Source organism: Oncorhynchus mykiss, chromosome 13, assembly GCF_013265735.2.
Source record: "Oncorhynchus mykiss isolate Arlee chromosome 13, USDA_OmykA_1.1, whole genome shotgun sequence".
Classification (NCBI taxonomy): domain Eukaryota; kingdom Metazoa; phylum Chordata; class Actinopteri; order Salmoniformes; family Salmonidae; genus Oncorhynchus; species Oncorhynchus mykiss.
In genome coordinates, this window is record NC_048577.1 from 45,357,818 (window position 1) to 45,474,720 (window position 116,903).

At 42.7% G+C, this 116,903-nt stretch overlaps 1 protein-coding gene across 1 annotated transcript; it reads left to right on the forward strand.

The window, feature by feature from the left end:
- The first annotated feature begins 921 nt into the window (after positions 1 to 921).
- Positions 922 to 93,925, forward strand: usp43b (ubiquitin specific peptidase 43b). Its single transcript, XM_036941255.1, has 15 exons — positions 922 to 1,884; positions 11,671 to 11,820; positions 34,746 to 34,849; positions 42,307 to 42,399; positions 50,439 to 50,574; positions 50,699 to 50,843; positions 59,589 to 59,751; positions 72,958 to 73,069; positions 81,977 to 82,080; positions 85,108 to 85,185; positions 85,521 to 85,650; positions 90,186 to 90,552; positions 90,762 to 90,920; positions 91,745 to 91,915; positions 92,163 to 93,925. Exons 1-15 carry the CDS (start codon positions 1,264 to 1,266, stop codon positions 93,296 to 93,298), a joined length of 3,669 nt encoding a protein of 1,222 aa, XP_036797150.1. The 5' UTR covers positions 922 to 1,263; the 3' UTR covers positions 93,299 to 93,925.
- The last annotated feature ends 22,978 nt before the right edge of the window (positions 93,926 to 116,903 follow it).

Below are 116,903 nucleotides of genomic sequence, written 5' to 3' on the forward strand. Positions count from 1 at the left end.
AAACCACTCCCAGACAGTCCTAGCAAAATTCTTGCTTGAGAAATTGCTCTTTGCTAAGAAGATTTATTTTTTTAAACCATTTTAATTGAAAACAATCACAGTAAGGTACTTAATGTTACCCAGAAATGATTTGATATTGAGATAAAATCGGCTGCATTGGACCTTTAAAAATCCTACTCTGATTAGTGATCCCATTTCATTGCCTGAGTATAGATTAACAAGACATTATTTCACAAGGTCTCCATTTCTGCCAGGGCATTCCCCAAGGTATTGAATGATATTGTTGTGAATGTAAAAGGAATGCACTTATGCTTACAAGGTGGCCTAACAGAGATTTTGCCAAGATAGTGGACCGTTTTTTCCCCCAACCAACAAACTCCATAAAGTTCATGTTTGAGATGAAACTAACTGAAATATGTCTGCTTATTTCCCATCATATCCTTCTATCTTGTTGTGTATGGTTGGTTACTGCTCTCTTCAAGTGAGCACCTCACCACTACCCTTCTTGCCAGTGGGTTGAAACAGCAGGGGTTCCCAAACATTGGGAAACCTACATAACCTACTTTAAATAATGTCTACACATCATTAATCCATTTATGATTGGCTAATATGTGTGTGTTCTAAATGCAAAAACTTGTCCATGACTTATCCATGTATTTAATACTAACAGAGAAAACCTGCCAAACAGAAAACATGACTGTTTCAACATTCACCCATGAAAAACTGATTGTTTTCATGGGAAGAAAAGTTAAACCTGGAAACATCAACTTGATTGTTTTCATGAGAATCAAAGTTAAACCTGGAAACATCAACTTGTGAGTCAGCGTTTATATGGCCTACTATGCCAGCGTAAACTACTCTGATGATACAGGGACTAGAATCAAAGTGGGAGGGAATAGTCACACACTACGCATATGAATACACGCCTCTTTCGAGGCGAAGTTAGAAGCGATGGGTAAGTGAGTGTGTACATGTCCGTAAAGGCTGCAAGTAGGAGGCAAGGAAAGGCGCGGTAATGTTGAACATCGATGGAGCTCGTGTAATTTGGTCAACAAGCATTAAGGGTTTCAGTAAGTGTTGAACTGTTTGACGTTTACCAGCTGCACGGGGTTGATATGTGTTGAAGTGCCATGGTTTCACCTCTGTGCGCTGGTGTTCTGTCCTCCTCACGGTATCCGGATGGGAAATCTCTGCAGAAAAGTGGCACACTGGCCTCGAAATTAATTCCAGAATTCTCCAACATCGGCAAAGTATTATAAAGATATGGATAAACACTGCAGAGTGAAGGATGAAGCCACATCAAAGGCAGCAACGCGCAAGGAAAACAAACAGAAACATGGACGGCTTTTTCGAAAGAAATCATTGAAGTCGGTGGGGAGTTTTGTAAATAAAATTATCAAAACTTTGGGCACTTTTACCCATTTTGGAGACGTTGCAGTTCAGGGCGCAGAGGATGACGATGGAGGGTTTCGTGACGGGACACCTTGCACACTCAGTGCCAACTCAGAAAATATCAAAGAGGATGTCCAGGTCGCCGGGGAGGATTCTGTTAAAAATAATTCGATAGCTTCTTCCCGTTGCTCGGTGAAAGAAAGGGTTTTATGGTGCTATGGTGGCAACATTCCAGGTGTTCTAGGCTTGAAAAATCACGGGAACACCTGTTTCATGAACGCCGTGGTCCAGTGCTTGAGCAACACTGACCTGCTCGCAGAGTATCTCGGGTTGGAATGGTACAAATTGGATTTGAGTCGAAGGAGAATTAATGGGATTGTTAAAAGTGAAGACACGCAGCATGCCAGAGGTGAAGTCACGGAGCAGTTGGCATCACTTGTTAGGGCACTCTGGACTCTGGAATACATCCCGCAACTGTCCGTGGAATTCAAGGTAGGCTATAGTTGACTATTTGAGTTGCTCTTATACCTGTGTACTAACAATATACTTACTATGTAATACACTCAGGACAAGCCATTATAGTACCAGAGATCCAGGGGTGAAGATAACTGCTGTATTTCCATTTGTCCCTGTATACCTTGATTGCACCTTGATTGAAACCGCAACATAAAAAACTATGCTGCTGTCATTCCTAACATGATAAAAAACAATTTGTTTGACATTTGCCTAAAATATTGAGTGGATTTACAGAAAATGTTATCATATTGGTCAATAAGCATTTCACTGTTAGTCTACACCTGTTGTTTACGAAACATGTGACAAATAACATTTGATTTGATATTCCAAAAATGATGCTGAGGCACTATCCATGACATTGGAGTTCATAAGATTTATTAGCCTATAGGTAACCTGTTTATTTTTTACTTTACAAGTCAGTGCATCTTGGAGCTTTGATAGCTATGCTGAACTCCAGTTCATCTCTACAGTGCTTTTATAGTATGTGAGTTTACCCAGATGGCTTTTAGTTCACCACTTACTAATGAGGTGGCTGGCTGGCACTGTGTGTCACTGGAGTCTGAGGGCATGGGATTACCAGGTGTCTGTCTGGAGTGCTGAGCTTGCACTTTGTTCCATCAGACACTCACAGCACAGAAGAACCTTGAACATAAACAATGGACTTACTATACTCTAAACAGACTTTTGAAAGATGGTGTGTTATATTGAGTGTTTTCCAGGTATGGCGGCTTCGAACGCTGGGCTTTAATATTCCAGTCGCTGAGTTGATGAGCATATCACCTGGCCGACTCACTACCATTTACAATATTGGAGTGTTTCTGAATAGGACACACTTCATTATGTTAGTTAGGCAACATTGCCATAGAGACAACTGTTTATTGAGAGGAACACTCTCCATTAAAGGATCTGAGAGTGGATCAGGAGGCGGTGACCGTATCAGTTTCCCCTCAGGCTTTCCCACCCTGCCCACGCCAAAGAGGAGGAAAACACAATTATCATACTCCCGCGCCTGCAGTGCTAAGCTCCTATATAGTTCAAGGCCAGATAAAGAGAAGATGATAAGGGGTAGGACAATACATTCACAATGGATTTATTCTTGGAAATGCTAATTGATCTGTGAGGAGAAGAGGTGTAAGCATAACTAGAGGCACACCTTCACCCTGCATTGTGCAAAGCCAGGGGCTCAATCACTTTGCCTCTAGCTCAGTGTAATGTACTGGAAGTAGAAGAGTTAGAGAAGTTTTGTCTGGGTGGTGGTCAATGAGGGGCATATTGAGAGTCCCCAACCACAATACCAGACTAAATTACTATCCAGAGATTGTATTACCTTTATTGTGCAGTCAGTGCTGTACCTCCTGCCAGAGAGGTCTCAGAGGAGAATCAATCCTAACTAGTTTATTTGGTCTCTGTCTGACCCAATGTTCTGTGTGACCGTTCCTCTCCTCCAAAAAGTAACTCTTTCTCACAATCTCACTCTTCTAAGGATACCCTGCCAACTCCTCTCCATCTATAGCCACTTCCTTCTTATCTTGTGGGGCTCTCCTTATCTTGTGGGGCTCTCCTTCTTATCTTGTGGGGCTCTCCTGTCAGATTTTGAGAGGATAAAAATCTGAGCTGGCTTCATGTAGTCAAGATAGTTGAGATCTCAAGATAGCTGTAATGATAAATACTCAATGCATGTGATGAGATCTTTCCTGTGTTTAAGTACACACAGGCGTGCATCTTGGCTGTGGCTCTGTGACCAGAAGAGTCATGAGTTCATGTCTGGCCATCTAAAACGGTTTTCTATGTAATTCCACAGCTGTCTGCAGGCACCATAAGATAATCAGATAGCTGTCAGGCCCCTGTCTGAGCCCTTAGGCCATGGGAGCATCAGACAAAACAACCAGCCATCTATAAACAATCAAAAACCTTACCCCGTAATTTAAATGGCCCACTTCATAATTATCTCAGAGCAGAGTTCTCAAACAGTATTATCAGTCACTCCACATGCCTCTGACAGAGTAAGATGAGATAGAGTGAATAGCATAGACAAGGAATAGCAAAGAAGGTGGATAAGTGTTTGGGTCATAAAAAAATAAACACAATTTTGGAGGAGAAAATTAAAGTGAATGTAAGTAAACTTTATGATGTAACACAATGTATTAGCAAAAGCAATTCGGTGGTTGCACACGTGTGCTGTTCAGTTACAGGTTAATATTCACTCTTATGCACCAAGTCAACTCTAATGTGAGAATGACTGACAGCTTGGCAGAAAGAAATGACTTTTCAAGCCTCATTATAAGCAGGCAAAATGTATTTTGAGTGAATTCAGAAGAGAGGTCATTGGTTTATTAGAAGCAAAAAGTTAACATTAAATGGTGATCTGTCCCGGTGTCCTCTCAGGCAGGTTGGTGGCGCAGACAGGAGAAAAATAAAACACAAAGGTAGCTACCGCAGGATGACTGGCACTGAGCCACATTCCAGTAGCACCTTGCAGGACTGACGCTGTCGGGGGAGGGTTACTGAAATGTGGTATCGAAGGTTAAGTACTGTGTCCGTGACTTTATATATATATTCTTCCCGTTCATCATGTCCTACCTGTCACTGTCCTCTGATCTGAGGGCTTCATTCTACCTGCTCTGGGATCAGAATCAGATGTGTGTTTTAAAGAGTATCTGATCTGTTTGTCCTAGTGCATTCTCTGAATCCCTCCTGGTGGATTTCACTGTTTGCATAGAGGGGCCAGAGAAGGTTTGAAAACAGAAACTCAAACAGTTACTCAACAGCTAGTATATAGGTTTCAATAACATGGGAGAGGCCTAGGACAGGGGTCAGGGAGGGTAGGGAGAGAGGGATGGAATTCAGTCCTCACTCCCTCCCTACGGAGCAGATGGACTATCTGGTCGTGTTTGAAGGATAAATCAGTTTAGAGTTTTGACATGTTTGTGTGATGACTCATCACTGTGAGAGTGACTCTGGCTTCCAAGGATGTGTCAATATTTGGGGTCTCCTTTTAATGATTAGGCTATCTGATCTGGCAGAGCTTTGGGTTTCAGGACTTTAAATATGAAGTGAAATGACTCAGTGAAGTCACAGGGAGATGACACTTGTTCTTGTTCTGTAAATCTTCTCTTCAGGCGTACACAGGGGTTTAATTGGGCTGGGTATGATTCAAATGAGGCCCGGGACCTTTGGTCAGGGGCGTCATTCACCCCAAAAATCTGAGTGGGCACAAAGTACATGAGGATGGCTTGGGGGTGATCCATATTGGGATATGTCCCAGTCCTGAAGTTGGAGAATGTAGAATTTTTCAAACACCCGAAACAGCATTTTGCTGCAATCTAGAACTATAGTAATTAAGCTTAATTCTATGTCAAAACTGTTTATTTTTCTGCGTATCTAAACATCTAAACCTCTTGAGCTGTCTGTATCCTCCTGACAGTCTTTTTTTAAAGAAACTAAATATGCTTTTCTGCATCTCTGCAAAAATGTGGGTAAAATATTGAAAGTAATGTGAGTCTTATTCAGGTCATATAGTAATTGCTTGCTTTTCTAAAGGCATGCCAGCTAATATAGTTAGACAAGCTAGCTACTCTAACTTGATTGATAGCCTGAAATGGCTTCTTGGTAGCTAGTTATGATGTTGGGAGATTAGGAATCTATCTGGGCATAAAATTGCTAGGTGGCTAGTAGTTTTATTTTTAAAATAATAATAATAATATATATTAACAAGACAAATCTGTGGGGGTACGTGCACCTGTGCCCTCTATGGGCATGACACCGCTCCCTAATTTTGAATTATATAATGAAAAATGTGTTGTCCACATTTTCATTTTCCACAACCAAAAACATGAGTAGGCAACTGCAAAATCAGACAACCCAATAGTAGAATAGTTTACCTATTAAATTGTTCAGCCTGTCGCATTCTATGCGAGAAAGTAAAATTCCTCTTGAAGAGCACTCAAATTAGTGCTCCACGGGGAGAGACATGTGGATGTCCAGTCATTGTACAACATTCTTAATACAGTCGCGGGAAAACCCACATTTGAAAGCAGTTATGATGGCCACTGTAAATAGCGGATGATCACGGAGCGTTCTAGTGTTACTACACTTATTTCTCAAATCCCCAAAATGTGTAAAATGCACTATTTTAGAACCAAATTTTTTAGCAGTGGAATGGTTTATGCTCGTCAGAGCTCGCTAATGGCGTTGAATGCATAAGATTGGGGCTAATTGTAACACGGGTCAGGTGTAACAGGTAGACCTGCAATAGTTCACAGTACATGATCCTTGGTTCTCTGAGTGCCAGTGGAATTTTTTTTTGGGGGGGGGCATTCAAGTCATCAATATATTGCTGACTGGCAACAAGATAGCCTAATGTTTAGATCTAAGAGTTAGCATCAGGTGGGCTACATCAGGTGATAATGCTTATTGCTAAATAACACACCTGCCTGATAATATGTTATTGGGCTGATTTCCAGAGTGGGAAATTCTATTTTAGAATTTTCATTTATTTTGGAATAGAATGTCCTTTTAAAAGGTCGACAGAACTGAACTTCTCACAGTCATACCCCCCACCTCTCAATTTAACCTCTGGGATATGTGGGACGCTAGCGTCCCACCTGGCCAAAAGCCAGGGAAAATGTAGAGCGCCAAATTCAAATAAATTACTATAAAAATCAAACTTTCATTAATTCACACATGCAAGAAAATACCTATGACTATTGGATGTTCTTATATGCACTTTAGTATTGCCAGTGTAACAGTATAGCTTCCGTCCCTCACCTCGCTCCCCCTGGGCTCGAACCAGGAACACATCGACAACAGCCACCCTCGAAGCAGCGTTACCCATGCAGAGCGAGGGGAACAACCACTCCAAGTCTCAGAGCGAGTGACGATTGAAACGCTACTAGCGCGCACCCCGCTAACTAGCTAGCCATTTCTCATCAGTTACACCAGCCATTTGGCTGATAGGCATGAAGTCATAAACAGCGCTGTGCTTGCGAAGAGCTGCTGGCAAAACGCACGAAAGTGCTGTTTGAATTAATGCGTACGAGCCTGCTGCTTCCTACCATCGCTCATTCAGACTGCTCTATCAAGTCATAGACTTAGTTATAATATAATAACACACAGAAATACGAGCCTTTGGTCATTAATATAGTCGAATCTATCATTTCGAAAACAAAACGTTTATTATTTCAGTGAAATATGGAACCGTTACGTATTTTATCTAAGGGGTGGCATCCATTAGTCTAAAAATTCCTGTTACATTGCACAACCTTCAATGTTATGTCATAATTGTGTAACATTCTGGCAAATTAGTTCGCAATGAGCCAGGCTGCCCAAACTGTTGCATATATCCTGACTCTGCGTGCAATGAATGCAAGAGAAGTGACATAATTTCACCTGGTTAATATTGACTGCTAACCTGGTTTCCTTTAGCTAAATATGCAGGTTTAAAAATATATACTTCTGTGTATTGATTTTAAGAAAGGCATTGGTGTTTATGGTTAGGTACAGTCGTACAATGATTGTGCTTTTTTCGCAAATGCGCTTTTGTTAAATCATCCCCCTACGTTGCATCGATTATATGCAACGCACGACACGCTAGATAAACTAGTAATATCATCAACCATGTGTAGTTAACTAGTGATTATGATTGATTGATTGATTGTTTTTTATAAGATAAGTTTAACGCTAGCTAGCAACTTACCTTGGCTTCTACTGCATTCGCATAACAGGCAGGCTCCTCGTGGAGTGCAGTGAGAGGCAGGTGGTTAGAGCGTTGGACTAGTTAACTGTAAGGTTGCAAGATTGAATCCCCTGAGCTGACAAGGTAAAAATCTGTCGTTCTGCTCCTGAACAAGGTAGTTAACCCACCGTTCCTAGGCCGTCATTGAAAATAAGAATGTGTGCTTTACTGACGTGCCTAGTTAAATAAAGGTGAAATAAAATAAAGTATTAATTGTCAGTTTGAGTCAGATACCTCATAAACCAGAGCATTAATTATACACACATATTACACAGTCCAGAGTTATACGTAATTAGGTCAAAATGGCCATTGTGGACACCACAGAGAAAACTATACCTTATCTACAGTATCAATTATTTATCTTACGCAATTACCAGATTTCACGGACACTGATGAAGATAACTATAATTACCATGGGAGATTTGCCTCTGTAACCGCAGCTTGTAATTGTAGCATTATGTGTCTACAGAGGACTTACTTCTGGAAACTGCCTTGGAGAGTTAATTTAAAGTATGTCAAGAGTTAAAATCTTTATTGTCTGTACACTGCCATCAGACTAACTTAGGCTATGTAGAACACAACAAAACAAGTCGTACAACATCAATATAGGTTTCATCTTGCTACCTCAATTGTGCTTTGCCTTCCATGCAAGATATTTACAGTAGGTTAAAGCTGTACAATGAGCAAACCTATTACATGAAGGCTATCTTCTGTGCTGTGCTGCTAGTCTCCAAGAGGCCATTATGTCATGCTGTTCTTTCTTGACACAAAAGGGACAGACTTGCTACTGGCACAGGGACAACTAGACAATGGATTTGTCTGCACAGTCTGAGTTATGGCCCTGTGTTTGTGATGTTTTAATTTTGTTGTCCACATTTTGTGTAATTGTGTGTAAGGACCTGTACAGTGTGATACTTCTCATCCTGACTTTGTCTCTGACTAAAAATAGACACTGTAGGAAGAGGCACACTTTCAGACAGCATTAGGAGACTACTCTCTTCTACTCCTACTTTTGCTTTGACACATCCCAATAATCACTTTGCTCTCTGTTTTTTAATGTGTGTTCACTTTGTACAATGTTCAGCTGAGTAGCTACTTTGAAGATAGGTAGAGAAAGCAGTACCTCCCACACACGGTGTGTTATTATACAGGTTGTACCAATGATAGCGAGATCTACTGTACTGTATGATAGAGTCATACAGTATGTCTGTTAGATACCAGGGATTATTTGGCAGTGATCACAGGCTGCTGTTCTCTCCATAATCTCTCATTACTGCTGAGGCTCCTTCAGGCTGCCAGCTGCGGTTCAGCCGGTTAATTCCAGAGTAATTGAGTCGTGTGCCACTCAGTCTTAAACCACAGATTTCAATTTACATTGTGTTCCATGTGGGCTTAAGTATTCTTCAACCTACTTTTTTGTGGCAGAGTGATATCTAAGGACGTATTTCATTTGATGTTGCTTTCTTAAATGTCAGAAGAACGGTCTTTATATCTGTCAGTTAAGTTTGGGTAATACTAGTACTATAGTTGTGTGTGTGGTGTTGAGACAAATGTTTCTGAATAACTGAATATGAGGGGGTTCAGTGGGAGCCATCCAAGGTCAGCTCTGATTGGGCTCAGCAGCATTTGAGGATTTTCTGCCCGGGACCTGAAATAGCTTTGTCTCAGACAGTGGGCGACGAGGGAAGCGTGAAGAGCATTAGGGAAAATTTGCAATTCAAGAATCCCTTTGTTCTGCGTTCTGTGGAGACGGACATCGGGCTCGAGGCAATGATTGACCCGCTGTGGGTCCACTGTGGGGGCTGTGCTACAGGAATTAGGCCTACAGCTGAGCTTCCTGAAGAAGGGATCCTGTGTGCAGCCAGGTGGACCAACAGACACACCTAGGGTCCTATAAAATCTGCGATGCGGAGAACGCGGACAGAATCACGGAATCCAGACATTAAAATGGAATTCAATAATATTAAAACATTTATTAAACTTAACAGGAACTCAACTAAATGTATTGAACTTGTTAGAAAATTAATTAATTTGCACAAGATTATCATAAATCAAATAAAATTGTATTTGTCACTTGCGCCGAATACAACGTGTTGACCTTACAGTGAAATGCTTACTTACAAGCCCTTAACCAACAATGCAGTGTTTAGAAAAATGAAAGTTCAAAAAATATTTACTAAATAAACTAAAGTTATAACAAAAGAAACACTATAAAATGACAATGACGAGGCTATAAACAGGGGGTACCGGTACAGTGTCAATGTGTGGGGGTACAGGTTAGTCGAGGTAATTGAGGTAATATGTACATGTAGGTAATGGTGAAATGACTATCCATAAATAATAAACGACAAGTAGCAGCAGCGTAAATAAAAAATAAAAAGGGGGGTCAATTCAAGTAGTCCAGGTAGCCATTCAATTAACTGTTCAGTAGTCTTATGGCTTTGGGATAGCAGCTGTTATGGAGCCTTTTGGATCTAGAATTGGCGCTCCGGAACCGATTGCCATGTGGTAGCAGAGAGAACAGTCTATGACTAGAGTGGCTGGAGTCTTTAAAACATTTTAGGGCCTTCCGCTGACACCCCCTGGTATAGAGGTCCTGGATGGCAGGAAGCTTAGCCCCAGTGATGTCCTGGGCCGTACGCACTACCCTCTGTAGCACCTGGTCGTATGCCGAGCAGTTGCCATACCGGGCGATGATGCAACCAGTCAGGATGCGCTCGAAGGTGCAGCTGTAGAACTTTTTGAGGATCTGAGGACCCATGCCAAATACTTTCAGTCTCCTGAAGGGGATTAGGCATTGTCGTGCCCTCTTGGTGTTGGAGTCGTGCTTGAATGAGCAGTCGTGGGTGAACAGGGAGTATAGGAGGGGACTAAGCACGCACCCTCGAGGGGCCCCCCGTGTTGAAGATCAGCGTGGCAGATGTGTTGTTGCCTACCTTTACCACCTGGGGGCGGCCCGTCAGGAAGTCCATCATCTGGTTGCAGAGGGAGGTGTTTAGTCTCAGGATCCTTAGCTTAGTGATGAGCTTTGAGGGCACTATGGTGTTAAGACATGAACAAAATGCATCAGTGATTCGTATTTTCCTTAAACTTTCTGAAGAGGCAACACGTGAATGCCCCTGTCTGCGTGTGCTCGTTTGTCTACCACTTTTTGTGTAGGCATTAGCAATGATGCTAATACTGATCCATCTTCTGGAGATGGGAAGGCTTTCCCAAAAGCCTATACCTACCTGGTAGAATGATATCATGATTATCTGCATCAATCCAGTGGTGATTTGTTTAACAAACTCTGCAATCCCGTGTCCTCCAGAAACACCACTAACCAAACAGTGTTGCTGTGCAATGAATAAAAGGGGATCTACACCCAAAAATGTAAATGTAATATATTTTTCCCAGACCTCAAAAGGGGTCTCCTGATGTGGTTTAAGCATTGGTGTGGACCTAAAACATACAATTTTGTTGTTTTCTATCTAAAAAAATATATTTTGAGAGCAAAAACCTGAAAAAACTGAAACCTGGAAAAAACAAACGGAGAAAACGGAATTTGGGGAAAAAACAAATGGAATTTGGCAAAAAATAAAACTGATTATATAGGGTCTTGCACACCTCAGTTGGCCAGTGAATATCACACGGTGTGTTTCATGTTTCTATGTAAGCGGGAATGGCAGTAAACAAACCAATAGCTTTTGGTACTGCAATTTGGGTATTCCTGTCACATCTCAAATCCTAACAAGCTGTCAGATTTGGATCTGAATTATCCCACTGCTGTTTTAGTTTTTCACTCTAATGCAAAATGTTCGGATTATCCGGACAGCAGAAGGTTATTCATGCATTAAGTCTTTACTTCAAAAGCACACTTTGTGGTTATAGTACATTCATCTTGAATTACATCAATGTAAAGATTTTAAAACAACAGTCAGCTAATCTGTTTTCTCTGTCCATTGAAGACGCACTAATTCACCAATGTTTACAATACAGTTTTACATGGACTCCTTCATTGACCATGTGACTCTCCTTTCCCTCTCTAGAGTATAGTATCCAAGTATGGATCCCAATTCCGAGGAAACTCCCAACATGACGCCCTGGAGTTCCTGCTTTGGCTTCTGGACCGAGTTCACGAGGATGTCAACTTGTCCTCCTGCAGCAACAACAATAACAAGACCAAAGCCCCAGGGAAGGTAAGAGTGCTTTCTCCATCCACTGTCACACAGTCACATTGAACTGTACTGAACTCAAAGTGTAGGCTTGCGCTACAAGTCTCAACAGTGCCTTGCACTCCTCACTCACAAGAGCAAGAACTACTGTCTGTAATATCTATTGCTATACAGAAAATTATCTTTTCATATGCTTACAGAACCTTGGTTTCACAACAGAACGTCAGTTTCTCCAGGCATTTGCAACAGCATCTTTAAGTTCTTTGCAGCTCTAAGTCTGTACAATTTAAATTCAGCTCTCAATTATTGATGTACTTATCTACCCTTGGATCTATACTAAATGTGCTAACACAGCATTTATCGACTTTAATTTATGTACTCTGTGATTCAGAAAAATTCTGAACAGATGTGAGAGGAAGAGCAGCATTGCATAGAAGTTACATATTTCCTTCTCTCCAGGGCTCTAAATGGCATATGAATCAACAGATAATTCTGATAACCCTGTGTGAGGGATAAAGCTCCCTCTATACCTTGTATTGCCTACCCCCTTTGGTGAAATTGTTCATGCACCTGTTTGGAAACAATTGCCTCTCTGACAAACGTATTTCCTGTGTTTGTGGGGAGGAACAGCTTAGAGCTGTTGTGATGGCTTTCCATAGTTCTGTCTGTCTGTGAACATGCCCTGTGTGCTGCAGCCGTCTAGCTGATGCCACAAGTGAAACTGCTGCTTTCACAGGAGACCTGCAACTTTGTTCTATAATGTCTTCTGTGCAGCCTGAGGAGTAGAATCAAAGCTGGGTAATTTGCTGTTTGATAATTTCTCTGTGTATGGCTCCTCCTGAAGGTATGCCTGTGGGCACAGTGGAGCCTGACACCCCCTGGATAGGCCTTTGATCGGTTCCACTGTGCCCATTAGCAGGGAGTTTCATGCATTATTAAAAACATATTTCTGCTTTTGAAATACACCCCCTCTTTAGCAGTGCTATCAGGGTGATAACCAATGGAATGATTCATACCAAGTGCCAAATTCACAGTTGGTGAGTCATCACAAATATATCTAAATGATGTCAGTGTCCCTTCTCCCACAGACCTTACTCCACTGATTTATTCTGTTGTATCATCGCTATTCTGGTGGAGGGGAATTTCACAGAACAATACATCACTGTATTTGGGATTCAACATGTCTTTATCAAATTGGTATGCGAACACACGGAAAACAATCTGTTCCACTTTTTTGCGTGTTAAGTAACAGAAGTGAGATGCATGGTTTGAGGGAGGGTAAATGGTGCTGTGTTCCAGACCAGCACAGCTTACTACACGATGACACTGGCCAGAATGAAGCCATTGGCTTGGCTACTGCTTAGGCCTGCTGGCTCTTGTTTTGGATAAAACACAGCTTGGTCTTTGTTGCATCAATTGAATTTGACACTCTGCATACTTGAATTAATAGATCAAAGTAAGAGGTGGTCTCAAGCTGTGGTCTGTTGAAGTGAATCTCACTGACACTAACCATGTAGGGACCTACTGAACCATGGCTATGGTTAAGACTAGAAACTAGACTGTGTGTAGGCTAAGACAGAGGTTTTGAGATTCAGTTGCCAGTGTGAACTCAGCTTTGTGGTCTTGTATGTAAGATTCCTCAAAGTGGGATTTTCTTACTTCATCTATCTTCTAACAGGTTAGCAGGTTAGTGTGTTTGCATATGTGTGGGTGTGTTCTTGTGTTTATGGGTGTATGCATGTGTGTAGGCTAAGTGATGCTCAGTGAGTTGTGTGTGTGTGACAGTGAGTGTTGGTATGGGCCCCAGTTCATTGAGCCATTCAATTTGGTTGTTTGCTTTGAGCAATGAGCATTCGGTCCCCTCACACGCACTTTCCCCTTTCTCTCCATCTACCCCCCCCCCCCCCCCCCCCCCCCCCCCCTCCAATCTGAGATGAGTTGCCCTTCAGTGCAGGGCCAGAGGGCACAGGAGGTGATCTGGACTGTGTCTCTGTCTCTCCGTATGAGGCCACAGAGGACATCAGAGGAGGCTGGGACTGGAGGACTGCTGATAAGGCCTGTCATTATAAGTCTGGGACACGTCAAGGAAAAAGTTGCCACACTTTGTTAACACCCAAGAGTCTGACGGTGTGAGGGACAAAAACATGCTGTTTTTGACAGCTTGCCGCTCCACTTCATCATTGATTTTACACTTTTACTTTAGTTTAGGCAAGACAAACTAGTAATATCAATTTGGTTAGGCTATCTTCCCACACCACACCTCCAATGGTTCACCTTTCTGTGTGAAGGAGACCCATTTGAACTTTTGAACTTGAACTTTGAACTTGTTATTGTGTTCTCTGTCTGAGGGACTTCCTCCCTATATGACCCAGAATCTCTGATGGCACAGCTAGCAATGCAGCGCCTTAGACCACTGCGCCACCCAGGAGGCCCTCTTTTGCCCATCTTAATCTTTTCTTCTTATTGGCCAGTCTGAGATATGGCTTTTTCTTTACAACTCTGCCTAGAAGGCCAGCATCCCGGAGTCGCCTCTTCACTGCTGACATTGAGACTGGTGTTTTGCGGGTACTATTTAATGAAGCTGCTAGTTGAGGACTTGTGAGGCATCTGTTTCTCAAACTAGACACTCTAATGTACTTGTCCTCTTGCTCAGTTGGGCCTCCCACTCCTCTTTCTATTCTGGTTAAAGCCAGATGGAACTGTTATGTGAAGGGAGTAGTACACAGCGTATGAGATCTTCAGTTTTTTGGCAATTTCTCGCATGGATTAGCCTTCATTTCTCAGACCAAGAATAGCCTGACGAGTTTCGGAAGAAAGTTCTTTGTTTCTGTCCATTTTGAGCCTGTAATCAAACCCACAAATGCTGATGCTCCAGATACTCAACTAGTCGAAAGGGCAGTTTTATTGCTTCTTTAATTAGCACAACAGTTTTCAGCTTTGCTAACAAAATTGCAAAAGGGTTTTCTAATGATCAATTAGCCTTTTAAAATTATAAACTTGGATTAGCTAACACAACCTGCCATTGGAACACAAGAGTGATGGTTGCTGATAATGGGCCTCTGTACGCCCATGTAGATATTCCATACAAAATCAGCCGTTTCCAGCTACAATAGTCATTTACAACATTAACAATGGCTACACTGTATTTCTGATTAATTTGATGTTATTTTAATGGACAAAAAAATGTGTTTTTCTTTCAAAAGCAAGGACATTTCTAAGTGAATTTTGAATGGTAGTGTATATACAGACGTGCTCAGATTTGTTGGTACCCTTACAGCTCATTGAAATAATGCTTCATTCCTCCTGAAAAGTGCTGAAATTAAAAGCTATTTTATCATGTACACTTGCATGCCTTTGGTATGTCATAGAATAAAGCAAAGAAGCTGTGAAAAGAGATGAATGATTGCTTAATCTACAAAGATATTCTAAAATGGCCTGGACACATTTGTTGGTACCCCTTAGAAAATATAATAAATAATTGGATTAGAGTGATATTTCAAACTAATTAGCTTCTTTAATTAGTATCACACATCTCCAATCTTGTAATCAGTCATTCAGCCTATTTAAAGTAGAGAAAAGTAGCCTGTTTAAATGGAGAAAAGTAGTCACTGTGCTGTTTGGTATCATTGTGTGCATCACACTGAACATTGACCAGAGAAAACAAAGGAGAGATTTGTCTGAGGAGATCAGGAAGAAAATTATAGACAAGCATGGTAAAGGTAAATGCTACAAGACCAACTCCAAGCAGCTTGATGTTCCTGTGACAACAATTACAAATATTATTAAGACGTTTAAGGTCCATTGAACTGGAGCCAACCTCCCTGGTCGTGGCCACAAGAGGAAAATTGACCCCAAATTGAACATAAGGATAGTGCGAATGGTAGAAAAAGAACCAAGGATAACTGCCAAAAAGATACAAGCTGAACTCCAAGGTGAAGGTACATCAGTTTCTGATCGCACCATCACTTTTTGAGCAAAAGTGGGCTCCATGGAAGAAGACCCAGGAGGACTCCACTTTTGAAAGAAAAACATAAGAAAATCCAGACTGGAATTAGCTAAAAATGCATATTGACAAGCCACAATCCTTCTGGGAGAATGTCTTTTGGACAGATGAGTCAAAACTGGAGCTTTTTGGCAAGTCACATCAGCTTATTGTTCACAGACGAAAAAATGAAGCTTTCAAAGAAAAGAACACCATACCTACAGTGAAACATGGAAGAGGATCGGTTATGTTCTGGGGCTGCTTTGCAGTGACTGGCACAGGGTGCCTTGAATCTGTGCAGGGCACAATGAAATCTCAAGACTATCAAAGCATTCTGGAGCGAAACGTACTGCCCGGTGTCAAAGCTCTGTCTCAGTCGCAGGTCATGGGTCCTCCAACAGGATAATGACCCAAAGCAAACAGCTAAAAGCACCCAAGAATGGATAAGAACCAAACATTGGACTATTCTGAAGTGGCCTTCTATGAGTCCTGATCTGAATCCTATCGAACATCTATGGAAAGAGCTGAATCTTGCAGTCTGGAGAAGGCCCCCATCAAACCTGAGACAGCTGGAGCAGTTTGATCAGGAAGAGTGGGCCAAACTACCTGTTAACAGGTGCAGAAGTCTCATTGAGAGCTACAGAAAACGTTTGATTGCAGTGATTGCCTCTAAAGGTTGTGCAACAAAATATTTGGTTAAGGTCCCATCATTTTTGTCCATGACATTTTCATTTGTTTTATTATTTACAATATTATGTTGAATATAAAATAAAAAGCTATTTCTATTAAGTATGGAATGAACAGTGGTGGATGCCAATTACTTTGGCCAGTTTCAAGTTATTTCAGAGAAAATTGTGCATTCTTCGTTTTTTGTGGACTGGTACCAACAAATTTGAGCAACATAGGAACATGTCCTATGTCCTATGAAACATAGGACATCACTACACATATATTTTCTCTGAAGAAACACAAAATAACATTAAAAGTTTTTAAAAAATACAATCACGAATTGACTTTCAAAAGTTAAAGTACCTCAAATAAAATATAGGCCAGGGTTTACAGTTGTACAAACCTGTGACAGAGTTGTGATAATGCAGTGTTTTTATTGTTATTAACTAATTCTAGAGATTTTATTAAGTATTGGATTTCAAGTAAATAATATGTTGCATTTGGAGACATATTTCAAATATTTGTTTTCGTTACCAGAGAGAATGAAGAAATGAACGACTAATTCAGTAGTTTTGTTTTCATTTGAATAATAACATATTACTTTCATTGTAAATACATGGGTTTTGTCATGGCTTCAGTATGCATTCTGCTCTGGCTGTTGGGTAAAGACAACCCCTTCCAGAGGCTCATTGCTTGTCTCTGTGTTGGCTTTATACTGACAGGAATAGGAATCATGCTTCATATTGACCTCAATTAGATCTGTGGAAGTCATTATTAACCTGCCCTGGAAATCACATTAGCATGTCCTGATTAATGCCAAAGCTATTAATAATGACAGTCAACTGAGTCATTTAGCCTGAAATACATGACTGACTAATCGATGGACAGACATCACCTCTCGTGCAGCTGCATCTCAATTTGTACTAAGCTAATGCTACATGTTCTCTAATGATATGGGGTATGCCAACAAAGGTATACGACTGTCGACTAACATGAAGTGGGAGTTCAGCAGGTGTCAGGGTTGTGCTTGTAGTGAGGCTCTCCTCTCTCCTGACTGAATTAAGTATTCTTCTTGAAAACTTTTCTATAGGTAGAAAAAGCCCTCCTACAATCTTGTAATACTGTCTATCAGAATAAACTCTATATCAATAAATGACATGTACACACACACACACACACACACACACACACACACACACACACACACACACACACACACACACACACACACACACACACACACACACACACTGTATATAGACTTTCTTTCTTTTCTTTCTATTGTGTTATTGACTATATGCTTGTTTATTCCATGTGTAACTCTGTGTTGTTGTTTGTGTCACACTGCTTTGCTTTATCTTGGCCAGGTCGCAGTTGTAAATGAGAACTTGTTCTCAACTAGCTTACCTGGTTAAATAAAGGTGAATTCATTTTTTTTTTAAACACACATACACACAGACTAGCACTGTGTGGTCTGTGTCCAGAGCAGAACATCTCTTATGACAGTCATCTCTTATGTTTAGCCAGACCCTCTCCTTATGACAGTCATCTCTTATGTTTAGCCAGACCCTCTCCTTATGACAGTCATCTCTTATGTTTAGCCAGACCCTCTCCTTATGACAGTCATCTCTTATGTTTAGCCAGACCCTCTCCTTATGACAGTCATCTCTTATGTTTAGCCAGACCCTCTCCTTATGACAGTCATCTCTTATGTTTAGCCAGACCCTCTCCCAGCCTCCTATGAATGGACTGAGCACCGGCGTTGTCATGGATTTCATTTTTTTATCAGTATGGAAACATGCGGCCTGATAGACTGTAGCCAAGGAAATAATCCCATGGCTCATACAGTACACTACCTACTAACGGGATTTATCCTGCTATTCTCACTGTGCCCCCCTTCCTCCTCCCCTGGCTCAAAGTCTGCTACTTACCATACTCACTCTTCCCTTTATTGGTCTTTTTAGAGCCCTCTAAGAATTTACAGTAGTATCAGCTAGCCACCCACAAAGGAGCTCTCCTCAGGGGAGAAGGCTTTTAATGGCTCTCTCAGGTGACTGACTCCATGAAGAGAGGTCTTCTTATTTTAGCACTGCTCAGACATCTATCACATCTAACTGTGTTTATCCTTCTCACATCCCAAATAGTCAAAGCCTTGTTGACGTCTGGTAGAAGGGGCTTGAAAGAGGGAGTTCAGAGGAGTTTAAGGGTTTGTTGTGTTGTGTTTGTTGTTGTGCTGTGGCAGGCTGAAGCTCTGCCACCCTACTGGAGCTATTGCCGTGCCAGTGGAGTAAGCCCGGGTCACATGGAGGATGGAGGGAGTGAGGCAACTGGTTTATAAGTCCTCTCATGTCACCACTGAGCCCAGGGAGGGAGCTCTGCTAACCCAGGGGCTGAATTAATTGTTTTTCAGCACGCGTTCAGTTACCATAAGCAGCACAGGAGACCCAGATGAACAGTGGGAGTTCCCCCACCCCTGAGCTTCCAAGCTCACATCAGTGGTTCCCAAACTTTCATTCTGGCCCCCCTTACGTCATTGGGGAACATGTCTCGCCTTCCCTCTATGGGCACAAGTACTGTCCACGACACAAACTTTTCACCCCCCCCTCTTATTGGCCGAAAGACCATTTTGCAGTTTAAAAGCTCATTTCCTGTATTTCTACACGTTTTGCCATGTCTTACGTGTGTTCATGTTATATCTGAGTGACTCAAACATCACAACAAAATCAACAGGCTAACAACCTAGCTAAAAAAACATTAGCTCACATGGGCTGGTTGATCTGGACATTTCTGACAAGTTATAAATAGCACTCTAAGGTCTGCAATGACTGACATGACAAGAGGAAAACTGATGATGCACTATGTACTACACACAATTTCGAAATGGCACCTTATGCATTCTACTGTTACTATTATCAAGAGTAAGTTGTAAGCTCGACCGAGTTCCTTAAAAAGAATACACACACACATACGCAGGCACACACACACACAAATACACACGCACTGTGGTCACACCATGGAACTGGCATTCAGTTTGTTGACCGTTTATCACTTAGGAAACAGTGTTGGTGTGAAGCTCTCTCTCTGTATCATGAATGCGGCCCTTTGTAAGCCGGTGGAAGAAAGAGACGCTTGTTGAGCACTGCTAGTGAAGCGAGGGAGAGGTGAGACAGGGTTGTGTTGGGCTCTGTACAACAGTGTGGCTGTGGGTGGGGAAGCCTTAACGGGTAGTGACAGACTGACAGATAAGCAAACCTCAGCAATGTTGCAGAGTCAGTATAGTCAAGCAACTGTTGCCATGTTTGATGATATTTCAATTATTTGTATGTGATTTACAAATGTGTTTACTTATCCAGAACAAGGAGCAGTTTGGGTACAGTAAGGACTTTTGCTCTCAGTGAACCCTCAGCCCTCCTACAGCGTTGGAACATGAATAAGGGACTGTGAATGTAATGCAGTTAGTGCTGTCACAGCAAACACTCTGGGCTGGTCCGAGCCATTCACTTTAGGGAATGGGATATTCACCAGAGGGCCTTGGGAATCTACTGTATCTGTGCCCACGGAGAAGCAGAGGGGAGGTGTGTGAGTAGAGAGAAGAGCAGTGAAAAAAAGAACAGTGTTCAGGGTTCAATCTTGGGTTCAATCTTGGGTCAAAGAGGATTATGATCAGTGGTACTCATGATGCAAGCCAGGAAAAGAGATAGCACTGAAGGCGAGCTACCAGAGACACTCAACAACAGAGGACATTCCCATGCAGGGTCAAATGACTCATGTCCTGCAATGGTTCCTCAGCCATGCTGAGCACAATCATCACAACGATCAGTATCAAGGTCACCATGGTCAGAAACACTATCCTCAGAACCTTTTAAGGCATCCTCCTCTCTTCTCTTCACTGTCTCTTCATAAAGATCTGCTGTGATCTACAGAGAGTGCACTAACTAAGCCAACCACCAATACCTGACTACAACAACATCACTTACAGTAGCAGCGACCATCACAACGTGCCATGTGTGGTTGCTGTTTTCCAGTCAGAGAGGGCAGGGTGCAGGCCTATTGTGCCTGTGAGTGTTTCCTCTCCCCAACTTTGATTTTGTCTGCTCTGTAGAACAGAATGGCTTCCTGTGACTCGGAGCCACCCAGCTGGAAAAGCAGCTTGGAGGAAAGGGTCCCAATGTGACCGCTCTGTGTTTGTGTACTCCTTTGACCTCTAACCCAGATTAGTGTTGATTGGCCGATACATACTGGGCTCATGTTCTGTATCGGCTTCCCCACAGAGCAAGACAAAGTGTGTGTGTGTGTGTGTGTGTGTGTGTGTGTGTGTGTGTGTGTGTGTGTGTGTGTGTGTGTGTGTGTGTGTGTGTGTGTGTGTGTGTGTGAGATTTGTGTGTGTGAGATTGTGCGCATGTGTGTTTGAATTATTGTTGACTTCTCGTGGAGGTTTAATTTGAGAGCGTCCCTCCCTTTGCCAGGAGCACTGTTCTTGAAAAATGACCTTTTTTAATTTATCTGCAGTCTGCCGGGGTTGCTTTCACTGGCACAGACACAATTAAGCTGCCTCAGACACCCCAATGTATCACTCAAGGTTTAAGGAGCGGTTAAGGACATTTCTATATACTGCACTGCACTGTCGCTGAGCCACCACTTCTGTGTGGAATGCCTTCTCCAAGTCTACCTGTAAAAGGGCTCATAATTATACAGGCTAGTTGGCAGCAGATTTTCATGACCGTTTGACTTGATTTCACTTTATTTGGATGTCTTTGATAAGTTATTTTGAATGGGGTAACATGTTTTGTAAACCATTTATAACACCTTATACACTCGCTGTAAACATTCTTGATAGACATACTGTACATGTTTCTGTAAGTATATTCCAAAGTTATTACACAGAGGTGGTCTATATAAATAGTTACTAGCCTTTCTGGACTTTTGCTCCTGTCATTACATCCCCATCTGTGGGTGTTGTCTCCTGCCTGTAACCACAGTGTGTCAGCAGCACAGTAATAAACCCCATCAGCTCAGGAGACCCACCTCCCTGTCTTTATATGAATTCATTTCCTCCTCTGCCTCCTAAAAACCAATCGGCTTATGAGACACTAATGATTAATTTCACAAAGTCATAATCATCCACCCAAAAATGTGTTATGAGCATTTTTCTTGAATAGTACCTCCAAGTATTTTCTTGGCTCGCAAAGGCACTTCCAAAAAGTGCTGTGTTTCCTCCCTCTTTCTGTTCCAGACTTGATGGTATTTCCATATAAAACAGGCAGCGGAGCGGCAGGGCAGATCCACTCGGCATTGGTGGAGGATGATTCTCTCCACTGGGCTGTAATGTTTTACTGTCATTCTACTTTTTACTGTGGAGGTCCTGCGAGTCTGCTCTATAGAATGATATCTAATGTAGGTTACCAATGACTGTAGCATTGTGGAGATGACCTCATACACTATGTAAGAGAATGTTACAGGATGCCAATAATTGTGCTCCACCAGTGGGTTTTACCATGGTTGAAAATCTGTCAAATGCTCTCAGAGAGTAGCCCACTAGGTATGACTGACATGAGGTCAGAGAGACCAGGACTGAGTCACATCATCATCCCCTGCTGACCTCTAGCTACTGCCTGGCTATTATTTCCACTAAAAGGAAAGGAAGTGGACCTCCGTGCAGACCTGCAGGTAGCTGTCTGGAAATCCCTCTCCAATGAGGAAAGTTGGCATGCTAGCAAGGATTCTGGGAAGGGGTTGGTTGGCTAGGGTCGGTTGAGTTGATGCATTACAACTAATCATGTGTTACATCGTCATTCACCTCAAACCACTGCGCCTGAACCCACTCTGCTGATATCTCATATACTATTGTAGAATCATTGTCAGAGGTCTCGCCACTTTAGCTACCCTCCTGTCACTAGCTGTATTCTCCAACTGAAGAACTATACAGAGAAGTGTCCGTGCATTGAGGGCTTCTACACTCCTTCTACACTCCTCTCCTCTTATATCATTACCCCCTCCAGGACTATGTCCCTCTGTCTCTCAAACCGCTAATAATTTTATCCTTTCCTTCATTCTTCTGTAAAATCACAGAGTCCTCTGCTGCCTTTTCTTCTCAGTTATGAGACTGTCTCATTCTCAATCCCCTTCTGTGAATTTCTGACCTCAAGACTTTGGGATTTAATTACTAGCCCACCCATCTGACTGGCTTAGTGAAATGGACAATCGAATGGTGTGTCTGGAGCATACACCCATCTGACTGGCTTAGTGAAATGGACAATCGAATGGTGTGTCTGGAGCATACACCCATCTGACTGGCTTAGTGAAACGGACAATCGAATGGTGTGTCTGGAGCATACACCCATCTGACTGGCTTAGTGAAACGGACAAACTAATGGTGTGTCTGGAGCATACACCCATCTGACTGGCTTAGTGAAACGGACAAACTAATGGTGTGTCTGGAGCATACACCCATCTGACTGGCTTAGTGAAACGGACAAACTAATGGTGTGTCTGGAGCATACAGCTAGAGCAGATTATGATCTGTTGTGCCAACAGCCTGCCTGTATGAAGAGCCATAGACCCTTAATGCTGATTCACTTATATCAAGGATGTCTACATCCTTGGTTATAGCTTCATGGAAGTGCTTGAATGTGAGATCTCCATTTTACATTATTATATGTCAGCCTTTGTTGAACATTGAGTTGACAGATATAGTATAGTATAGTATAGATATAGTACGTTGAATGTAGCCAGGTTCCGCACTTCTTTATTAAATAAATATTTTACCCCCCAATTTCATGTTATCTAAATGGTAGTTACGATCTTCTCTCATCGCTGCAACTCCCCTACGGTCTCGGGAGAGGTGAATGTCGAGAGCCATGCATCCCCCGAAACACGACCCTGCCAGAACACACTGCTTCTTGACACACTGCTCGCTTAAACCGGAAGCCAGCCGCACCAATGTGTCAGAGGAAACACTGTTCAACTGACGACTGAAGTCAGCTTGTAGGTGCACGGCCTGCCACAAGGAGTTGCTAGAGCACGATGAGACAAGGAAATTCCGTCCGGACAAACTCTCCCCTAACCCGGACGATGCTGGTCCAATTGTGCGCCACCCCAGCCTGTGACATAGCCTGGGATCAAACCCGAGGCTGTAGTGGTGCCTCAGCACTGCGTTGCAGTGCCTTAGACCGCTGCGCCACTCGGGAGGCCCAGGATCCGCACTTCTGAGAATGACATATCAAAAGATTCAAGGAAAACAATTTCACTTAACTGTCAATAGCATGTGCTTTCAGGGTACTGTAATAATTCTATCTGGATTGCGGTGTACATTTTTTTAACTAGTAAATACTACAGTATTTAATTTGCATATAATTTGCATATACCCTACCCATTCCCCTCCCCATATCCCAATTTGTGCCACCCATATGTGAGGAACCGACATGCAAGTATATATCATATATTGTGTTCCTTACAGGTTATAAGGAGCCGAAGCTCTGAACTCTATTCAGACCCTAGTCCTTACTACCTACAGGTTATGGAAAATGTTCTCTTTTAGTATATCTCCAATAGGTTTCCTCAAGTAGAAAGCCTCCACTTCTATGTATCAAAGATAATAAAACAAAAACACTATAGTACATAATAAAGTATATTACAGTCCACAGAAACACTATAGTAAATACTACAGTATACTACAATCTGCAAAAACACTACATTAATTACTATTATCTTTTATTACAGTATTTACATTATAGTTAACTGTAAATACTACAGTATACTACAGTGTTCACTGTAGTGTTTTTGCAGATTTAGTGAATACTACAGTAAAGTCAGCAAAAACACTGAAGTGATACTTAAGCAATAAGGCCCGAGGGGGTGTGGTATATGGTCAATATTAACACGGCTAAGGGCTGTTTTTAGGCACGACACAAAGCGGAGTGCCTGGATACAGCCCTTAGCCGTGGTATATTGACCATATACCACAACCCCCCGAGGTGCCTTATTGCTATTATAAACTGTTTACCAAAGTAATTAGAGCAGTAAAAAGACATGTTTTGTCATACCCGTGGTATACGGTCTGATAAACCACGGCTGTCAGCCAATCAGTACTCAGGGCTCGAACCACCCAGTTTATAATGTAGTTCCATAGTATACTATGGTATTTTCTTCATGTGGGCAGCTGTCGTCAGAAACAAACCAGAAATCATGGTACACTATATATACAAAAGTATGTGGACACCCCTTCAAATTAGTGGATTCGGCTATTGCAGACACACCTGTTGCTGACAAGTATATACAATTGAGCACATATCCATGCAAGCAATCTCCATTGACAAACAGTGGCAGTAGAATGGCCTTACTGAAGAGCTCAATGACCCACAACGCAGCACCTTAATAGGATGCCACCTTTCCAACAAGTCAGTTCGTAAAAGTCCTGCCCTGCTAGAGTTGCCCCGGTCAACTGTAAGTGCTGTTATTGTAAAGTGAAAGCGTCTAGAAGCAACAATGGCTCAGCCGCAAAGTGGTAGGCCACACAAGCTAACAGAACGGGACCGTCGAGTGCCGAAGAGCGTAAAATCGTCTATCGAGTTCCAAACTCCCTCTGGAAGCAACATCAGCACACAAACTGTTAGTTGGGAGCTTAATGAAATGGATTTCCATGACCAAGCAGCCGCACACAAGCCTAACCCGCGGGTATGCTATCGTGTGCAAATTGATTTTTGTTCCCCCCTGTCACGGTTTTCTGTATGTGAAGGAAGAGAGTCGGACCAAAATGCGGCGTGGTAAGTGTCCATGGTAAATCTTTAATAAAGAAAATACTGACACTGCATACAAAACAATAAACAAATGACGACCGTGAAGCTACAAATTAGACCTGTGCTGACACAAGCCACTGACATAGACAATCACCCACAAACAAACAGTGCAACCCAGGCTACCTAAGTATGATTCTCAATCAGAGACAACTAATGACACCTGCCTCTGATTGAGAACCATACTAGGCCGAAACATAGAAATAGACAAACTAGACATGTAACATAGAATGCCCACCCAGCTCACACCCTGACCAACCAAAACATAGAAATATACAAAGTAAACTATGGTCAGGGTGTGACACCCCCACACCAAACGCGATCACGACACGCAGGTTAAAATTTCAAAACAAACTCTGAACCAATTATATTAATTTGGGGACAGGTCTAAAAGCATTAAACATTTAAGGCAATTTAGCTATCTTGCTGTTGCTATCTAATATGTCCTGGGATATAGTTGTTATTTTCCCTGAAATGCACAAGGTCCTCTACTCCCACAATTAATCTACACATAAAACGGTCAACCAAATTGTTTCTAGTCATCTCTCCTCCTTCCAGGCCTTTTCTTCTTTGGATTTATATGGCGATTGACAACTAACTTTCATAACGTGTATTACCACCACCGAACTCCGTTCGTCTTTCAGTCACCCACGTGGGTATAACCAATGAGGAGATGGTATGTGGGTATCTGCTTCTATAAACCAATGAGGAGATGGGAGAGGCAGGACTTGCAGCGCGATCAGCGTCACAAATAGAATTTACTTATATTTTAGCCCCTGGCAACGCAGACGCTCGTTGGCGCGCGCGAGCATTGTGGGTGCAATAATTGAAAAACATGTATGTTTAAATTTATTTTGCAGCGTTCGCGCAAGTGATGCGAGAGGTGTAGTCAGCATGTAAGATCACCATGCGCAAAGTCAAGCATCGGCTGGAGTGGTGTAAAGCTTGCCACAATTGGACTCTGGAACACTGGAAACGCATTCCCTGGAGTGATGAATCACGCTTCACCATCTGGCAGTCCTGACGGACAAATCTGGGTTTGGCGGATGCGAGGAGAACACTACCTGCCTGAATGCATAGTGCCAACTGTAAAGTTTGGTGGAGGAGGAATAGTAGTCTGGGTCTGTTTATCATGGTTCGGGCAAGTTGCCTTAGTTACTGTGAAGGGAAATCTTAACGCTACAGCATACAATGACATTCTAGATGATTCAGTGCTTCCAACTTTGTGGCAACAGTTTGGGGAAGGCCCTTTCCTGTTTCAGCATGACAATGCCCTCATGCACAAAGCGAGGTACATACAGAAATGGTTTGTCAAGATCGGTATGGAAGAGTTTGACTGGCCTGCACAGAGCCCTGACCTCAACTCCATCGAACACCTTTGGGGTGAATTGGAATGCAGACTGCGAGCCAGGCCTAATAGCCCAACATCAGTGCCCGACCTCACTAAAGCTCTTGTGGCTGAATGGAAGCAAGTCCCCCCAGCAATGTTCCAACATCTAGTGGAAAACCTTTCTAGAAGAGTGGAGGCTGTTATAGCAGCAAAGGGGGGGGACCAACTCCATATTAATGTCCATGATTTTGGAATGTGATGTTCGATGAGCAGGTGTCCACATACCATTAGTCATGTAGTGTATAACCAGTCTTGAGATCCCAGGGGTCATTGTAGCTGATACCCTTTGTGAACTCATAGAAGGATACTAAGGCCAGAATTCTGCCTCTGGACAGGTCTGCTTTCTAACATATTCCCACTAACCAGACCTGACCAGACACACACATCATCTAGCAGGCCACTACCACCTACTACATACTGAGGTCAGCCTCACCCTGTTCAGCAGAGCATTCCCACTTAGCATGTCCATAACGATGCTCCCACAAAGAATGATTCCCTATGAGGGGGGGCTCTGACAGTAGTGCTGCTACACCTGTCCACCTTGACTAAAGAATAGGCTATTTTTAGAGAGGGACATGGTAGGAGGTTTCTCAGAGGGAGACGTCCATTATTCATTAACGCTGTGCATGTCAGCGCTGTGTAGTGCACTCTCTCTCTCTTTCACTGTCTGTGTGTTCAGCTCTACTGGAGAGGTTAGAGCTCTGCTGTTGCAGCCCCTTTTCTCAATCATTCTCCCCTAGTGCTCTGCTCCTTCCAGAAGCACATGTCCATCTCTCTGTTTTCATGGATGCTTCAATTATTCACGGCAGGCCCATTACTGGGAAACCTCGTTCCCCTTTACGCTCCATCCCTGAAAACCCATCAGGACGAGACAGGTGATCCGCGCAGGATATTTGCCGGAATTCCTCTGCGGTGAAGTGAAAGTGCCCAGGTTCCTGAACACTGGTATGAATCACTATGGGTGACATTTGGGTTAATTATTTAAGACCTCACTAGAGGACAGACCATTCTGTTAATGTGTGTGATTTCAGGCTCTCAGTCAGCACCACAATGAAATAAAGTCCTGTTATCAGTCTTTGTCTATTCATTACACTCTATGGAGAGTTGACTCTGGGTAAATCTTTCAGAAGTGAATCACTGTGGTTCTCAGTGCTACCAGTGCCAAATCCATTTTTAATGGCATCTCAACTGGAGAATTGTGTTTACTGTGTGAAGTGAATGGCCTCAAGCGTGGTGGAGTGTCGTAAGAGCAGGGAGTTTGTTTGCACTGTAGTGCTTATTATCTCGATCTTATCCTTCAATTTTACACTTACCAATGTCTGGACATGGATTTAAATCGCTGTCAAAACTGTCTAGTATGCTCTGGTGGTTACAGAAAATGACCCCTTTGAGCCACCGTCGCTAGCTGATAACAATGCTGCAGTATTTTTCTCTGGTCAGTCAGCTCAGGAATAACAATAGATTAACTCTGTCCCCCTCGTTGACAGTGCTGCGCTAGCATCTAGGCTCTAGTCCTTCCACTCAGTTGCTCGCAATTGTATCTTTGTCATTTATCTAAATTCTAGAAATCATTTTTAATCAATTTTAGAAATCAATCAGTTTTAATGTTCTTCTTACTCCCGGGGTATCGGCACACGCCTCTCCTGGCATTGAGGCTTTTGGATTAAGCATGGTTGACAATTTGACAATTTACCATATCTCGGGTATTAGCGGTCGTACATTACTACATGACGAGTTCTGTTTTGTTCATTAAATTGACAGTGGCTGAAATTCCTCCATGTTCTCTTTTCAGACTTCGTCAATGTCCTCTGTGCCCAGTCATGTGCCCCTTCACAATAATCATTCACTTTGTAAATTGTGGTATTATACTGTAAATATATATAGCAGAGTACTTTTTTTAAAAGGGACTTTCACTAGAACTGTTTGAAAGGACAACTTTCATTGTACATTACATTGTAATCAGCCAATCAAATGATCATGTGATCTGACAACGTATCCCTGTGACATCTGTGCCCAGTGGGTAGTTGCTTTTAATGGCAATATTTGCTGACAAAATTAAATTCAGCTTATTTTACTCAATTTAGAAGCTAAAGTGCTTGAGGTTGTTGTGATGCCTCTCACCACCCCTATCAAGCAGTAAATTTAACAAATGAAACATCTGTTAGTTTGTTCACACAGTATTGCTGTTAATAAGAAAACCAGGGCAAAGTCAAATAAACATGACTAAGTTGCCTGCGGCAAGCATGCAATCCAAGCCTTTGCTGATGAAGCTATTTATACAGGTTTAGTAATAAATCATTATTTGTCCACTCTGCTTCTAATGAAATGTTCCCTCATCAGTTGGCCTTTCCTCTCCATTACAGGGCTCTGCTCTGTCAGTGAGACCACTCAACCACAGCCACCTCATCTTAGAACTGTTGGAAAGAGCTCAAGTCATTTTAATTTAATCTGAATCTCCTTTTTGGAAATGTGTTCACCTCCATTTTCACTTATAACAGAACACTAAAGCGCCATCCTTCACAGACATACTACTTTTTTTGTGTGACAGAGTTGATGGCCTAGAAGAAGCAGCAGACATGAACACAGGCTTTTTGTGTGACAGAGTTGACGGCCTAGATAAGCAGCAGACATGAGCACAGGCTTTTTGTGTGACAGAGTTGATGGCCTAGAAGAAGCAGCAGACATGAGCACAGGCTTTTTGTGTGACAGAGTTGACGGCCTAGAAGAAGCAGCAGACATGAGCACAGGCTTTTTGTGTGACAGCGTTGATGGCCTAGAAGAAGCAGCAGACATGAGCACAGGCTTTTTGTGTGACAGAGTTGATGGCCTAGATAAGCAGCAGACATGAGCACAGGCTTTTTGACAACTTGCTGTTTCTCTTTGTGTCCATGACAAGAGGAGTCGCTTGATAAAGCGTTTATCAAGGACACACATTAGAGTACATTATGTTCCCATCTTGGACATCAGTCTGTTGCCTTTTTGAGTGTTTGTGTAAATGTCCTGGCATGTGTGTGTGTGTGTTTAAACATACAATGAGCTACAGAAATATGTCCCAGCAGATACATTACTGTAGGCTACACTACCACAGCATTATCACTAAATGACTATATTTTCAGAAGGAATACGTTTTGTCCTAAAATCAGGCTTTCCATGTTGACTCAAAATATCTACTTTCCACCTTTTTCTGCCTAACCCATTTTACTGGCATTTCTATCAGGTTTGAGCTTGACCTTTTTCTGACAACTGATTTCCAAGATAGCATCTCAATGTTAGACAGGACATTCAAGTCTATGAGACCTCTCAAGGTGCATACTGTAGTTTTCCACATTCCATAAACTTAAATTAAACACAGACTCAAATAGCCGCCTGTCCCTTTTTAATAGCCCGGCATCCACACACACGTCAGCCTTTTTACAATAAACGCTGGGTCTAAATGAGTTGTTTATGAGTGAACTTCAGTGAGTAATGTAAAGATTGTGCAAAAGAAGATAGAGGAGAGCAACATCATTTCCCAGGATGAGACGGCAGTGTGGTTTGACATGGTTGGCTCAACTACGGGGGATACGAGTGAGAGAATGGTGCTGAAGCGCCAAAGGCAGCCTAGTCTTTGCAAGTCTGATCTGTGATGGTTGTTATTATAATGTTTATACTGGTCATACAGTTCACATTAAACAGTTTTGTAGTCTTTTCAAAATTGTATTGAGAAAAAGCTGTGTGCATTAAGGAAATAGACACCTGTCTCTCATACGCGCCGGTTGTGTTCAGTGATTCAAGCAAATAAACACCCGGGCTATTCATTGAAGTTTAACGGTATATAAATAAAAAATATACAAATATTACTTTGAGCACAGTAGCAGTTTTAGTTAATTAAATGGGAATCATTATCTAGCCTGTTCAGTTTAGATGACTTCTGCCGTACTGAATCATATGTCTGTGTGTCTCAGTTTCTCACTGTGCTCACGTCTTTAGCAGGGCCGGGACGATACTAGTATCGTGATATTCATTAGTGACAAGGAAACAAAACACGAAGCGGATTTAACTTCTTTAAGAAAACAGCCCTAATGTTGGAAACAAACATTATGTTGTCATCCAGAGTCACATTTATTTACTTTCCAAACTATAGTACACATTATTTTACATACAGCAGGTTTTACATTTTTGCCATTGAAAACAGATTGCGATACTGGTATCGTCCCAGCCATACTAGCGGTTGCTGCTAACATGCTGCTGCCGCCTCGCAGTCTGATGACTTGGCCAGGCTCACTAGGGAATTTAGTGAGGTGATAAGACCGTGTCTAGGCTGGGCTCATTGGTCTCGGAACGCTGTGTTGTTATCTCTGCATAAAGATAACTCTGGAATGTACTATCTCTCCAGCACCAGTCAACTCTGCTGCTGAGGTGGCCAGAGAGTGGTAGTAAGGCATGAATTCAGCTAGCTATATGTTCTGTAGGAGCATAGGCCTCAGGAGAGCAGACCTCATAACCTCTCTCGCTCTGCTCTCAATGCCTGCTCTAAAGACCTGTTACCCCTTGACCAATAACAGGAGGCTCAGCAGAGCATGACCATACCACACAGGGAGGGGAAAAGAGAGAATGCTATGAGAGAAGGATGAGGGAGTGATTGAGTGGGGTAGAGTGTGATGGAGAGAGCTAAAACCATAGAGGAACTCATTAAAGTGAGAGGGAAATGAGAGAAGAGGCAACATTTGTGATTGTATGTGCCTATTGAAGCCCCGTGCAAGAAGGGAAGGTCATGCTTCGGTCACATTCCGGACTGTGCTAAGCTGAAGTGGACTTGGAAGAAAAGACTCGTTGGTTAGTTAAAGGAACTCTCCTCCTGAGCACTACACTACACTTTTTTCCACAACCGAAATTCAAAACCTCCTTTCAGCTCCATTTGTAAGACGGGGTCATGGTTGAGCTGGCTGCCTGGGAACAGTGCTAGTCAGTATGGGATCAGGACAGGAGACGTGGTGTGGTGGAGAAAGAGTCAACAGAGAGAGTTAACACACCTCAGAGACTTAGCGAGCAATAATGCTCTGACAGCCTCCATGAGCCTGTCAAATGAGGGCTAAAATGATATGATGACTTAATGCATTTTCAAGTGCCTGGCATCTAGGTACAGCGCTCTAGTAACTTCAGTAATAATGTGCTAACACGGAAATTTGGTTTTAGCTTGGCCTTTTCCAAGTCAACCACACTTGATAAGAAAAGGCGAGTCAGAGATTTGTTATCATAGTTCAACGTGTACATCCAGTGGCTTTGTTCAGGTGCTGAATGTTGAAAGTATAAATGTTTATTTTCAATTTAAAAGAATCCAGATAAATCAAATGTTTTTTGTTACAACTGTCACCTTCAAGGTCAAAGCTGTTTAAGTTTTGGAGCTACACATAGGGACGCAAACACACACACACACACACACACACACACACACACACACACACACACACACACACACACACACACACACACACACACACACACACACACACACACACACACACACACGGGCTGTATTGTAGTCATATATTCACTCCATAATGTACAATTTTGTACCATTAAATATCTCCACTATGCATCTGAAGTGCATCATGTTACTGTTATCATGTCACTAAATCCTGAATGCCTGAACGCAAATGGTAGCTCAAATTCCCTTTGCACTTTAATATCTTCGTATCTTTGGCGCATAATGCTCCCTTTATTTTTTATTTATAACCATTGTTATCCAACAATGTGCTTGTTTTGTAGGAATAAAGGCTTAACTGTGTCCTCTTACCTAAACTTTGATGCAAAATCAGACGGTGACTGTAACCGTAACTGTATAAATCAGGAAATAGACAATAAGGAAAATGTTCTGCTTTGTCACTTTCATAACCGACGTTGTCAGTGAGCAGTTTTATTTATATTGTGCAGTTGATATTGACTGTAGTGCAGAGGCATGTTGAAGTTTCACAAGTCTTCGAGGAGAGATTGTGAGAGCTTAGTTACAGTAATAATCGGTAATCAAGCAAGCAAAATCGTTTTGTTATTTGCTGTTAAATTGATTTACCATGATTTCTGTCTAAGACATTCATGAAGGGATGGCCGTTCGAGTGTTGAACCAATAACCGAAAGGTTGCTGGTTCGAATACCTGAACCGACAAGGTGAAAAATCTGTTGATGTGCCTTTGAGCAAGGCACTTAGGCCTAATTTGCTCCAGGTGCGCCGTATTTGTAACGATGTACGTTGAGAGTCGGGAAGCAAGTTCAGGGAGTGAATAAGTTTAATAAATAAACAAAACAAGAAACACAAACAGCGCACCGACATGAAACATAAACAATGAAGACTGGGGGGAAAAAACTAAGGGAGTGACATATAAAGGGCAGGTAATCAAGGAGGTGATGGAGTCCAGGTGAGTGTCATTATGCACAAATGCGCATAACACTGGTGACAGGTGTGCGCCTTAAACGAGCAGCCTGGTGACCTAGAGGCCGGAGAGGGAGCACAGGTGACAGTACTACTATGACTGACCCTGTAAAACAACACAAAACAACACATTTCACAGTACCTATCTGGTGTATATGACAATAAAACATATTTTTTTAATCCCCGGAAATGAGAGGGGTAATTAAGCCTAATGAATGCCCCTAATGACACTATACAGTATTACCTCTCTTTTTCTCAGTCATCCATCCTGTCTCAGTGCCATGGTATGGTACTCTTTGTTTCGTTTTTACCATTGCTGTACCAAAATATCCATCATAACCACACATCTCCTCCTGGCCCTCCTGTCACAAGACTACATGGTTTTATGAAATGGTGCAACCATGACCCTGATACCATAGTGAGAGAATGATTCAGATTTGACATTACATTGGTTTCAAATGACTACACTGCATCCATGATGTGCCATTACAGTATCTGCAGTAATTATTATTCCACAGAGTCACACTGGCAACAAACCACCATTAGAAAGTGCTAGAGACATCGTCAGAAGTGACGATAAAGGAGGAGCAAAGACCATGGCTGCTGTTGTTGCTGCTATTGTTGTTGATGATGCAGCTAGGGCTAGGTGGATTAGTTCAGTTAAATCAGCGCTGACGGGGACAGTTTTCAATTCATTTCATTCATTATCACATAGCTGGGCTATGCCCTCGTTGTGTGCCGTCCCAGATCAGCTTGTTTTTTTTTACCTTACATGGTTTCAGTGATCAGTCTGTTAGTTTTATCGCTTTTTCCTTCTCTTTTATCTTTTCCAAGGCCAGTTAGGTGAGTGGATTAAAGAATAAAGAGAGAAGTACCCCAAGCGGGTTGCATTCACGTCAATACTTTCCACTGCCTTTGAAAATCCCCTTTTAATAGAACAAAAAAGACTGCTGAACAACATTTCACAATGTTCCAGACAGATATTCATTTAATATATTTTATGCTGATCTGTTCCTCTCCTCAGTCCAGTGTTAACCCCTATATTAATTGGCCACTGCTGCTAAATTGTTTCCACTGATGCAAAAAATAAGTATATATTTCTGCCAAGACGCACTTTTAAATGGATAGTTGTTAGCTCGATGACTTGAAATCTATGGGAACAGCTAGCATGTCATTGTGCTAACGCTAGTAGCTAGTAGCAATGCCCCCAGAGTTTTGGGTGGCTGGGAGAGAGTTCCAGAGTTTGGGGGGGCAGCAGCGCTGAAAGCCCGGTCCACGATGGTGCACAGTCTTGTTTTGGGGATGGTTAAATAAAAATAAATGTTACGGAGGTGGCGGACTTGATGTGGGGCTCGAAGGAAAGAGTGGGGTCCAGGATGACCCCCAGATTTCAGACCTCAGATAATGGGCAGACGGTGCAACCATCAGTGGACATCACGAGGTCACCCACTTTCTTGAGGAGAACTTTGACAGCCACCAGCATGACCTCCGTTTTATTGCTGTTGAGTTTGAGTAGATTAGGTGTCATCCAGTTTTTGATGTCCTGGAGACAGTTGATCAGAGATGAGGGAAAGAGGTGAGAGGTGGGTTTGGATGTAAATCTGGGTGTCATCCGAATAGCAGTGGATTTAGTTGAACCTGATGTTTTTTACTGTTAGCGATTGTAGATGTTACAATGATGTGTTTCTGTTTGTCCACTCTCTATTCCAGGGCCCTGGTATATCAGAGGAGGCGATGGTCACTGAGCCTCCCCACTCGCAGCAGCCCGGGGCACGCCACAGCTTTGTACAGGAACACTTCCAGGCACAATACAAGTGAGTTTCCAGTTTGCCAGGTCTGCCCATAGCATACTGTATTCTCAATGCAATGCTAGAGAATTGTCCTATTACTATCTGCACATTAGTCCTGCAAGCATTGATGGCATCTGAGCTGAGCTGAGTAAAATACAGTTGACTGAACCCCTGGCACTTAATGTGGAAAGTCATGGACTTGTGCTAATGTAAAAACTGCTGCCTTGTACCTTGAAGGACAGGTGAAAAATAAACAAATTACTATACATAGAATTGTCTCTCATATTTGTGTCAGTCAACAATTTCCCTCCGATTCAGTGTCTTGAATGTAAAACAGAAGAGTTACTTTTCTCTCCTTTGTTCATTGTGAAATATTTGTCATGGCTCAACCTGCTCCTTAGATGATAATGCTAGAAAATAATAAATAATTAAAAAGTGTCAAAATGTGACAGCTTTTGTTATTTATTTCCATTCGGAGCCAGTTGTGTTTTTGTATAACCCGTTTTATTCCTGTCAGTGCACCTGGAGGAGGTTGCGAGGGACTCTGTTGTTGAGAGATTGATTGAGATTTAGAAAAACTTTGTTGATTGGCTTAACAAAAACATATTGGGGAAAAGTTTGTTGCCCATTCTTATTTTAATACATTTCCTTTAATTATGAACCATGTGTTATAAAGTTCAATGCAATTATGGTCATTTGTGTGGAAATCAGTTTCATGCTTGTCTTGGTATAAGCTGTTAGTCCATCGGTCACACTGCCTGTAATTTGGTCTATTGGGTTTTGCACCTCTCCTATGAGTTCTTTACAATTATTGGACAACCAATGCAAAGTTAGGTATGGAGGATTTTTTCCCACATCACATTTGATTACCGATGACTCATCGATCCAGTTCTCATTGATTGAATTAAATTGTAATTATCAGATACACCATGTGTAATGGAGATGTCATTATAACTCTAAGTGTGTAGAGGTTGTGTATTATATGTATTACATGTATTATATGTATTATATATATACATATGTATTATATGTATTATATATATACATATGTATTATATGTATTAGCAGCAGGAAGTGTAACCTCATTAAATCACTGCAGACATTCCAGTAATTACTGAGCCTAGCTGGAGCATCAATACTGACAAGGCCCATGCACAGAGTGCAGTAAGAAAGACTGCCCCTCCACCTAACCTTTATGTCTCCTAGGTAACTAGGGACCCCTTCAAGTGCTTTTATGGTCCTGAGTAAAATGAGTGGGGTGGTTGGTTCTTGTTTGAGGTCAAGTGAAAAACGACAACTGTACAAATCGAATAGGCATAGATTACCTACATATTGAATAAACGTATACAATCTTTGCTCTAGTACCTTTCCTTTGAAGCTGTGATTGATGAACCTGATTGAGTTTTCACAGTTTTATTCCTTATAACATTCCTTTCAATCCGTGTTCAGAGCCCCTCAGTGCCTGCTACAGCAGCTTTGAACCCAGAGCCTCTGAAGCTTCACAAGTGTTAATTTAATCTTGGAGATAAAGCCTCCTAAGTGTTTCTATGAAACAGATGCATCTCACAGCTGTGGTCGGGAGATCACTTGAGCTGCTGAAGGTAGTGGAGCTGTTGCAGTACCTTCATCATGATTTGGCTGTCCACTCCTCTCACAGAGGCGCCAATGAGAGTTCTGCATCCAACTGCCAAGTGTATCTGTAAAGCCCCCAATTTTACATTAGCTGTACTTCTCTGGGTAACCTTGACTAATGTTGTACTATATTGACAAGGAATTATGCAAACAACTGCACAATAGAACAGATGTATATTTGGACCTTTTAACTCTGTCGTGAAGTAATTAGAACACTTGCCACTCTGGAAGTTTCCATTTGCTTTGTAATTTCCTGCTTGTTTTTGTTTCCTCCATCTGCTAATTCCTTGAAAAATCGGCAGCTTGGTGTTATGCCGTTAATACATCTGCCAGAGCGCATCCCTTAATTGCTATCCACTGATGAATGTTTCTGCTTTGACACCCGGGAAATGGGCGTGTCTAGACAGGAAGCAGCCATAGCTAGCACGGCAGCCATAGCTAGCTCACCCACAAACACTGTGCCAGACTCAACCAGGAGGATTCAGACTGGAATCCAACACTTGACTGATGATCACTGATTACTAGCAAACCATAAAACATGCAGTATAACTTCAAAAACAGCATAACTTTGCATTTCAGAGCTACAGCATGGCTTTAGTTCAGTGGAAAAGAGCTTTGGACTACATAGACATTTCTCTCAAGGAATATTCCATAGCCATATCTTTCCATAACCATCTGATTTTGTCCCTTAGGCCAGTCCAAATCACTTACTCAAGCAACAGCATCTTTTCATCTCAAAGCATTTTTAGAATAATGTGTGAACGTGGGATTCAGAGTCCCCGTGGTCAGAGAAGTGTCCTGTTTCAAATATAAATATGCTCATCCTGTCTGTGGTGTTTTAAATTTTAAAATACTAGATGTATTTTACATGATTAAATATTTGTCATCCTAATAACTAATATAATACTATTAGTGACATGATGTTTGTTGTGCTATTTGCTTTAGGAACAGCCTTTGGAGTCCCTATCTTTGATTTGTTAACTGTTCCTCTGTCCCTCTCTCATTGCCCTCCAGCATTTGAGTCCTGGGTGTAACACTACAGTATGTAATATAATCTCAAGGCCAACTGACAGGCCAGAGTATTATCACTGTAATGGGTCTGTTTGTCACTATACAATCACCAGGCCCATTATACTTGACAAGACTTAGTCTGTGTACAAACACGCTTCATATATACTGACAGGCTTTTTGTCTCCTAAGTTTTTGATGCGGATTTGATTTGTCGTTCATCACGTTGGTGCCGTTCAATTGACTGTACAGTACCATTATTACAATTCTCTCTGTCTGACTGTGATGTCTCCGCAAAAGTGAAGTGCCTACTCTAACTCTGGAAGTATTGATTTTGAACTTATTATTTCTCTACAACTCTGTAGACTCTGATCAAATCATGCATTGCCCAGTTCTTGAAGGTAAAGCTTTGATATAGCTAGTTTTGTTCTCATCCCACAGCATGACTCACTGCCTAGCATGGGTAATATGCAGTGAAAATCTCTGTGGTATCTGTCAAGCTATGCTCATTAGAGTGAAGCCAAACGGCAGGCAGCAGAGCATGTCAGATTATGGACGTGGTGTACAGTAGTTTCACTGGAAGCCCAGCCTTTTTACAGCGGCATGAAAACTCACCACTCTCTCTCAGAGCTTCTCGCCTCTCTTTGTCTGAATCATTTTGACTGGGTGACCTTTGTTTTGTCTCACCACTTAATGTATTTATATTTCTGCAGGAGAGTTGAATAAAAAGGGCTTTGAGCCTTTTTAAGATTATTACTGTGACTCAAGGTAATTCCTTTATTTTGTCTGGATGCTCAGGATCACCTGCTGAATGATGCTTTACATATCAACAATCTCTAAAGGGGCCACGACCTTTTGAACCCAGAGATGAAGTGTTGTGACAAAAGCACACATCTTCAAGTAGCAGGTGAGGCTGCAGGCTCACTGAGAAGAATTAACAGCCAATCTTTAGACCAGGGATCATCAATTCGATTCAGCTGCGGGCCAATGTTTTTCGTGAGAGGATGATCGGGGGCCGGACCATAATTACAAATAATATGTAGACTGCAAATTGACTACAAGAAGCCCAAACAGATATATTTGACTACAAAATCATAATTTCAAACCTTGCTTATATTTGTATATGATCACGTGTCTCTCTGTAATGCGTGGGAATACTTGGGAACCGATTTTCAAAATTAATATCACTTGATATCCTGATATCACGCTGATATCCTGGTGCTTTTACTGTCCAACAATGAGAATGTTAAAAAAATACAGTACCAGTCAAAAGTTTGGACACACCTACTCATTCAAGGGTTTTCTTTATTTTTTACTATTTTCTAGAATAATAGTGAAGACATCAAAACTATGAAATAACACATATGGAATCATGTAGTAACCAAAAAAGTGTCAAAACAAAATAGACTTTATATTTGAGATTCTTCAAAGTAGCCACCCTTTGCCTTGATGGTAGCTTGGCACACTCTTGGCATTCTCTCAACCAGCTTCACCTTGAATGCTTTTCCAACAGTCTTGAAGGAGTTCCCACATATGCTGAGTACTTGTTGGCTGCTTTTCCTTCGCTCTGTGGTCCAACTCATCCCAAACCATCTCAATTGGGTTAAGGTCGGGTGATTTTGGAGGCCAGGTCATCTGATGTAGCACTCCATCACTCACTTTCTTGGTCAAATAGCCCTTACACAGGCTGGAGGTGTGTTTGGTCAATGTTCTGTTGAAAAACAAATGATAGTCCCACTAAGCGCAAACCAGATGGGATGGCGTATCGCTGCAGAATGCTGTGGTAGCTATGCTGGTTAAGTGTGCCATGAATTCTAAATAAATCACTGAAGGTGTCACCAGCAGAGCACCCCCACACAATCACACCTCCTCCTCCATGCTTACTTGGTGGGAACCACACATGCAGAGATCATCCATTCACCTACTCTGCGTCTCACAAAGACGCAGCGGTTGGAACCAAAAATGTCAAATTTGGACTCATCAGACCAAAGGACAGATTTCCACCAGTCTAATGTCCATTGCTCATGTTTCTTGGCCCTAGCAAGTCTCTTCTTATTATTGGTGTCCTTTAGTTGTGGTTTCTTTGCAGGAGTTAGACCGTGAAGGCCTTATTCACGCAGTCTCATCTGAACAGTTGATGTGTCTGTTACTTGAACTCTGTGAAGCATTTATTTGGGCTGCAATTTCTGAGGCTGGTAACTCTAATGAACATATCCTCTGCAGCAGAGGTAACTCTGGATCTTCCTTTCCTGTGGCGGTCCTCATAAGAGCCAGTTTCATCATAGCGCTGGATCGTTTTTGACTGACCTTCATGTCTTAAAGTAATGATGGACTGTCGTTTCTCTTTGCTTATTTAAGCAGTTCTTGACATAATATGGACTTGGTATTTTACCAAATAGGGCTATCTTCTGTATACCAACCAACCCTACCTTGTCACAACAGAACTAATTGGCTCAAACACATTAAGAAGGAAAGAAATTCCACAAATGAACTTTTAACAAGGAACACCTGTTAATTGAAATGCATTCCAGGTGACTACCTCATGAAGATGGTTGAGAGAATGCCAAGTGTGTGCAAAGCTGTCATCTAGGTAAAGGGTGGCTGATTTGTTTAACACTTTTTTGGTTACTACATGATTCCATATGTGTTATTTCATAGTTTTGATGTCCACTATTATTATACAATGTAGAAAATAGTAAAAAAAAATAAAGAAAAACCCTCGAATGAGTAGGTGTATCCAAACTTCTGACTGGTACTATATAATATTGTTATTTATTTATTTTTATCTGAAAATTTGGGGGGCCAAATAAAACCACCTGCAGACCAAATTGGGGGAACCCTGCTGGTTTTTTTAGTAGATTGTTCTAATAATAGCTGTTATAACAAATATAAGTAATTCATTTATTTTTCAGGAAAGGTGACACTGAACATCCCATATACTTGGAAAAATGGCTTTTAGAGTTTTACCCAGGCTAGTGCAGGGGTTGGCAGCCCGCAAGTGTTTTTTTTGGGGGGGGGTTAGTTTTTGGTAAATAAAATACTAAAATCAACAGGAAAATTGTTTCCAAGTATTCCAACAAATAAAAAATGAGACATACAGTAAGTGCACAAAACATGCTCCTTCCATGACATAGACTGACCAGGTGAATCCAGGTGAAAATCTATGATCCCTTATTGATGTCACTGGTTAAATCCACTTCAGTCAGTGTAGATGAAGGGGAGGAGACAGGTTAAAGAACTATTGTATATCTCTCTCAGAGATATAGATACCCCCTTTTTTCTCCCTAATTTCGCAATATTTACCCCCTTTTTTCACCCCAATTTCGCAATTTAGGGGCAGCAGGTAGCCAGCCTAGTGGTTAGAGTGTTGGGCCAGTAACCAAAAGGTTGCTGGATTGAATCCCTGAGGTGTTGAGGTAAAACTCTGTCGTTCTGCCCCCTCAATTTGCAGTGTACAAATTATTAGAATTATGTTTCGGTCCCCCACCATCCACTCCGTCAAAAATCGTCCCGCGGCTGATTCTAGTTGCCGACCCCTGGGCTAGTGTTTAAGCTGACTCAAGCTCACCCTTCAGCATCACTGCTTCAAAGACAGGGATTCCCTCTCAAGTGCTGCTCACACTTCATCCATTAGGCATCACGGGAATATCACCTCCTTTTCCTTTAGGCCTAAGTGTTCCTTACCAATGCACAGTACATCTATGTTTTATTGGAGCTGCTGGAGTGTTATTTGTATGCAAAGAACATGGGCAGCTCCTCTGTTTCCTGTTGAGAATAAGACTCTGCCAAGAGAGAGCTCCACTCAGAGCCAGTGTCAGCTGGGTTGAGTTGAATAGGGCTTTATTCACTCTCCCCCACTCGCCCCTGTGGGTCTGTCAGGTGCCTTCCTAGAAGGGAAACACATTTAAACAGCTATGCTCTGGCTATGATTCCCATGGTAGGCTACCCCTTGTAAAGGTTCCTGAGAAGTGAAAGCTCTGTGCACTGACTGATCCAATGAAAAATAGTAAAGCAAAGGAATAGGGAAATATTGGGCTTAAAACATCGCCTTGCTGGGTAAAAGAGGAAGAGGGACATTTATGCTTGAAATTCAGATTTCCAAAGAAACCATAGCTTTGTCAACTTGTTTTGATTGTATGCAGCAAAGTCATTGATTAACTCAATTCCACTCCAGTCCTAAAGGCTCTTATAGTTTCAGGCAGCCTTGTGAAATGCTTTTCGCTTCCTGACTAGAAGAACCAGTCATGGAGTTCTTGTCATAGAACTATTACAGGATTTAGAAGTTCTTCAAGTCAAGTTCAATTCAAGTCCAGTTCAATAGCACTGCAGTCTGAGGACTTCCATGGAAATACCCTCTGACTCTTTGTTCAAACAATTAGTGATTTGCCAGAATAAGCAACTTCCTCTCCTAAACATAAAGGGGTTTGTTGGAGCCAGTGTGTGAACCAGGTGTGGAATGAAATATTGGTAGAATGGAAGATTTGCTCTCTTTTCCTGTCCTTTGAGTCCTATGGCCTGAACATTCATATACGGAGGAAACAAGCCATCTCTCAGGACTGTTCTTTATTCTCCCCATGATGGTGATCATTAGGGAATTGCTGCGTGCTGGTTCCCATTTAAAGGCCCAGTCTCACCGTGAGGCTTTTTCCCACTACCCACCCCCCTTACATCACTTTTCTTTCCCATAAAAAATCTCTACAGCAACATCAATATGTACTGTACATACAGTGTGCCCATTTCTATAGCAAGATGCACTTTCCTGCTGGCCTGACACAGAAGTGCACGTTCAGGTGTCTAAAACAGGCGTCAAACTTCACACAATCTTGTTTTTCTTTCCACAGGTCATCGCTGACCTGCCCTCATTGTCATAAACAGAGCAACACCTTTGACCCTTTCCTCTGCATTTCACTTCCCATCCCTCTGCGCCACACCAGGTGAGTACTATCCCTGTTAGGGCACCAACCATACTGAATACACAACCATGCAACACATCACACCACACCATGGTACAACGTGCAGATATTAGGAGACATCTGTCAGTTAGAGTCAAAGCCATAGTAGACGGAAAGACTTGCCTTAGGTACAGACATAGAAATATACCGTAGACAAGACTCAAGCACTGGTGTCTTTTTAACGTCCCTTTCAGTCCTCTAGAGGCTCATAATGTTAGAGGAATGGATAACGATCTGGAGTAGCACAGAGAAACAATAGACCTGGCTGAGATGGAGTGTACTTGAAGCCCAGAGGAAAGCCCTGAGGAGCACCACCTCAGAAACCAGGAACAATGTCACATTCATGCCCAGGTCACAAAGATCACTCCATCCCTGCTTGGCCGCTGTTAGCCTGTTCAGGAAATCAATTTTTAAGGAGTTAGTCCCCTCCAAGCCCTTACTCTTCAAGCACCTACACCCTCTCATTCATTTTTCTCTTTGTAAAGACTTTTGCCAACTTTGTTTTTTGTTAAAAGCAGAAGATAATGTTTCCTCTCACAGACCGCCTGACCAACCCTAAGTCAAAACAGTATGGTTCTCACCTTTATTATCCAGTGCCAATGGAGGAGTTGTCCTAATTGGAAAAGATGATTTAGAGTCAAGCGATGAGTTTAACACCTATCTCAGATTCCTGTGCTGGGGTGTCATAGAAGTGCATGCAGCTGTGTCCTCCTATTGAGGTCCCAGGGTGTGCCTAGCAAATTCAAAAGCCTAACACACACTCATCTATCCAATACTACACCACAGATGGTCTCTTCAACGTTGATTTCATACTGTACATCGTCATTCCTACTGAGCATCCAACGTAAAGCTAGAATCCTTAGTTGCTACATGAATTTGAGAGTGGTTACATATTTCCAGCCCCATCCCTTAGCTTTTTAGCGATAAATTGGCGGGGAGCATGCTTTGTTATTGTTTCAATTAAGGATCCTAGCAGGTAACAGGTATTCTTTAGAGCTCTCTATTTGTGACACATACAGTCATTGAAATAGTTCTCATTCTCTTTGGAGCAACTGGAGTGTCAATAAAAGGCCAGGCATTACACCCTCATAGGGACATTTTTTCCCTTTAATCATATCACAATCATCTTTCACCAGTTGAATGTAGACACAAATATAATACTTTTTTGTATAAAAATATTTCAGAATTATTTTTTTTTAAATATGCAAATGAGCCAATTCTCATTAATTTGCACATACAGTGCCTTGCGAAAGTATTCGGCCCCCTTGAACTTTGCGACCTTTTGCCACATTTCAGGCTTCAAACATAAAGATATAAAACTGTATTTTTTCGTGAAGAATCAACAACAAGTGGGACACAATCATGAAGTGGAACGACATTTATTGGATATTTCAAACTTTTTTAACAAATCAAAAACTGAAAAATTGGGCGTGCAAAATTATTCAGCCCCTTTACTTTCAGTGCAGCAAACTCTCTCCAGAAGTTCAGTGAGGATCTCTGAATGATCCAATGTTGACCTAAATGACTAATGATGATAAATACAATCCACCTGTGTGTAATCAAGTCTCCGTATAAATGCACCTGCACTGTGATAGTCTCAGAGGTCCGTTAAAAGCGCAGAGAGCATCATGAAGAACAAGGAACACACCAGGCAGGTCCGAGATACTGTTGTGAAGAAGTTTAAAGCCGGATTTGGATACAAAAAGATTTCCCAAGCTTTAAACATCCCAAGGAGCACTGTGCAAGCGATAATATTGAAATGGAAGGAGTATCAGACCACTGCAAATCTACCAAGACCTGGCCGTCCCTCTAAACTTTCAGCTCATACAAGGAGAAGACTGATCAGAGATGCAGCCAAGAGGCCCATGATCACTCTGGATGAACTGCAGAGATCTACAGCTGAGGTGGGAGACTGTCCATAGGACAACAATCAGTCGTATATTGCACAAATCTGGCCTTTATGGAAGAGTGGCAAGAAGAAAGCCATTTCTTAAAGATATCCATAAAAAGTGTTGTTTAAAGTTTGCCACAAGCCCCCTGTGAGACACACCAAACATGTGGAAGAAGGTGCTCTGGTCAGATGAAACCAAAATGGAACTTTTTGGCAACAATGCAAAACGTTATGTTTGGCGTAAAAGCAACACAGCTGAACACACCATCCCCACTGTCGAACATAGTGGTGGCAGCATCATGGTTTGGGCCTGCTTTTCTTCAGCAGGGACAGGAAAGATGGTTAAAATTGATGGGAAGATGGATGGAGCCAAATACAGGACCATTCTGGAAGAAAACCTGATGGAGTCTGCAAAAGACCTGAGACTGGGACGGAGATTTGTCTTCCAACAAGACAATGATCCAAAACATAAAGCAAAATCTACAATGGAATGGTTCAAAAATAAACATATCCAGGTGTTAGAATGGCCAAGTCAAAGTCCAGACCTGAATCCAATCGAGAATCTGTGGAAAGAACTGAAAACTGCTGTTCACAAATGCTCTCCATCCAACCTCACTGAGCTCGAGCTGTTTTGCAAGGAGGAATGGGAAAAAATGTCAGTCTCTCGATGTGCAAAACTGATAGAGACATACCCCAAGCGACTTACAGCTGTAATCGCAGCAAAAGGTGGCGCTACAAAGTATTAACTTAAGGGGGCTGAATAATTTTGCACGCCCAATTTTTCAGTTTTTGATTTGTTAAAAAAGTTTGAAATATCCAATAAATGTCGTTCCACTTCATGATTGTGTCCCACTTGTTGTTGATTCTTCACATAAAAATACAGTTTTATATCTTTATGTTTGAAGCCTGAATGTGGCAAAAGGTCGCAAAGTTCAAGGGGGCCGAATACTTTCGCAAGGCACTGTATTTGCATATCACACAGATATATTTTCCTGGACACTGGATGAACTCAGCCTAAATGTTTTGGTTTCGTTTTATTAAGACACTCCAGAACCAGACTTATCCAGAGCAGATTGTGGACAAATAATTTTTAGATCTTTCTATCTGTAAAATATTAAAGACATGTACGTAAAATGCATTTTTTTATGCATATTTTCAAATATTTTTTAAAAGCTAGAATATAAACTTGACAACATATCAACAATTCCCTCTGAGCAAGTCTGGAGAATATATCTAAGGATAACCACACAAGATTTAGTGAATGCAGATGCTTCTGAAGCTGAGTATTTTTTTTTGGGGGGGGGGGTGGGAAGAGTCTGACTTTCGGGAAATGGTGGTTAAAGACAAGTACACTGGATTTAGACTACCAAACGCCTATTTAGACCCAGTCATCATCTCTTCAATGTAAGTTACTAAATATAGTCCAGTTTGTAACAATCTCTATGAAATGGGCTTCTAAATGATGTGTAATTTAATGTTGTGAGCTTTAAAATGATTAAAGTGGTTAAAATGCATTAAAATGTTGATGACGGTAGAATGATAAACTAAAGAAAATATAAATAAGTACATAAGTATTCAGACCCTTTGCTTTGAGACTCGAAATTGAGCTGAGGTGCATCCTGTTTCCATTGATCACCCTTGGAGTCCACCTGTGGTAAATTCAATTGATTGGACATGATTTGGAAAGGCACACACCTGTCTATATAAGGTCCCACAGTTGACAGTGCATGTGAGAGCAAAAACCCAGCCATGAGGTTGAAATAATTGTCCGTAGAGCTCCGAGGCAGGATTGTGTTGAGGCTCAGATCTGGGGAAGGGTACCAAAATATTTCTGCAGAACAACCATCTCGGCAGCCCTCCACCAATCAGGCCTTTATGGTAGAGTGGCCAGACAGAAGACACTCCACAGTAAAAGGCACATGACAGCCCACTTGGAGTTTGCCAAAACTAAAGGACTCTGACCATGAGAAAAAAGATTCTCTGGTGTGATGAAACCAAGATTGAACTCTTTGGCCTAAATGACAAGTGTCACCTCTGAAGGAAACCTGGCACCATCCCTACAGTGAAGCATGGTGGTGGAAGCATCATGCTGTGGGGATGTTTTTCAGCAGCAGGGACTGGGAGCCTAGTCAGGATAGAGGGAAAGATGAACGTCGTAAATTACAGACAGATCCTTGATTGGGCCAAATTTTGCCTTTCAACAGGGCAACAACCCGAAGCACACAGCCAAGACAACATAGGAGTGGCTTCGGGACAAGTCTCTGAATGTCCTTGAGTGGCTCAGCCAGAGCCCTGAATTGAACCTGATTGAATATCTCTGGAGAGACCTGAAAATAGCTGTGCAGCGACGCTCCCCATCCAACCTGACAGAGCTTGAAAGGATCTGCAAAGAAGAATGGGAGAAACTCCCAAAATACAGGTGTGCCAAGCTTGTAGCATCATACCCAAGAACTGTAAGACTGTAATCGCTGCCAAAGGTGTTTCAACAAAGTACTAAGGAAAGTAACATTTCTAGATTGATGAGAAAAAAACTATTGAATACATTTAAGAATAAGGCTGTAACGTCGTAACAAAATGTGGAAAAAGTCAAGGGGTCTGAATACTTTCTGAACGCACTGTAGATGCAAAAATGTCATTTCAGCCTGTGGTGCCTGGCGTTAAGCAAGCTTTTATGCTAATTGGAGAATCGTTTTTAAAAATCTAGCTCTAACAAACAGCTTGCCAGGCAAACTTTACATAATCGCCTCATTCGTTCTACTTTTGGCTGATGACATGGAATACTGTAGACAGTTATGAAAGGAAGAAACAGATGGTTTGCCTTTTAAGATTTTGTACATGGTTGCCCATGTAAGAAAAAAGGTGTCATAGTTTTGTATATCTCCATAAACCCTAACACAAACTAAAGTGTAGACTTTCAACACCAACAGTCATTTACACCAACCCCAACCTCACACATATATGTTTCTTTATGGGACTGAAATGTGTTCTCACATGTCATATATACAGTATGTGGTTAGTTATGATCTAGTGTGTTAACCAATGTGGCAGAGTCAGCCCGACATGGACCCATATTGATGTTGTACCCCTAATGGACTGAGTGGTATGGCAGGCGTCTCCATTTAAACACATTAACTTCACTAAATGAGCCACTCATTACAGATCAGCATGTTATTACTGTAAAGATCCATCAGAGATCTTGTTTTATCATGTTCCTGTCCTCTTGAGGAAAAGGTCTGTGATTCATTATCATGATTGATTCAGCTTTGTACTCAGAGACGGGGAGCTAAACCTCTGAAAGGTGTTCTCAGGATGTAGCCACTATTTGCAGTAGTTTAGTATAATCATTGACTCAGATTACCATTCAATTGAGGGCTTTAGTTGAGTATTTAGTCACTGGGAATTGAATTCCCATAATAGGTATTGGGTGTATCATGTAACATTTATAGATTGTTAATTATCCCTATGCCTGCCTTTCTAGTTCTGAGCTGTTGAGTGTGTGGGGATGTTTTGCCACTCCCAGAATGGTTCCAAACAAGGTAATTAGTATGAATTAGTAACGTTTGCCTGCTTAGAGCATCATTGATTAACTACTGCCTTCACTGTTTGTGTCTTGAGACACAAAAAGAACGGTGATAATATGAGGCACTGTTTTGGTGTTCCTACTGGCTAGTCAAAGGCAGATAAAGGAATGGACTCAGGTGCGCCACCGGCTAAATCATATGGGGAGATCTCCCCATACCCCTCACTATAGCGTGTGCTGAGAATCCTTGACAGCCAGTGTAGAGGTTACCCTGAGTCCAGACAGCAGGGGATCTCACAGCTCAACACCCTTTACTTACTTAAATGATAATGCCCTCGAAGCCGGTGTTTGGGGGATATATTGGCATGAGTGTTGTTAGGCCCGAGAAGAAGCAAACAGCAAACCGTGTCAACATATCCTCCAAACACCGGCTTCGAGGGCATTGTCACTTTTATACAATGGGTTACCAACATATTCAAATAATGATTTAAAAACGTTATTTTGATTAATTTATTCATACTATTTCATCCTTCCCCATACAAGTCTAGGGATGCTACCTAAGCCGACTACTACGTTCTATCGGTTCAGTTGCCAGAGACGCAACCCAGTCGTTCAGTCTTTTTGTTCTTTATCTATGGACGCTACCCACTCGTTCGTTGTAAATATTCCATTGCCATATTGGCTGGCAATGTTCTTATTCCTTGCTTGCTAGCTAGCCAACTATGACTAACTTGCAGTTACGTCAACAGTGCAGCCAGAATAACAACAAAGTAGCTGCATTTGCAATTTAAGCTGTTTTCTAGTGACATTTATTTGGATACGTCCATAACAATGAGCTAATGATGCACGATTTCACCTGGCATAGCTCTCTTGTCAGGACACTGTTGTTTGAGAGCTAGCCAACAACACAGCTAACACAATCACTTCAAGCTGAATTTTTTTTTTAACTAGCTGCTCTTCGTTTAGTTTTACCTGTTTTCTATTGATGGTTATTTGTATATATCCATAGAAATTATGCTAATTCATGAGTTAGACTGGCTGAGAAAAGCTGCCTACCTGTCTGTCTCATCACGCCTGTTCATTGCTATGGGACAGCTGTAGATCAAATTTAAATATTGAAACAATATTGCAAATGTCGGAGAGACGGACAGCAAGGTTTATACAAATCTCCGCTGTTGAAAACTAAATGTTAGATGCTTTTCATAGTGGAGTTTATAAATTGCCTGTCTGGGCTGATGAGACAGTGGATTGCTCAATCAGATGCAACAGAGTAAATAGGCATTTTAATGTCATTGATTTAGCCGGTGGGAATTTGTGGAATAGACACCTGCTAGAATGAGGTTTTAACCAATCAGCATTCAGGATTAGACCCACCCGTTGTATAATACTGTATATCCCCCACTGCTGTGTGTCCTCTGTCCCCATGTGTGATAATGCCTGTGTGCTGGCAGTGGCATCTCTCACTATCTTTATCATGTTAAGTCTTCTCCATGGTGGATTATAGAGCAGGTCATCAACAAGACATCACAAAACTCACTTTAATTGATAATTGTCATTAGTCTGCTGGACAATGTAGATACACAGGTAAAATGGGAGCTGTCTCAGTATGGCCTTGTAAATAACAACATATCAATGACTTAGTCTCTGAAGAGCTAATGAAGGCCAGCCCACTCTGGTATAGAGGGGTACAATGATTGGTGAAAGCATTGGAGTTTGTAACAACACCCCATGGGACACATTGTTCAGCATATGTAATGACACCACAGGGGCAAACATGTACAATGTATCACCATAGTCGATTACAGGCAAAAAGGTAGTGGAAACAAGTCTCTTTCTTGCTTCAAAAGAAAAACATGACTTATTTAAAATAAAAAATTGAGCCTGAGCTTTCAGAGACCTTCAATATGAGTTGTACTTATGTAAGCATGGACTCTAAGGAGATAAGGAGTGGCAGGTAGCCTAGTGGTTAGCGCGTTGGGCCAGTAACCGAAAGGTTGCTTGATCAAATCCCCGAGCTGACAAGGTAAAAATCTCTTAACCCACTGTTCCTAGTCTGTCATTGTAAATAAGAATTTGTTCTTAACTGACTTGCCTATTTAAATAAAAATTAAGAGTATTGTCTGTAGAATAGAGGTGCTGTACACTCAGGACCTCCCGCCTATGTCATTTTGTCATTGGCTCCCATATCTCTCTTTCTCAGAGGAGGAGGCTGACTTTCTGAGTGGTGTGTCTACTCGCCTGACTACAGTTCTCACATATAGACACACATAGACTCTCACAGGTGAATCAGAGGGCACATATCTCTTCAGTGTAGTGTTTTTGTACAAGCCATTATGCCCCTTTACCCTGCCTATGTCAGCACTGCTTCTCCATGCAAAGGAGACAGAGAGGTAAGAGCCAAGTGCTCAGCTTTAAAAATGCATCGACCCACAATACAGATTCCATTATTTCTTACACATAAACTGTCCTAATGATCTATTATTAATGCTAAAATGTATTGATTAATTCATGAAAACTATATGTCCCTTCATGGTCATGGACTGTAATAAAATTGGTAGCGATTTCAATGCAGAGTCTATTCTCTCTCTCTCTCTCCCCTTCACTCGACAGGCCTCTGTGTGTAACTCTGGTCTTCAGTACAAAGGGCCAGAGATACCTGCGCATCGGGCTGGCTGTGCCTCTCTTTGGCTCGCTGGCCTTTCTGAGAAGGATGTTGGCGGATGAGGGGAAGATCTCCCCAGACCAGGTAGGTGATCTTGTCTCACTCTTCTTGATGATGCACACTATCCTCAGATTCATTCTCACTCCATTTTCCAAGTCTCTGATTAAATAAAATGGATACTCTTGCTATCTCTCTCTCTGTCTTTCAGGTGATCCTGACAGAGATCTACACCACAGGCTTTCAGCGCTCCTTCTTTGATGAGGAGGATCTGACGTGCATAGCCGAGACTGACATCATCTATGCCTTCCAGGCCCCGCCTCTATACATCAGAGGAGGCTCTTCACAATTCTCAGGTAACCGTAGCAACAACTACATATTCCAGGGACATTCAGATCAATATCATCACTATCAACCAAGATCATCCAATAGAATCGGTCCCTTTTCCACTATGAGCTAGCAGGGGTCATTTCAGTCCCATCGGGAAATAAGCCTTTCTCAGTCAAGAGCATACAGAAGTACTGTATTAACAGAATGGGATGTACAACCTCTGTGAAATACCAGGGTATTATGTGAAAGTCTGTCCTTCCTCTGGTGGTGATAATTACATGCTCTTTGTACTGCAACTTTTACCCGAACTGTGCACTGTTGGCACAAGCCTTCCAAACATCAGGATGAACTACTGAGGAGAAATAAATTGTTTCTTTTTAAACAAGATAATGAAAGTTTGTTTGTGTACTTTGGGTCTGATAGATTCCAGGAGGAACTCAATGTAGAATAAGAAGTCCTTGGGGAACGTGTGCTTACAAACACATTTTCAATAAAACTCAGATGCTCAGATCTACTCAAATCACCATCATTTTCTGCAAAGATTTGCTGTCATCGAATTATTTATGTTTGTAACAGCTGTTGGTGGAAGAAGGTGAGGACCAAGGTGCAGCGTGGTACATGTTCATGTTAATTTATTGACACTGAACACTAAATACAAAAATAACAACGGGAAATAACCAAAACAGTCCAGAAAGGTGAAAAACACTAAACAGAAATCAACTACCCACAAAACCCATGTGGGAAAAGCTACCTAAGTATGGTTCTCAATCAGAGACAACGATAGACAGCTGCCTCTGATTGAGAACCACACCCGGCCAAACAAAGAAATACAAAACATAGAAAATGAACATAGAATGCCCACCCTAGTCATACCCTGGCCTAACGAAAATAGAGAAAAAAAGCCTCTCTATGGCCAGGGCGTGACAATGTTTGAAATATCTCTTCTCTGTAATTGTACTGATGATGTGAAGGGCAAACAGACATTGTTCCCAGAAGCCAGATTGTGTGGATAGTTTTACCACATTTTTCACCCTGGGTTTGGCAGAGCTGGGTTTGTCCCTGAAAATGATACTTCTTTGCATCACCACTGAGCAAAGTGATTAGAGACATCTCTGTCTCTCCTTTATCATCTTTGGTTAGACCACACATAATAGACTATTCAGTTTGATTGGTCTGCACACACACACACACACACACACACACACACACACACACACACACACACACACACACACACACACACACACACACACACACACACACACACACACACACACACACAGGCAGACACTGAATCCTCCTGGGATGTTTTATCAGACTGTATACGTAGTGGGGTTGATATGGAGAGGCCTCTCTCACCACCTCCCTGCTGAACAGAGCATCCTCTCATTTCATGCACATTAAGTTTGTTAACAGAACTCAAACACTGTTACACAATGAATACTGAGTAATCATTTTGTAATCATTATCTATTTGGCCTAAAGCTGACGGGCGTGAAATGTGGTACTGTACTGATGCAGGAGGCTTCACCTCAGCTTATACCTCATTGGGTTGTGTAATGTGCCTCTTTAAATCATGATGAGTTGTCACTCCTCGTAAACTTTTATGGTCACTGCTGCTAATGGAAGGTACATTTTGTGTACATGAAATCAATATGCCTTTAGGGATCATGCACCTCACGCACATTAACTATGAATGGGAATGGAGTCGTATCTGTTCTTCCCCAGAACAGTGTCTACATTGATTTAAAAGACTCCTCTACTATACCACTCCTGTACTACTCCCTAGTTTACATACAGCATACTTTACTCACTACTTCTCTCAGTATGAAAAGCATGTGGTACTCTACAGAGCTCTGTTCAGCCTTTCTGCTTGGAAGAAATCTTTTCAATAAGCAATTGACAGCATTGTTCAGGAACAGACTGACCAGACAGCAGCTAATTTCTCCACAGTTAGCTGGAAGTTAAAGTTTCTAAAGTGTTCATGTTTGGCTTTGCTCTTGTTACAGAAAACCTGAGCTCGCCTGAATTGTATAGTAACTCCTAGACAGATATGTTCAACACTAAAGTTGCAGGCTTGTGCTTTGACAAACTGGATATGTCTGAATACCTAGACTGTCTGAATGGAGTGTCTCAGGTACCAATAGAAGCTGTCAAGCTGAGGCATCAACTGAAATGAATTGTAGCACTTACTGTGTGGCTAAAAAAAAACAAGAGCCTTGGCACCATGTACATTAGTCGGTGAATTCAGAGGGTGACTCACTTTAAGCACATCAGCGACTGGCTGTCACTAAAGGCTATCACTAAATGTCCTAGAATCATGTTCAAAATCCAACAAATGTGAAGCAGGGGCTGTCCACCTCTGTTAGACACACAGCCTATCAGTAATGTCACTTCACACCTTGATGAGCGGCCTGTAGAAAAATGGTGGAGTGTGCGTTTGTCTGTGCCTGGCAGCATTTTCATTTGGTTGTCAGGGAGGAGAATGAGAAATTGAGTCGCTGTCAACAAGGTTTACATGAACTATCTACAATGTATGGAATATCCCAGTGTGGCACAAAATATTCATGAGAGATGATGGTGTCTGGGAGTATTTTTCCTCCCTGACCTTTCATAGCATGGTGAAATAGGAAGAGAGGTGTAAGCACTTTCTATGTCAGTTTATGTAAACATTGATTCTGTACCCACAAAGCTCCATTGTCATGGCAATTCTCATAGAAGTATCTTATTTCACATTCAGTGAAGTGCATCATACACACAGATAACATGTTCTTTCTCTATCAGGTATTCCCCTTATTCAGGTTGCATTTGGTTGACAGTGTCTTGGTTGTTCATACCAGGCTCATATTAAGGACATTAATAACAGATTGCATGACTTCATCTAATCAATGACTGATCCAAATTCAGTCGACCCTGCAGCCCACCATGACATGGTTTGTCCATTGTGTCTCTAATATAGTATGGTTGTAATACAGTATGCTGCCTAGCTGCCAGGCCATAGAGTTCCCCCTGTCAGGGCATCAGTGGGATTTTACACATGTGCTTCAATTTACTGTTTAACAAACAGCCAGGGCTTCCAGTTTAGGTGGAACTGATGTGGAACGCTTGTTTGAAAATCCCAATAATTAGTTCAGGCTCCTCAGTGTGGACACATTCAGAAGCCTGGCTAACTAGGTCACTCAGTGGAGAAGACGAACGCCATGAAGTCATCACTAGGGCTGTTATGGTGACTGTATTACCGCCACACCGGCGGTCACGAGTCATGACGGCACTCAAATTACACATGACCTTTTAGTCAGGGTAATTAAGCTTCTCCAAGCTCTGATGCTGCTGATGGTTATTAGTAGCCTACCAAACTTACTAACTGTGAAAGGATCGACGCAGGAGATAGGAAGCAGGTACAGGGAGTGAAGGTGTAATAACTGACGGACATGAAACAGAACAGGAACAGCGTCTGGACAGGAACACATAACAACAATTAATGTGGACACAGGGAACACCACCGAGGAACAGACAGATATACAGGGGCAATCAACCATGTGAAAGAGTCCAGGTGAGTCCAATGAGCTCTGCTGCGTGTAATGATGGTGACAGGTGCGTGTAAAGACGGGTAGCCTGGCGCCAGGGAGGTGGAGCAGGCGTGACAAGCTGCATGGTACTCGGCACTATATTGTCCCTCTAATCACTCTGACATCAATGCAAATGTAATCAAAAATATAATCAAACACTTCATGAGAGGCAATGAGCTCATGTTGCCCAACATATCTTGAGGCTATGCAATTGCGTGCTAAAACAGAGTGATGGCCTCTATTAAAAAGAGGAGGTTCCCATCAGCTTTCTATAGGCTAGGCCTACTATATTTATTTCTCAACTTTCCTAATATAAGCACATTTCTTCTCTTTACAACAGGAGTATATCCTACCTGGCTGGCATGAAAATTAACTACGGGAAAAGTGCCCTCCATTTGTTATTTAAGTGCATAGATGACGTCCATTTTCCCCCCTGCCCCTGTTTTGAGGCCGGTGCATGATAATGGTCCATTCTAAATCAAAACAAATATCACACATATATTATTTAGTATATGTAAAGACAAAACTAAATCAAGAACAGTCTGATGGGTGACTATATTAGCATATCACTTGTGAATGATATATTATCACTTGTGAAAGATGTGCAGCAAGACAAGAAACAGCTCGTGCCTTTTTTTTTTTTTTTTTTTACTTTTTCAAGTCATAGTCTCGCACCTCATGTAGCTTAGTCCATAGGCCTATATTTTTTGATACAGTTTGTATCACAACTAAAGTGGCCAAATAACTTTTTAAAATGAAGCACATTAATGTGCTTTACAAGGGGTGTAGAGCCTAACTGGCATACATACTGTACGCAGTGCGTGAGTTTCAAGTTTGGGGAAGATCATTTTCACCATAAAAATTCACCTTTATAATAAAAGCATTACATGCACAATCACACTTTTGAGAATGGTGTTTTTCCCACTAATTGATTGCATTTTGGAACATTCGCGCGTATAGCCTTCTGCCGTGCGCGCTTTACTGCTCTTATAATGTGAAGAAATAGCCTAAATGTTTATCAATATTTTAAGCTAAACGTTCTGATCGGTTGTGTCAGCCTCAATGCTTAAAAAATGTTTTTGGATGCTAGTGGTTGTATTCATTTGGGATCTATCGCATCCCACAATTGTCCCAGACTATGTTTGGAATATTTATTTCTCGCACAGAATAGAATTGGTCAACTTTTGTATTAGAAGGATAGTAGATTGACATAAGCTAGTGCTTTTGCTGTTCATTAGGCCTACTCGAAAAGTAAATATGGACAGTTCTTCTAATATCTTCAATGTGCGAGTCGGAATTGGCGTCCCTGATTTGTCTGTCTTCACTTGTAGCTTGAGAAAAAGATCTGATCACTATCAAGTATGAAGGTAAGAACCAGACGCAGACCACGTCGAATAAACAATATGTTAATTTACCAGCGGGGGCAGCTAATAGACAGGCAAGGCAGGCATGCATAGTAAACCAGAGGTGGGGCAACACCTGGAGGGGGGTGGAGACAATCACAAAGACAGGTGAAACAGATCAGGGTGTGATAGATCACGTGACGGTTATTGGTTAATAAGTGTTGAGCTATCTGAGAGAGCCATGAGAGTGAGAGGTGTTTCGGAGCACGCAGCCGGGAGAAGGGAATTATAATTATTATATTCACCCCAAGGGCACAACGGCCACTGGCCTCAAAAGACATGGATTTTGGTTTAGGGGAATTACGGCCACACAAAGGGGATGACGGCAAGAAATCCGAGTCATTATCAAGTACTTGTCAAATTGTGAATGAGAGACAGTCTATAGGGAGGAGGTCGTGTGGTGCCAGGACAACAACCTCTCCCGCAACGTGATCAAGACAAAGGAGATGATTGTGGACTACAGGAAAAAGTGGACCGAGCACACCCCCATTCTCATCGACGGGGCTGCAGTGGAGCAGGTTGAGAGCTTCAAGTTCCTTGGTGTCCACATCACCAACAAACTAACATGGTCCAAGCACACCAAGACAGTCGTGAAGAGGGCACGACAAAACCTATTCCCCCTCAGGAGACTGAAAAGATTTGTCATGGGTCCTCAGATCCTCAAAAGGTTCTACAGCTGCATCATCGAGAGCATCCTGACGGGTTGCATCACTGCATGGCACCATAATTTGCAAATAAATTCATTAAAAATCCTACAATGTGATTTTCTGGATTTTTTTTTCTCATTTTGTCTGTCATAGTTGAAGTGTACCTATGATGAAAATTACAGGCCTCTCTCATCTTTTTAAGTGGGAGGACTTGCACAATTGGTGGCTGACTAAATACTTTTTTGCCCCACTGACTGTGTACCGGTACCCCCCGGTATATAGTCTCGCTATTGTTATTTTACTGCTGTTCTTTAATTACTTGTTACTTTTATTTCTTATTCTTATCTGTATTTTTTAAAACTGCATTGTTGGTTAAGGGCTCATAAGAAAACATTTCACTGTTAGGTCTACACCTGTTGTATTTGGGGCATGTGACAAATAACATTTGATTTGATTTTTTTCAAATCATTATTAGTGGCATCATGCAGTCTTGTATTAAAAATACAAACGTTGTTCTATATGTTTTGATCACAACTAAAGTTGCATAAACAACTCTAAGTTAAGCATTTAGGAAGACCTGTTTCCTTGTTAACCGCTCAACACTGAATAGCCGGATGTGCGCGCTCCCTCAGAAATCCTTTAGAGAAAATATATTTTCGATTTTATTCATACTATGAAATAATGCCACGAAATTCTAAGCGAATCTTGTCTGCTAAATGAACTAGTGTAGCCCACAGCCATATGGCCTAGCCAGATCAGGACCTAACATAAGGACAAAGGGTATGCTATTCTGTTCTTCTGAAATAGACTACATTTTCTTCATATCCTGTTTCTTTAGACCTGTCTAAAATACATTATGGATTTATTGTGGTGGGGTAGGCTATGGATTTAATAGACTTTTTAAAATATAGATGTTCCAAAGGTCTGTATCAGTGACTTATAGGCTATGCGTGGAAGCCAGGAGATGCTGAATGTGATTATGTTAATTAACGGTCAATTTCCGTGAGACCGGCAGTTATTTGCTTGACAATCACCGGCTGGCTCATGACCGCCACCGCCCTAGTAATCACTGACGTCTCAGTCTCGGTATGTGGTCAGTTTGGTGTCCGTCTTCGCTATAGGGCTTTATGGCTTTCTCGGAACCAGTCAATACCTGACCATGCTAATCCAGTCATTGAAGTGGATCTCTTTGAGGGCAGAGGTGTTTAATTACTGACTTTCATAGTGTTCAGGCTGGCTCATCCTGTCCTTCACATCTGTCAGGGAATTGAAAATTAAAATGTTTCTCAGACGTAACCCTAGACTACAGGAAAGTGAATACACAACTATTCCATGATCTTATAGAGAGTCATATCACTCATGAAAGGAGACTACAATCAACAGGCATATTAAATTACATTTGTGTGCGTGCGTGTGTGTACAAGTTGAAGTTTCTGTGTATCTACAGGAATCTGCCGTGGGCTATTTTGACACTCTCCATCCGTCATTCTGAAAAGCTGACATCAACCTAAAGGTAGGAAACTGGTTGTAATTTAATGACCAGTGAAAAGACCTTGGGGGAGATGTCTTGAAACAATACATTTCTGAATACATTTCCAAATATAAAGAAATACACTTTGATTTAATGACTGATGAAAGTCCTCCTCCCACCTAGCATCAATCACGTGGGGACAGTCCATGAGGTGACCTCTGCATTTTACTGCTGAATTCGGCACAGCCAGAAGAGGACTGGCCACTCCTCATAGCCTGGTTCCTCTCTAGGTTTCTTCTTAGGTTTTGGCCTTTCTAGGGATTGCTTGCTTGCTTGCATTGCTTGCTGTTTGGGGTTTTAGGCTGGGTTTCTGTACAGCACTTTGAGATATCAGCTGATGTAAGAAGGGCTATATAAATACATTTGATTTGATTTGAATTCTGAAGGTTTCAACAGTCATTAAAGAAGGGCTTCTTTACATAAATCATCCTCAAAGCGATCAGAGGTCAACACTTATGTAAATTGCAGAGCATGATTGAAGAGAGTTTGATCAGCTGCTTCATTAGTTGAACATGAATAAATGAAGGGCAGTAATACTCTTCCTCATTATGTTCAGTCTCAGGTCAGGGCTCTATCATATCATATCAGAGCTGTTTACATGAAGGGTCTGATTGATATTGAATAGGTCTTTGTTTCCATGCATTCCTTCACTCTCCTATATCCTGGTATTAGACCTGTGGTGTGGCTGGATTGAATGGTGGGATATTTGGCGGCTTTGGGACCTTCAACCGTGACATTCACATTCACCGTTGGCGATGATTAATTGTGAGCTGGATGGGTGTAAACAGCGGTGTTTAATACAACGCTGTGGTTTTGGGAGAACACTGTCTCTGGGCCAATCAATAGCTGCTCGTTTCTGTCTACAGTCCTATTTACCATGTGATTTATCACCAAGTATTTTTGGGAGCCAGTACCGCCTGATGGGTTGGCATTGTCTGTAGGTTGGTAATCTCGTTCCCAGACACTCCTGCACAAATGTGTGTAGAGTCTGGTGGACCAGCGCATCAAACTTGGCCAAATCATAGAGCTGGGATAAACTCCTGGCACATAGGCATTGGCTTAATCTAACTAATCTACCAACCAATCATCTCCCACAACACCTTCCCCCTAACCCTCCCCCTTACGCTAGTACATCACAAGCACAGAGCACCACAAGCACACCACACCACAAGCACATGTGATTCGCTAAAATGAAATGATGACAAATACTTTGCCATAGAATCACTCGCATATAATTCCATGGTCACTCACACTAAGGCCAACTTTGAGTGGTTGATATCCCAGGCTTATATGCGCTGTGCGCAATAGCCTGGGGATGAGGTTAGTAGGTTGGTAACACAGCATCTGCTAATGTCTGTGAGTGCTGTAATTTCATCAGGCTTTTGCTCAGTCACACTCCACAGTGTGAGGGAAGAGAAGTTAGCTGGTGAGAAGTGCTGGCACCCACCAGGAGTGAAAAGCTTCATCAGATAAGACCATCCTGCTGGGAGAGTCTGCAGCGCCCGCTCCATCTGTTCTCCCTTCTGGTTCGCTCCTCCCCAAATAGAATGTCTCGCCAAGTCTTATATTTAACTCCCCCCCCCCCCCCTCTTGTCTCTTCCCTCTTTCCTCCTCTCCTGCAGGGTACCACCACAGCCTGCCGTCCTCACCGTACTCCTCCGGGCCCGAAGGTCAAAGGTTACCTCCATCCGGAACTTTGTCAACAGAGTTCCTGAACCATGGTGTGCCAGTGAAGATCCTGTTGCTGGTGTGCAACGCCGCCTGGAATGCCCAGCAGGCTGTCAGGTTAGGTGACTGTTTCAAACACACTCTGGGGTCTAAGGGGCGGTTGGTGTTGTTCTCCTCTTCATACTGTCACTCAGAAGTGAAAGAGAAAGTTACAGTTATAACATAAGGTCATGAGTAATTTCTAAATATAGACTTTTCATTCGACTTTGGGCCAGCAGGAAAACATCTCATGACTGTAATGTCAATGGGGAAGCACATATGCAGCACAGAAAGGCCTCTACTATCTCATGTGACAGTTGAATGAGCCACAGTCAATGAGTCACATCCTCTAAGAGTTTCTTGTCAATCTAATTGAGATGCGAGTCTCCAACTGAATGGTTGTGAAGTTTGACATCTGACACGATGGAGTAATCCATCAGACATCCAGCCCGACAGCAGTGGAGGGATCAATAATCGCTCAGGAGACCTCACAGAGTCGGACATGAGAAATCCAATCCCATCCAGAAGGCTTAGTGTCTCTCAGCATTCTACCATGCTTCAACATTGCTGATTAACCCTCCCACTGTGCACCACACACTGGTGTCAGATGTCAAACTTCACAACCAATCAACGTTGTTTCAACATAATTTGTCAACGTATTGTAATGTGGACTCAACTTGGAAAATAAATTGGATTTGAAAAAAGTTATCAACCAGTACTGTTTTCATCTAATTTCAACCAGAGTTGTAAACATAAAAACGTCTGTAAAACAGGAAAGGTTCACCCATTTTTAAAGTTATAGTGTTTTTGTGCATCCCTGAGTGATGTTCTATTAATTCCCATGGTCCTTTCATGTTTTCATGTGTATCTGAGTTATTGGCGTTCAAGCAGGCAGACATCCGTCCGGTATGATGTAGCACTGTGGTAAAGTCACTCTCAGTTCTGTTAGTGTTTAAATACTGGAGAGTTGAGACCAAATCACGGACGCTGGACAGAGTGGATTTCAGTTGTAACAAAAGACAGTTTTAATGAGTCAGAGATATCTTGTCCCGCAGTTTTACGTGCACGGACCTAGTTCACATAACTCGGCAAGGAGCTAGGTGAAAAAAGAGACCTTATACAACGGTTACATTCATTTTTATACATAGAATAAAGTAGGTGGAGTCTTGTCGTTTCGGTCTTCTTGACTGGTCGGAGGGTTGGAGGCGGGCCTTGCTCTAGCCAGAGCGGGCCCCATTGGTGCACAGCAAAAGTCCTTTGCTCTTGGGACCGGCCAGTTAGAGGGAGATGAGATGTGTGTTTATACAAGGAAGAGGGGGTCAGTCTTATGGCTGGGTGTATGTGTTCTTACGACGGAATGTCTTTGTTTATATGAGCTATGTGTATGAATATTTATATAACAAATCCCCCTCTTCACGTCTATTAGACGTGAAAACTATAGTGCAATGGTGGTGGTTGCATTCGTGGTGCTTCTAACCTTGTCTGGTGTGTATGGTGGGTCTGTAGGTGTAGTGCTACGTTTGGGACGGGAGTGATTGGAGGGAGTGATATCAGGAAAAAAGTTAGGGACATGTGTAGGGGTTGGTGTACGTGATGTGGCAGGGTGAAATAGTTGTTCAATTAACCATGTGAAAGTCCTAGGGTTACTCCAAATATCAGTAGGAATATCACAAATAAGGGACCAGATATCCCCAGCCTCACCCAGAGAGGGAGAAATGTCCCTCTAACTGGGCGAGGTTCCCTTCTCAGGGGAGGCGGAGTTTGATGCCGCATCACCTGAGGAAGGAGTGTCTTCATTTGGAATTGAATTTAGGCCGCTCAAATCAGCTCTGACTTCAGTCAGTGTTCTAGAAGGAATTGGGGCTGGGGTGCAATGTGTAAGGCGGTGCCAAGGTGCGCCTGATTTACCTTTGACCTGGACTGAGTGTGAAGTAACCTCCTTCACTTCGTACGGTCCAGTCCACCTGGGTTCCAGCCACTTTCTCTTGTGGACTTTAACCCTCACCCAGTCACCAACCTTTACCTTCAGTAGTGGCGTGTCCCCCGGCAGCTCCCCCTCCTGGACCTTGTGAACCTGGGTAGAGAGTGCTGCAGAGAGAACCGTCAGTTTTTTCACATAATTAGACATTACAATTTGTTGTACATCAAGGGCGGGCATATGACCTCCCTCCCTTGGTGGACCATACATGACTCTACCAGTCATTATCCCATGAGGCACATACTTTAGCTATCTTAGCTTTTGCTTTTGATTTGACGTTCCACCAGATTTTGGGATTGGGGCCTGTACACAGATCCAAATCTGTGGGTTATGCCAAATCTTTCTTCCACCTGTCTCAGGTGTTTGTTAAATGTGAGCCATTTGTCAAATTTGATTTGTCTTGGGATGCCATACCTGGGTATTAGTTTGGTTTGTAGCCACTCAAAGACTGACCTAGCATCCTCCCCTTTTGTTAGTATTGCCTCTACCCATTTGGAGAACCTATCTACTATAACTAGGAGATAGCGTTTGCCTTTAGATAAATTGTCGGGGCCCATGTCGGTGTAGTCTATACTGATATCCTGAAAACATGCATTAAGTATTAAGTATGAGCCCATTGGTGTTCGATATGGTTTCTTTGGGTTGTGTCTGTCACAAACATTGCATTCGTCACAAAATAAATCATCGTCATAAAATAAGTCAGTCATATTTTTTATGTGAGGGTGCCACCAGATGTGCGAGGCCTTTTTGGAGGGTCTTTAGTTTGCCTTCGTGTGTGGGGCCATGTGTTTCTCATAAAAGTTCTGCGTCCATCAGTGTGGCCTGCTTCATGGGCATGGGCTGAGTCTGTATAGATATTCAGTCTTTCCTTTTCCTCTGATGAGGACCTGCGTCAATCCGATGATTTCAGCTAATTTGGCCGATGCTGGTTGAGGGATGATGGCTGATTGAAGGGTGACATCACGAGGTGAGCTGTTTTTTCAATAGCTTTTGCTACTGCAGCAACGTATCTGGAGCATGTTGACTGTCCTACCTCAATGTGGTCAAGTTTGAAGAGTAGTACATCAAGACCCTTCTCTCCCCATCTTGTTTCTGGAATAGGACGGATGAGGTGAATCCTTCCCTTTCAGAAACATCCAAATGGAACTTGTTCTTGTAGTCAGGTGCAGTCAGAGCTGCTGCCGCTGATAGATCTGTTTTCAGGAGTGCTATGGCTGTTGATGCTTCAGCCGTCCAGGCCAGGGGTGCATGGAGGTTCCTTGATCGTAGGATGACCGGTGCTGCCACCCCCTCTGGGCCACACCCAATGGTACAACACCTGATAGGTGGGGTCAGGTGCATCATGTCTTCGTCCCAGTCTGCAGTGTAGAGGCAGTCATCAGTTTCTGTTGCATTGAGTGTGCAATGGATCTCAGCTTGGGGAGTCTTATATGGGTGCAGAGTGTAGATTTGAGCTTTCAGTTGAACTTAAACTGGATGTGAGGGGTGGCAGGCCCTGTGGGTAGGCATTTTAGCCAGTACACTTCTTGGGCTTCAGACAGTGTGGTCATCGGCAGGAGTGGCATCCTCATCATTCTTACTGGGCGATCAGGTGTTGAAGTGGGAGGGTTGGTTGTAATCTTGCTGCTCCTGCTGCATGTGGCTAGATTCTGGGTGGTTGTATGCTGGCTGTTGCTGATGCATGGGTGTGGGTCCTGGTTGCTGATATTGCAGAGGTGGGTTTCCCCCACTTCCTCTTGCAATCTCAATCTCATGCAATCTCTGGCATAGTGACCGGAAATTCCGCAGTTATAACACTGGTAGTTTCCCTTTCTGGGTTGTCCAGTGAAGGGCCCTCGTTGAGCCCATTGTGGCTGTTGTTGTTGCATGATATACTGCTGTGGGGGAGGGTATTGGGCTGGTTGGGCCCCCCTAGTGGCCGTGAGTGAGGCTGCCTGCTGTTGGATCATCTGAGAGACAGTCTGGGCCACTATTTGGGAGATGTCTGTTTTGGTTCCCGGCTCCTTCGTTTCTTCCGCCACCATCTGTTTCTTAGGTTTTTCTCCTTGTTGTGCTTCCTTCAATTGGAGTTTCAGGAGTTGTACCTGGAGGGACTGCACCTGGCTCTCAGCACCCCCTCTTTCCTTGTTGTGCTGGGTCACATGGTGGTGCACATGCGTATTGAATTGGGTCAGAGGAAGTGCAATCAACCCTACCGTTCCTCTGAGTTTGGTTTTAACATCTCCAGGACACCCGTTGACCACCATTTCCTTCCACATGCTGAGTGTGGTATCAGTGTGATCGAATGGTTCTTCGTGGACCGATCTCCATGTGGTCTTAGCCCTGTCCAGGTATGCTGCAGGTTGCTCACCTGGGTTGATTGTAAAGGAGGATAAGGTGGCATGGTTTCTTTCTGTAGGGTATGCTCTCCGTAGAACTTCCCATAATCTGGTACGGAAGTGGTCTATGGGCAGTGTTGGGGCCCGCCATCCAAGGTCAGCTGCTGTCATGAGGGCCTCCATGGTTCCGTGGTCGGTGGCTCTTGCTAGAAGTGCTTTCATGTCTCCTAGGCAGAGTTGCAGGCCTGACGTAAGTGTCTGCAGTTGAAGTAGCCACGCTGAAGCTCCTCCATGTAGGCTAGGCATCTGTCCCATCAGTGTTGTTAAATCAGTCATTTTCCAGGGCTGGTACTCCACCGTGTGTGCATCACCTGGTGTCGGTCGCAGGGGGTACTGTCCTGCCATCTCCTGCTCTCGCTCTCTTCTATCAGCAATTCTGGAGGACCGACGGAGTGTTTCGGACCCCATTGATTCAGTAACTTTGGTTACTGTTCCTCTCATTATGCCTTCCACACGGTAGGCTCCCTCTCTGTTGTTATCTTGGTTAGCTATTAGCTCCCTGAGTTCCTTAGCTCGAGCTATTGATGATTTCAGCAGCTCCTGCATCTTAGTCACGTTTGGAGCTCCCATCGGAGCTGGGGTGAGCACCATGTCAATTTCTTCTTCGTTTTCGATATCCATGTTCTGATGACAGTCCTCCCTATCCGTCTGATAGAAGTGGTTTGAATCTAATCTTGTTTGTAGGTGTCCTCTGGTTTCAGAGGTGAGAGAGTTCACAGAGGAGCATTGCGGCCTCCGTTCCTGGGGGAGGTCTCCTGCTCCTGGAATCCCAGTTTCGAACTGTTCACATACCATATGGCCAGCCGTTATCCCCAGTGTAATTTCCCCTTTTAACTCCCCTTGGTCTATTCTCAGAACTGGAGCCTGTATTGTGGGAGGTGCCCTGGGCAGGAATGGGTTGTGTGACGGGCTCCGGTGATTTTGTCCCTTTGAGTATGGCGGGGGCTGAACTGCCTCCATTGTCAATTGTGGATATAGTGAGGGAGAAACGGCCACAGGGGGAGCCGTGGGCAAGTTCTCAGGCGGAGCTTTAACATCCCCCGACGCCACAATAGCCACGCACATCATGTCTGGTGTGTTTTTGGGTAGCACCCTCCTACTCTCCTGTATGGCCCATGTCCCTATCTCGAGCTCCCCCTCCGCTCTCTCTCTCTCTCTTGTACCTACTTTTTTTAACCTGTGTATCTTGTTTCTCTCCGCCTCACTCGCTTTTGCATGCTCTACTGCGTCCTCTAATTCTGTCTGCATATCTTGGAGTTTCCCCCCTGTAGGGGGTCCTCCGCTAAAATAACCTGCTTGTGTCCATTTTATCCGTAATCCTTTCCACACTTTCTCCACTTTCCCATACTGTTCTTTACCTCCCGCTCTATCAATCATACTCTGATCTAAATATTCATTGAATTTTAGTTTGGGCGTGGTGGCTGCAGACATTTTATCTAGTTTGTCTGATAATGTGTATAATGCGTTATTTAGGTATATTCAATCCTTACTATGTGGTGTTTATTTCTATCGTTGTATGCTTAGCCCGTCCCTGGTCGAGACCAGAGATGTACTGCTGTACTGGCTATGGCTTATCTCTTCCACCCCCACCCTCGCATACAAAGGGGGTTATCAGTATGTGACGCCCGCCACGTGTGTGTTTCTCCGGTATTTTATTTGAATTTGTTCAGCGATTCGTTTAGGTATTTTCTAGAAATTATTCGGCGATTTCCTTTTGGAACAATATATCCGTGAATATATGCGGTTCTATAACAATTTTCAGAGTAAGTCTAGCTCTGTAGGAAATATAGATAGAATTTCTAGACAACTAAGAGTTGTTCAGTGAATTATTTAAATACTTTCTGTAAACAATTCAGTAACTTCCTTTATGAACTTATATCAGTAAATTTGAGCGATTCTATAGCAATTGTCAGAATAATTCTATATCTTTAGGAAATATGGATAGAATAGAAAAAAACAAAAATCAGTGTGTAGCTTTTAGCGTCTGTCAAACAAAGTCTGTACTAAGCTCGGCGGCTTATTTAAATACTTTCTAGAAACAATTCAGTAAGTTCCTTTATGAACTTATATCAGTAAATTCCAGCGATTCTATAGCAATTGTCAGAATAATTTGAAACTTTAGGCAATATCAACAGGAATGAAAAAAAAAAGCAAAAATCAGTATTCCAGCCCGGCTGCTGTCAATCAAAGTTGCACGGCCATTCGATACTAAGGTGGCTTTGTCTATCAGCACGTGTGCCTAATAGCCCAGTTACGTATCCCAACCTACTCCGCGACAAACGTTTCTTTCAATTTAATTTCCCCCATCTCCAAATCATGGAATGTCAACTCTGGTTCATATTATGTTTATTGTTTGATGTGCAATAGCCACCTCATTCCCGATCTCTGTCTTGTGGAACGCCAAACTTACATATCCTGTATCTACTCGACTACACCTCTTACATAACCTATTAAATAATACACAGCTTTTTTAATAGGGCATTTTTCATGCAGATTCATTCAATCCAACCACACCTCCACAAGACCTATTCGATGTTATATGTATCAACAGGAGATTTTACTTGCAGATTCGGTTCATCTATCGTTCAACTATAACCACACCTCCACAAGACCTTATTCGATAGTACAGAACGTATCAAAATAGGACATTTTTACTTGCAGATTCGGTTCATCTATCATTCATTCATTCGTATGAAATTCTCATTGAATTTCCAACATCCATAATTGTGTCCTTTACGTGTTAAAACACAGCCACTATTTAACGTCACCTCTATACACAACCCAATACATATATAATTAGGACAGTTTTCTATGCAGATTTTTTTTTTTTTTTTTTTACAAAACAAGATATCTTTAATCAATGTCTTAGGTTCTTATGTAAAAAAAATTGGGCACCGATTCATACTCACGCCCAGTACAAAATTTGTTTAGGCTATAATACAATATGCAGATTTCGATAATAACAGGCTCTGCTCACCTTATATAGAGCGCTCCGATCAGATTTCCTGAGGCAAGATGAATGGCTGGGGAAGTCACTCTTCCGTCTGATTTTTTTGCCGTGATCAGTCTCGTCCTCTCACACTAACTTATCATAGGTCGAATTCAAGAATAACCATCCTCTGCTACCAAGTTCTGTTAGTGTTTAAGTACTGGAGAGTTGAGACCAAATCACGGACGCTGGACAGAGTGGATTTCAGTTGTAACAAAAGACAGTATTAATGAGTCAGAGATATCTTGTCCCGCAGTTTTACGTGCACGGACCTAGTTCACATAACTCGGCAAGGAGCTAGGTGAAAAAAGAGACCTTATACAACGGTTACATTCATTTTTATACATAGAATAAAGTAGGTGGAGTCTTGTCGTTTCGGTCTTCTTGACTGGTCGGAGGGTTGGAGGCGGGCCTTGCTCTAGCCAGAGCGGGCCCCATTAGTGCACAGCAAAAGTCCTTTGCTCTTGGGACCGGCCAGTTAGAGGGAGATGAGATGTGTGTTTATACAAGGAAGAGGGGGTCAGTCTTATGGCTGGGTGTATGTGTTCTTACGACGGAATGTCTTTGTTTATATGAGCTATGTGTATGAATATTTATATAACACTACACTGGAATAGGACTTTTAGATGGTGAAAACGTCTATCATACATGTTAGATTTCAATACTGGCCGATGTCATAACACGGGAGGATGTCTTCTCTTAAATGAGCCACTGGTTATATTTTTGCAATATTCCTACCTCGAGAAAAGTTTTATTTAACAGAGGGTCTAGCCCATTTTCCCTATTTGTCTGCCTCTTGTGTTGTAATCCAGGGTGCATTGCATGGTGCCGTTTCCAGAGATATGAAAGAAAGGAATGAAGGAACGTATAACGCCCCACCCAGCAGACTGTCGACCATTCGCGTTGACGTTGTCATGCTGTGTCACACGGTTGCTAAACTAATCGCCACGCAATCCCTTCTCATATGTCGAGAAATGTGCCTATTTTCATCTAAGGCACGTAATGTCACGATTCCAAAGCTATACGATATTACAGGTAGCAAGTTAATTTTCTCACATCTCGGAAATATGTGTAATGTTGTACTTCTTGTTGACGAAATTAGTGCTAGTGTTGATTTTTTGAGCCTGCGCCCAATTGACAGGTGAAGGGTGAAGATATTCACTCCTTAAAGGAGAGCGTTCCTTGTCCCAGATCGCCCAGAATACACCGGCCTGTACCATAGACATAGCATGTGCAACGTTTCCCATCTCCTCAAAAGTATATCTGCAGTTGAGAATGTCAGACTCCACTATGTGGGGCACATCGATCTACAGGTTGAACATGCTGAGATTGTAGACTCCTAAATTGATAGTGCAGTTTTTTAAGGCGATTTTACAGCTAACTAGCTACTGCACATGCTGATATTGGTATTATTGTGTGTAGCTATGTTTTCTTGTTTGATAGCTAGCTACCTAGCCAGCCAGCCCATAAAGAAAGCATTGCATGTGGATTTTGTAGTCGATTTGAGCTGCAACACATATCCACAACAATTTTCCATTTGTTGCCAACCTTATTATAACGCCAAAATGAAACATTCGTTCACAAAAAAATACTATTCTCGCATATTAGTGTTAACACTGTAAACTCATTTTTGTTGAGATGGAGACGTGAATCCAACATTTTAATAACAAACATTTTTTTAAATCAACCAACCGTCCTTCATATACAAGACAATATCCAAAGGTAAAAGTGTTTTATTATTATCATGGATTTGGAATCCTATTTACAGGGCTAATGGTAACTACTTCTAAACTTCCCATAATCCAATTAAGTTGAAAAAAATGATGGAATTACAGTATATATGGAGACTGTTCAGTGCCAAAATTGAGGGGTTAAATACCTATCATAGATGCAGGGCAGACATTTCCGAACAAACTTCCTTTGGAATTTGTTGGGCACTATCTGTTGTTCCAAGTAGTGAATCTGTTATTAAAATAATTTGTATGAGCTAATAGCAGTAAGGCCAAATACAATTCTAGATCAAATAGCTAAATTATCCTTGGTATGACCTTCTTAAAACAATTCCATATAACGTAGTAAAAGAGCTAAGAGCTTGCAGTCTAATCCATATCATCTCTGGACACGGCATGCTTTAGATGTGAGTTCCTCGCTGAGATCGTTCAAAGCCAGATTGCTAGACATTATAGTCTGAAATCCAGTCCTGTTTGTAGCAGGCCACCTCAACCATATTGATTTCATGTATTTTGCATTTGCTTAGATGTTTCTTTCCTAGTGATCCCATCATTATGCACAGTGTGGGACAGGACAAACAAATCATAATGTGACCCATATTGATGCTGAGTCTTATTTCCATGCAGACAAACTGCCTTTTGAGGAGAGAGATGCGACGCGGATCAGTGGGAATTCTGACACATTTCATAGTCTCCATTGGATGATCTTATCAAGTGTCAGATGTTTTTTGGATCAAATAACTTTCTCATTTGTTTTGGTCTGACAGATGAAAATAAATCTGACTCTGCCATAAGCGTGAAATTATTATTAAGAGATATGAGCTCTACATTATTTTTGCAATTTATTCCAAAGACTGCGCAGCTAGAAAATGTGATTCCTTGGAAGTTGTGGGTTAGTGAACGTATGTTTTTGGTTTCACAATGGTTGGGAACAAAGCCATACGTTTTTTGACTGGTAAAAAGGAATGTTTTTTCAACGTTCTGAGAACAGAAGGGAACATTTTGCCTGTTCTGGGAACGTTTATTTTTAGGTTGCAGGGAGGTTCTGAGAATGTTTTACTCTGGTTCCTTGAAGGTTTTCCTGGGAGATTTTATTAATGCTCTGAGAACAGAAATTATATGTTATTTTTAGGTTTTTGAATAACTTCCTTTCAAACTTTCAGAAATACTCCTCAGTTTTATCAGTTGTCCGGGAGGCTGTTCTCAGACAATCCCACAGGTGAAGAAGCTGGATGTGGAGGTCCTGGCCTGGCATGGTTACATGTGGTTTGCGGTTGTGAAGCTGGTTGGACATATTGTCAAATTCTCTAAAATGATGTTGGAGGTGGCTTATGGTAGAGAAATGAACATTCAGTTCTCTGGCAAAATTCCTGGTGGACATACCGGCAATCAGCATGCCAATTGCACACTCCCTCAAAGCTTGAGACATATGTGGCATTGTGTTGTGTGACACAATTGCGCATTTTAGAGTGGCCTTTAATTGTCCTCAGCACAAGGTACTGCTGTGTAATGATCATGTTGTTTAATCAGCTTCTTGATATGCCACACCTGTCAGGTCAATGGATTATTTTAGGAAAGGAGAAATGTTCACGAACAGGGATGTAAACAAATGTGTTCACAAAATTTAAGAGAAATAAGCTTTTTGTCCAGTATATAATCTTATGTTCTCTATCCGTGGAATTAGTCCACTGCGCCACCAGGATTGAGCTAGCATGCCATGTTTTTTTACGCATACAAAATACAAACTATTAATTTTAGTCTATTCAAACATACCCCATTTAATCTGAAACAAGCACTCATTATGATCAGGCCAATGAGTGGGTGTGGCCAACGCACCTGAACATACTTAACAAGATAGAGGATAGAGTTTTTTTAATGCTGAGAACAGAATATATATGTTTTTAAATAACATTCGTAGAAAGTTCTCTAAACGTTACTATTTTTCTGTGGTTTTCATGGAAAGTTTTTGTAAGCCTCCTTCTGAAAAATGTGAGAACATGACTTTAAATAGAACCATGATGAAACCTGTAGGAAACGTTATGCTAATGTACAGAAATTCCCACAGAAGAACATTGTTTCTTAACATTCTTGGAACAATTAGAGAACATGACTTTAGATTGAACCATGATGAAACATTATGCTGAAGTACTTTTAAAAAAAAATGTTAATGTTCTCTGAACTATTTGAGAATATTCCCAATGTCAAACCAGTTGAGCAATGTTCCTACAGTAGAACATTACCAGAATTGAAATTAAATGTAAACATGTTTGAACTTTTAGGAAACTTTCTGTTAAAGTAATGAAATACCAAGAAAATAAAGTTTTGTCAAGTTCCTTAAATGTGCTGAGAATGTTTCAAAGCCAAGCAACAATCGTGTACCATTCCCAGAAAGTTGTGGGAAGGTTGTATACAAAATAACCATAGGACAACCACGCTCTCACCAAGCTCTAAGAAACATAAGGTTCTCAGAACGTTATGTGCTAGCTGGTTGTTTTTTTTAGGCTCTTAGCCTGAGATGAACCCAAATTATTCAATTTTGACCTGTGTAATCTTTATAATTCATGCACCCTCTTAAAGCTGTGTGTGCTACTCTTAGTTAATCAGGGGTTAGTTATCATGACGATTCATTTCTTCAGAAAATATTTGTGAAATTGTCCTCTGAAAAGGTCTGTCTCAATGGAGCTAATTCTGTGTATTTCTGTAGTATGTCTTTGGATTGTTATCGCACCACTACCCCAGCTACGCTCCATTCTACTGCCTTGGTTATGACGTTGGCAGGCTTGGCCATGCGCTAGTCCTCACAGCTGCCTTTGTTTTAGATGGATGATCCCACACAAAACTATCAGAGCGATCATCTGACGATCAACACTCACATCTTAAATCCATCAGTCTGAGTGGACAATTTGTTTCTTGCTGTCTTCTCTGTGTACACTAAGACAAATAAAGCACACCATTGCTTCAGAGACAACTCACAAGACTGTTGTAGTAGCTCAATACTTTACAAGGCTACTGCTAAAACCGTGCCTCGGAGGCACCACAGACTGTGTGGAGATCATTGTGGGATGAACATGGACACGTCTGTAAGCCAATTTGACATACATACAATCTTGCATCATTCTCAGGTGAAGAGAGAGGGGTAGTACTGTGTACCAGGGCCTGCCATAGAGAGAGGGCTTGACAAGACTATGGGCCGATGATCTGAACAGCATACCAAGTCCTGAAAATAAAGGAACAAACACCTCAAAGCACAGAAAATTAAAGGCTTTTTTTGTTGTATCTCTTTATGTCCTGGTTGTTGCAGCTGTTGCTCATAGTGACCATGGAGGTCTGTGGGTCTGCAATTACACAACAACCCGTGGAAAGTACAGTATGTTGAATGGAGGACAATGACATTAATGGTAACAATGTTGAACAGTGTTAGCGATAACTTAATGTACCTTGAGTATCTGCATGGTTTCCATGGTTTCCATGGGACAACCCTTCATGAAACTATGATGAGTATTGAATTAAAACAGAATCAATATTTTACTTTAAGACTCAGATGAGAAATACATTTTGATAGGGTTCGTGCACTTTCACGTTGACCTAATCAAGCTAAATTTTGTAGTGAAGGCCAGAGAAATATTTGCTAAATATTCAGCTCTGGGTCGTGTTACCTGCCAGATCGACGTACACTGAGGAAAATATTTAATCTTAATTTGATAGATCGTTGAGATGCAACTTGATTAACCCTGTGACGAATCTCTCAATGATGTGTGTGAGCCTCAGCCTCTCCCAGTTAGAGATGAGGAGTTTATGACAGAGACATGGCCTTAATCTGAGGTACCGTTTAATGAAGGCATCATGTGATCCATCAGCTCTGATGCAGAGCTCTGGTATAATGGTGATTAAATAGGTTGAGTGTCATCCGTGACGATAGGTGAAGGGGGCCTGAAGCCTAGTAAGAAACCAGCGACCTAAGCAGGGCTAGTGTGGTTCTGCCTATATGACAGTGTGAGGATTGAATGCAGGATGTGTACTCTACTCTTTCACTCACTGTACATTGAATAAACAGTCATTTAGGTCAATGAAATGTTAGTTGACCACAAACATCCTCATTAATGAAATTACATTTTTTGATCAGTTCACTTCACGTATCCCATTGATAACTGTCAAAGGTCCTATCTCTTCTGACTGAATGGTCATCATGTGTTCCCATCTGCTCCTCAGGTTTGGACCTCCGTTCCTGATGAGGGAGGACCGCTCCATCTCCTGGGACCAGCTGCAGCAGAGCATCCTCAGCAAGCTCTACTACCTGATGATCAACGGAGCTCAGGCCCAGGTACAACACTGGAAGACCATAGCTGACACACAGCTAATGGCTCAGTGACTCTCCAACGCTAATCTTTAACCCTGGGCTAGTGTGTTTTCTCCCTGTCATATCTCTCTATGCCTTGTCTTCTAGTGCAGTATGGGCTACCTCTTGAGTATAAAAAAACACCTAACCAAAACTACCTTACGGCATGTGCGTATACAGTCAGGTTCGAAATCATTGACCCCCTTGATAAAGATGAGCATTACTGTATAAAATTACTGTATAAAATAAATAAATCAAATACTGAGCTATATTGTATGCTACATTTTTTTATTATATTATTTTATACTAATACAATTGCTCAGAAAAAAATGATTTTGTCGAACAAGTAATATGTTTTTTCTCAAAAAGTTAGGCGTCTAAATTATTGGCACTGAGCCTTCTATGAGTTGGAGAACACATTGTGAGGGATCTTAGACCATTCCTCCATACAGAATCAATTTGGATCCTTAATAACCTTTGTCTGTGCTTATGGACTGCCCTCTTGAATTCAAACCACAGGTTTTCAATGCGTTTCAAGTCTGGAGACTGAGATGGCCATTACAAAATATTGATTTTGTGGCCAATTAATTACTTTGTAGATGTCGATGTGTGCTTGGGGTTATTGTCTTGCTGGAAGATCCAAACCAAGTGGCTTGTTTGCACTGTCTCCACCTTTGTTGGGACAACTGCAGAACATCGGACAAACATGTAATGATACAAATGGGAAAAAAACAGTCTGCTTAAATGTGCCCAGCTGTGTGACCTCTGATTGCGGCTCAGCGCAGCATAGCATGATGTTAATCATGTCGTAAAAACAGATTTCCAGTTAGTGTCTGACTGTCAGGCGGCTGCATGGCCATCTGTCTGTTTGCTAAAGGGTCCTGATGTTTTAGGGAGAGAAAAAAATGACAGGTTAGCATTCCGTGAAGGGAGAAGGAGAGACAGAGATGCCATGAAGGAAGAATAAAAGAGTGTTAAACTCTCAGTAATTCTCTGTATTGGATTTATCCTGTCCTTTTTTAAACCTCCAGTTGGCTATTTAATTAAAGTCTAGCTTACAAAATCAGTGTAAGGAGCCTACCTCAGCCAAGAGAGAGACATCCAAATGTATGGTTTGCCAATTCTCTAGAGCTTGAAAGGACAGATACGAGTCAACCTGTGGTTTATGGCAGCAATCACTTACTTCCAAAAGTGGATTTTCTACCCTTATCTAATTTTAGACCACAGCAATGGAGTCCAATAGCAGCATAGTGGCAGTAAGCCAGTCAGTCTGCCTCATTGGATCCTGATGTTGCCTCTCCGTTGCCTGACATCTCAGTCAGCATGGAGCTGCTCACTCGAGCAGACAGGGTGACATGCTACGTATGCTACGCTAACCATTCAGATGACATGGTGCTGGTGACTGTGTATAATTAGAGAATAACAGCACCCCTCCTTGAGCAGGCTGTGGCTCAGACTCACAGCTGTAATTCATGACACTACATGATGTCCTCACAGTGACACACTCTGTGAGGATGGGGAACTGATGAGATTTAATTGAAGATGCAATACGGGAGATGGAGAATGTGGAATGGAGAATGGATATTTGTCACACAGAGACAGACCATGTTACAGACAGATGATCAGACAGATGATGTTATGGTAATACGTGAGGGATTAAGCAGAAATCCGTCAGTGCTTAGATTGTAATGGGAAAGCATCAGAACATTATTCTCACGTGTAAATAGTGTTGCTATCTACCAAATCATAATGTTCTCTTAACACAAGCAGTAATTAACCCAGGTAGATTTAAAACTGAAAGAAACTGAAAGCAATGATTTTCTCTTGGAGTGCGTGTGCTACTATAACAACTATTGTGTCTAATTCAGTATTGTTTGGTCTCCTCTTGCCTCATGCAGCGTTCTGGCTGAGACAGGTAGAAGCTCAGAGGTGTAGTGTTGCGTGGTGTTTAGCTGTGTTTTTCTTCCTATCTACACAGCAGTCATTCTGACAGGGTGTGACATTACTCAGAGCCAGACCAAACGTTGTTTCTTATTTGTTCATTTTCCCTCTCACTTACTCATACCTTCTCACACACCTGTCACACACGCACATACACACACACCTGAGCTGAGCCTCTTTCTGCTTCACACACACACCAGTGCTTTTCACACATTCTTAGACTGCAGCCCGCAGTGGGTGGGATGCACACACACACACACGGGTATATACTGTATCTGTGTGTGGCATGGGTGGTCTTTGCATGTAGACACAAGTCTATCATGCTAAGCAGAATACAGGGCTTAAACAAAGTGGCTAAGTACTAGATGAGAGGAAAACAAATTTCAGGTCCACTTTTGTCATCTTTCGTTTCAAGCTTTTTGACAGGTAATTCACTTTGAAGACTTTGGGAAGGTTGAGGTATTCTAAGTGAAGGCGTTCAATAAAAACATCTGAGACGGCATGGAAAGCTGCCAGAGGGTAATGCAATAAACACTAGGACCTCAAATATGTAGCTGCTTTACACATGCATTTAGAGAGGACAGTGTGACCCAGTGGGAAATCCATTCTTCTTCCATTTTAAACCATTCTGGCATTTCAGTTGGAGCAGTCATAAGAGCACTTCATGTGTTCTGTGTTCGCTATCTCAGGTTGAACACAAATATTTAAAAACCCTCTTCAAAAACCCTCTTCAAAAACCCTCTTCAAAAACCCTCTTCAAGACTCTCTAAGGTATTTAGACAAACTGCAGGCCTCACAGATTCCTTTATGAGGTCTGGTTATTCCCCCGACGTCCCAGATTTTAGATCTAGTATCTTTATTCTAGGTTACCCCATGACAGGTCGGTGTTGAGCTGTATGCCCACACGGCATCCTAATGTACAGTCCCATAGCAGCTTTCGACATATAATTCCTCATTAGTATTGTCATTCTGTATACCTTTGCAAGGATTTGTCTTTTTTCAGCGTTTCAATTTTGTTCATAAAATAATGTCAATCCAAATGCATCAAGAGGAGTAGAGGAGTAGTGGCTCCCCCTTTTGGCAATCCATTTAAGGACACCCATTTAAGGACATCCATTTAAGGACATCCATTTAAGGACATCCATTTAAGGACATCCATTTAAGGACATCCATTTTCCCGCTCCCTCAAGTTTTATTAGTCATATGTACAGGATACACATGGTAACAACAAAATGCTTACTTGCAGGTTCCTTCTGGACAATGCAACAACAATAAGAAATAATTAAAGATAACAATAAGAACAAAATGTAGTTGGCTCAGGAAAATAGAATAAACATTTTAGAATAAGTATAATATAGGAAAGCACAATTTATAGTCCAATATTTAAACATGTATCAGAGAAAGGGGGGAAGTGTTGAAATTGTGCAGTATTAGCGATAGTAAATGAGAGTCTGATTGCAGCAATTGGTGTGTGTGTGTGTGTGTGTGTGTGTGTGTGTGTGTGTGTGTGTGTGTGTATGTGTGTGTGTGAGCGTGCGTGTGTGTGTGTGTGTCTGTGTGTGTGAGCGTGCGTGTGTGCGTGCGTGCGTTTAAGCGGGCAGGTGTTAAGAAGCACGGTTTGGCGGGTCATGTTTCGGAGGACGCATGACTCGACCTTCGCCTCCCGAGCCCGTTGGGGAGTTGCAGCGATGAGACAAGATTGAAATTGGGGAGAAAAGGGGGGTAAAAAATAGAAACCCTCTCTGAGCCTCTTGGTGTCAGACCTTATGCTTTGATACCGTCTGACGGACGGTAAGGGAGTGAACAGCTCATGTCTGGGGTGTGTGGGATCCTTGACGATGCTGCTGGACTTCCTCAGGCACCTTTTCAAGTACATGTCCTGTATGGGTGGGAACACGGCCCTGCAGACCACCAGCAACAGTGCAATATCTGAAAATGTGGGACAGACCACCCCTTCTGACCATCCCTGAAAGTCAGAATAACCATGTTCCACATCATCATGGTGATGTGCCAAGTGACACTTTGCTTCTTTAAAACTTGACTACTGACATGCAAAAGATGCTGGGACTGTATTGACAATGGACTAATGAAAATAATACTAAAATATAGTTTTGGAGGGAATTTTTCTTTTTAAGTGTTAAACAAACCCTGAGAGGGCTGTTAGACAGACGGGAGCTGCCCCCATCAGGATGACAGGAGAAACAGCAACCATCCCATTATTATCCTGCTATAATAATGGAAAGGTTTTGTCGATCTTATATGATTTACGCCTAATGAATTTCAAAGCCATGCTATTATGTTATTAACTGATTCATTTATTTTTGTTTGTTTCTGACATGGAAAGTCAACATTTTCACACTCGTAGCAGCAGCCGTCGTAGAAATAGGAAATACCTTGAACATCTTTGCAATATTTACAGTATTTTCAGGACTGTAGTGTTTCAATCCTTTCAGGACGAGTCGGTTCAGTGTTCTCCTACTTACATAATGCCTTCACCACCTATTTTTGGTTCTCTCCTCTTCACAAGAATCAGTGTTGTTGTTTATCCTGGAATCTGGCCAGCAACTCACAGGAATTCATTTGAAGGAGAGGAAATCAATTTCATTTTCTGCAAAGCACTCCAGAACATCCAATCCCAGCAGGTCTCTGAGTAAAAAAACACATTTCTTCTCGATTTTTCAAATGCAATCGAAACAAGCATAAGGAGGGTGATTATCTTTGGGATTATTGGGTGTTTCACATCGAAATTAACCTGTGAAACTTTGGAACCAGGCAAAATATATATTTTTTTATTGATTGTGTTCCTGGTAGTACCTTCCAAACTAGAACAGTTTCTCCTGTATATTTCGCAGAGATGAGGCGAAAACTAACACAAATCTTAATGATGATTCATTTGGAAAGACCCACCCTTTCCTGGCATCCTCCAAGTTTGGTGCAGGGCCCCAAGCCTATCAAAAAGATTCAGAGGCTTTGGCCAGGAAAAATGTGGTTTGGAACTATGAACTCTTCAATGTATTGATTTGAATGCGTGGTTGCTCATCTTCTCTCTGGTGGCAGTATTTCAAACGGACCCATTAGCAGTTGGTTATTTTCTCTATTTGTCTGTCTAAAAGCCATACAACTTTTTCGTAATCTCTTTTTGTGTTTTCTCAAGCCAATCAAATCAAATGTTATTTGTCACATGTTCCGAATACAACTGTTGTAATGCTTATTTACAAGACCGTAACCAACAATGCAGTTTTAAGAAAAATAAGTGTTAAGTAAAAAATTGATAAGTGAAAAATAGAGCAGCAGTAAAATAACAGTAGGGAGGCTATATACAGGGGGTACCAGTAAAGAGTAAATGTGGAGGCTATATACAGGGGGTACCAGTACAGAGTCAATGTGGAGGCTATATACAGGGGGTACCAGTACAGAGTCAATGTGGAGGCTATATACAGGGGGTACCAGTACAGAGTCAATGTGGAGGCTATATACAGGGGGTACCAGTACAGAGTCAATGTGGAGGCTCTATACAGGGTGGTACCGGTACAGAGTCAATGTGGAGGCTATATACAGGGGGTACCGGTACAGAGTAAATGTGGAGGCTATATACAGGGGGTACTGGTACAGAGTAAATGTGGAGGCTATATACAGGGGGTACCAGTACAGAGTCAATGTGGAGACTATATACAGGGGGTACCAGTACAGAGTCAATGTGGAGGCTATATACAGGGGGTACCAGTACAGAGTCAATGTGGAGGCTATATACAGGGGTACCGGTACAGAGTCAATGTGGAGGCTATATACAGGGGGTACCAGTACAGAGTCAATGTGGAGGCTATATACAGGGGGTACCAGTACAGAGTCAATGTGGAGGCTATATACAGGGGGTACCAGTACAGAGTCAATGTGGAGGCTATATACAGGGGGTACCAGTACAGAGTCAATGTGGAGGCTATATACAGGGGGTACCGGTACAGAGTCAATGTGGAGGCTATATACAGGGGGTACCGGTACAGAGTCAATGTGGAGGCTATATACAGGGGGTACCAGTACAGAGTCAATGTGGAGACTATATACAGGGGGTACCAGTACAGAGTCAATGTGGAGGCTATATACAGGGGGTACCAGTACAGAGTCAATGTGGAGGCTATATACAGGGGTACCGGTACAGAGTCAATGTGGAGGCTATATACAGGGGGTACCAGTACAGAGTCAATGTGGAGACTATATACAGGGGGTACCAGTACAGAGTCAATGTGGAGGCTATATACAGGGGGTACCAGTACAGAGTCAATGTGGAGGCTATATACAGGGGGTACCGGTACAGAGTCAATGTGGAGGCTATGTCAATGTGGAGGCTATATACAGGGGGTACCGGTACAGAGTTAATGTGGAGGCTATGTCAATGTGGAGGCTATATACAGGGGGTACCGGTACAGAGTCAATGTGGAGGCTATATACAGGGGGTACCGGTACAGAGTCAATGTGGAGGCTATGTCAATGTGGAGGCTATATACAGGGGGTACCGGTACAGAGTTAATGTGGAGACTATATACAGGGTGGTACCGGTACAGAGTCAATGTGGAGGCTATATACAGGAGGTACCAGTACAGAGTCAATGTGGAGGCTATATACAGGGGGTACCGGTACAGAGTCAATGTGGAGGCTCTATACAGGGTTGTACCGGTACAGAGTCAATGTGGAGGCTATATACAGGGGGTACCGGTACAGAGTCAATGTGGAGGCTATATACAGGGGGTACCAGTACAGAGTCAATGTGGAGGCTATATACAGGGGTACCGGTACAGAGTCAATGTGGAGGCTATATACAGGGGGTACCAGTACAGAGTCAATGTGGAGACTATATACAGGGGGTACCGGTACAGAGTCAATGTGGAGGCTATATACAGGGGGTACCAGTACAGAGTCAATGTGGAGGCTATATACAGGGGTACCGGTACAGAGTCAATGTGGAGGCTATATACAGGGGGTACCGGTACAGAGTCAATGTGGAGGCTATATACAGGGGGTACCAGTACAGAGTCAATGTGGAGGCTATATACAGGGGTACCGGTACAGAGTCAATGTGGAGGCTATATACAGGGGGTACCAGTACAGAGTCAATGTGGAGGCTATATACAGGGGTACCGGTACAGAGTCAATGTGGAGGCTATATACAGGGGGTACCAGTACAGAGTCAATGTGGAGACTATATACAGGGGGTACCAGTACAGAGTCAATGTGGAGGCTATATACAGGGGGTACCAGTACAGAGTCAATGTGGAGGCTATATACAGGGGGTACCAGTACAGAGTCAATGTGGAGGCTATATACAGGGTGGTACCGGTACAGAGTCAATGTGGAGGCTATATACAGGGGGTACCAGTACAGAGTCAATGTGGAGGCTCTATACAGGGTGGTACCGGTACAGAGTCAATGTGGAGGCTATATACAGGGGGTACCGGTACAGAGTAAATGTGGAGGCTATATACAGGGGGTACCGGTACAGAGTAAATGTGGAGGCTATATACAGGGGGTACCAGTACAGAGTCAATGTGGAGACTATATACAGGGGGTACCAGTACAGAGTCAATGTGGAGGCTATATACAGGGGGTACCAGTACAGAGTCAATGTGGAGGCTATATACAGGGGTACCGGTACAGAGTCAATGTGGAGGCTATATACAGGGGGTACCAGTACAGAGTCAATGTGGAGGCTATATACAGGGGGTACCAGTACAGAGTCAATGTGGAGACTATATACAGGGGGTACCAGTACAGAGTCAATGTGGAGGCTATATACAATGGGTACCAGTACAGAGTCAATGTGGAGGCTCTATACAGGGTGGTACCGGTACAGAGTCAATGTGGAGGCTATATACAGGGGGTACCGGTACAGAGTAAATGTGGAGGCTATATACAGGGGGTACCGGTACAGAGTAAATGTGGAGGCTATATACAGGGGGTACCAGTACAGAGTCAATGTGGAGACTATATACAGGGGGTACCAGTACAGAGTCAATGTGGAGGCTATATACAATGGGTACCAGTACAGAGTCAATGTGGAGGCTATATACAGGGGGTACCAGTACAGAGTCCATGTGGAGGCTATATACAGGGATTACCGATACTGAGTCAATGTGGAGACTATATACAGGGGGTACCAGTACAGAGTCAATGTGGAGGCTATGTCAATGTGGAGGCTATATACAGGGGGTACCGGTACAGTCAATGTGGAGGCTATATACAGGAGGTACCAGTACAGAGTCAATGTGGAGGCTATATACAGGGTTGTACCGGTACAGAGTCAATGTGGAGGCTATATACAGGGGGTACCGGTACAGAGTCAATGTGGAGGCTATATACAGGGGGTACCGGTACAGAGTCAATGTGGAGGCTATATACAGGGGGTACCGGTACAGAGTTAATGTGTGGGGACACAGGTTAGTCGAGGTAATTGAGGTAATAGGAACATGTAGGTAGAGTTAAAGTGACTATGCATAGATAATAAACAGAGAGTAGCAGCAGCGTAAAAGAGGGGGAGGGACAAAGCAAGTAGTCTGTGTAGCCATTTGATTAGCTGTTCAGGAGTCTTATGGCTTGGGGGTAGAAGCTGTTAAGAAGCAACAAACAGTGCCAATTCGAGGAATATTATTGCTGGGGGATGTTGCCTTTACAAATCATTATTCAACCTCCACATCAGATGAAAGGGCCATTTTTACTGACTACAAACCTTGATCTGTCCTGTGCAGACAGGATTTTAGAGGGTATTGCATTCATCAAATTAGGATTCAAAGAACTGTGCTATCCATCACCATATACAAGTCCACCAAGACCAGTGGGATCCCTGATTATACTGTACACTCATAGTTGTACATTACTCTAGTCCCTGCTCCTAACTCCAGTGGCAATGCCAATATTGATTCATTCAATAATCATTATTTTTCACCTGTGGTCGTCTTGCAGAATGCCAGAGTGCTGTTTAAGATCCGTGTGGTGGCAGGATCAGCGTCCTACAGCTACCTCTCCCCCCAGGATGGACGGCCGCTCTACCACCCAGCAGTGAACAGGTGAGACAGACAGCCTCTGCAGGCCACATACTGTAGCTAGCTAAGCGTCTGCGTGTCAGACAGTTAGGTAGTGAGATGAGAAGGTAAGGCCGCGAACAGGCGCTTCATCAAGCTAAAGTGAAGCAGTAGAGGTGTTCAAGCAAGTCTTCCAAGCATTTCAAGAGTAACGTGTCAAAACCACAGTTTCTTCCCTCTACATTTAGTATGGGTAGTTCTTTACTGAGAGGCAGTCCATACTGTGTTGTGGATTATGTAATGCCCTTTTCTTACAGCAGTGAGATATGCAGCCATTTTGTAAGGTTCCTTTTCAGGAGAGGGTGTCTAATGGTTTACATTCTGTGGAAGCTAATTGCTATTTTAAAGGCTGCTTTATTAAGGCAGAATTCCTCAAGTTGCTTAGAAATGTCCATTGGTCCATTTGAATGGTTGCTGGGGGGCGTTGTGCTTTTGAAGTGCATGTGTGCACAGTATTCAGAACACTTCTATTTGATGATGGTGCTACAAGACCCATTCGTGTATTGATATTTCAGTAATATTGCTGCACCGGTGCCCCTAAAAGGTTTATGTGATTCTTTTTTTTTTAACCTTCAACAACACCATCAGTAAAAACATTTAGCATTTCAATAATAGCTTTCCCTTACTTTGGAAAATAAAGTGATAGGAAGGAACATTCTTCTTCCAGCATATAGTTTGTCTGCTATCCCACTTCGCTCCTTTGACCAGTATAGAAGCATTTATCCTGTTGCTATTTTGTGGGTGTCCATAGCCAGCCTTCATCACGAGCAGGGCTGTGTAGAGTCATAATTGTAGCTGTGATGGTAGTAAATGAAAGCATCTATAGCCTGTGGAGAGATACATGTACTGTCTCTACAGATCTGAAATCTCCAGGGCTCATACTGAGAGGCACCCCGTAGCCATGAAGATCACTGTGTAATGAAATTCTGTTTGAAGTGTTCGCTTGAAGAGTTCAGCTGGCTTTGATTGACTCTCAGCCGAGAATATAATGTAGTTTACCTGAAGGACCCCCAGAGCAAAAGATTTATACAGTCATAGACATTGTGATAGTGAACTTACTATTCTACTCTCTGCCAAGAAAACTGTAGACAATCTTGCCAGCTGCTCTGAGAGATATTTCTGAATTCAAATACTGTATAATTGAGTCCTTTTGAGACTGGATGGATCTCTCGAGGCCATTATAAAAGCACAACTGTCACAGACGTTTTCAGTCAAGAAAACACACTCCATTGTAGTAGAGACTGAAAAATAAATTGTTTCTCTGTATTGTCCCCATTCCACCTCTTCTACTGCTCATGAATAACTAGCATTAAGGAAAATCCCCAATTAATCTGTCACAATTTTTTTTAAATCCCACCTACCATTTATTTCCTATTTATAACTGACCTGATTAGTGGAGCTGGGTTTCTGGTGGGGCTCTATCACACCAAGAAGAGCCTCATGCATTGTTTTAGCTGTTAGGGTTTGGTAAAGCACATAAAACTTTACTTTTACATTAAATCAATCTGATTCATAATATGCTTTAGGAAAGGAAAGGGAAAGGACCCCAACATGATGATATCCAATGCTGTCCAGGTTTCAAGGGGCCTACAGTAACGTTAACACAGACTCTGAATGAAAAGCTAATGTTTAACTACTTTCTTGACCTGCAGAAGATCCAACTCGGATCAAAACGTCATCTTTATTGTGCGTCTGATTAAATCACCATGGGAGCATACCAGAGTTGCGGGCATTCCTTTTTTCTTCAACTACTTTCTTACCATCGATTGTGCTTTAAACATATGTTGTTGTGTGAATAGTTTGTGGATATTCTGTTTATTCAGCCTCTGAAAACGCACTTCTGAAAGCACTATCTACAAATCCATGATCTGCTCCTTTTTTTGAATCCCAGTGTGGTGGATGTTTAATTGTAAGGTCCTGCTGACACCTAGTGGGTGTACAGAGTCTATAAACACATGCTGCTGCACACAGGCCCTCTCTGAAAAGGTCTCGATGCCGCATTTCCAATGGGGATTTACTCCAGTGTTTTACCCAGAAGGCTCAGACTTTTCTGTTTCCATCTACGTGGGCTGGCACCTATGTCTCACGAGGCCATGGCTCTGCTCTGACTTGGAGCCATGGCAAAGCCCTGGGTACTTTTCAGCTGGCATTTACATGATGGCTAATTCTGAACTTTAACACCTTCTCGCAAAACAACATTATTCTTGAATGATGCAGAGCTTGATGATTCTGCTCGCAAATAAGTCTTTAGTGCCATACTCCTAATGGAAAAATAACAGCGCTAGAGTTTACATCAGAGGTCCCCAAACTGGTTTGCCCCGCCACCCTATTTTGATATTAAAGAATGTTGTGACCCCACCATGCAAAAAGAAAAGTGATGAAATCAACGGCCAATGTTTACTTATTTAATTGGGCTATGACAATCTATTACAAATCAGTCTGATAATACTTTTGACAGTAATCATTTTCTATGATCTTCTGTACAGAAAATAACAATCATTGATGATGTTCTTTTTCCCTGATTTAGTGCCTGATCTTGTCCACTCTGTTCTAATAAGGCTCGTGGGCATTGTAGAGGGAAACAGACACACATGTGACACACATGTGAAGGGGTCATAATATTTTATATAACTTAAACCGTTCAAAGGATAGAGCCACATTTGTAGGAAGAAAACAGAAACCTGTCTGTTTATTACAACCACATCTAGCGGCTACCGGAGGTTACTGACATAACCACAGTTCTATGAACCAAGCAGGATTTTTTCTCCAGAGTTTCTCTTGTGACCCCATCTTCAAATCTGGAGACCCCACATGGGGTTGCAACCCCTAGTTTGGGAAACACTGGCCTACATTAACATAAAACACTGGTGGCCCACTGGTGAGGAGGGTCAGACTCAATGGAAAAGCACCTTAACAAAATGTACATACCACCTGAATAATAGATGGACATTAGGGGATTAGGCTGAAGTTTTACCTTGCTAATCTGATGACCTTTGACCCTTTTGTTCCCAGAGCTCTTAATCTCTGTGGCTCAGGAGGACCGCCCCATGTGAAGCTCATCATCGAGTGGGAACACAGAATCAAAGACTGGTCAGTCATTCTCAGTGACAGTCTATAACCTTCTAGCCCTGAATTATTGTAGACCAACTGTAATCATAAAACAGTATGTATGGTGCTGCACATGCCTTATTTTATTAATGCCTGGCAGCCTCTTTCTCTCTCTGTGTACATGTTCCCAACTGTCTGTCTGTCTGTCTGTCTGTCTGCCTGCCTGCCTGCCTGCCTGCCTGCCTGCCTGTCTGCCTGCCTGCCTGCCTGCCTGCCTGCCTGCCTGCCTGCCTGTCTGTCTGTCTGTCTGTCTGTCTGTCTGTCTGTCTGTCTGTCTGTCTGTCTGTGTGTGTGTGTGTGTGGTCGGTCTCCTGCAGCCTGTTTGGGAACATCCAGGAGGAGGTGGTGAAGGATGCTGAGAGTGTGAGAGGCCAGCATCAGCAGCACGTCCAGCAGCACAATTGTACCCTGGACGAGTGCTTTCAGCTCTACACTAAAGAGGAACAGGTACATTATCTCCTCCTACGGTCAGGCAACAACCACTGCTGAGTCCAATCTGTTGTCTCACTATAGTCTACAAGGGTGTCAAACTCATTCCACGGAGGGCCTCGTGTCAGCTGGTTTTTGTTTTTTTGTTTAAATTAAGCCCTAGACAACCAGGTGAGTTGAGTCCCTTACTAATTAGTGACCTTAATTCATCAATCAAGTCCAAGGGAGCAGCGTAAACCCGCAGACACTCGGCCCTCAGTGGAATGAGTTTGACATGTGTCATAGAACTTTATGTACCGAACCCACTGACTGAATGACTGACGAGGAGCAAGGAAATCCTTCCTACCTGTGATTTTCATTATACACTGTATTTTTGTTTATAGGGGAGACTGCCTCTAGTTTCAAACAGTCCTTTAAGGGAAATTCATCCAAATTGCTAATTCATTAATCGTATGCTACCTTAAAAATAAGATGCTCATTTGTTATTTGGGTGAACAATCCCTTTAAGGACATCATTATGGAATCCATAATGCTTCTTACAGACCGCCCAGTGTTATAAGATGCAACGTCAACAGTAACATCAAAGGATGTGAATGCTGTGGCATGATGCCAAGAACAAAATCTGCCTTCAGTCGAATCAATCAAGATGACCTGAGGTGGAATTAATCTTTCCAATTGGGCTCTTATTTTCCCGTCCGTGGAGTGTTGGGATTCTATTAGAGCTGTGAATGGACTGTGTTTCTGCTGGGAACTGTATGCTCTCGCTTAACTGTACCTACACCCAGATCGGTGTTGTAAGGGCGTTCGTCTGTAGGAGGAAGAGAAGCGGACCAAAGCGCAGCGTGGTGGTTATTCATGTTTTAATAAATCACTACACATGAACAAACTAACAAAAACAAGAAATGTGAAAACGCAAAACAGTCCTATCCTGTGACAACAAACACAGTGACAGGAACAATCACCCACAAACACACAGTGAAACCCAGGCTACCTAAGTATGATTCTCAATCAGAGACAACTAATGACACCTGCCTCTGATTGAGAACCATACTAGGCCGAAAACATAGAAATGCCCCAAAACATAGAAAAACAAACATAGACTGCCCACCCAACTCACGCCCTGACCATACTAAATAAATACAAAACAACAGAAATAGAGGTCAGAACGTGACAGTACCCCCCCCCCAAAGGTGCGGACTCCGGCCGCAAAACCTTGACCTATAGGGGAGGGTCTGGGTGGGCGTCTGTCCGCGGTGGCGGCTCTGGCGCAGGACGCGGACCCCACTTCACCATTGTCTTAGTCCGCCTTATTGTCCGCCTCCCTGGCTTACTCACCATGGCCACCCCTCTCAATGACCCCACTGGACAGAGGGGCTGCTCGGGACAGAGGGGCAGCTCGGGACAGAGGTGAAGCAGCTGCTCGGGACAGAGGGACAACTGCTCGGGACAGAGGGGCAGCTGCTCGGGACAGAGGGGCGATAGCAGCTCGGGACAGAGGGGCGATAGCAGCTCGGGACAGAGGGGCGATAGCAGCTCGGGACAGAGGGGCGATAGCAGCTCGGGACAGAGGGGCGGCAGCTGCTCGGGACAGAGGGGCGGCAGCTGCTCGGGACAGAGGGGCGGCAGCTGCTCGGGACCGAGGGACAGCTGCTCGGGACCGAGGGCGCAGCGTGGTGGTTATTCATGTTTTAATAAATCACTACACATGAACAAACTAACAAAAACAAGAAATGTGAAAACGCAAAACAGTCCTATCCTGTGACAACAAACACAGTGACAGGAACAATCACCCACAAACACACAGTGAAACCCAGGCTACCTAAGTATGATTCTCAATCAGAGACAACTAATGACACCTGCCTCTGATTGAGAACCATACTAGGCCGAAAACATAGAAATGCCCCAAAACATAGAAAAACAAACATAGACTGCCCACCCAACTCACGCCCTGACCATACTAAATAAATACAAAACAACAGAAATAGAGGTCAGAACGTGACAGGTGTCTAAACGACTTATGAATCAGAATACGTCTTTCCCTTCGAATGCTTGATTGATCTTCCTGCTCCCAGTTATACTGTACCACAATATATTGTTTACAGTCATGCCCCCATCGCTCTGCCCCTCCACACCTCTTTATATGAAGAGGTTGTTTCAGGGAACGTTCTGAATATCCAAATCAGATCAAATGTTGTTTGTCACATGCGCCGAATTCAACAGTAGACCTTACAGTGAAATGCTTACTTACAAGCCCTTAACCAACCATGCAGTTTTAAGAAAAATACCTTTAAAAAGTAAGAAATAATAGTAAGAAATAATTAAAGAGCAGCAGTAAAATATCAATAGCAAGGCTATATACAGGGGGTACCGGTACTATCAGGTATCAAGGTAAGACCCAAGTGCAGACTGTGTGAAGGGGCAGGCAAATGACAGGTCAAGGCAGGCAGGGGTCGATAATCCAGAGTAGGAGCAAAGGTACTGGACGGCAGGCAGGCTCAGGGTCAGGGACAGGCAGAGTGGTCAGGCGGGCGGGTACAGGGTCAGGACAGGGAAGGGAAGGGTCAAAAACCAGGAGGACGAGAAAAAGAGTGGCTGGGAAAAGACAGGAGCTGACAGGAACAAACGCTGGTAAGCTTGACAAACAAGACCAACTGGCACAGACAGACAGAAAACACAGGTATAAATACCCAGAGGATAAGTGTAAGGTGGGCAACACCTGGAGGGGGTGGAGACAAGCACAAGGACAGTGAAATAGATCAGGGCGTGACAGATACAGAGTCGATGTGCAGGGGGCACCGGTTAGTTGAGGTAATATGTACATGTAGGTAGAGTTATTGAAGTGACTATGCATAGATAATAACAGAGGATAGCATAGGGGGGGTAATGCAAATAGTCTGGGTAGCCATTTGATTAGATGTTCAGGAGTCTTATGGCCTGGGGCTAAAAAATGTTTAGAAGCCTCTTGGACCTAGACTTGGAGCTCCGGTACCGCTTGCCGTGCGGTAGCAGAGAGAACAGTCTATGACTAGTGTGGCTTTTTACCTTCCTCTGTCACCGCCTGGTATAGCGGTCCTGGATGGCAGGAAGCTTGGCCCCGGTGATGTACTGGGCTGTACGCACTACCCTCTGTAGTGCCTTGCGGTCGGAGGCCGAGCAGTTGATATACAATGCAGTGATGCAACCCGTCAGGATGCTCTCGATGGTGCAGCTGTAGAACCTTTTGAGGATCTGAGAACCCATGCCAAATCTTTTCAATTTCCTGAGGGGGAATAGGTTTTGTCGTGCCCTCTTCACGACTGTCTTGGTGTGCTTGGACCATGTTAGTTAGGTAATAGAGGTGTACGTGAATTTCAAAGCCTGTAATTTGGTTTATGTAATACGCTTATAAAGTTGACATGTGTGATAGATGTCCAGAACATGTCCTCCTCAAGAGCCTTCTCTTAGTTTCTTCCTGAGCATTGTTTGAGTCCTATGTCTGTTTCTGATAGGAGTGAATCATTTCCCATTGCCATTCATGAGGCAAATGACTAGGCTTTCTTTAGCTCCATTTGTGACCAGATTAGTATCCTCAACTGAACATGAAGATTATTGGATACAGCTGCCTCCATCTCCTTCCTCCACTCTTCTTCATGCACACTAATCAGAGGGATTAGAGTGCCGGAGGCGGTCGCCCCAGCAACAGGTTGTGAAAGTGACTGAAAAATTCGGCTTCACATACTGTTCTGATGAAACAGACACGGTCTCATGCACAGAGCTATCACTGAAGACCACCGCGACCTGTATCAGACCACGTTTCATGTCTAAAACATTGTCCACCAGCTTCAAACTGCTGGAAAAACAATATTTTTGCTTATTGAAAATATATTTCATAGCGATTTAGATGGTACAATGATTCCCTACACTATTCAGTGCTTGCTTTCTCACATAAACTGAAATTGAGCGAACAATGTCAAATTTTTGCAACCAGGAATGAGCGATTTTCACTAAATAACACAGCCATAAAGTCAGAACAGCTGCCGCTCCGGCGGGAGAAATCAATAGGAAAAGCACACAGCCAATCACAACACTGGTGGGTAAGTAATACTGTGAAATATTATCATTCCACAATTAGCGACAGATATATTATGGACATTTTCTGAAATTACAATACAAAAATGTAGCACCTTGAGAGAGTGTTATGAAATTATTTCAGTGGGTTGATTGAGGGACAAGATTTTTATTTTTTTTATTTTTTTTTATTTTTACATGGATGAATACTCTGTCTTTCTTGCCCTCTCTCTGTTTCTCTGTCTCTCTCTTTCTCTGTTTCTCTCTCTCCCTGTTTCTCGCTCTCTCTCTCTGTTTCTCTCTCTCCCTGTTTCTCTCTCTCTTTCTCTCTCCCTCTCGCCCTCTCTCTGTTTCCCTGTCTCTCTCTCCCTGTTTCTCTGTCTCTCTCTCCCTCTCTCGCTCTCGCTCTCTCTCTCTCGCCCTCTCTCTCTCTCTCGCCCTCTCTCTGTTTCCCTGTCTCTCCACCTGTCTCTCTCTCTCTCTCTCTCTCTCTCTCTTTCTGCCAGCTGGCTCCAGACGATGCATGGAAATGTCCCCACTGTAAGCAGCTGCAACAGGGCATGGTGAAAATGAGCCTGTGGACGCTGCCTGACATCCTCATCCTCCACCTCAAGCGCTTCCGGCAGGTGGGCGAGCGCCGCAACAAGCTGGCCACGCTGGTGCGCTTCCCCCTAGACGGCCTAGACATGGCGCCCCATGTGGTGAAGAGGAGTCAGAGCACCCGGCTGCCCCCCCACGGTCCTCTGCTCCCCGGCCCCCTGCACCCGGCCTGGAAACAGCCCTGCCCACCCGACGTGGCCCCTCCAGACTTCCTATATGACCTCTATGCCGTATGTAACCACCACGGAGGCATGCACGGGGGACATTACACAGGTTTGTATGGAGGGACTGTCTGGCTGTCATGTTCACATCCTGTAAATGTTCTATGAAATATCAATCTCATTGAAAGTGGTCTTAATCAGCAAGGTGTCTTGAAGTGAGATCCAGTCCAAAAATGTGTTTGATGATGATGATAAAGATAAAGATATGGTGGTGGTTTATTTAGTATGTATGTAAGTACCGGTGTCTGTGTCTCTGTGCAGCGTTCTGCAGGAACTCATTGGACGCCCAGTGGTATGGGTATGATGACAGCAGTGCAGAGCCAGTCACAGAGGGGGAGGTGTGCACACGGGGAGCCTACATCCTCTTCTACCAGAGACGCAACACCATCCCTCCATGGTCAGCCAGCTCCTCTCTCAGAGGTAAGCCTTGTTGACAAGTCCTTTAATTAAGCCACGGTCTGCAATATGTCCTGCAGTTCTATTGTGTCATTTCAATAGATGATATATACCAATTGGTTCTGGAAGAATACTGACCTTTACTAAGTCCATGTAATGGAAATAAGGCTTCTGAAATCCATTATTGGTGAAATGATGGCTTTCGCCGCCCAATAATGAATGGCACTACACTGACAGTATCCAGACATTTTCGAATTTAAAGCATTAATGTTGAAATCAAAAGAGTATATGATTGGCAGTGTGTAATGACCTTGTCCATCGTAGGATGGAGGTACAGTGAAGGCATCTGCATACTAGGTTTGGTTTGCTCCTAGCAGAACTCGGATAGGCAAAGTGAACGTGTACTCCCTTAAAAGACTTTCGCTTGAAAAACGAGAAAAAAGCTTCAATAGTACTGTTTGTCCCTCTTGAGACGCCATAGCCAGTATACACTTCCTCAAAATAGTCCGAATTAATCTAAGATAACTCAAGAAATCTGTCATTCATTTAGATGTTTTTGATCTTAGTCGTGCATTTTTTACATATAACTAAGATGTTTGGTGCAGTATTTCACAATGAAAAGTTTATTGAAGAATCCCTACTGTTGACCAATCACCGACAAAGGGGCATAGACTTCGGATACCAAACTAACAACAACTAACAAAATGTTGTTATAATATATGTGCAAACTCTTCCGAAATGTTTCGCCTACTGTCCCTCTCTAGGAAAAAGAGACAAGTTTGTATGTATTAGCTGTGTTGAGAGTCCAGTAGATGGCACTTAGCTCTCTATAACTTCTACTTCTACAGGCTCCACCAGCTCCTCCACATCAGACCACTGGCTGATCCGTCTGACGCGGGACAGTAAGAGGGGCAGCCTGTTCTCTGGGGGGTCCACCTCTGGCCCTCCTGGCCCCACACCAACCCCCGAATCCCCAGAGCTCCCTGTGTTCGAGGACGAGCCTCTTAAAACAGAGACAGGTGAGTAGCCCATTGGGACACCATTTCCCCAGTATGTCTCTAAATAAATAAAACCACTATGGCTCGCTGTGTCTGATTGGTCTGAAGTTCTGGTTGTTAATCAAAGAGAATTATCTCTGTGTATAGGGATTTCATTACATCATTAAAAAGCAGATGATTATGTAGATAAGTCGATCAATGAACCATTATAAAAGAGGAGGAATATGAGGAAGAATCCTAACTGTGTTTGTTTTTCTTCTGGGTCCAGATGGGTTTGAGAATAATCTATTTGTCCGAGGCACTCAGGGCAGGAGCAAGAGCATGAGGTCACCCACTAAGGACACCCTGAGCAAAGTACTGCCCCTGCGCTGGTCCTTTGGTTCCAAGGACCGCCCCAAACCCTCCGCCCCCAGGCGAGGGGAGCTGGTGGAGTACCTGGAGTCAGGGCGCAGGCCGCGGTGCACCAAGGACCCCATCATCACCCTAGTGGCCACCCCACCCCAGGGCGGGCACAGGGACCTGGGCAGCTCCCCCAGTGGGAGCAGCCTGAGCTGCATGGACAGGTCCAACTCTGAGGCCTGCGACTCCCCAAGAGTACCCGAGGGCCAGAGCAGGCCTGCCGTAGAGAGGAGCTCCAGCCTGGGGCTCAGTATTATCACTAAAGTCAGGGATGACAGCTCACTTGGCCGGAGGTCCTCCAAGAGGTTCAGGCAGGACCAGGGCAGGACCCTGGACCCTCACCCCCATAGAGGCTCTACTGATGGGGTCCACATCAGCCACAGTGCCCCCCCAAGTAGGGACTCCACACTGAAGAGACCCAAGGCCCAAGCAGGGCTGACCTCCAGGGTAGGGGTGCTGCAGGCTGGTCTACAGCCTGAGGAGAGGAAGGGGATGAGGGGTCAGGAGGTAAGGAGCCACGACAGCCTCTTGTCCTTTTTCAAATCAGGCTTCCTGAAGAAAGACACTCAGAGGACACCTAGCAAGGGAGAGGAAGTCCGGGCCAATGGCCATGGACGAACCAGCAAGGTGGCAAACGGTAGTTTGTCTAAACTCTCCCTCTCCAATGGGACCCTGAACGGTGTAGCGCTGGAGGAAAACAGGGCCAACGGCGCCCCTAGAAGTGACTGCCGTCACAGCAAAGGGCAGCTTGTCAACGGGAGGGCAGGAAGTCACAGCTCTGCTGCTGACATCAAGCGTGCCCACAGCTCCAGTAACATCCAGAGCAAACCGGACTTGACCCTGCGCAGGTGTGCCTCCCTGCAGAGGAACGGGCAGGTAGCTCCCCCGGCCCCCCGCAGCAGCCTGGCCACAGACAAGCCCAGCTATGCCACCCTGCAGCGGGCACGCTACAGCACCACCTCCCTTGGCAGGCAGCAGAGACCCGTCCCCGAGTCCTGCTTCTGACTCCCTCCGCACCGCTAGGCTAATTGGCTGCTGCCACAGCAGTAGAGTTACCTGGCCTGTGTGTCTCTTTATTTAGAGTTTCTGCCAATGCTACTGTCAGGGTTAGCATGTTAGTGTGAGCTGAGCAGTCTGGCCACCACTGCTAGAGCAGAGGAATAGTCACGGTGTTACTATAAGACAGGTTCTTAGGGGAGGCTTTGCCAACAGTAATGCAGTGCGTAACAGTTAACTGTCTGTCATAGTCTTCTGTTTAATGTAAGTGCCTCTGTGACAGTTCAGAATGATTGTTTGTTGAACACTGGAACCACGCTATTGATTGACACACATCACATCCAGACGGTCACCAGGTCTCTGTAGTATAGCCAGCAGAGCTGTTGTTTCTGAAGGGCATCATGTACCCTCTGTTAACACTGATGTTTATTGACATATTGTCTTTGTGTGTACATGAATCTATGCAGACTGTGTTACAATGGAGAGGTAACCCTGCTGCATTGTGATCATATTTATTCCACAAACATGTCAAGCATCTTTCTTGGTTGTATGCTGTCCTTGATTTTCTATTGATGTAGCCGTGGAGGAATATCCTGCACGAAAGGATTCAATTAAATGATTGTCTGTCTGTGCTTCCACCGCAAACTGTTTGCTGAGACCTAATACACGTATGTTATTACTAATATTCATCATGTATCATCTTCTGTCAGTGGCAACTGGCAACTGAAAGAAACAAGTACTGTAATAACCTGGTTGTTACACACCTGTTACTGACTACCGTACTGTAACAACAGTGTTTGATTGGAGGAGAAGTAAGGGTAGAGGAATGAAATGCCGATTTATGTTCGTAACTAACATGATTGAAATACTGGGTTGAAAAGAGGGTAGTTGGCACACCATGTACTCCAGCACAGTGATGGTCTTGTATACTCAACAATAGATTTAATGGATCTTGAACCAAAGTTTGTGTCAATCAGAACATTCATCAGGACCCTGATAAAGGTCTAGATAATCTAGTTGAAGATGCATTGTGGAGCATACAAGAATACCAGACAGTATCTTGGACTTTCTATTTTAATCTAAATGGAGAAAAAAATCATCAGAAAGAGTACATTGACTTGTGTGGACTTAGATGGGTGCTATTATGTGATGGTGAACTGTTGTGGAACCTCCTCACACCAGTGGTTTAGGTCAGCCCCTTCTAGAGCAGCAGGGACAGACTGACAGCCCATTTCAAGGCTTTTAATGTCACTCCCTGTATCTCCCCACTGCTGAGCTCCAGAGAAAGTTACTGCCTGTGTTTCACAATAACTCCCTTAAAGATACCAACTGTGAAGGTGCTGCTGTCTGATGTACTCTGCAGAGGGGCAGGGATGTCTTGATTTTCATTCATTTTCAACCCAAAACATCTCTTGCCTAAGGTTCCAATATACAGTGGGGCAAAACAGTATTTAGTCAGCCACCAATTGTGCAAGTTCTCCCACTTAAAAAGATGAGAGAGGCCTGTAATTTTCATCATAGGTACACTTCAACTATGACAGACAAAATGTGACAATGACAGAGGTCAAACGTTTTCTGTAAGTCTTCACAAGGTTTTCACACACTATTGCTGGTATTTTGGCCCGTTCCTCCATGCAGATCTCCTCTAGAGCAGTGATGTTTTGGGGCTGTTGCTGGGCAACACAGACTTTCAACTCCCTCCAAAGATTTTCTATGGGGTTGAGATCTGGAGACTGGCTAGGCCACTCCAGGACCTTGAAATGCTTCTTACGAAGCCACTCCTTCGTTGCCTGGGCGGTGTGTTTGGGATCATTGTCATGCTGAAAGACCCAGCCACGTTTCATCTTCAATGCCCTTGCTGATGGAAGGAGGTTTTCACTCAAAATCTCACGATACTTGGCCCTATTCATTCTTTCCTTTACACGGGTCAGTCGTCCTGGTCCCTTTGCAGAAAAACAGCCCCAAAGCATGATGTTTCCACCCCCATGCTTCACAGTAGGTATGGTGTTCTTTGGATGCAACTCAGCATTCTTTGTCCTCCAAACACGACGAGTTGAGTTTTTACCAAAAAGTTCTATTTTGGCTTCATCTGACCATATGACATTCTCCCAATCCTCTTCTGGATCATCCAAATGCTCTCTATAAAACTTCAGACGGGCCTGGACATGTACTGGCTTAAGCAGGGGGACACGTCTGGCACTGCAGGATTTGAGTCCCTGGCGGCGTAGTGTGTTACTGATGGTAGGCTTTGTTACTTTGGTCCCAGCTATCTGCAGGTCATTCACTAGGTCCCCCCGTGTGGTACTGGGATTTTTGCTCAACGTTCTTGTGATCATTTTGACCCCACGGGGTGAGATCTTGCGTGGATCCCCAGATCGAGGGAGATTATCAGTGGTCTTGTATGTCTTTCATTTCCTAATAATTGATTTCTTCAAACCAAGCTGCTTACCTGTTGCAGATTCAGTCTTCCCAGCCTGGTGCAGGTCTACAATTTTGTTTCTGGTGTCCTTTGACAGCTCATTGGTCTTGGCCATAGTGGAGTTTGGAGTGTGACTGTTTGAGGTTGTGGACAGGTGTCTTTTATACTGATAACAAGTTCAAACAGGTGCCATTAATACAGGTAACAAGTGGAGGACAGAGGAGCCTCCTAAAGAAGAAGTTACAGGTCTGTGAGAGCCAGAAATCTTGCTTGTTTGTAGATGACCAAATAGTTATTTTTCAACATAATTTGCAAATAAATTCATTAAAAATCCTACAATGTGATTTTCTGGATTTTTTTTCTCATTTTGTCTGTCATAGTTGAAGTGTACCTATGATGAAAATTACAGGCCTCTCTCATCTTTTTAAGTGGGAGGACTTGCACAATTGGTGGCTGACTAAATACTTTTCTGCCCCACTGTACATGACGATCTATTACATTAAATGAAGATCATTGAGTAACTTTTCCTATAGAGTGCTGTAATGCATTTTAATTGTCAGCCATAGGGTACATGCCAATTCAGATATATGCACATTCTGTGTATGTTCTAGTCAGTGCATATTTCCCAGCAACCATGGATGGAAACCTATGATGTGTGTTTTATGTTACATGTGTTTGAGCTTACATCAACTGTATATGAACATATGTAGTAGTAATACGGATAATACCAACACAATGGCATACAGTGCTTCTGTAAAGGGAAAAACACTATTCGAGTAAATGTATTTATCTATTAGATTTCTGAGTTACTTAATTACTTAGGCCCATCGCCCCATGAGAAGCATAGGCCATCAACTGGCCATCAACTGAGTTGACTTCATGTATCTGAAATTATCTAGAATTTAAACCCAATGAAATTATACAATCATTTACTATTCTCCTAAACTATAATGTTAATGTGTAGGACATATACTGTATGATTGTGTTAGCAGACATACAGTAGTAGCTATGCAATATACTGGATGCCCCATATGGTGTCCCCATATGATGACACTACACCATCAACCATCATGACAAATTGGTTGATGACACTACACCGTCAACCATCATGACAAATTGGTTGATGACACTACACCATCAACCATCATGACAAATTGGTTGATGACTCTACACCGTCAACCATCATGACAAATTGGTTGATGACACGACACCATCAACCATCATGACAAATTGGTTGATGACACTACACCATCAACCATCATGACAAATTGGTTGATGACTCTACACCGTCAACCATCATGACAAATTGGTTGATGACACGACACCATCAACCATCATGACAAATTGGTTGATGACACGACACCATCAACCATCATGACAAATTGGTTGATGACACTACACCATCAACCATCATGACAAATTGGTTGATGACACGACACCATCAACCATCATGACAAATTGGTTGATGACACGACACCATCAACCATCATGACAAATTGGTTGATGACACTACACCATCAACCATCATGACAAATTGGTTGATGACACTACACCGTCAACATTGTCTGATGACACGACACCATCAACCATCATGACAAATTGGTTGATGACACGACACCATCAACATTGTCTGATGACACTACACCATCAACCATCATGACAAATTGGTTGATGACACGACACCATCAACCATCATGACAAATTGGTTGATGACACGACACCATCAACCATCATGACAAATTGGTTGATGACACGACACCATCAACATTGTCTGATGACACTACACCATCAACCATCATGACAAATTGGTTGATGACACTACACCATCAACCATCATGACAAATTGGTTGATGACACGACACCATCAACATTGTCTGATGACACGACACCATCAACATTGTCTGATGACACGACACCATCAACATTGTCTGATGACACGACACCATCAAAATTGTCTGATGACACTAGCTCAAATGTTTTGCCTTTATTTTTTATTCGCTTGTTCTCATCAATTTGGTTTCTGCAACCTTATTTAACTTTGTTTACCAAAATGAGCACTTGTTTTGGAAATGACCCTAAATGAAGGATGCTTTCCTTGGGAAGGCATGGGTTGACTATATTTTATATGCAACTTTTGTAAAAGTCTACATTTTATACCTGATTTGTAATTATGTAAATGAAGGCTCCAGATGATCAAATCAGATAATGTATGCTTCTGATTAGAGAGCAACGTCAGGATAAAGCACAAGTGGACTTAACATATATATTGTACCTGCCTCTAATATCTGCTTATTACCATACTGGAATTTATTTGAATTGCAAATTAAACACAGCTTTTCTCACTACTACTCTCTTTATTATATCATAATACAAACCAAGAGATATTCAATTGCATGTGTCATTGTATCTGTCTAACTTGGACTTTAAACTGCCTCGGGCTCTGATCATTTCCATATCACATCATACCAGCTTAACTTACAAAAACAAGGTGTAGAGAACAACTGATTAACAAAAGTTGATCTATTGTGGAGAAAAAAATTGTATTCCAAATGTTTCTTAAATTCATCATCCAGTGTGTCATACACGTTTTGTTGATATTGAGAGAGCACATTTCAAATAGTTCTCTTGCCATGTGAGCTGTGCTCTTAGGGAAATGTATGCCTTTCTTACACACACTTTTCCTACTCACTTCTCAGTAGTTGGCATTCAGACTTACCTTATGCAGGTGTGTAACAGGCTTTACAGGCGTGGCTTACAGAATTCCTTGTGGAGTTTTCATTCAATAGGGTTTTCAGTACATTTATCTAAAGCCATCCCGTTAAATTGGATGTACCTTTAATTTGAGTTTTCTCTACAGACTCGTTCAGAATATTAGGGATCAATGAAAGAAAGTCATTTAAATTAGAGGTTATGATTATGATTTTTCAACACCGATACCGATTATTTGAGGCCGAAACCGGCTTTTGTTGGTATATATATATTTGTAATAATGACAATTACAACACTACTGAATGAACAATGAACACTTTTATTTTAACTCAATATAATACATAAATAAAATCTATCTAGTCTCAAATAAATAATGAAACATGCTCAATTTGGTTTAAATAATGCAAAAACACAGTGTTGGAGAAGAAAGTAAAAGTGCAATATGTGCCATGTAAAATAGCTAACAGGTCTATTTTTCTCCACTTCCTGTCTGACTGACGTGCCCAAAGTAAACTGCCTGTTACTCAGGCCCAGAAGCCAGGATATGCATATAATTAGTACCATTGGATAAAAAAACACTTTGAAGTTTGTAGAAATGTTAAAATAATGTATGAGACTATAACACAATTGATATGGTAGGAGAAAATCCAAAGAAAAATCAACCGGAATTGTTTTTGTTGGAGAGCCCATGCTCTTTCAATGGAAAGCTATGGTTCCTATGCAATTCCAGCTCCCAAATTGCAATTCCTATGGCTTCCACTAGATGTCAACAGTCTTTGTTCAAGGTTTCAGGCTTGAACAGAGGACAATTTTTTTTGTTTTGGTACAGGGAGTTCTTTCCGTATGAAATATTATAGTTTAATTACATTTTAGGGTACCTGAGGATTTTGACTTGTTTTAACAAAGTTTAGCGGTAGCTTTTTGGATTCCTTTCTCTGCATGTTGAGCGAGTGGATTACTCAAATCGATGGCGCCAACTAAACAGACTTTACGGGATATAAAGGAGGATCTTAACTAACAAAATGACCATGCATGTTGTAGCTGGGACCCTTGGGATTGCAAATCAGAGGAAGATTTTCAAAAGTAAATTCATATTTAATTGCTATTTGTGATTTTACAAAGCCTGTGCTGGTTAAAAAATATTTTGATTTGGGGCGCCGTTCCGAAACAATCGCATGACATGCTTTCGCTGTAAAGCCTATTGTAAGTCGTACAATGCAGATAGATTAACAATAATTTAAGTGTTTAACCTATATTAGACACTTGTATGTACCTAAATGTTTAATATCCATCATTTGTATGATTATTTACTTGAATTGCGCACCCTCCAATTTCTCCGGAAGTTTTCGACAGGTGTCCCGCTGACGGGACGCCTAGCCCTAAGAAGTTTTAAGTTCCTTGCTCAGAACATATGAAAGCTGGTGGTTCAATATTCCCAGTTCTTCAATATTCCCAGTTAAGAAGTTTCAGGTAGTAGTTATTATAGAAATTTTGACGTGTTGACTATTTCTCTCTATACCATTTGTATTTCATATACTTTTGACTATTGGATGTTCTAATAGGCACTTTAGTATTGCCAGCCTAATCTCAGTAGTTGATAGGCTTGAAGTCATAAACAGCGCTGTGAATCAAGCATTGCTAACAGCTGCTGGCAAATGCAGTAAAGTTTGAATGAATGCTTACGAGCCTGCTGCTGCCTACCACCGCTCAGTCAGACTGCTCTATCAAATATCAAATCATAGACTTAATTATAATATAATAAACACAGAAATACGAGCCTTTGGTCATTAATATGGTCAAATCCGGAAACTGTAATTTCGAAAACAAAACGTTTATTCTTTAAGTGAAATACGGAACTGTTCCATGTTTTATCGAACAGGTGGCAACCCTAAGTCTAAATATTGCTGTTACATTGCACAACCTTCAATGTTATGTCATAATTGTGTACAATTCTGGCAAATTAGTTTGCAACGAGCCAGGCTGCCCAAACTGTTGCATATACCCTGACACTGCGTGCAATTAACGCAAGAGAAGTGACACAATTTCCCAAGTTAATTTCTTTTAACTAAACATGCAGTTTTTTTGTAATCCTTCCGTGTATTGATTTTAGGAAAGGAATTCATGTTTATAGTTAGGCACATTCGTGCAACGATTGTGCTTTTATCGCGAATGCGCTTTTGTTAATTCACACTATGCCGCTGTGGACAGGTGTCTTTTATACAGGTAACGAGTTCAAAAAGGTGCAGTTAATATAGGTAATGAGTGGAGAACAGGAGAGCTTCTTAAAGAAAAACTAACAGGTCTGTGAGAGCCGGAATTCTTACTGGTTGGTAGGTGATGAAATACTTATGTCATGCAATAAAATGCAAATTAATTACTTAAAAATCATACAATGTGATTTTCTGGATTCCGTCTCTCACAGTTGACCTATGATAAAATTACAGACCTCTACATGCTTTGTAAATGATCACAAGAACGGTGAGAAAACCTACAAAATCGGCTGTGTATCAAATACTTGTTCTCCCCACTGTAGGTATTCAGACCCTTTGCTATGAGACTCAAAATTGAGCTCAGGTGCATCCTGGGAGACTTGTCAGGATCGAGGGAAAGATAAACAGAGCAAAGTACAGCGAGATCCTTGATGAAAACCTACTCCAGAGCGCTCAGGACCTCAGACTGGGGCAATAAACAGTCATCTTATTAATCATTACCTCTTATCAAGTCATCATTCTGAACAATCGTAACTTCATGCATCTGCAAAAATTATTCCTTACTACACAAATTGGTTTAATTATTTACACGTTTATCCAAAAACTAGCTAACTAAATAATAGCACAGAAAAAACATACACACTTACTACATGAGACAAAGGTCCCTAGCGGACTGACACAATATGGCTTTTTACACAATCCTTTTATGCACTCTGGCAAAAGGGGACATTACATCAGTCTGACACGCTCTCTGACCTCACTCGGTGCATGGCTATTTACTGTGCAAGGATATATGATTGCAAGTTATCTCTTATATCTAATTAAAATCGCATTCATATCTTAGCAAAAATACTTTCATAATTTTTCATATTATATGCACAACGTATTGGATGTCAACTTGACAGATAAAGGGGATATACTTTCCAAGTTACAGTATTTCATCCATACCATTTTTAATGACATCACAAAATAAAAACCAATATGGCTTTATTTTTCTATAGCTCCCCACTAACCATTCCCCACATTCATATGTTGGAAATATTGTTCCAGTATTCACTTCCGAATGTGTTAGAGTTTTGGTGGGAAGACTGTCTGTGAAACAAAGACACATTCCTATGGGTATTTGAAGAGGGAGGGAGAGAGTCTTCTTCTACTTTAATTTACGACAGGGTGTGGAGGTGACAAACCCCCCCACCAGTTTCCTCCTCCCCTCTGCGGGTGAGAGGGGGTCTGGTGGAAGTTTATTCATTGCAATGAGGGGGATTGATGAGGGGGATTTTTTTTTTAATAAGCCTGTAACGTAACAAAATCTGGAAATTGTTAAGGGGGTCTGAATACTTTCCGAATGCACTGTATATTTACCCCAAAATAGATTGGGAATTGGAAATTATGCAGATAGTTACATTGATAGAAGCCACAATCTGACTGCAATATTAAAGCTGATCTACCCTCTAAAAAATATATAAGTTCAAGGTCAGAATAGAGCTCGCCAGCTTGTTGTCTTAAAACCCGGAATCTTTCAGCCATTCATATGGGGAAAGAATGGGGTTTTGGGATTAACGCCGAAAATAAGGTCTGAGGTTAACACAGGTTTAGGAGATTTTATACGTTTTGTTCTGAGATAATATCAGTCAGTTAGCATGACCTTTATGAATTCTGAATCCTTTATATGCTTTATATGTTTTTATTATTACATAAATGCTTAAAAATTCACAAAAAGTGATATTAGATCATGAAGATTGCCTCATAAAACAAATATCTTCTAAGCTTGTGTTTACCACAGAGCTTATTTTCAGGGTTTATCCAAAAACGGCATTCAATTTCTCCATAGGCTGTACAACCAACTATGGCGAAGTTAGTGCCTACAAAAAGACAGCATTACTATTTCTCTCTAAACAGTGTATCTGTAGACACACCTCTGCCCTTCTGCCCAGTGGTGTAGTGGTCCCTGGAGAAGTGGGTATACTCTATTTTGCATTTTTCAAAACATTTTTCTAAGCGGCCTGCCTGGCGAAGGAAAAGCACCAAATTATATTTGAAACAGTGACATACGCTCTGAATGACCTTAAAATATCAATTCCATATTAGTCTTTCACAGTCAGGCCAATCCAAGCTGTACTGTGCAGCAGGCTAATAGTAGGCCTACTATTGAAACAGATAAACGGAGTCAGAAATGCACAAGTTTTAGATTTCCCCCAATTTTTCAGGTTTTCATTCTCAAAGTCATACTTTTTGTTTACAGGGGGAAAAAATGCATGTTCTAAGTCCATAACAATGCTTAAACCACATCAGGAGACCACTTTTGAGGTCTGGCAAAAATCTAAGAAATGTGTATTTTTGAGAGTAGTTACCCTTTAAGTGTGCAGGCACCTAGCACTATTGTTTGATTAGCAGTGTTTCTGTAGCACATTAGAATGAGTTTGCAAAAGAAAGGGCCACTAGACAGGTAGGCATGACAGGTAGGCATGGGCTACTTTGTAGCTAGTTAACATTTAATAGAGGAGGTTTTTGGGAAAGTCTTTCCATCTACCAGAGTACAGTTAGGCCTATCATTAGCATTGCTATATTTTTCATATTCCTTAATTGTTTGAAATCTGTACGTTTTACTTCATATTATGAGGCATGTCTTACCTTGCTTCAAAGTAGCCTATAGCGAGGGCATGATATAAAGACGTACATGCGTTCTTCTGTTCTATTGGTTTTCTTTAAACTTTCTCTCATTGGCTAGCAGCCAAAGGCATTATCCTACTCATATTATTAACCAATGATAGTTGATGCATCTTTTAATCTCCCCTCTTTCTAATGGATATTTCCATCTCTGTCCATGAAGCAGCGTGCATTTTAGAACAGTGTTTTCCTGCAAATTGCGTTTTGCCATGTGCACATTGCTGCACCTAAAATGTGAAGAAATAATAGTTCATCAACATTTTAAGCAAAACATTCTGATCTGTTCCATCAGCCCTATTAATTGATAAGGCATATACCCACTCCACTACTTTTATAAATGGGGATTAAGAAGTGAGTAAATTCCCACTGAAAAATAAATGGGTATAAGGCGTATACCTGCGTATACCCTCCTCTACACCACTGCCTCTGCCACACCTACATTTCTGTGATCTCCACCCTGAAAGAATAGCTGACTGAAACATGCATTACCTCATGCCTAAATTCAAGGTCTGTATAAGCATAGAGAGAAAAGTGCATGAAAAGGGAATTCATTTCCATTTACTTGCGCTTATCTCGGTTCAGCATTGGCCCCTTAGTCATGTACAGGCCACAATGCAAACCTGCATGCAGCAAGAAGCCAGGATTAATTGGCTCCAGGCTGCATTATATAATATATTATCTAACTCTCTATAAGCCTTGCAATGTAGGTTTGTCACATTTTACAATATTAAGTGTGCAATAAGTGTTATGCTTTTGCTTGAATATTAAAACATAATTTTAAATAACATTTATTTATATCAGACCAACCACACATTTATTCCAAATAAGAGTTGCATTATGCACTCCAGAGGTAATCTAAATCATGTTAATTTCAAACATTTAAATTCATTTTTTATTGCACCATGGGAGCACATGGTCAAAATGTATCAAACATAGTCAACACTGAGGACCAATGCTCAGCGTGGTACGTGTTCATGCTCTTTATTAAAACAAGCGAACACTGAAACAAAACAACAAACGACACGTGAAATAACTAACCGAAACAGTTCCGTGTGGAACACACAGACACAGAAAATAAACACCCACGAAACACAAGTGGGAAAAGGCTACCTAAGTATGATTCTCAATCAGAGACAACTAACGACACCTGCCTCTGATTGAGAACCATACCAGGCAAAACAAAAAACACAACATAGAAAACGGAACATAGACAAACCCAGCCAACTTACGCCCTGACCATACTAAAACAAAAACATAACAAAGGAACTAAGGTCAGAACATGACAGTACCCCCCCCCCCCCCCCCCCAAAGGTGCGGACTCCGGAACTTATAGGGGAGGGTCTGGGTGGGTGTCTCTCCACGGTGGCGGCTCTGGCGCGGCTCTGGCCCACTCCACCATAGTCTTTGTCCACCTGCTCAACCGCCTCCGTGGCCTCTTTCGAGCGGCGACCCTCGCCGCCGACCTCGGACTGGGGACCCTAGCAATGGGTCCCGAATGGACAGGAGATTCCGGTAGCACCGGACAGGCGGGAGACTCCGGCAGCGCCGGAGTGAATGACGACTCCGGCAGCGCCGGAGTGACGGGCGATTCCGGCAGCTCCTGGCTGACGGACGGCTCTGGTGGCTCCTGGCTGATGGACGGCTCTGGCAGCTCCTGGCTGACGGGCGGGTCTGGCAGCTCCGGACAGACGGGCGACTCTGGCAGCTCAGTACAGACGGGCGACTCTGGCAGCTCAGGACAGACGGGCGACTCTGGCAGCTCAGGACAGACGGGCGACTCTGGCAGCTCAGGACAGACGGGAGACTCTGGCAGCTCAGGACAGACGGGAGACTCTAGCAGCGCTGGGCAGGAGGAAGACTCTGGACAGGCGGGAGCACCTGTAGGGAGGAGACGGAGAGACAGCCTGGTGCGGGGGGCTGCCACCGGAGGGCTGGTGCCTGGAGGTGGCACCGGATAGACCGGACCGTGAAGGCGCACTGGAGGTCTCGAGCACCGAGCCTGCCCAACCCTACCTGGCTGAATGCTCCCCGTAGCCAGGCCAGTGCGGCGAGGTGGAATAGCCCGCACTGGGCTGTGCTGGCGAACCGGGGACGCCATGCGTAGGTCTGGTGCCATGTACCCCCGGCCCGAGGAGACGCACTGGAGACCAGATGCGCTGAGCCGACTTCATGGCACCTGGCTCGATGCCCAACATAGCCCGGCTGATACGAGGCGATGCTATGTACCGCACCGGGCTATGCCTGCACACCGGGGACACCGTGCACCTCACGGCATAACACGGTGCCTGCCCGGTCCCTCTCTCTCCACGGGAAGCACGGGGAGTTGGCGCAGGTCTCCTACCTGACTTCGCCACACTCCCCGTGTGCCCCGTCCCAAGAAATGTTTGGGGCTGCCTCTCAGGCTTCCAGCCACGCTGCCGTGCTGCCTCCTCATACCACCGCCTCACGGCTTTCGCTGCCTCCAGCTCAGCCTTGGGGCAGCGATATTCTCCAGCCTGTGCCCAGGGTCCCTTGCCGTCCAGAATCTCCTTCCATGTCCAGGAGTCCTGAGATTGCTGCTGCTGCCCGTTACCACGGTGCTTGGTCCTTTGGTGATAGGTGTTTCTGTAATGGCTGTCTTCCGACGACGACGACGAGGAGGAGTAGTAAGAATCAGAGGACCAACGGACATGGGAACAATAACCGACAAAGACCAAGGGAACATATATAACATATTAATCAGGGGAAATGGGAACCAGGTGTGTGTAATCAGACAAGACCGTCCGGGGTTGATGATAATGAATCCCTTTCATTGAAGCCTAGAAAGCCGGTGACGTAGACCTCCAGAACTGGTGAACAGAATGAACATCAGTATCGGGGGGATCCGTGACACAGCCCCGCCTTCTCCATTGCACCTCGTGCGTCACAACCCTCCAGTGGCCATGTCCTCACAGATGCAGTCCTGTAAACGCAAAGAGACACCATCGACGCTATTAACAAGGTTGCCAAGGAGTTGAAGTGGGACAGGCACGGCTTGGTTTCTGCAGGTGCTTCTCTGTAAAGCTGGGCCCACTACAGCACAGAGATCCAAGAGAACAGCTCTTGGTAATTGGATCCGGCCCATAAGCCACTTATTTTCATTGGCCAGTAAATCACTGAGTGGAGTTCTTCCATTTGCCAAATCTTCCAACAGTGCCAAAGCAGCCATTGTGCGTCATTACGCATTGTAATTGCATGCCTTTTTATACCCACCCATTTGATCGTCAAAGCTACCCAGTTGCGTAACATCTTCAGGTGTGGTAATTACCCTGATTGTGACTGACAATGACAGGGCCATTTTCACACTGACAGTTCTGCACAATGAACATGTGATAACAATATATGAAACTGTGCATAATTACAGATCCAACTAAATATGATTCCCAATTAAACTGTACAACATATTTGAGGGGTTATTTTTCAAAAACAGATATCCCGGTTGTATTTATTATCCTAACTCATGTTTTTTGTGGTTTTTTTTGTGTGCATTCCAGGGAACTCTTCATATATAATATGTGAGAGTTAATATTTAAATGTATTTTACACAATGGTATCAATTTCAAAGTGTTTCTCGAGTTTCATCCTTCTGCCTTCGGAGTCGCAGTTTCTCATTTCTCCAGTTTATGTGCGTACTACGGGTAAAAGAGTTCGTGGAGGACTGCACATTCTCCCATCAAGTTAGTTTTTTATAAATCCCAAAGTTTGCTTAGAAAGTGGCGTACGCCTTCTTTAGTGCCTACGCAGCGTTTATAAATGAGGCCCCTGATCTGAACTGATCTGAAAAGCACATTCGCAACATTTATAAATGAGGCCCCTGATCTGAACTGATCTGAAAAGCTCATTCTCTTGCCTGGTGATTGAAAGACAGCTAGTGGGGATAAGACTCAATCTTACAAAGTGTCAGAGTCGTGTGTATAGGTGGCAGGGAAGTCAGGTGCAGGAGAGTCAAACGGAGTGTAAAATGGAGTCTTTTAATGAATGTCCACGTAACATGCTCCATAACACTAATAATAACAGAATATAAACAAACATGGGTACGAGGACCCGTTGCGCACCTATACAACAAACACAACACTGACAATAAACAATCTCTGACAAAGACATGAGGGGAAACAGAGGGTTAAATACACAACAGGTAATGAATGCGATTGAAAACAGGTGTGTGGGAAGACAAGACAAAACCAATGGAAAATGAAAAATGGATCGATGATGGCTAGAAGACCGGTGACGCCGACCGCCGAGCACCGCCCGAACAAGGAGAGGCAACGACTTCAGCAGAAGTCGTGACACAAAGTTAGATTTGTTTTGGTTTGTTGCATTGAAAAGAGACTGATATAATGTTGATTTGATCACAGAAAAAAACGTTGATCTATATAGTGCAAACTAATGGGGCGAACTCAGTGAAGTTCAATCTCTTGCATCTCTGCCGGCATGGCATTTCTTCTGCACGGCAGTCCTGGAGGAAGTGCACACGCAGTAGTGCACGTGCATTTTAGATGGAATGATGCTCATGTGGATTGTTTCAGCATCATTGTCCAGTTCCAATAGCAGCCATTGACTTGATTTAATTGTTGCTTGCAGACACAAAGACTACATTACCACACACAACAAGATATTCAAAGTAGTTCCCATGATTGGCCAGCATCCCTATCGAATGCTTTCAACACCTAGTAGAGTCCATGCCCTGAAGAATTGAGGCTGTTCTGAGGGCAAAATGTATAGTTTAAAAAAAGATCATCTTTGAGAACTAATATTCACCAAAATAAAAACTAGACAGTTAGGGAGAATCTAAAATGACAAAAATGGCATTGCATGGGGTCCCCATTGATTTTGTTATAACGTTTGAGTCACTCAGATAGCACAAGAACAAGTCATAAGCCATTGAAAAATGTGTAGAATTGCAGGGAACTAGCTTTAAAACTGTAACATTTTCTCTTAGCCCCATGGCAAAAATGTGTAGAATTGGAGGAAATTAGCTTTAAATAGCAACATTTTCTCTCTGTGGCCAAGAGGAGGGCCTAAAAAAATGTTGGGTCTGAGACTGCGCTGTTGGCCATGGCCACAAGAGCAACAGGTTTAAGTCGATTTCACAAAACAAGCCCAAAGTAGAACGGCCCAGAGAGCAGGAACCTATCTCCTGTTTCTTTAGCGTGAGGCAGCTAGCTTTAATGTACAAGTACACCCCCTAGATGCTAGTCATAAAATAAGGGAAGCACATCAAAAATCATGAGGCACATTAAGCATTAGAGATTTGGAAGAAGACATGCTGCCTTGCCTTTACTTACTGCCTGAAGACGTTATTCTTAGAAAACAAGGTCATCAAAAGCATTGATCACTGCATGGCATAATTCTTTTCTGAGAATTCATAGTAAGTAGCGTGTGATATAAGGCAGCTATTAGCCAGCCATGATAGAGAGTCCAATCCTAATAGGAATCTCTCTCTTTCTCCCTCACACACACACACACACGGCAGGTAGCCTAGTGGTTAGAGCCGAGTGGTTAGAGCGTTGAGCCAGTAACATAATGGTTGCAAGATCGAATCCCCGAGCTGATAAGGTGAAAATCTGTTGTTCTGCGCCTGAACAAGGCAGTTAACCCACTGTTCCTAGGCCTTCATTATAAATAAGAATTGGTTCTTAATTAACTTGCCTAGTTAAATAAAGGTTAAAAAAATAAACACGCTCACACACATTATAGATATTCAAGCTGTCTGGTTTTCTGAAACCAGCTAGTGTATTTTTTGGAGGTCACTTTTATTGTGAGAAATAATATAACATGTTTCTGAACACTTCTACATTAATGTAATAATCACAAATGAATCGTGAAAAACTATGATTGAGAATGTTACAGAGGCACAAGGTCAAATGCTAACCTCCCCTGTTATTGGTAATGGTGAGAGGTTAGCATGTTTTGTTGTAGCCTCTGTAACCTTCTCACTAATCATTATTCATGATTCATATATGATTTTTATGTATCATGGCATAATCAGGGTTCATGAAGAAATGTTCAGAAACATCTACCCACTTAGAAGAAAATTCACCATTCAGTTCTTATTGGGCAAAACAACCTAAAACACAACCAAAGCAAACTGCAAATGCATCCAAAATGTTTGTAGAGTCACACGTTTGATGTAGTAATTGCATGATAGAAATATGGTTCCAAATCGTCCACTTTTGACTACTTTAATGCACTATAAGTGAATTTGTCCAAATACTTATGACTTCTTCAGAAGGAGGGATTCGACCCTAAGTGGCACAGCGGTCTAAGGCACTGCATCTCAGTGTTAGAGGCGTCACTACAGACCCGGGTTAGGGTTTGACCGGGGTAGGCTGTCATTGTAAATACTGACTTGCCTAGTTAGATAAAGGTTAAATAAAAAATGTATATTAAATAAAGGGACTAAATAATTAACGTGCCTTCATTTCTAAACAGTAAAACATATGTATGAAAATACCCTAAAATAAAAGGTTACATTCTGTACTGTCGCCTCATACAAAACATTTGATCTCAAATCCAAAATGCTGAAGTATAGAGCCAAATTTAAAACATTAGCTTCACTTTCCAAATACACTCCCTTACAGTTGAAGTCGGAAGTTTACATACACCTTAGCCAAATACATTTAAACTCAGTTTGTCACAATTCCTGTCACACCCTGGTCAAAGTATTTTGTGTTTATCTTTATTTATTTGGTCAGGCCAGGGTGTGGCATGGGTTTTTGTATGTGGTGTGTATGTATGGGGATTGTAGCTAGTGGGGTGTTCTAGCTAAGTCTATGGCTGTCTGAAGTGGTTCTCAATCAGAGGCAGGTGTTTATCGTTGTCTCTGATTGGGAACCATATTTAGGCAGCCATATTCTTTGAGTTTGTCGTGGGTGATTGTCCTTAGTGTCCTGATGTCATTGTTCTGTGTTAGGTTACACAAGTATAGGCTGTTTCGGTTTTCGTTAAGTTTATTGTTTTGGTAGTGTTTGTGTTTAGTGTGTTACTTCATTAAACAGGGATTGCAATAGACACGCCGCATTTTGGTCCGACTCTCCTTCACAAACAGAAAACCGTTACAGAATCACCCACCACAAAGGGACCAAGCAGCGTGTCAACAGGCAGGAACAGCCCAAAGTGGAGTACAGTATGGACTATACTTCTTGGGAGGAGATAGACAGGTGGGCGGTCGACCCAGGGAGAGTGCCGGAGCCCGCCTGGGATTCGATGGAGCAGTGCACGGAAGGATATAGGAGAATGGAGTTTGCGAAGCAAGCAAGGCGGCGCGGACGGAGGCCCCATAGTCGGCCCCAAAAATTTATTGGGGGGGGGCTCAGGGAGAGTGTGGCAGAGTGTGGCAGAGTCAGGAGCCAGACCTGAGCCAACTCTCCCTGTTTATCGTGAGGAGCCAAGGAGGAGACCAGAACCAGAGCCGGTGTTGGAGGTGAGCGAAACAGAGACTGTGAAGGAGTTAATGGGGAAATTGGAGGAGAGAGAAATGAGGGAGTTGCTGTGTTGGTGTTTTAAACATGGAATTCGCCCGACGGAGCGTGTCGGGGATTTGATGGCACCTGGGTCAGCGCTCCATACTCGTCCTGAGGTGCGTGTTAGTCGGCTGGTGAAGATGGTGCCAGTCTCACGTACCAGGCCTCCTGTGCACCTCCCTAGCCTTGCACGTCCTGTGCCAGCACCGCTCTCAAGATCTCCAGTACGCCTTCACGGTCTAACCCATCCTGTGCCACCTCCACACCCCAGCCCTCCGGTAGCAGCTCCCCGCACCAGGCTTCCTGTGCGTGTCCTCGGCCCAGTACCACCAGTGCCAGCACCACGCATCAGGCCTACAGTGCGCCTCGCCTGTCCAGCGCTGTCGGAGCCCTCCTCCTCTCCAGCGCTGTCGGAGTCTCCCGCCTGTTTAGCGCTGTTAGAGCCTTCCTTCTCTACAGCGCTGCCGAAGTCTCCCGCCTGTTCAGAACTGCCAGTTAGCATAGAGCTGCCAGTTAGCATAGAGCTGCCAGTTAGCATAGAGCTGCCAGTTAGCATAGAGCTGCCAGTTAGCAAGGACTCTTCCAGATCTGCCAGTCGATCAGACTCTTCCAGATCTGCCAGTCGATCAGACTCTTCCAGATCTGCCAGTCGACCAGACTCTTCCAGATCTGCCAGTCGACCAGACTCTTCCAGATCTGCCAGTCGACCAGACTCTTCCAGATCTGCCAGTCGACCAGACTCTTCCAGATCTGCCAGTCGACCAGACTCTTCCAGATCTGCCAGTCGACCAGACTCTTCCAGATCTGCCAGTCGACCAGACTCTTCCAGATCTGCCAGTCGACCAGACTCTTCCAGATCTGCCAGTCGACCAGACTCTTCCAGATCTGCCAGTCGACCAGACTCTTCCAGATCTGCCAGTCGACCAGACTCTTCCAGATCTGCCAGTCAGCCAGGATCTGCCAGTCAGCCAGTCAGCCAGGATCTGCCAGTCAGCCAGGATCTGCCGAAACCGCCAGCCAGCCAGGATCTGGTAGATTCATCAACCTGCCTGAGCTTCCCCTCAGTCCCGAGCTTCCCCTCAGTCCCGAGCTGCCCCTCAGTCCCGAGCTGCCCCTCAGTCCCGAGCTGCCCCTCAGTCCCGATCTGCTCCTCTGTCCAGTGGGGTTCTGGGTGAGGACTACTAGGCCATGGTCGGCGGCGAGGGTGGACTATCCAGGGACGCGAGGAGAAGGGACTAAGACATTGATTGAGTGGGGGCCACGTCCCGCGCCGGAGCCGCCACCATGGACAGACGCCCACCCGGACCCTCCCTATTGTTTTGAGGTGCGTTCGGGAGTCCGCACCTTAGGGGGGGGGGGGTTCTGTCACACCCTGGTCAAAGTATTTTGTGTTTTTCTTTATTTATTTGGTCAGGCCAGGGTGTGGCATGGGTTTTTGTATGTGGTGTGTATGTATGGGGATTGTAGCTAGTGGGGTGTTCTAGCTAAGTCTATGGCTGTCTGAAGTGGTTCTCAATCAGATGCAGGTGTTTATCGTTGTCTCTGATTGGGAACCATATTTAGGCAGCCATATTCTTTGAGTTTGTCGTGGGTGATTGTCCTTAGTGTCCTTAGTGTCCTGATGTCATTGTTGTGTGTTAGGTTACACAAGTATAGGCTGTTTCGGTTTTCGTTAAGTTTATTGTTTTGTTTGTGTTTAGTGTGTTACTTCATTAAACATGGATTGCAATAGACACGCCGCATTTTGGTCCGACTCTCCTTCACATCAAGAAAACCGTTACAATTCCTGACATTTAATCTTAGTAAAAATTCCTTAGGTCAGTTAGGATCATCACTTTATTTTAAGAATGTGAAATGTCAGAATAATAATAGCGAGAATGATTTATTTCAGCTTTTATTTCTTTCGTCACATTCCCAGTGGGTCAGAAGTTTACATACACTCAGTTAGTATTTGGAAGCATTGCCTTTAAATTGTTTAACTTGGGTCAAACATTTCAGGTAGCCTTCCACAAGCTTCCCACAATAAGTTGGGGGAATTTTGGCCCATTCCTCCTGACAGAGCTCGTGTAACTGAGTCAGGTTTGTAGGCCTCCTTGCTCGCACACACCTTTTCAGTTCTGCCCAACAAATGTTCTATGGGATTGAGGTCAGGGCTTTGTGATGGCCACTCCAATACTTTGACTTTGTTGTCCTTAAGCCATTTTGCCACAACTTTGGAAGTATGCTTGGGGTCATTGTCCATTTGGAAGACACATTTGCGACCAAGCTTTAACTTCCTGACTGATGTCTTTAGATGTTGATTGAATATATCCACATAATTTTCCTACCTCATGATGCCATCTATTTTGTGAAGTGCACCAGTCCCTCCTGCAGCAAAGCACCCCACAACATGATGCTGCCACCCCCATGCTTCACGGTTGGGATGGTGTTCTTCGGCTTGCAAGCCTCCCCCTTTTTCCTCCAAACATAATAATGGTCATTATGGCCAAATAGTTATATTTTGTTTCATCAGACCAGAGGACATTTCTCCAAAAAGTACAATCTTCGTCCCCATGTGCAGTTGCAAACCGTAGTCTGGCTTTTTTTATGGTGGTTTTAGAGTAGTGGCTTCTTCCTAACCTTCAGCTTATGTCGATATAGGACTCATTTTACTGTGGATATATATACTTTTGTACCTGTTTCCTCCAGCATCTTCACAAGGTCCTTTGTTGTTGTTCTGGGATTGATTTGCACTTTTCGCACCAAAGTACTCATCTCTAGGAGACAGAATGTGTCTCCTTCCTGAGTGGTATGACGGCTGAGCAGGTCCCATGGTGTTAATACCATGGTTTTTACACTACTCAAGGTAACTAAGTTTCTGTCTTCACTAGTTTCCCGCTGATACACACAATTAGTTTAGTCCATTCCCCAGAGCAGGCCTTAGACACTCTGCTGTGTCTTGTCTAAACCTGGGGAAACATTCCAAGTCTGTTGTTTGTCAGAAGCACCACCTCCAGGATGTAATCACTCTGAGCTACTGAGGCATGTGGGGGGGGGCAGTGAATTCACATGGAGAGGCTAATGTCCTGCAAGCTTTTTCAACCTTTAATGATATAAGCTTACTGTTGTTATCTGAACAATAGCAGAAATGGTCAATAAAAATGTTCTGTTCAACCATGTATATAAATGACATACAGTACATGTATAAAGTACAGATACAACTGGTTATGCTTCATATATTCCATGGCAGAAATCGGAGATCTTGAGGCACACAAAAAAATTATCAAAAATAAAAACGTTTGGCTTGGCAGCACTGGATTGAAATGTGCAGTTCCGCCCCATTTATATAAAATGCAAATTGCATCCCTAAGCATGCCTGTCTGTGTTGGACATCAGATACATATTTGGACAACAGATAGTGAATTAGATCTTCAATTTCAGACAATTGGAACAGAACATGAATGGTTTTGAGCATAAAGGATGTGGGGACTGGAATTCAGGCCTTACTATACAGTATGTTCAAAAAACATTGTGTGTTTATGAAGTGTTTGAATGGTGTGTTTATGAAGTGTTTGAATGGTGTGTTTATGGAGTGTTTGAATGGTGTGTTTATGAAGTGTTTGAATGGTATGTTTATGAAGTGTTTGAATGGGGTGTTTATGAAGTGTTTGAATGGGGTGTTTATGGAGTGTTTGAATGGTATGTTTATGAAGTGTTTGAATGGGGTGTTTATGAAGTGTTTGAATGGTGTGTTTATGAAGTGTTTGAATGGTGTGTTTATGAAGTGTTTGAATGGTGTGTTTATGAAGTGTTTGAATGGTGTGTTTATGGAGTGTTTGAATTGTGTGTTTATGGAGTGTTTGAATGGTGTGTTTATGAAGTGTTTGAATGGTGTGTTTATGAAGTGTTTGAATGGTGTGTTTATGAAGTGTTTGAATGGGGTGTTTATGAAGTGTTTGAATGGTGTGTTTATGAAGTGTTTGAATGGTGTGTTTATGAAGTGTTTGAATGGTGTGTTTATGGAGTGTTTGAATTGTGTGTTTATGGAGTGTTTGAATGGTGTGTTTATGAAGTGTTTGAATGGTGTGTTTATGAAGTGTTTGAATGGTGTGTTTATGAAGTGTTTGAATGGTGTGTTTATGAAGTGTTTGTATGGATTGACAAAGGCTGAGTTTACATGTCTAAATCTAATCAGTAAACGTGTATTTACCTTACATGTTTAAACTGTGTGGTCCTCTCTGTTTATTTTTAATACAGTCTCTCCTTGTTATCCCTAGTGCAATGAAATGTCAGGTGAAACATTCCACATTCTGCTCTTGCTTTTATCACCCTTTTCTAAATAACATTTCAATGTTTTTAATTAAAGCATTTGACTAGTCCGGCCTATCAGTTAATAAGCACTCCAAACAGAAGTTATCTATTTGCATGGAGGACTATGCACATTCCTTCTGTTTGGTGGAGTGATTTAACTACTCAGTCAGCTCATAATTGTCAAAAAGGTGCATTTTATTGTGTTTTGAATGAGGCAGTAATTAATGAGTGAAAATAACTAGATAAAATACACTGAGTACAAAACATTAGGAACACATTCCTAATATTGAAAAAAACATGATCTTTAGGCACACCAACAACAACAAAAAATAATTGAAAACGTTTGGCTTGGCAGTACTGAATTGAAATGTGCAGTTCCACCTCATGTACTGAATGTATAACATGCACATTGCATCACTTACCAAGCCTGTCTGAGTTGGACATCAGATATATAATTGGACATCAGATAGTTAATTAGATCTTCAATTTCACTATTATCAACCCGCCCCAGCTATTATTACCGAGAATGCATCATGCATTACAAAACAGGTATCTCATAGACAGTGTTACCCAAAACAAAATGTAAGAATGTTTACTATGTTTAACATTGTTTCTGTTTATGACTCATTGCAGGTTTCACTGAAATCCAATTAGCAATGATGATGAAAGATTAAATGTAATGGGGGTAGTTATACAAGGTATCAAGTGAACAATTCATGGAGAACAACCCAAAAATAGAAGACAAGTCTGGTGTAAACCACACATACTTCAACCCTTTTTGTTGATACAGGATAGAGTGGGCTCTGCATATTGTCTGGCCTCTGACACTGTGTGAAGGAGTGTGTGAGTGAGTGAGTGAGTGAGTGAGTCTGTGTCTGTGTCTGAGTGAGTGAGTGAGTGAGTGAGTGAGTGAGAGTGGGTGAGTGAGTGAGTGTGTGAGTGAGTGTGTCTGTGTGAGTGAGTGAGTGAGTGAGTGAGTGAGTGAGAGTGTGAGTGAGTGAGTGAGTGAGTGAGTGAGTGAGTGAGTGAGTGAGTGAGTGAGTGACTGAGTGTGTGAGTGAGTGAATGAGTGAGTCACAAACACATGGTTAGCAGATGTTAATGCGAGTGTAGCGAAATTCTTGTGCTTCTTCCGACCATGCTAGTTCCGACCATGCAGTAATATCTAACAAGTAATCTAACCTAACAATTTCACAAAAACTTCCTTATACACACAAATGTAAAGGAATGAATAAGAATGTGTACATAAAAAATATATTAATGAGTGATGGCCGAACGGCATAGGCAAGATGCAGTAGATGGTATAGAGTAAAGTACATACATCTGAGATGAGTAATGTAGGGTATGTAAACATTTTATAAAGTGGCATTGTTTAAAGTGGCTAGTGATACATTTATTACATCAATTTTTCCATTATTAAAGTGGCTAGAGTTGAGTCAGTATGTTGGCAGCAGCCACTCAATGTTAGTGATGGCTGTTTAACAGTCTGATGGCCTTGAGATAGAAGCTGTTTTTCAGTCTCTCAGTCCCCGCTTTGATGCACCTGTACTGACCTCGCCTTCTGGATGATAGCGGGGTGAACAGGCAATGGCTCGGGTGGTTGTTGTTCTTGAGGATCTTTATGGCCTTCCTGTGACATCGGGTGGTGTAGGTGTCCTGGAGGGCAGGTAGTTTGCCCCCGGTGATGCGTTGTGCAGACCTCACTACCCTCTGGAGAGCCTTACAGTTGTGGGCGGAGCAGTTGCCGTACCAGGCGGTGATACAGCCCGACAGGATGCTCTGGTGGCCCTCTTGAAGCATGTGGGAACAGCAGACTGGGATGAGGATTGATTGAATAT

Excerpts from the sequence above, each read along its gene's own strand:
- usp43b (XM_036941255.1), top strand. The coding sequence starts at position 1,264 with ATGGATAAACACTGCAGAGTGAAGGATGAAGCCACATCAAAGGCAGCA. Across the intron at positions 50,575-50,698 it reads GGAAGATCTCCCCAGACCAG|GTGATCCTGACAGAGATCTA; the intron begins GTAGGTGATCTT and ends TCTGTCTTTCAG. Across the intron at positions 90,921-91,744 it reads AGCCAGCTCCTCTCTCAGAG|GCTCCACCAGCTCCTCCACA; the intron begins GTAAGCCTTGTT and ends CTACTTCTACAG.